This window comes from Pyrgilauda ruficollis, unplaced genomic scaffold (assembly GCF_017590135.1).
Source record: "Pyrgilauda ruficollis isolate IOZ18807 unplaced genomic scaffold, ASM1759013v1 scaffold2, whole genome shotgun sequence".
NCBI classification, from domain to species: Eukaryota; Metazoa; Chordata; class Aves; order Passeriformes; family Passeridae; genus Pyrgilauda; species Pyrgilauda ruficollis.
This window is the reverse complement of record NW_024519206.1, coordinates 7,962,925-8,107,103: the sequence shown is the minus strand read 5'-3', so window position 1 is coordinate 8,107,103 and position 144,179 is coordinate 7,962,925. Positions and strand designations below refer to the sequence as shown.

At 39.6% G+C, this 144,179-nt stretch overlaps 5 protein-coding genes across 5 annotated transcripts; 2 read left to right on the top strand and 3 right to left on the bottom strand.

Annotated features, from left to right (window-relative positions):
• Nucleotides 1-2,975: 2,975 nt before the first annotated feature.
• AGR2 (anterior gradient 2, protein disulphide isomerase family member) lies at nucleotides 2,976-8,119 on the top strand. Its single transcript, XM_041466372.1, has 8 exons — nucleotides 2,976-3,023; nucleotides 4,666-4,803; nucleotides 5,082-5,145; nucleotides 5,218-5,270; nucleotides 6,218-6,291; nucleotides 6,661-6,724; nucleotides 7,116-7,199; nucleotides 7,793-8,119. The coding sequence occupies exons 2-8, from the start codon at nucleotides 4,674-4,676 to the stop codon at nucleotides 7,840-7,842; spliced, it is 519 nt and encodes a 172-aa protein (XP_041322306.1). The 5' UTR covers nucleotides 2,976-3,023; nucleotides 4,666-4,673; the 3' UTR covers nucleotides 7,843-8,119.
• A 3,046-nt stretch (nucleotides 8,120-11,165) lies between these two features.
• Nucleotides 11,166-29,048, bottom strand: TSPAN13 (tetraspanin 13). The gene is made up of 6 exons (XM_041466617.1): nucleotides 28,703-29,048; nucleotides 17,086-17,253; nucleotides 15,957-16,037; nucleotides 15,011-15,124; nucleotides 14,571-14,681; nucleotides 11,166-13,407 (listed from the first exon to the last, which is right to left on the bottom strand). Exons 1-6 carry the CDS (start codon nucleotides 28,763-28,765, stop codon nucleotides 13,333-13,335), a joined length of 612 nt encoding a protein of 203 aa, XP_041322551.1. The 5' UTR covers nucleotides 28,766-29,048; the 3' UTR covers nucleotides 11,166-13,332.
• Nucleotides 29,049-46,417: 17,369 nt separating this feature from the next.
• BZW2 (basic leucine zipper and W2 domains 2) lies at nucleotides 46,418-100,665 on the bottom strand. Its single transcript, XM_041466174.1, has 12 exons — nucleotides 100,537-100,665; nucleotides 80,484-80,548; nucleotides 76,316-76,492; nucleotides 75,118-75,221; nucleotides 71,936-72,001; nucleotides 65,960-66,095; nucleotides 61,879-61,988; nucleotides 59,931-60,101; nucleotides 59,390-59,536; nucleotides 55,085-55,223; nucleotides 48,507-48,629; nucleotides 46,418-46,872 (listed from the first exon to the last, which is right to left on the bottom strand). Exons 2-12 carry the CDS (start codon nucleotides 80,539-80,541, stop codon nucleotides 46,844-46,846), a joined length of 1,260 nt encoding a protein of 419 aa, XP_041322108.1. The 5' UTR covers nucleotides 80,542-80,548; nucleotides 100,537-100,665; the 3' UTR covers nucleotides 46,418-46,843.
• Nucleotides 100,666-100,842: 177 nt separating this feature from the next.
• On the top strand, nucleotides 100,843-124,965 carry ANKMY2 (ankyrin repeat and MYND domain containing 2). Its single transcript, XM_041466175.1, has 10 exons — nucleotides 100,843-101,076; nucleotides 104,261-104,325; nucleotides 112,094-112,232; nucleotides 114,024-114,122; nucleotides 116,125-116,285; nucleotides 117,410-117,624; nucleotides 118,775-118,910; nucleotides 120,647-120,775; nucleotides 121,179-121,320; nucleotides 123,468-124,965. Exons 1-10 carry the CDS (start codon nucleotides 100,866-100,868, stop codon nucleotides 123,689-123,691), a joined length of 1,521 nt encoding a protein of 506 aa, XP_041322109.1. The 5' UTR covers nucleotides 100,843-100,865; the 3' UTR covers nucleotides 123,692-124,965.
• A 152-nt stretch (nucleotides 124,966-125,117) lies between these two features.
• On the bottom strand, nucleotides 125,118-143,713 carry LRRC72 (leucine rich repeat containing 72). The gene is made up of 9 exons (XM_041466176.1): nucleotides 143,684-143,713; nucleotides 142,048-142,121; nucleotides 138,585-138,654; nucleotides 136,350-136,431; nucleotides 135,038-135,151; nucleotides 130,783-130,872; nucleotides 128,706-128,870; nucleotides 127,493-127,520; nucleotides 125,118-126,015 (listed from the first exon to the last, which is right to left on the bottom strand). The coding sequence occupies exons 1-9, from the start codon at nucleotides 143,711-143,713 to the stop codon at nucleotides 125,850-125,852; spliced, it is 819 nt and encodes a 272-aa protein (XP_041322110.1). The 3' UTR covers nucleotides 125,118-125,849.
• Nucleotides 143,714-144,179: the final 466 nt, after the last annotated feature.

Here is a 144,179-nt window from a genome sequence, read left to right as displayed (position 1 = left end):
AGACAGGGAATGGTTGAACCATGGCCTTCCAACTTTCAAGAGAATGTCTGGACCACTTCTAAGACATCATTTCTTCTTTAGTAATGCTTTCCATTTGCAAGTGTTAGCAAATATTTCCTGAGCCAATGTGAGAAAAATCACTGTCTTACCTAACAGATCACAACTAGGTTGGGATTCAGTTCCTGCACCAGCACAAATGCCTATTACACAAATAAACAGTCTTGGCATGCGTGACCAGGGACATCGATCATCAGGGCACATCCCAATCCAGACAACACCTACATATAATAGTCATGAAAAGATTTGAACTGTTTCATGGCAAGAAGGAAACAAAATGGGACCTGCATCTGCAATAGGTGTAAGAGGGTGCCTCAGCTCCTAAATTTTGGGTATAAGGCTTTCTGGAAAATTTTGGTCAAATTTCCTCCAAGGAGCTTTCAGGTAATAAAAACCTGTATGTGGTTAAACACTGAAAACAGAAATTTGACCAGTTCTCAAATTTTGTTTGCTTTCAACCACTACATCTTACAATACACTTCAACGTTAAGAGCACTGGAAGACTGATGATTTCCAGATCTGTCTGTCTCTGGCTTTTTCTCAGAGCATTGGTAGTCTGGGACTGAGTACACATCTCCTTCATTACTTCTCATTCTCTATATAAATTTCTGATATTTATTCTAAGCAGTAGATCATAAGTCTTGGAAACATATTTATTATGAAATTAGGAGAAATGCCTGAATTCTCAAACTTATGTATTACAAAACACAAGCAATAAAAAAACACATCAGAGAATGCTTTCTGAACAGATGTAACATCAGCCACCTGAATCTGTGCAAATTTCTGTATAACATAATGAACAAAGGCACCTCAGAGCAGGGGAACCAAAGATATATTAAAAATCTGATGACTAGTTTTGTAAAGATGTTAAATATTAACAGTAATAGGGTCTACCAGATCTTTATAGAAAAAGAGGAAAAACATTCTGGAATAGTCCTATTTGATTTGAAGCTCTCTGGGGCAGCTCCTGCAGGAACTGAGGCAGAGAAAGTAGCCCATTACAAAAGGCCAGGAGAAAACTTGGCAGCTGGGTACTGCTCAGTCTCAGGGCCCAAGCAGGGAGCTGTGGGAAAGACTGAGCTCCCTCCTCTCTTCAATAACAAGGCACAAAGCTGGTTTGGAGACAGGTCTAACTACCTGCATTGAGGTCACTGGGTTTGAGCTGGCAGGGAAGCCCCTGTGAGTAGCTGTATTTGAATTACTGAGACTCTTACAGGAGACAGTTCTGTCAGAGTAGCACAAGGTTATGTGGAAACAGGCTGAGATAAATCCATCCCCTGAAAACAGGAGAAAGCAAAGGTGCAAGTGAAATGGAGATACATCTAAGGCTGGTGCCAGGAGCAGGTAGGGGCTTAGCTTTGGGGATGCGTTTTTAGACAAAACACAATGTTATTTATAAGGTGTGTGAGTGAGAACCCACCTGCTTATTATCTCTTCATAGCACCAGAGAGCAATTAGAACTTCTTTTACAGGCTTTAAAACTACCAAATGGTCTTACATGTGACATGAGAAGACAGTCAGCAAGAGTGTGTTAAATTACAATTCTGAATTGTCTAAGCTGAGACCAAAATGGGTACCCAAGGTTAACTTCTACATCTGGACTAAACTGGATTTAGAATGTAACTTAAGCTGTCCAAAGTGAGTGGTCCAAATACAGACCTTGGAGACTTCTTTTGGTGTATGTTTTGGAAAAAAAGCTGAGTGGATGTCATTTGGATGGACAATATAGACAAATATAAACAAATTACATCTGTAAATCTTCAGGGACAAGTCCTGGAGGAGAAAAAGAAATTTATATGCAAATTCTCTCAGGAAAACATACTTATTTGATGAAACATACAGAAAGGGCAGTTAAAATGACTGATATGCCTGGGAGCTTTGGTTTCACCCTCCTAATACATCAAGCAGCTAAGCAAAGCATGGTAGAACTCAATAAATTGTTTTGCTTGAGTTCACCATCTTGCTTCTGCTGAGGCATGCAGCAAGGAGAACATACCGTAGTTTCAGCATTTATTGCTGAGGACAGACTCGCACTGACCTCCGCAGAAGGACTGCGTGCAGTCACTGCAGCAGTGGGAATGACCGTCCAGGTCTCATTTTCCTGGGCATTGCACTGTATTATATGTGCATCTGCAACCCAAGATGATTGGCGTTCATGTTGTAGTTAAAAAATAAATGTCTACACAACTAATTAGTTGTGGAATTTAAATTAAATGTTGGCTTGGATCTCTGCTTATGAACATATAGTTTTTTAGTACAGCTTCCAAATACATTTTTGTGGAGACCTTGACAAACATTTTTTCGATTTGGTTACAATTCTATGTGCTGTTATATGAAATTTAAATTAAATGTTGGCTTGGATCTCTGCTTATGAGCATGGTTTTTTAGTACAGTTTCCAAATACATTTTTGTGGAGACCTTAACAAACATTTTTTCGGTTTGATTACAATTCTATGTGCTGTTATATGAGCATATGTGCACACATATCTGTATAATGTGCACAGTTATTTATCTAATTAACATTCAGAGTTCTGAGTCATCAATTTAACTTTTCCTAAGGAGTAAAAGAACAGCAACCCATACAGATTTTCCAACCAATCAAAAAAAGACAAATCACTCTTCAGGCAAATCAGGAGTCTTGACTTAAGCTTACCTGTACTTGGATCTTTGCCAATCTTTTAAAATCACCTTTCAAGAAATACCCCAAAAGTCTACAGAAATGTCTCTGAGCTTTAGATACAGTATCTGACAGGAAACGGTAATGTTATTTAATTACAAAATTAACTCTGAACGTTTTGGTGGGGAAAAACTAGAAAGTTTAGCTCTTTGAAAGTAGTATTCAAATTTAAAACTTGTGGGTGGAGTTGGGGTGTGAAGGTGCATAAATAGGCAGTAGGAACAGCGGCATTCACACTGAAACCAGGAACACCTTCGCATCCTGGCAGGCGTCTGGGAGAGTAAACAAGGTAAGGCACTGCACAGTCCCTGCCCCAGGAGGTACCCGGGGAGCTGTGAGCCCGAGCTAGCTGGGCTCGGGGAACCTGATCAGCCAAAAGAAAAGACTGCAGCAAAGCAGGCACAGTCCAGCACAGCTTGTTGTGAAGGAAAATGTCTAGAGAAAGATTGGCTTTGCAGGTTAAAAAAAAAAAATACAGGAGAAGAGGGGTTATTTTGGAAAGCTTTTTAAAAGTGCACATTGTCTAACAGATGCAAAGTTTTTAAGGAACAAGTTTAATGTTTCTCTGTCTTTGCTTTCTGCATGCTGCTTCTACAACAGCCTAGGTCTTGTGCCTGATCTTCAATTTCCTGGTTGTCCCTTACTTTTTTATTTTATTATTTTTCTTTTTAAAGAAGCATTGCTTCTGCCATACAGCTCTAGCCAAAACAATTCTTGAGGCAACGCTGACAATCCAGAGTTTAACTGAACTTCATGCAATTTCCCTCCTTGCCAAGGAGGCTTTTCTTGGGGCAGAAATGCAGTCTGCTGCAAAAGTAGTATTTCATACCCATGAAAAAGGGACTCTTTGGATGTTTGAGCTCTATTGGACATCCCAGTAGCAAAGAGCATTGTATCACTCATGGAAACCCAGGTTATGTCTCCTCCTGCAGTTCCTACCTGGAAAAACACTTCTGTTTTCCTGGAGTTTAGTTTTCATTGTCTGAACTTTAAAAACAATCAGCCTGGGGTAGGCGTTGTTATGTAGGTTTGGTTTTCCTTTTTTCCCTTTTTTCCTTTTTTTTTTTTTTTTTTAATGAATCTTTTCAATGTTCTGTACTGCTTTTAGAACATCTTAAATTTTCTTTTTGTGCCCATTATATTGGTTCTAGTTTCTAGGAAGAAATGTAATGAGAAAACATAGGGTCATGTTGCTGAAATTATTTTCCCCTTCAGCTGAAATGCTGAGGAGCTTTCCATCAGACTTGTCTCATCTCCAAGGCCCAGCCTGGCTCAGGAAAAGCTCTCTGCTTTGTGCTGCTTCCACCCTCAAACTCCATCTCAGTTTTCACTGGGCTACACGTCAACTCCTCCCAGCTCCTTTTGTTATATGTTCTGCTGGGTTTAAAGATTAGGTGATATTTTAAGGGAAAAAAAAAAAAAAAAAAAAAAACCAAACCAGGATTGGAAGTTTCAACAACACCATTAAGCTGTGTCTATGCTAATGTCCACTGTAAAGCCTAGCTTAAACATTCTGACTTCTCATTTGAGTCGCTCCCACAGCGAAAGGGGAGAAGAACTGAGACAAATTAAGTTTTCGTCACCTGCAGCTGGGTTACTCTAGCACTGGGAGATCAAGGTAGAACTGTGAACTTATTAGGACTTTTGGAATTGCTGTCTCTCTGTTCTTTTACTGAGCATATTCAATATATGTAAAAAGAAGAGAGGGAAATTAACGAACACAGACATGCACATCCTAAAAGGGCCATGGCCCAATCCTTCCCGAGCAAGCCTCGCCCCGTGCCCCGAGGCCTGCCCGGAGCTGCTCCTCCAGGCCCGCCTCCCCCGCTGCCTGTTTGTGACCCGAGCCGCTCCCTCAGCGACCCCGCCCTGCCTGCCCGTGCCTCAGCGCCAGCACCGCAGTGACCCCGAGTTTCCCTCGCCTCTTCCAGGAGCAGCCATGGAGAAGAGTTACGTGTCCATGTTCTTGCTGCTCATTGTCATCTCCTGTGCTCTGGCAAAGGATGCAGGCAAGAAGGATTCAAAGGACACTACCGCTAAGCCAAAACTGCCTCAGACACTCTCCAGAGGTAAAAAACAAACAACTGAAAAAAAAATCTCCACCAAATGTTTTAAAAAGTACAATCTTGTGAACATTTCAGCTACTACGCTGTTCTAAAAAAATTAATTTTCTTGCAAGTCGTTCTGCAAAACCTTTTCTAATGTTTCCTCGCACCCTCTCCTCCTTCACTCCTGATTTAAAGCCCTCTGGCAGGGGGTTTGTGGGCAGGGGCAGGACCCTCACCCGGGGTCCCCGGCCCCTTGTAAGGCGCTGTCTGAGGGTGTGTGTGTCCCCTGTCCCTCCCAGGCTGGGGTGACCAGCTCATCTGGACGCAGACCTACGAGGAGGCGCTTTTCCGGGCCAAGCACAGGTACCTGCCCCGCCGCGCCCACCCTGAGCCCCCCGTGCCTCCCCCGCTCTAACCAGGGCTCTTCTTTTCCAGCCAGAAACCCCTGATGATTATCCACCACTTGGAAGACTGCCCACACAGCCAAGGTAATCTTTTTGCACTCGGGAGGGGAAAAAAATAAATGTTGTTCTGATTTTCTGAAAAAAACTCTGCTTAAAAAAATATAATCAGCCACTGTTCTGCTTAAACCTTATTGAAGTGCTAGCTTGCACAAGCATGGGGAGCATTCTTCAAGTTACTGTACCACTAAGGTGTTTTCCAATGTGTAGAAATAAAAATGGTAATGCACTATTGCATGAAACAGAATGGATGTGGAAATGAGCACAGGTCAGTAGAGTTTGAACTTTGACAAATCTGAATTTGGTTCACAGCACAATCAGCCAAAATCAATAGCAAAACCAGCAGCAAGAAATAACAGTTTGTCAGAAAGACCATATTCAGCCCTTGATATCATCAGTGATTGAGACTGAATCCAGCCAGGGACTAAATCAATCCAGGCTGAAACTGAGCTCTTCCAGGATTTCTGGTAACTGGGACTGCTCTTTCCCAGTGTCTGAATTTATCTGAGGGCCTCCTTCCTGCAAGTCAGTCCACATGGCAAGATGTTGCAGCCATCCAAAGCACCAAAGTAACTGCAGAAGGGTCTTTGTATAAGCATTTACACCCTTCCAAACATTTTAAAAGCCCTACATGCTGTATTATCAAGTGCCTTAAGATCTGGGGACAGAAGTCACAATAATAGAACAGGAGGTTTGAAGGGTCAAATGCTCAAATTCAAACCTAAGCAGAGAATTTGAGAGCCAGCTATACTCTCCGAAGGAAGGTGGGGACATTTTGCACTCTTGTAATTACTCTTTAATGCAGAATAAAAATGAATGGATCATGTTCCAGTGGAATGAACTGAAAATCTTTGTTTGCTGCAGTTGTAAACTGGAAATTCTCATTTCGTTTCATCTGTTTGAATTTCTTTTTGGAGGACAATATATTCCAAAGGCATCTTTTAAATTTTCTTTCCCATTTGTTTCTACCTTAGCCCTCAAGAAGGTCTTTGCTGAACACAAAGATATACAGAAACTGGCTGAAAAATTCATTCTCCTGAACCTTGTGGTAAGTTTCCCAACTACACTTAATTAAGTGAAAGCACCAAAGTTCTGCTTTTAATTATGGGTTCTCTAACTTGAGTTTAGTAGCTAGGGTTGGCTAGGAAAATGGCCACTGCTGAAGCATAACAGATTTCATAGTAAGTCTTTTTCATATGTAGCTATAGAATGTGAGGGAACGTGAAGTTTAACAATAACACGAACTCTTACCAATTTGCAATTCCAGCTGTTAAAAAACTGCATCCCAGACAGTGTATCTCTTAAACTGCAAAATGTATTATTTGAGCTGTATTTCATAATACAAAGTACAGTAAAGGAAAAAAGTATATATGTAACGTGCCCTCCTTGACTAGGAGCCTCCTCTGTTTTCTTTAAGTATGAAACCACAGACAAGAACCTTGCACCTGATGGCCAGTACGTCCCTCGGGTTTTGTTCATAGGTGAGTACCTCAAGCATCAAAGCTGATCTCAGAACAGAGCCCCTGATTAACAGGAATTTATTTCATGGGAATTATAAAGGTTTGGGTTGGTTTTGTGGATCAAATATTGACTCAATACCACCCAGTTTCACAGGTCCAGCATTCCTCCCTCAATGGCTGATGCCACAGTCACTGGAATGGGTAGCTCATCCCACTCCTAATAAACCTGCAAACACAACACTTAAAACTGAAATGTCAGTGACCCTGTTAGAACAATCTCTTAGTCAGCAGAAGCAGACATTCTCACAGAAACATTTAGGAAGCAAGCAGGAGTGCAGAAAGCTTTATTTCCTTTTATTTCCTTCTGCTTGAAGGTTAACCTCTACAAATCCTCTCACCCTTTTTCCCCCAGATCCTTCCCTGACTGTGAGAGCAGATATTACTGGAAGATACTCAAACCGTCTCTACGCATATGAGCCCTCTGACATTTCGTTGTGTAAGTAGAGTGTTCTGACACATTCTGGAAATATTCTGAAAGCAGTCACATTTTTCATGCGATAAGGAATAACACCAGGCATTACAGATTCTTGCAGTCAGTACTTGCTGAAAGACATTTAACCAGGATTAAAATTAAACAGGATGCCAGACTTAAACTTGGTGAGATGAAGAAAATGATGGCAGAGCCCTGGAGCTTTAAGCATCCATCTGTTTTAAAAGCAAGCATACGTCAGTAGGAACTTGCATAATTCAGCAGCGTTCACTGCAAGCAACGCTGAGAACTCACACACAAGTCCCAACAGACCAGGTCAGGAAACCTTGGAGCAGGGAAAGTTGTTTGCTACAGCTATCCCTCACTGCTGCACAGCTCCAGTCTCTGCCTATGTGTTGGCATTAATGAATGTTCTCACCAGTAAAAATTAAATCCATGACGTTCACAAATTGCCTGGAAGAGTAAGTGCATCTGAATCCCTATAGCAATAGGCATGTGATTAAAAGCTTTAATAATAATGACATTTTCTCTGCAGCATTTTTGGTTGCTGGCAGAGGAAGTTGCAGCAAAAATAACATGCATGAATATTTCATTTCTAGTGTACTCAAATATGCAGAAAGCGCTGAAGCTCCTGAAGACTGAACTGTAAGGGGAAGAAGAAAGCCCTTAAATATTATGAAGTCTTATCTTCCATCTCTTCTCCACACCTTGATACTGGTGAAGAGCTATTTAGAGTGATATTTAGTGATGTGTAGTGATGGTTTCTATACATAAACACTACAGTTTTACATTAGCACTTTTGTACTGGGAAGCATTTTTAAAAGCTGGAGGCTTTTATTTTAAGGCGTACAGAAGAATACTGTGTGATTCAACTGTAAAAATGATTTTTTAAAAAATAAATTCATTTCAAGTGTTTACATACAAAACATTGCTGTGTTTCAATTTTTTTCCCTTATCTTCATCTACTATTATTAGAAATAGTAAAATCACCATGTTGCTTGAGCCCACATTTTACATTCAAGCACTTTGGGAGGAAAAAGGCTGCTGTGGATCAATCCCAGCCAGCAGCCCAGCCCCACACAGCTACTTGCTCTCTCACTCCACTCCAGTGAGATGGGAGAGAGAATCAGAAGATTAAAAGTGAGAAAACTCATAGTTTTAGATAAAGACAGTTTAATAGGTAAAGCAAAAGCTGTGTGCACAAACAGAGCAAAACACAGGAATAATTCACTGCTTCCCACAGGCAGGCAGGTGTTCAGCCACCTCCAGGAGAGCAGGGGCCCACCAGTTGTAATGGTGACTTGGGAAGACAAACACCATCACTCCAAATGTGCCCCCCTTCCTGCTTCTTCCCCCAGTTTGTATGGTGAGCGTGGTGTATCCCCTTATTCAGCGGGAGTCAGCTGTCTCAGCTCTGTCCCACCTCTCTGGCACCCCAGGTCTACTTGCTTGGCAGGGCAGTGTGAGGGAGCAGCAAAGACCTCGACTCTGTGTCAGCAATCACAGAAAACAGCCTTGTGTTATCAGCACTGTTGTGGCTGCAAATCCAAATTCACCACACAAGCTGCTGAGAAGAGAATCAACTTTACTTGGCCAAACCCAGCAGAGGAAAGCAGCTTTTTATCTCCAGTTTCAGAAGCTAGCTAAGCTCTCTATTACTCAGCCTACTTTATCTCAAATTATTTTCTAGTAGCACTAGCCTATGTGGAGCTTTCATTACCAGCCCTTTCTTTACAGCTACGATAGCAAGAAGTGAAAATCTTTCACAGGAAAGTACTTGAGACTAGAGAATTGGATTGCTTGCATACAGAGCTTGTTTTTCTTTTGAACTGGCTGCATTCTGACATGATTTAAGATATGACTGCTTCCCTTAAAATGTCCCTCCTTACATCAGATTTCAGTAAAGCCTTGAGATGATTAAGAAAGGGATACCACATTAACTATTGGCTAGTTTCATGATTGCTTATTTATAAGCCCAAAAGGGACAAGAGAAGTCAGAGCTAAAATAAATGCTGATGATGAACACCTTGAGAGTATACATTACATAAAGACTTGCACAAAAAGGAGACTTTCCAGCCCCAAATATCTGTTATCTCTGAACTCAGCAGCAGCATCAGTGAGAAACAGCTCACTGTTTCAGCTCTTTGGCCAGGACCATGCCTCCGTTATTTTCTCAGCTCTTTGGTATTAACAGCATTCTTACTACTTCTATTACCATTACTGCCACAACTACAAGAGGAAAACAATTGGGAAGGCAGGACAGGTAAGAGAAGCAAGGGTTTCAGCTCAAGGGAATCTCTCAGCAAAATCAGAAGAGAGGTACTTGCTAATAGGTCTTTGGCAAGCTGTGCGAACCCTGCCTACCGGAAAACCTTAAGAGCTACCTGGAAAGGGTCCCAGACACAGAATTCAGCATTCTTTCAGGACTTCAGTATGATGCTACTTTCTATTGCAGCATCCAGAAGACAGAGGAAAAAGAGATGCAGTGGGGAGCAGAAACAGTCTCTAGAATCACTTATCAGTCAGAAAAAATGTGATCATTTAGCAGAGAGACAACACCAAGGGAGGCCAGAGCAGCTGGTTATCAGAATCGTCTTTACCTACTTAACCCAAAGTACTCTTACTAGAGCTATGTGACATAAAACAAGGGCTGCCTGTGTCATCATGTTTTACAAAGCTGTTTTTATAACACTATGGAAGTAGCACCATTTTTTTTAAGCAGAGGTGCTGATGCTATGTATAACATCCAGTAAATGGATATGAGGCATAACTACAAGGGTCTACTAATGTACATGCCTAGATGCAAATACACAAGTTAGTCCAGCCTGCAAGTATCAATAAATGCTTTTGAAACTGAAATTCTTCTTTTTGCATTCAAGGCTATGCTTTTCTCATCTACTTTTCACCACAACCAAATCTGCAAGAATCATAATAAATAAACAGCCAACTTAATTCTGCTCTTTTAATCCTTTCTTCTAAATACAGATTTTTTTTTGGGGGGGGGGGGCTTAAAGAGGCATAAAGCCAAGCTGAGATACCTAAAAAAGCCTCTTTCAATGTCTTTGGAAAACCTGGGAAATGATTGCTAAAATACATATGATCGTTAGATAACCTGAAGTACACAGGATGGATATGGGGGATTTAAGAATTCCACTAGCATTCAGACAATCCTCTAATTAATTAGGTCTAAAATAATAGTGCCAGAACACTAACTCATTCCTATTCACTTGTCAGCTATTTTACAGATATCACTTCAAGTTATACAAGCCTTCCCTTTTGTAATAGTTACTTTCATGTGTAAGGTGGCAGATACTGTGCAGTTAGTCAATATCTGGATTCACTTTCTCACATAGATGGAGAAGAATTAGATTGCTTAATAGCCAATTGTTTTTATATCATAAAAATGCATATGCATTTTGAAAGAAGACATCTTTCTACATTTTTCCAGAATAACCAACTTGAAGAAAGCATTTGAACAAACTAAAGCCAAAAGACATCTAATGTAAGCAGTAAGAATGCTCCAAGTTAAATCATTCTATTACTTTGACACTGTGCTGCTGTAAATAGCTTCTAGAAAATCTGGTTACAATGAAGTCCAAATCTCAAGCAGTCAGGTGAAAATTAAAACGCATCTCTAGAAAAACAACAAAAAGTTTTTGAGTGGTGAAAACGTTTTTCAAGAAGAGAAAGCAATGAAGTTCAATGAGAAAATGCACCAAGTATAAATAACTTTTTTAAGTGCTCTACTTTGGCATGTCAGAATAGTATGGCATTTCTTGGATACTCAAGTGAGTCAGACTTTCTCTGAGAGGCAACACTCTTCACGTTCCAAAAACAAAATCAGACTCATTGTGTTTTACTATCCCCTTTTAGAATCAGGTTTGAAAAGCAAATCCACACCTCTGATTGGGAATTTCGAGGTTTTTGTGGCTGGATGGGTTTGTTTAACCACAATCCCAAAGAGACAATGTATTTTTAATACAATAGAAGAACTTTAATCATTCCATACAATCAATCCACTGATCTATCTTCTGACTACTGAAACAAATTCACATTATGAGACAAGAGAGTTTTGGAAGTGGTAATATTTTCAGTATTTTTGCATTGGTGCACATTTACACCCCAGTATAATCTACCATATTTATGAAATCAGATCCACCCAAAACTAAGCACTACAAAAACAATCAGGAAAAAAGTCAAAATTGAAGCAGCAATGTGGTATTATTTTAAGCTTCATTAACCCTCTTCATATGACGACTCCTTGGATTTATTACTGTAATGCACAAAACACAGAGCTTGTGCAGACCAGGAAAATGAACTGTTCCTAAAGGCAGCCATGAGATCATCACTGTCCTCTTGACACGTATTGGGAATGGCTGGAGAGAAACTGAGGGCAAAAGAACAGCAACTGGGAGAAGAAAAGCACTCTGCACATTTTATTAGACTTCAGCAGGCCTGAAGGCTCTTAAGGTGTTTCAGCACACAAGTGGGCTCTTACCCTGGATCTACAGGTCTGTGTTTGAGCCAGACACAGCTGCTGGGTAGGCACAGCAGCAGCTCCCAGAGCAGCCCCAGAAGAAGGTGCTGACCACAGATGCTGAAAATTCAGCTACACCTGAAGAGAAGCAGTTCTATAGCAAGTTCTTGACGTCCCTCTGCTTTCAGTTTCTGCTCTTCCCCTTCAAAACATCAAGATAATTCCTTCTTCAGAAGCACTCAGCTTGTGAAAGGCTGAAAGTGCTCTGATGGGCATGAGTTTCAACTGCTTTTTGCCTCCTCTGCAGGAGTAAGGAGGAATCTCTCTAATAAAGGGCGAGTGACTGTATGAGAATCTACTTCTGTCTGCCTCCAGATTTCCTTTCCACCTTGCTCAGGTGCTGTACTCCTCAGCAATGGGCCTTAATACTCTTCCCCTTTTCTTCCTGTAGACTTGTCTTTCAGGCTACAGCAACTGCCTACCCTGCCAGCAGCAGCAACTGAGTGAAGAATGAATGAAGAAAAGGTGCAGTGCAGATCTGAAATTCAGTAAGATTAGAAACAAATGGGACATTGTGCACCTTGGGTGTTTAGATGTCTGCTGTTTCAGCTGATGCACCACTTCCTTCACAGGCATCAAGAGGGACCACGCTTCCCTTCAGCTCAGACAACACTTTCTACATGGATAATGTACCATTCTAACTTGAATTCTTTGTTTTCAGAAAACAAACTACTGGAAAGCATTTTTTTGTTGCTGTTTTTCTTTTTTTTTTTTACATGTCATTCAATCTCTCATGAAATCAAGACTGTTATCTGGATGACACAGAAATTTACACTGCTGAGTTATTACAACAATGACTTTACACCATCTAAAAAAAATAGCTGTACAACAACTTTCCAGACATCAAGCTTCTTATATCAGAGATGACAGACATTGACTGTGCAAATACCAAACCTCATTCACTTGTCAAGGGAAAAAAGTTTCAAGTTAATCAGCTGCAGATTACATTCTCCTGGTTTTCTTCATTCGTTCTTCTCATCATGACAATATTTATTAACATTGTTTTTATTCTCAACAAAATTCCAAAACTACCAGACAACCAAAACAAACAGGAAAAGGGAGGGGTAAAGAATACAGTAGTTATTAACATACACTTATGTGCACTATAGAAAATAACACCTCTAGCTTATATTTTTACCTTAACAGGAAAGTGGGAGACAAAAAAGTTTACTAGAGTACATCCTAAAACCTAAGTAAATCATACCCAACCATCCACTGTAAATTTTTATCATTTTAATGAGAATTCATGTGAATTTTTGTAATCAATGAATACAGCAGAAAATATCTCTAGGGTTTTGTTTTTACAGTAGATAACCCACTAGTGCTATAAAACTCATTGTATAGAGTTTACCATAACAATTAACAAGTCTTAACCAGCAGTTCAACTCTGCCCAGCTACTGAATGCACCCATCTACTTTAAGATAGAGATTCTTAGAAGAAAAATAGTCAAAATTAAATATGAAAACTAAGCATTTCTTACAGGACTTGTGTTTTATTTTGAGTACATGTAGAATACCTATTATGGAGAAATACCAAACTATGGAGAATCAGTATTTTTAAGTAGAGGGTGCAGAGAGAAGATTTAGTCCTTTATAAACTCATCAAATAAATGCACTAGGGTTTGCACGGGGATCCTTTTGGTTCCTGTATCTGTAAGTCAGCCAGACTCCCAGAATCTGAAAAAAAAAAAAACAAAGATATTATTAAGCAGAGGGTCTTCATCCCATTTTCTAGTTTTACGAAATTTGTTTTAAACACAAAATCATGACAAAGAATTTTCAGTTGAGGATACAAGTTTAGGATATTTTAATGTTGTTAAAATTGTACAACCACACTCCATCTTAATTAGAAAAAAGAATGCACCCTCTCTGAGAAAAATCATATCCTAGCAACAGAGAGAAAAATAAAACAAAAACCACAAAACTATGAACAACAAAAGCCAAATTCACAGTGCAATAAAAAATTTCGCATTGTTATAATGAAAGTTAAATTATTTTTCTCCCCTTCCCAAATGATACTCATAAAGCTGCTTTTAATATAATGATAAAAAAATCCTCCAAATTGTTTCGTTTTACCATTACCACTTAACTATACAGCTATTCTTGTGCATTTTCAAATCTTGTCATTCCCCCCAACTAAATTCTACCTCCCAGCACCTTCACATTTTTAGCTGAGATCAGTGTGATTCTGTTTAACTTGCTGTATTCTCTCTTCTTGCTGTCATATGTACAAACCTTCTCAAAACTACACTTAAGCAGCACGAAGAGCACTTTCACATGCTCTACTCTGGGATTAGAAAAGACCTACTCTGAAAATTTTTGTACTCCCAATCAATAAAGCAAGTTATGCATCATCATGGTACTGAAGAGCCAAAAGACCTTTTTAATTTTAACCTACTGTTCAAAATACAGTTCACTCCTCGTGCAACTCTATATTTGCACTACAGGTGGCACCAAAAAAAATCCTCAAAGACCTTATGTGTGCTAGAGTGGGTAATAGATGGGAAGACAAGGGAACAAGGTAAAGCAACAGCACTGTTTTAATACGGTTGGAGAATGGTACTCTTGAACATAAAAGTTTCTGAAAAGCTTAAACTTTACAGCACCACATTTTAATGCTGAGGTTTGTTGTCTAAATAGCAAAGCTGCAAGAAAAGCCTTCCTTCTGACAGACATAGATCTGTCAGCAAGGTCATAGCTTTGAAAAATTTGGCCTCATTAATTATGTGATTCCTGAGACTGGATTGAGGTTTCCTGTAATAAACGCCCTAAAATTGTTTCACAAAGCAAAGCTTCGAAAGTGGGGAAAAAAGCACTTGATTTTCCAACCACCCACTCACCTCTGTGAAACTGAAGAAGAGTCCTATCCCTCCGACAAATCTCAGCACCATTCCAGAATATTCTTCCATTATTGGTGCACATGGTCTACAGTGCAGAGTTCGAAGACAATCCTGCAGCAGATACAGAGAATTGCTTTCCATTTGCTGATGACACTTTGTTGTTTGAAAGCATCTAGTTTTGCCTAGAAGAGACTGCTACCCATGGACAAAACCACAGCAGTTTTAAAAGCCTCCAAGAGCTCAAGTGTATATATAAATGACAGTGGAGTATCAACTTTGCAGGGTGCCCTGTAATTGTCTTTCCAGTAAGTTAAGAGCTTAGTATCACTGTAACAACTACATTACACATCTGTTAAAATGCTGCTTGCTGTAACTATGGAAACATTTTTGAACAAACATGGTGTGAAAAAGTTATGATTTTTCACACTTGAAGGACTTACAGCGGCGCAGGTTTCATTCGGATAAAAAACTCTGAATCCACAACAATTCAGATTTCTCTCAATATCTGTTCTTGCACTGTTGGTGTTACTCCATCCCACCTCTAGAAGTTCACTCTAGAAGCCATAAGCAAATACATATTACATTAATTGAACTGCAAGCCAATACACAAAATCTAGTTGATAATGCCCTAACTAAAGCCTTCAAATCTTAATGTTTAACAGGAGAATATAAATATATTAAAGAATGACTAGAGTGTCCAAAGAGGTTGTATAGCTAACAAAAGAACAGCACCTAACAGCAGCACATTCATGGGTATAATTCCTTTCCTTCCTTTGTTTTTGCTAAACCCAACAAGATCACTAGTAAAGGGACATGTGACTGATCTAGCTGGGACTGCCCAGGCTACACACAAAAAGCACCCTCCCTCCCATGCAAAAACCGATTGTTTAGTCACTGTGCCCTTACCCATTTCTTATGCAGTAAGAACTGGTCTCCATACCACATGGAAGACTCTTTTACTTTCACATGTAACTAACTGCCTAATGTAGTTATGACCTCTCCAGTTTCAAAAGAACAATTCCATGACTTTATCGAAGTTACACCACGATTACTGTATATTTCATTGGCTTATCTGAAATTGCTGAACATGAGATATAGTCAAGATATCATGCTACTTACACCTGTGATCATAAACCTAGAAAGGAAGCTTAAAAACAAATTAAATTTTTTTTAAAAAGTCATTTTAGGACCCAAATGTATTCCTTTCTAGCTACCAGAGCCAAGCATTGACCAAGGTCTACTCTTTAATAAACAGGACAATGCTGATTTTCTTAAAATATGCTCTCCCCATTTTATGGAGGACTATATACAAATACATGTGCCTGTGTACCTATATTTATAGTGTTATGCTATAGATTAACTGAGAAGGCAGGAAACTCTTCTTACCTGCTGTTCCTCATTTAGTGCCAAACAGGCACAGGAGACAGAAAACTGGACAATAAAGACTAGCAGAAGAATAATCATGTACTGGAAACAATCAGTAGTTAAGGATATGCTCTCAAATTCATTTTGCTTTTATAACATATGCACCTAATGGTATTATTTATTTCACCAGGTAACAGTAAGTCCTTTAAAACAAAAGAACTATGGAAGCAAATTCTGACTGGATGTGGAAAAGATGACCTAAATAATGTTCCCAAAACCCAATCACCATGTATTATCTCTTTTTGACTACTACTATACATAGGTGGTATTTCCTTGTTAGGTATTTCTTGCCTAGCAAGAAAACATGAGCAGAGAGGTCAATAAAAAGAGCTTTGAGAGCAAGATCTCCAGCCATTTTCTCCAGCTTTAGGGACTCAAGTAATTTCAATATACTTTGCTTAAATAAAGTAGTAGAGAAAATATTTTTCTGGGTATTGCATATTCAGATTACTTTTTTCAGTGACAGAGTCCTGCAATTAATTTAAACAAAAAATAACTTTAGTGAAGATTCAAAAATAAAAAAGGTAAAGAGTTGCTCTTGGAACACAGCCTCACACACTTTTGGACTACTGCATCTGAAGATGGTATAAAACAAAAAGAATAAATTTTGATACTAAAGGTCATGTTTTGAAAGTTGGGGAGTACTTTCAAAATTTGGCTGCTGTGTTCAGAGGCAGATACTTCACACAATTTAGCTGTTTGTAAAGTGGAGGTCAGTTCTTATTCACAGACCACAAAAGTTAAACATTAATAGTTCACCTACTTTAGCCCCGTGTACGGCTGAGCACACAGTAAGAGGCACCTGTGACACAGTGAGCTACCATAAAAAGCTCTCAAAGAATTAAAATAGTCTTATTTTTAAAAAGAGATGTGAATACTTTTATCTTCAGAGCACAAACAATGGAGGGAGAAAAGGAAACTGAAATAAAGTTAAATGGGAAGGAAGTCTAATTTAGACTGCACTTGAGCAAAGTAAGATTGTGAGTTTCTGTTGTTTCTGAAGCACCTCCCCCAGCAGTCTCAGCTGACATAGGAGGTTGTTTACACAGCTCGAACCACACTGCAATCAATGAGTGCATCAGAAGGATACAAAGAACAGCAATACTTGATGATGTTTCACTGCACCGATCAATCCAACTAAGGCAATAAAGAAGAGGAAGACTCCTACTGCGATTACCACTCCAACAACTCTGAAGCTAGAGATGAGGCCAAAGCCAATTCCCCATGCTGCAATTCCAATCAGCAGCAGGCTCACCAGCTGGAGGGAAGAGAAAACACAAAGTCAGACTGCATATTAAAACAGGCTCCCACGCACAGATAATTCTTTTACATTAAAGTTGTTTTAAAAAGGTACAATTTTTCTTTCTGGTGTAAAGAGAAGAAACACAATCCTAAACAAACCAATCCACCACATTGTATAAGTCATTTCAGTTCTAGATGTTTTAAGGCATACATATTCTTCCACACTGTCAATGTGGAACTGTTACAACTCAAACTACCTGTAAGTCAAGCCATGTTGTACTATCAGTGACTGACTAGAGACACTAAACTGTAGATCATAACATAACTGACAAATAAGCTAAAAATTATCAGCTTTAATTCAGAGTGGAGTAAGAACCAAATTTCAGATCTTTTGTTAAACTGTGGCAGTATATTTAAAGAAAACAGAATATACAGCCGCACAGCTCTGAATATGTAAAAAAGGGCACTTTGCCAAAACTTACTGTAATCAGCTGTATAAATTAATTAAAGAAGTTTCTACATACTTGATAATGTAACACAACAGTTAACATGGTCACAAAAAAATACAATTCAGATCTGAATTTCAAGAACTTTATACAGTAAAACAATAAAGGCATCCTGTCTCCTCTGCATATTTTTTCAAGAAAATAGCTCTACTATTAAGTGAATCCTATTTCTATACCCAAAACACTTATGCTGTTTCCTTCCTTTTAAACATGGTATTCAGGGAAGGCAGGCAGGAATCTATCCCAGTTACTTCACAGAGATTTGTTTATATGGGCAGGAAGCTCCAGCCTTTCCTGTTTCCACACCAGAAAAACACAACCCCAAGAAAAAAGGAATTCCAACATGAAAAGCTGCAGAGAAATCTGCAATGAAGTCCAGCAGGAGGGAAGTAGCAGACAAAGCCAATCCAGATGTCCAAGGGACAAGATGCCCAAGACTCTGGTTTGAAACAAACCCATGTGTAACATTGCTCATTATATTTGTTAAATATTTGACACCAGTTCAACGTGCAAGCTTTAACTTTCCAAAACTCTGACCTCACAAAAAAAATACTTGGCTTTAGAGCTATTTAAAAAAAAAAAAATCCAAACCAACAATATAAAACAGTAGGCACTTAGTCTAGTTCAACTACTTGGCTTTGTTTAACAACAGGTCTAGAGCAAGCACTTATACTTGCTCACCACTTCCATTCAAACAAGGCACATTCTCATGAAGCACATTTTACTGCTTACCCAGAGGCAGGAAGAATTTTTTTAAAAAAAGGAAATTTCCAACTTAATACTTTAGTATACTTACCCTACCTCTGGGAATTCTTGTTGGTATTAATGCCAAATACATCTGTATATTTTTTCCATTTAAGAACATTTTAGAGGACTACCTATGTAATGCAGCTTTTGAAACACGGAAATCTAAGATAACATCAAGAAAGCTAGTAAAACAACTAGAGAGGCTCATCAAGATCTAAACACAGCAGGTGGATTTTTTTTTTTTGTGTTCCCACAGGAATACATCTCGAAACACTTTTTACCAAAAGCCCAGTAATCCACACAAGAAGTTCAAGAGCCTACAAGAACAAAAGCAGGATATTTGTCATACCTACACTTCTCTCTTAATGCAAAGATACAAAAAAAAAATATAAAATTCAAAGGAATTGTTCAGTACCAGCAGAGTTTAGGATGATTTCACATTTGTCTTTGTTTCTCTTAAACAAAAAGCCTAAATTACCTAAATTTGGTTTTAAATTGTTTATTTAAAACCAAAACAACAGGCCAAGGTGTCATGAATCAAAATTACAGAGAGGACTGAAGAAAAAATATAAAATAAAACAAAACACCTTGGCTCTTACGTAAATTTTCTGAATCCATGCTGCACAAGGCTATAAACTTCCCAATACCAGTACATTAAAAATTAGCCTGGCTAATCAGACAGTTCATTGCAAGACCTACCTTTTCTGATCCACGCCCACTCACTTTATTTCACGATCTCATTTCACTGAAAAGACTTATTTTTCCATGTAAGTACCAGAAGCAAGTAACTAAAGAAACCCCATAGCCCAATTTCCAATCAAAAAGTGCTGTCTGACATCCCATGCTCTGCATCAGCTTCTAAATACTGAACTCACACTTCCACTACATAGGTCTTTTAAAAAAAATCTCAGAAGCAATGGCAAAGCTCAATTTATTTCACAAAGAAGAGCAGATGAAACTTTGTTCCTAATAGTTTTTGCCAATACTTTTCTGTCTGAGGCCTTATCTTTCACCAATCTGCCTCCAGGATACAAACATATGTGTTTGTTCAGCTCTTTTCTCATTTCATAAGAGATCCAAAAGCATGAGATTAAATTAGTTTGTTCTTAAAATACTGAAATCCAAACAAGTGACAAAATCTGTGCCTCTACAACCTCCTGGATAAAAACAGTCTTGTGAGGTGCAGGGTACCAGTTGCTTCTTGATGCCATTACTGATCTCATCTTAATTTTCTGCATGTATCATCAGATTAATGTATCTGCATGACACCAGAACTGTCCTGACACCCTGGCACAAAAAGCTTCTCTGGTAGAAACAGCCACATTTTGAATCTAGAAAAGGTCCGGTTTTCCCCAGTTAAGTGGGGAAAAAAAGCCTCTCTGGATTTTAAACCATTTTGAACCATTCAAGTTTTAGAGCGATCAATCTCATTTTCAAGTGTTACCTCCATAATACCAAGGCTCTGTTTTCTTTCACTTGACAAAGTTAGGAATTGTCCAATTCCTTAAAACATCTGGAAATTCAGTGTGATCACAGATCCATGCTACTGGGCTCTGGCTGACAAACCGTATGAAAATGCTGTATCCAGTCAGGCAGATCCATGATGTGATCAAAATCATTACTGGCCACTCCTCTCTTGCCACTTTTAATTGTGGAAAATTGACAGTTTCAAAACTGAAATGGAGACTACAAATTTACTAATCACTCCAGAAACTGATTTAATATTAAGCTTCTGTCTCCTCCACATGTTTACTGAAAGATGAAATTATGGCTATTCCTTCATATTCAGGTTTGGCATAGACTATCTGAATGAGAGGAATAACTTTCTCTATATAGTTTTTTAGCGCCATAATGCAAAAAACTAAAGTCAAAGCACACTACTACAAAAAGGAAAAATAACTTAAGTTGTTTTGAGAAGAGTTTTTTCAAGTCTGTAAAACAATGCAAGGCTCATAGTGCTACGTACTGTTTAGCCACTAGAAATGGCCACTCAACAGTGCTTATTCCAGTGTTTTGAGATGAAAGGATTTAAATGCAATATGTCTAAAATTGAAGCTGCTATGGCTTTAGAGTACAATGTACTCAAAACAAAATTAGTGACCCTAACCACTTAAAATGAGTAACATGTACATTCTAAACATACAAGCTTCAACTACATACAAAAAGGCCAAGTATTTCTGTTTTATGAAGGAAAAACTCTCTATGGAGATTCTGAATGTCACATTTTATTTAACTGAGACCACATTTCACGGCAGCAGAAGCCTCCCAAAGTAAACAGTGTCATCCTTGGAAGACTGAAGTATCTGTGAAACTTCATTTTACCTGTATGAATTTACTTACACAAAGCTAGCTTTTGTTAGTAAAAAAATTAAAAGCACTTAAAATATTTGCTTGATGACTTTACCAGAAATATCTGAAATCACAGTCCAGTTTTTAGTGATTAGGCCTAATCCAGTTTCCCACAGAAAGGCTGGACAAGTGGCCTGTTAGACTGAACAGCCACAGGGCAGACTGCTGAACTTGAAGAGCAGCAATTGATGGCTCAGCATCCTGCCGGCAGCAGGTAAGCACCACCACAAAGGCTGGAGCCAATATCACACAGTATCTTCATCAACAACCTGAATATAACACAAAACGAATTCTCAGAAAACATGTGGATGATACTAAACAAGGAGGAGTGGCTGACTCTCCAAAAAGAGATTTAACTCAGATATACCTTGATAAACTTGAGGAATAAGCCAACCTTAGGAACCTTGCAAAGTGAAAAATTGTGCTCCTGGGTGCTTCAGTGGAGCCTGGGATCTGACCAGTTGAACAACAGCCTTAACAAGACAGATATGGATACCAAATTGTTTGTCAGGCTGAATACAAGCCAGGAGTCAGCTCTCACGGCAAACAGGGAAACCAAGAGGAATGCAATCAAAGGAAACACAATGCTGGTGAGACAGAAGCTCAAATACTGTGTTCTATTTCAAGTCCCCCAGGCAGAAAAGGAATTTGAGAACCTGGCAGGAGTGAGTAAAATGGCATGGAGCCTTGATAATGAGAGGTTTGAGAAGAGGTGATGGAGCTGGGTTTGTTTAGGCTGCCTAGGGGTAATCACATACTAACTAAAGCTGAAGGCACATCACACAAACATGGAAGCAAACTCTTTTGGGCATCGTAAGTAACAGCTTGGGAGCTTCAGACTGGACATTAAAAAACACACCTCCAAGGCGTTTGGTGATGATTTTTGTTCTCAGGGGTGTCCAAGACTCCGCAGGCTAAGCCAGAGACAGCAAGCTACTGTTACTCATAATCCTGATCAGGGGACTGGACTGATGAGCCCCAAAAATGCCTTCCAACCAACACTGCCACACACCACAGCCAGCATTCTGACCATGCCACTTTCTCCACAGCAAAATCAAAGTTTTAACATGTAGATAAGAGGTGGATTTAGCACCTACCAAGGACTATCTTCTCCACCAGTTCAAATCCTAGCTACCTTACTTAAAGGCACACACACAAATATAGGCTTAGCATAATTCAATATATAAACTAGCAATTTTGAAATTAAGTAAATGCTTTAGCCGAACAAACCTTACTTAGTACAAATTCTAGGTGAAGATCAGTAGTTTTCTCTATGAGATAAGAATATTTCTACTTTGGAGTAAAACAAATGGAAAAAAAATCAAGCATATTGTTAGTTGACAAAACATTACTCCAATGTCAGTATCTGTATAGGGAAAATTTTAGGGAAGATTTAAGTTCAAGATCGGTGGAAGAGATCAGACTCCAGCTTAGGCAACTTCCCTTTTTTTAATACACATACATACACACATCTGAACTTCAGATCCATTCCAAATGTAAGTTTCCTTAACAAATCTCCAAATTTGCTCTGTTCTTTAAATACAAGTTCTCCTGTGCACATAGCTGCTCATTTCCCGCCTTCCTGTACTGGAAACAACACATTTCTTTCCACAAGTGCCCCTTCTGTACTTATGTGCAAGTTTATAGTCCGCATTACAAAACAGAAAGATACTGACAAACTATTTCTCTGTACAATGCCATGAGAAAAAAATCAGCTGCTAAAACCACTTCCTCCTTCCTATAACAGCAAGCCACCAGCAAATCTGCTGTCTTGACTAACTGGCAACTTTTTGGTATTTCAACTAGCTTGGACTGCTGGCTAGAAAGGAAGTCATACGCAGAAGCTGCTATTCCCCCTGCTTCCTTACCACCTCAGTACTAACAGGAGATGGTAAAAACTACATGTCAGAATTTAAATTTTAAGAACCACTGACTCATTATTCCTAGGTAAAAAGATTATATAGCATTTATTCTCGTATCAGCAAGGGAAATATTTACAGAATAGCTGTCAAAGTGAATATGGAACAGGAACTAAAACCAGAGAGATTACACAAATGATTAAATACATCCTCCCTAACCTCTCTCCCCGCATATACTTTAAGGGTGCTTTAAAATTTAAATGTCAGATGGCTTATATACTTAAGCTGGAGGTTTCCACCACTCTCCCCTTCCACTTGGGCAACCATTTCTGCACAGCCACAGAGATTCTAGAAGACAATTCTGACTCCTGGCACTTAATTTAAAAATACCACATTAAAACAACAGGCGGTACATAGTGGTGTAACCACAACCTTTAGCAAGTTAAAATGAAGCTAAATTGGTTTCTATCACAGCTGTAAGCTACTCAACCTGTAAGCAACTTTATTTCCTTACAGTACTACTTCAGCTTTACTGAGAGCAAAGGAAAGCTCTGGGTACCTTCACAGGATTTCTAACAGAAAGCAAAATCTTCCACCTTTATGAGACTTACTTAAATGAAGAGCGATCAGTAGTCTGATTACTGAACAGCCTTGAGACAGGTAGTGTGGCACAAGCAATTTATGTGAAAGGCAGCATTCCTGGCTCCTATCACAAAAGCCTGTTCTTTCAGCTTCAGGCATGGTAAAGAGTTATTCACTTTATTGGTCATGTAACAAACTATTTACACACTGAAATGTCAGTTAGATTTAACCCCTGCTTAATACTCTCTGGTCTTCGGAAATGGAAGATTTCTGCTGTGCAGCAGGAACAATTATGTTCTAAAATGTTTACTTTTACTTGCATGTTTGTTCATTGTTTGCTAAGAGGTTAAAAAATGTTTTCACAAAGTCTGGTGAGCCCACAGATCCTTCTTCCACACATCATATCTCCTTCAACACAAAAACAGAAGTACAAAACCCCACAACTAATTATGTAAGCTACAAGGCTTCTGCAGGACATTCAAAGGGGTTCTCAATAATTGTGCTGGCTTTAAAGTGCCCACCTGCACCACCAGGATGGCAGAAAAGACCAGCAGTATCAAAACACACTGTGTTCCATATACCCTCCTCCTCTGTGCCCTGTCGTTCTCCTCTTTCCCTAAGAATAGGCTGCCTTCTCAGCTTCACATGCCACTGCACACTCTGCACAAGACAATGAAAAACCAAAACCCTCTCCTGGCTGCTCTATGGACCCAGCCCACGTCTCCATTCTGACCCACTACCGCAGACCACTGTCACTTTAGCTATAAACTGATACACAGTATAGCTGAGGGTCTTTTCAAGCCCTGGAAACATTATCTTTAAATATCTATCTGTACTTTTGCTGTATTCTTGTGTGTTCTCAAGCATGAGCATAGAATCCTTCCCAAAATGCCAATGAAAACAAAAAGGCCATAAGACTGACAAGACCAACATTAGCTTCCTTGACCAATACCTGGGAGATTCTGTATCAGTTTTATTTACATGTCAAGACTACACAGCCCAGCTTATACTGCCATCTTCAAAATGTTCCTGAGAACAGAAATGGCTCCAAGGCAAACTGTCCCATTTACTGAGCATCCAGGCATGACAATGAGGGAGACCAGCACAGAGCAGGCTGGTGCTGGGGCAAACTCTTGATATTGCACACCTAAATGCAGAGCCTGTCAGACAGGGCAAGCAGTGAGTTTTTTATCTTATTTATCTTACAGCTGAAAACAAACTTAGGACAGACCAAAATGGACCTGTGCTCAGAGACTGCAGGTTCACTCATCAATGTGAAAGAATTTGTTACTTGAGGCAAGAACTGTGCTTCTCTAACTTCTGTCTGCTTGTACCTGGCTCTGTGTAGCCACTATGCCAGTCAGGAAATATCAGAGAACAGGAAGACACATTCCCTTTCTCAAGGGAAATCCAATGTTCACCCTGCCTCTAACACTAAGTTTCCCCTATGCAGCAAAAAGATGAAACAGACAGATTTGCATGATTCCTCTGCATCAGGAACTCTGAAAGTAAAACATTATTATAAAATACCTTAGTAATTAAAAGCCCTCTTAGAATCTTCAAGGCCAGGTTGGATGACGCTTTGAGCAACCTGGTCTAGCGCTAGGTGTCCCTGTCCATGGCAAAGGGGTTGGACTATCATGATTTTGAAGGTCCCCTTCCAACCCAAATCATTCTATGATACCAAGCACACACGGTCCAAATCTGAAAACTTCTATACTTATCTTGGCATGTTTCCATAATACAGAGAAACCAAGTTTGATAAAGAAGGCAGAAAGCCTAAACACAACTCCAATAATAAAAGCACCCAGAGAACAAGAGACAGTGATAGGAAAAACAAAACACAAGCCCAAAAACTCTTTCAAACACAGTGCTTTGAAAATGGATGCAAAAACCACTTAATAGGCAATCAAAAAATGAGATTCAGAGAATGACATAATATAAAAAGTGAACTATTTTGGTACGGTACTTTCTAGTGTTACAAGTAAATGTGGATGCTTTTATCGAATAAGCTTTGTGCTACTAAAAAATACACAACTCTAATGGAAAAGGTACTGTATGTTTTAACTGAAATCAAATGGCTGCTCTAGGTGTAAGAAAACATAAAGGCTGCTCAACAAAATGTGAGATGTTTACATACTGCCAACAAACATTTCATGTTTCCTGCTGCAGCAATAATTAAGTAGCTGCTTGGGTGACAAAACCAGCACACATCACCCAAATGAACTGTAAGTACTTTTTTACTTGAATATTTAATCTCGTGGCTCACCTACCACTTCAACCTTTCACCATTAGTTAGGAACTTCCCTTTCCTCCGCAAATCAGGTATGAACAAAGACATTGACTGTTTGCACTTCAATACAAACATGGAAGACTTCCTTGGAAGCTTAAGTTTTAAGCTACAAACACATCCCTGAATTTGGATTAATTCTGTGGACAGGCACTTTAAACAGTTTGTATAGATTTGCCATTTGGTGGGAAATGTAAATATGACTGACTAAATAAAAACTCAATACGCCAGATACCCAAAATTAGTATTTTAAAGGTTCTTGCATTCAGTTCTTCCATATAAGGCTTTATTCTGACAATATACATCATCATGTACTCAGAGTCAATAAATACATCATCATGTACTCAGAGTCTCAATTATTTTTTTCTACTCTTCCTCTACCCATAAGAAACTATACTGAAGTCACCAAGACTCAGCACAGATGCCAAAATTACTCATGTAAAATAGACTGAAAAACAGAATCAAGGCCTAAGGACACTAACTTAGTCAGGAGAAGAACCTACAGTCATCAGCAAAGCAACATCTGAAAAGAAGATTAAGTGAGCAGTTCGGTTAGTGGGTTTCTGGTTTCTTGCCTTAAACCAGTAACTGATTTATTACTTCCAGGACATATATTTTTCTTGGTGTACTACTACAAAAAAATCAAAAAAGGCAGTACTAAAAAAATGTAAAAATAAATTAAGCTCCAATATAATATTTTATCTCAGAGTGTTTTAATGAAAGGCAGAATATAAACTGAAACCTCCAATATACAGTTTTCAAGGTTAATTCATGTCATATAGACACATCCGTGCTGGCTACAAAAACATCCAAGAAGTGTCACCTATCCCTTTTTAACACCACTACTCCCTCTCACCATTTATTAGTGAATCAACATTATTTTAAAGAGACACTCATTAAGTATTGCTCTGATTTCCTGTTTTCTGTATTTTTTTTCAGCTGGAAGGAAATAAGTCCATCATTCACTGTGCTGCTTCAACCCTTTATTTCAGGTTTCTGAATAGCCAAGAAACAGAGAAGCCCACACATTTTACTAGATCAACTCTACCAGGCCAACTAAGCACTTTAAGTGTTATTTGTCCAATTATGTATATAAAAGCATTAAGTCTTGCAACTTGTCTATAATTAATAAACAATACTAGCAATAACAATTGGACATTCTTGTAACTATCATTTAAAGACGTCATTCCTTCCTTTCAGCAGAAACAGATGTTTTGTATAAGTCAAGTGACAGAAGACAGAGTGACACCCACAAAGTAAAGTCTACTCAAGCAGACATCAGAGCAGAGATTAAGGTCGTAAATACACTGTACAGGTACCACAGACAGAACTACAGAAGTCCAAAAGTTCAACCCACCCTTACTAAGGCCAGATATGCCCAAAAGACCTACCAGACTCATGACACCTGGTTAATATATGGCTATATGACTGCAGAATTAATGATGGAGTCATTAGGAAAAAAAACACCTGCTGTCCACATGACACTACAGTATTGTTGTATGTATGGATGTAATATGACATTACATCCATCTGAGAATGAACCAGATTTCTCTCACTCTTCTGTCACTCAAGGAATAATAGCAATAATAAAGAAGTCATGCATTAACTGAAAAGCAAAATTGGGATGGGATAATACACCCATAACCACTTTCTGGCACAGGAAAATCTCATTAAAAGTTGACCACAATGATCTTCTGGGGACTCTTTCAACCTCAGCTATCTTATGACTCTAACTCAGCTGCATCACTCTATACCCATTAAACTTACCTTCAACTACAGATACCAAACACCTATCTTCTCCCCTCTGTTCTGGCTGGGTGGAGCCCAACAACACGAGGCATCACAGGAATCCAGGGCAACTTTCACTGTGGGTAGGCCGGGCTGCCTAAGCATGCTCCAGACGTTTTCAGGGACATATTTCACTCCTCAAGCTCCTCCAAGGATGGAGGCCAAGTAATAGTGCAGCCTCTCTACATAAAGTTTTCTCTTCTGCCCTTTCCTGAGGAAAGGGGGGGTTTGGGTCACCTTGTACACCCAAGAACATCAACCAATTCTGGCTTCAGCACAGGTGCGTCCACATCCCTTTGTGCTCCATCAGGTCCAGTTACTGCCAGCTACTGTTTGTTCTGATGGACAGTGTTAGACCCACTTGTTCTCCCATCTTGCTTTCAGCCGAGATCGGGCAGTGCTTTTGGAAAAGCACAGATACAACAGCCCAAAAGCACTGGCTGACCCCAGTTTCAGTCTGCTGAAGGTCACTCCCAAGCACAGTTGTTAAACTTGAAACCTTAGAGGACATTCTACCTCTCCAGATGTGCTGTGAGAGGAAGCCACTACACTTACTCCCGTTTCTTGTTATTTCTGAGCCCTTTAAAAATAGATAGCGAGGGAAAAAATTCCTGTAGCTACACCACAACTGGAGACTTTTTCTTCTCTGTTGAAAACAAGCCCTCCAACATGCTGGAACAGAATCAGGCACCTGCCTGGAACTCCCCAGGAAAGTCATTTATTTCAGTTTAACATCCTACTTTTTTCCCCCTCCTCACGTACCTTCCCAGCACCCCAGGCAGCCCGGCTTGGTAACTCCCTGCTTTATCCCAGGAACACCGGGGGTGCTGGGGGCCTCGTCACCCACTGAGCTGCGCTTATTTGGGCGCTGATGCTTGGCTGAGGAATAACGAAACAAACCCTTCCCTGCTTCACGCCTGAATTGGTGCAGCGCCCTTTCCAGACGGAGAAAAAGGGCACGGGCGGGCCGGGCCCCGGGGCCGCTCCTTGCAGGAGCCGAGCCAGCCGCCGCCGCCCCGGGCGGGCAGCGCTCCCGGGCCTCCCTGGATTTTGATCCCGAGCAGCCACGTCCGCGCGGTGACAAAGCCCGGCCTAACCGCTGTCACCTCCTCACCCCTCCCACCCCATCCTCCCGAGACGGAAGCCGCGACCGCCCAGCGGCCGCAGCGCGGACCCCCTCCCCGAGCCCCGCGGCCACATCCCGCCGGGAGAAGCGCAGCGAGCCCCGCCACGCCACCTCCCCTCCCCTCCCCATCCCAGCCCAGCCGAGCTGGCGGCGGGAGCAGCGGGACGAGGCAGAGCCCGCGGCGGTGGGCGGGCGGGCCGAGCGCGGCGGGCACGCACCGTGTAGAGCAGGTTGAGGGCGCACAGGCAGTTCTTGGAGCAGGCGAAGCCCCCACACGCCATCGCTCCGCCGCCGCCGCCCCGCGCGGCAGCCGCTCCGCCAGGAGGCCGAGGCCGCGGCCCCGCCCCCGGCCACCAGCGGGTGCGGCCGCAGCAGGTGAGCGGCGCCCGCTGATTGGCCGCCGCGGGGCGCAAAGGTAAATGTATGCAAATTACGGCTGTGACGTCAGCGCCGTCAGCCGCTATCCGGCGACTCGCGCTGTGCGGGTGCGGCCCGTTCCGCTGTCCCCGTTCCCGTGACGACGCGAGCCGCGGTCCCCGCTGCTGTGACGACACGAGCCCCTGTCCCCGTTGTTGTGACGACACGAGCCCCGTCCCCGGTCCCCGTTGCCCGCTGCTGTGACGACACGAGCCCGGGCCTCGCCCCCGCCCGCCGCCGCGCCGCTCTGCTCCCCTCACGAGCGGCGGCGCCTTGCCGGTGACAGCGCGCCCCCGTAGTCCGTGGCCTGTGTAATGCCAGGGAAAACATCCAGGGATTTACTTGTACGGACGTGGAAGTGTTCGGAGTGCCGGTAGTTCATAGAACCATCAGGGCTGGAAAGGACCATCAAGTCCAACCATCCACCCAGCACTGCTGCTGTCATCTTGTTTCTATTTTTAACATATTGTATTTATCTATTTATTTATTTTTACTAAGTAATCTTTCTACTATGCCTCCTTACATATTTGTATATTTGCTTAGTTTGAGGGTTAAATATTTTCAATTACAATTATTCTGCTTTACAAACCCTTCCGCCTGTACCGATAATTTCCTGCTATTCAGTAGCTAGTTTTCATTAAATGTAATTTTATTAAATTACTTGGCTTGAATGGTGTCCTGGTTCGCTCCAACCATCCAAAATCCTGTCTTCACAGTTCCCGTGGGCTGCAGCCTGCTGAGTGATGCTTTATAATAAATACAACAGGTCTAACATCTGCCAGCTATTCCAGCATGGAGATGTGTTGCAGGATTAGTGTCCAAGATAGTTTCTTGTCTTTTTTGCTGGGTTTCACAAAGAGACAAGGACATGCTTGTTCCTCCCTCGGGATGTCTGTAAGGACACATGCCACGGTAGTGTTACTCTGTCAGGTTTTGGTGCCAGAGAACTTGTGATGGTCAGTTCCTAGTAAGAAAAGGAAGCTGCATCTACTTTCTGAAGAATTCATGACAATTCTTAGTAGGAACTTGTCATCAAAACAGTTCAGGGAGGAAATTCCAAAAGTGGGGGTTTTTTTCTATAATTTGGCTGGCCTTCATCTGTTAAGGAAGCCCCAGCAGGCGAATAATCCTTGCCAGCAGTGAGACGTTGAACAGCAGCACACTTTGTCTTTCTTAGTCTGTCCCTCAGATGTTTTTAGTTTTAAACATCTTTTTTTTTTCCGTGCTCTTTGGTATTTTGCTAGACTTCTCCAATTAAACACAATACACTTTTTTTTTTCTCATGCAGTAACAAAGAATTGTTGCTTTTCTATTCATGTATATCTACCTTTCAGCTGCTAGATGGATATCAAATTCAAATTCTGCAATGTTTAAATTAAATCTGAATGCTCAACAGGTGCTGAAGCTTTATGTTTCTTTGGTTCTAAACTTGACATGCCTGCTGCTGAAGCTTTGTGAAGTGACAGGAAGCGTTAAAAATCTGTGGAGATTTTTTTTTCTCTGATAATTAAACTGACTTAATGTTGTGGCTAATTTGGCCTATTGGGAATGCAGATTACTGACTGGAGCTACTGCATTACCTGGCCATGCTTCTGATCATTTGGGCCCAACTCTGGCAGAGCACAAACCCAGTATAAAAGTCACTTGTTGCAGTGTAATTTTACTAGCAGCTTTATTAACCAGTAAAGACTGGTTTCAGAAATTGTCCACTTGATAGAAAAGTGTATTTTGGATGTATGCCCTTTCCTGAACACAGGGAGCCGTCAGCATATCAAATGTTTTTGTTGGATTTTGTTGCAAATGCCAACATCTAAAGTTACTGTGCCATTGTTGCTTTGGTTATAGTGCTGAATTATTCAATAAGATCATCCACTGCCCTTCATTTTAGAAGATCTCTTTCACTATTAATTATTAAAAGCTGTACCTCCACTTTCTTAATTAATGCTGGTGTTTCTTATTAAAGGAACATCCTACATCCTGTTGTGGGTGGGAAGTACCTTTTACACGTTCACTGCTTCACGTTCAGCTAGGCTTCTCACCATGTGTCCATGTGTGGTGCAACGTGGCTCATACCCACCTCCGACCATAAACTCTGGGGCATGGTTCAGCTGATGTAAGCACTCAGAGGCTCCAATTAAATAAATAGATCCATGACAAATGTAGCAGGGGTCCTCCCTCCATCCCTCTTCCAATTTTGTTCACAAGCTATACTACAAACTTGGAATAATATGGTTTGGATTTAACATAACACTTCTGGTGATAGAACAGTCGGCTGTGCTGATGTCTGTAATTTCTGATGGTGGTGAGCAGTGTGTCTGTTCTCCCATTTCACATCAGGCTTCAGCACTCAAATTGTATTCTGGCTAGAACTAAATTGGCTCAGTTCTTTTAAATGGCTAATTATGACTTGCTAGTTGTGAAAGGACTCTCCTGCAGTTGGAGGGAAATCTGTCATTCTTTGTAGGGAAAATATAGATAGCGCTACTTTGGTATTTTTAAAGATTGTTTAAGTACCTGGTCCAAGTAAGGATCCTAGGTATTTGTCTTCTCAGCCCTTGTCTTTAGGGGATAAATTCTCCCATCTGTTACACAAATCTTGAGCTGCCTGACATAACCAAGAGCAGAATATGCCTTTTCCTTTTCTTTCCTCACTTTTTTGTCTTTCTGGTGCTTATTCTCTGCTTCTTTGCGCAGTCTTTGTTCTCCTGCCCTTCTATGGTGTGTTTCAATGGCAGTGCTGGCAGCAGGAGGAGCTACAAACAGTGTGGATTAGTTTTTCTTTCATGGGAAACTGCAGAGGGGGGAGAGTACACTGGGCACTTGTAATGCTGCTGACGTGCACTTACAAGACAGTACAAAAAGTAAATGCTTCTGCAGAGGGAGAGAGGAGTGGAAACACAGAGTTACTGGAGCTCAGTGCTGGTACACTTCTTACCAGTCCAAAAAGCTTAAAATGAAGCTGTTTGGGTGGTTTACTCTTAATTTCCCAGTAAACTCGCATCGGCTGGATTTTGGAGGATTGCTGCATGAAGCCTTTTACTGTACCACATTAAATGAAAACTCAGCTTATAGCCAAATCTATTCTGTTTCTGAAGACTGTGGCCTCACGTGGGTACTGCTGGTTTCTGTTACCTATTATGTGCCTGAAATCTGAAGGCCTGTGTCACTTCTGAGGCACAAATTTGAAAAGTGAAGGCTCAAGTATGTACAAAGTTCTCCTAAAGGGTACACTATTGTCTTAAAATTAGGACAGTGTGACCTTTTTTGTTACTCTCTACTATTATGGAGTGTCTAAAATGTTGTGAGTGAAGCATTGTTTGCAGAAATTGATTTCTATCGCTTTATTTTTCCCAGATTTGCAATAAGTCATTGACAACACTTAGGTATTCATTTCACTCTTTGTCTTGTAAAGCCATTTTTCTTCTCCTCATTTGTATAAAGTCTCTCATGCACATCAAAATCAGGGAGGGGGAAAATAGGGTTTTAGAAAGCCAGGTGTTTCCAGGAGTATATTTATTGTGTACAGTTGACATATTTAGATGTTAGTCTTGAGGTGAATAGTGTACACGCACAACAAGACAGGGTTTCAGCTGGCTTTACTTGGAATAAATAAAGTGCTTATCCTTCCTTGGCAGTTGACCATTAAAACCTGTTCCCATGCCAGTTAAGTATGCCTGAAGTTTGGTGATGACCATAGAATCTGTCAGCAAATGCTGTGAAGTAAAATGTTGCTTATCATCAATCATTTTTCTCCATGGAGAAAATGAGTAGAGTTTCCAATGTCCAGTCATTTCTTGTGTCACTGGACAGGAAAATCTGAGTCATCTCAGTCACCTGAACTGCCTCAGTTGTTGAGTCACATCAGTTAGTCACCTTAGCTGCCAGTAACCTATGACTGAACATATGGAATCAATTAAACATACACTTAAAATGTTATCTGCTGTAACAATCAAGATTTTTTTTTTTCTCAAATTCAGCACAAATGCCCTGTGGACATACCCCAGTTATTTCCTGAGGTGTTAGTGATGAATTGGCTGTGCCGTGGTGTTTGCTCGCAGTCGTGAAATTCTCCCTGCTTCCTGGAACAAAACCAGCTCCCAGCAGTGCTACTGCACTTGTGCCATTCCATCACCAACCATAAAGAAGCCCTTTCTGGCACTAGGCAGTGAAGAATAGCATGAGTAGGCGTAGCTGTTGCATGGATCTTTGCTGTCTTACAGGTTGACACACAAGGTGTTGTGGTGCTGGTTTCTTGTCCATGATCATTAAGAGCTAGACACGGTGGAGAGGCGAGCCTGGCATACAGAATAAATTTGTCTGTGTTCTTTGGAATCTTCTCTGTGGAGAAAAAAAATGAACAAAACTGTTTGGCATTTTTATTTATTTCTTTAGTGAAGTGGAGCACTGTAGATTTAGAAAGAGAAATTAGGACAGGAAAATAGGCCATTTAAGTAGTGTGGCTAGAGTAACCCACAACTAGGTCAGAAATTAGCTCCTCCAAAAGCACAAAGACATATCTCCTGTTCAGTTTAATAAATCTAACAAGTGGTTACAAAGGAAGCAATGGTTTGTTCATCTTTGCTCTTTGAGAGACAGATAATGAGTGTATTCTTTAACAAACTTTCTGACCAAAATCCAAATGGCACACAGCTCTTGGATCGAGCCTGGGAAGTTAAATTGCTATTAGGAAACTACCTAGAAGGGACACTTATTCAAGCAGAAGCATCTACAGGCAAGTGCAAAACTGTTGTCCTAGATGGAGTGGCTGTATGCCCAGCTTTGCTTTTTGAGCCATTCTTTGTGAGTCCCACCAGATATACCATGCAGTGGTGGAAAATAACAGTGCAGTGTAACAATAGCATGTCTCCTTGTTAACTCAGTTGTTGCCCATGTCTTTTGAATTGTCTCATGAATAGTGCTTGCCCGAGAAAATAGGCTTGGTAAAGTTTGTCCCTCAAAAGTTTGTGGACAGGTGAGGGGGAAAAATAGCAAAACTACAAAACAAAGAACTAAAATAGCCCCAGGAGACACGCTTTAAAGGGAAAGTGTATTTCAGAGGCCAGCCTGCTAAAAATAATAAAGGAGGTAAATACTTAGAAGTTCAGAAGCTATGTCTTGGGATTTCTAAAGATCTTAACTGTAAGAATTACCTTTCATCACATTTAAAATTCATTCTGAATTAAGCTGATAGAGGATTAGGATAAGGACAGTTTGTTACATCTAATGTATTAAAGAAAAAACCTGAAGCTGAAAATTGCAGTATAATGGTATTTTGAAAAGCAATACATAAAAGACTTGACTGAATGCCCAAGTCCTTCTATTCAGGACTAGGATTCAGAAATGTTCTGAAATTGGCTGGTTTTAGTTAAGCTTGGAAGAGAAAAAGGGAGAATTCCAGATCCTGGAAGTCAAGTGGTCTAGGGCTTCCTTCAGACAAATCCAAACTTACTTGGCCTGTTATGTATAAGGCACTCGTGTGTCTCTCTGGAGAGGTGGATAGCTAGCAGGAAAGTAGCCTCTGGGGGACTGTGTGTATCATACTTTGTTTCCATGGGAAGGGGATCATGGCAACGTGCTGGTACCTGACCCACTGCCACATCTGTTCTTCAGGTCTGAAATAAACCCAGCAAACTTCAACAGCAAATATAAGTTAATAACTCTGTGATTAACAGGACATTTTAATGCTTGTGGACTAACACTGGGGTGTAAGCTGTGGGAGGGTAGATAGCTTTCAGATTAATTGCAGGTTTTATTGGCTTTATTTTATGTCTGCTGTGGGTTCTCTTTACCATTGCATTCCAAAGAGTTCCTATTTGTCACATTCAGGTGGAAACCATCACCTCATCAAGGGAAAATGGATACCAGCTGCTGGACGCCCTTCCAGGTGATTCCCTGGGAGAGTTCCAAGAAATTTTAAGGAGAAATCCTTTATAAGTACATAGCAGAACAGAAGAGGATGGTTTGACCAGGACCTTTTATGGTGGAAGTGTAAGGGTGGGGAGAAAAGATGGGCATCACAAAGGAAATTTGAGCACCAAGGTTCTGAGGTTAGTTGATTTGCTAAGTGATCCTCATTAGGGGTGTGTGTTGGCTGTGTCACTGTTCCTCCTGTGCACGTGAGCTGTGTGACAAGCTGTGTTGTGCCTGTCACGGAACCATGGAGAACACAGGTTGGAGAGGACTCCTGGGGTCATATAATCCAACATTCAGCTTGAAAGCCAAAGCAGTTTTCCCAGAGAGACATTCAGCCACATTTTGAATAGCTCTAAGGATGAAGGGCAACCCCAACATGTTCCAGTGGTTGAGTACTCTCACTGTGAAAACCTTTCCTTTATCAGATATCCTTTATCCTTGTAACATGTGGCCACTGTCTTGCTCTTTTGCTGTGTCAAATGAGAAGCTTGGCTCTGTCTTCATTCTAACTCCTTTCTGGAGTTAGAAGAGTCTTCCATTTTCTGGAGTGAAAGACTGCAGTCAAATCTACCCCCAGCCTTCATCTTTGTAGACTAAATAAACACAGTTCCATTGTCATTCCTATGTCATTTGTCCAGGAGCCAGAACAGTAATTTTTTTTCCCTGTGATATCACAACCGGTACTTTCCTTTAATATCCTGCTAAAGAACAGAAGAGATATAGAGACATTTCATCCAAATCAGCAATCCCCTGGTGAAAGAAATTCACAGGGCAAAGAGGAAGACAGAATGCCAAGTTTTGGTGTATCTGTCATTTCTTTCTGTGGTTTCTGTAAAGCACAGTCAATGTTCTCATCCTGCTCTATTAGCACAGTTTAGCTGTGGTAAAGTTAGCTGCTGTGCTCCTTTGGTGAATCTACAGAAATAGATTATTTGGTTATCAGCAAAACCTTGAAATCATAAACAGTAAATGGCTCAAAATTCAGAAGTTAAATTTAAAGAACCCAATTTCTTTCCTAATATCAAATATTAAACCAGTGTCATAAGTAATTTAGACACCTGACATACATTTTGAAGCAGCTGGTTCAGTGATAATGCTATATGCCTCTAACGTCTTTAAAATATCTCATTAGAATAGCCTAACTTCTTTTCTTGCAAACAGAAGACCTATAGCTGTGAGCTGCCAGTAATGTGAGTTCAGCACTTCTGAGCGTGCGTGAGGAGCATGTAGAAAAAGCTACGGCCCTTTAGTTAGGGAAACGACCTGCTGCTGCCAGCCAGCTCTGCTGCATCACCAGCATCATCTGTGTGCAAGCTGAGGACAAGCTGGGAAGCAATTTCATCCTCTGGTCTTTTCCCCTGACGGCACTAAAAGCGTACCAGGTCCTCACATAAAAATTTAAAGCAACAAGAGAGCTCAGGAGTATGTTCATCTATAAGAACAGCTCTTTATTTTCCAGTAGTCTTCTTGTAAGCAATGACACTAACAGCAGAATGGGTATCTAGTAACATGGAATAGAAGAAACAAACCTTGTTTGTTACTTGAAGTGTCAGATGGTAACCCAAGGTTTGACAGCGAAACCCTGGATTCTCATGCTTATTGTGAGTTCTCTGCTTTGCTCTTGAGCTATATAAATCCAGCTCCAGTACAGTGGCAGACATATCACTGTGAAAATCAGCCCATTCCTATTGGTGTGGAGTGCATTTCTGGCTTTATGTAAGCTAAGCACTATATAGGCTTACACATTTGAACTTAGCTTCCTGTTTTATCCTACAAGTTAGCTGCTTATGGAGTCTACTGCCAGTGCTTTTTGCTATCAGTGCCCAAACAGCTGCATTAGGGACATTACACAAGCTGACAGTCAGATCCTGGTATCTGCAATAAGTAATTAATCCCTTAAGCACACAGAAATTTTCTGTCAGTCAGAATTGTCTTGGTACAATTTCTCTAAAATAAAGATAAAGCTGATAGGTCATGGCTTATCTTTCACCAAAGTTTCTTCTTGGCGTCACAAGATTTGTCTCTTTTTACCATCTGGCTTCCCAGTTTAGGGTTTGCCTAAAACTGTGGGTTTCTGTCAGTGCTGATCAAGACAGCCATCAGTTGAAAACGGTTTTGTATTAATTGGCCAGTTATTAGCTTTGGTTTGTTACTTTTTTTTTTTTTTTTTTTTTTTTTTTTTTTTTTTAATATGCAGTTGTTTTTACTATACAGTTTACACAGACAGAAAGAATTGTTCTGCTGATGTGGTAATAGAGTTTCCATTTAATTTTGTATTTCACATAGGTCAAGAACCCCTCTGTAAGAGGGTTGGAGAAGCAAACAGGAATGAAGGAAGAATAAATGTTCTATTTTTTTTTTTAAGAAAGTAAGTGAAGAATCTGAAAAAAGAGTATTTGCAGTTACTGTGCTTTACAGAATGTACGCTGAAATCTAAGCAAATCTAAAGGTAAATCTAAATTTAATTTTGCAGACAATACTAATTTTAAATGATGGTGGATTTTCAAGTTTAAAATAATTAGTTTACTTTCTAGTATCAGCTGGAAAGTGTTTTTGACACCATCTTGTGTTTTATTTCCACCTTCTATATGTGAGTGAGAGGTGGCAGCTCAGGGAGCTGCCAGCCTGTTGCCACAGGAGTGGCTTTTCTCCGAGAGGTGTATTGAGACTTGGTGGCACAGTTTCTCTGGAGCAGCCCAAGTCATGGCAGCTGGCAGTGTGCTTGGTGCTGCTCCCTTGTTGATGCCACCGAGACAGACACAGCCGCTGACAAAGCAATAACTGGGGTGCTGATGGAAAACAAGGCTGCTTCAGCAGTAGGAAACCATTTTAGATATGAACCAATCTTTTTAGAGGACTCAGCCTTAAATTAATACATACTCTGAATAAAGTGCTCTTGAAGGCTGATTTTCCCCAGGAAATATACCTTCCTGTGATTTAGCAAGCAGTCAGTCATGTTAGGAGGGGAGAGATGTGGAGCACTGGCACATCTGGGTGCACTGTGGTGCTGCCTTGCACTCGTTCAGTGGGATTGCTGACATGAGGGATAAAAGATTGCTATTAGGTAATACAAGTGGTAATAGAAACATGCTGACGAAAGTAGGACAGACTTTATGGTCCTCTTGTCAACAGCAACAGGCTAAGGTTTGTTTCTAGTCTCAATTCTGGCTATGGGTGCAAAGAAGCTTTTCTTTGAGAAAGAAAGGAATGGAGCTCAGGTCTCTTCCTGCTTTTCATTACTGTACCTGAGACAGCACCCTTTCACCCTGCTAAGTCTCTGCGGTCAGAACTCATCCAGCATTTACAGGCATCTTAATGTCTTCCTTAAGTATCATGTCCATTTCTGAGTCAAAGGACAGTAAGGTCACAGGTCTGACAGAACAAAGATCCCTTAAAGGATTTACTCCAAATGCTGGGTAAATCCTTAACAACTAAGACAGTTCTTAATTTCATTTTTTTTATTTGACACTCTTAGTCAAAGGTATGTGCCCTTCACTAATCAAATGCTGCACTTACCAAGGCGCCTCTGCATTTGGGGAGTAGAGCACACTTGATATTTTATTCAGCAGTCAAGTTTTTTTCACAGTGCTTTATCACTTTATCTGTTTAATGTTATTTTCCTGAGCTGGATGATTTCTTGGAGTTTTTTAGCCTCTGAAGAATATATTTCTCTCCATTACAGATTAGCACAGCAGTACAAAGTGATCGGTGACAAGTGGCTGAGTAATATAATGATACTGTCTCCAAACACCTTCTCCAAACAGGAAGGTGTCTCTGGCTGTGATGAGAGAATCTTGTTCATCTGGGGGGGGTTACTGGATTCTTCCATTTTGTGGGCTGGACTAAACCCCCTTGGGAATTCAGAATATCTCTGGGTTCCTGATATTTTAAGTGACTTCTGGTGAGAAAAGTTAACATGAATTTCAGTACGGAAACAAAATTCTAGCTTAAAGGTCATCTACAGCATGATTCAGACCTCCCATTGTTGCAGGACTGGCAGGTTGTTGCTCTGCTGTCTGTTAGGTTTGTAGAAGGCCATGCTTTTGTGCTTTTCCTCTAGTTTACATTCAGGTTCCTATCTATACTATTAAAGTTGTCCCTAGTGGATTCTTCCTTTGATATGGGAAGATGCTGTCATTTTGCTTCCTCTCTGAGGATTAGTGTTCCCCAAAAGACCACACTTTTCCTCTGTACTTTTTTCATGTTAAAACTCCAGGGTTGCTTTGCAGCATCAGCACCACCATGTGTTTCTCTTCAGTCAGTTGCCCATACAACTTTCAGACCTCTTCCCACACCCTGATGAAGCCATTTGGAGTTTGGGGTCATGGGAACCAGTTGCTTTAGGACTTCTTTAGTAAATATATCCATGTCTTTGATTTATCCAGGCTGATTCTTCTTGCCTACATCTGATTCTTGCATTTCATCCATCCTAGTCAAGTTTAGTAACGCATAAAGGTGAAGTTCCACACAGGCAGAGCACAAACATTTGGTGTTTTAGTACTTGAAGGGAGGATAGTTTTATTCAGTTTAAATAAATCATCCAGATGTGTGCCTGTATCATCTGAGCTGCATTTTTCCTGAAGAATCCTTCAGTTTAAAGGATTACCATCAGCTGCTATTTCTAGAAGGTTTCTTAAAAAAGAAATTAGTTGCTGTTACAGCAATTAAATGATAGCATAAATATGACACAAATTATACAAAAATCACTAAATTATAGCCAGTTATTATAAAAACACTAAAACTCACCCCCACAAAACAAACAAACAAAAGATGTAAAGAGAACTGTGGGTGTGATTATGCATAAAATGCTGTTAAAAGCTGAAATAGAGAAAAAAGTAGAAATAAAGCAGTCTCTTGTTCATCAGTAACAGGGATCTGGTGTGACTGTAAGAGGGGCAACACATGGGAGTGTTACATAAGTGCTGTTTAGTGCAACGAGGGACAACACGTGACCTTGAATGATGCAGGTATTCTGAATTATCTTTCTGTCCTGCTTTTTGCCTCCTGTACGTCTGTTGGGATTGCTACATCTCTCTCTCTCTCTCTCTCTCTGACTCTTTGTCTTTGGAGTGTTTGCTGGCATTCCCCCTGACAAGCTACTGGCCTATTTGGGATCTCTAGGGACTGCATCTCTACAAATCTGGCTGCTGTGATTATTTTAGTACTCATCGCACATTTCCCCGTGGAGCAGCGGAACTGTGCCAGATGTGGTTCATGTGCTTTGCTTCCCCTGGGCCCTGCAGGGAGGCTGTGTGCCAGCAGCAGGGACACCAGGAGGGGGCTGAAGCAATGGCTTTGGTGCCTGCCTCAGCCCCTGGAAAAGGGGGGAATCCCCTTTCCTTCCCCCAAGTGAGGAGCTGCAGGATGTGTCTCTGCACAGGCTCTTCAGCAGTGTGGGAGAGCAGCTCTGATTGCAGGTCCAGAAGTTTAGCTGAGTGTGACAAAATGCTTTCCCAGTCTTTCTGGAAATCTGGGCCAACCTGTGAGGTTGAGGGAAGGTAAGAAACCACAGTAAGTGAGAGGCGATCTGTCTGGGAGCAGAAGACATTTCCATGTTGGATTTATTGAATTATGTGGGGTTTGTGATGGGAGAGAGAAACCAAGACTTTCTCAGCTGGAAACAGGACGAGATACCCTTTGATTTGAAATCAGCATTAATGGGTTCTTCTGGAAAAGCTTTACAGGTTCAGTTTTCTGGATTCATTAATTTCTTAAACTCAAAGCAAAATGCAGAAGATAAAAATTCTGTGATAACAAGAAGGGAAAAAAATGTTGTTTCTATTAATCCCAGAATACCATTGTCTGGATAAAATCACAAAAAAACTGGGGTTTATTTTCAAAAGGTGGGAGAAGTATGATCTTCCACTGCTTCCACTTCTTGGCACCAGAAAAATTTGTGGTTGTGGAGTAGAGTGTCATCTCCAGGTTCTTTCAGAAGCTGTCTTTGCTTTGCTGTTATCCCAAGGGCCTGGATCATAGAAACTGAAAGGAACAGAATTGATGTAGGGATGGGCCCACAAGCCTCATCATAAATTCACCTTCTCTATGTCATCAGTACAAGACAGAGATTCTGTGACAATTTTTTACCTTTTCTTTCACTGACTGTCCTGCTTATTCCAAAAATAGTAAATTATCTTTACAAATCTTTCTCAAATCCCTTTAGAATCTCCTTCAGTGTCACAGATACCATCTATTTTCTCTCAGGTGGTCTTACTGATACAAATCTAACTAAATTTTAGATCAGTTTTTTGCAGTCGGTTTTTATTTTTTCAAGGCTGCTGCTTCTATTTTGGACCTGGGCAAGGAAGTGTAGTTGAAAGCTGATTGATTTTTTCCCAGCTAGACTAGTGGATTTATGAATGTAGGTCTGGCAAAAAATCTTATTTTGATCATATCCTGGGATACATCAACAATACTGTTTTGTTATTTCTTCTAGCATGATTTATGGCTGTCAGTGCTATTCAAATATCCCAGCAATAAGTAGTAATGATATGGAGAGTGCTACGTTAGCCCATTTCATCAGGGAAAAATAAACAGAAAAACCTCAGGCAATTGATGCACTTTGAGAGACTGCAAAACAAATGTATCTTGTTGTTATTAAGTTGCCATGATACAGTCTTTTGTTCACTGTGGATTGAATTAATTTCTTTTTTATCCTTGTGTGTTCCTAAATCAGCAGAACTGATGTTCAGGATGTTTCTCCCTGCTGGTGATGTTGCAGAGCAGTTTGCAGATTCCCTGCAGTCCTGTGGGATGAAGGGTGCTGAATAGCACTCAAATCTTGTAACACCATCAGCAGAAGAGCTGTGGTGAGTGTAGGACACAGCAAGCAGTTGTTAACATTGAACTCTTATCTGAGACACTTGGGCTGAGACTCTTGAGTTTCTGGCAGCCGTGGGAGGGACAGATCCAGGTACCAAAATGTTACCTGTCAGTCTGCAGCTGTGTCATACTAGCAGCTCCAGCACTGGCCTCTTCCCTCCATAATGTCCAGCAAAGCCTGTCCGTGGGTGGGGGACACATCCTGTATGTCTGTAAAACAGAGCCAGGCATGGGTGCTGCTTGCTGATGCCTAAGACTGACAAGTGCAACTCTCTCCTTCACCAGAGTGGAACAGGCAGCAGGAAAACAAGCACGTCCCCTTCGCTCCCCTAATCCGGATCTCCTCCGATGAGCACTAAGGACACTGCTCTCCCAGCATGGCCTCTGGGGCCCCAGGGCAGCAGGGAGCAGTGCTGAGGTGAGACTCCAACCTGTACAGCTCCTGCTGAAGTTCCTGAGGTTTTGTAAGCTCAGGACTTCTTTCTCATCAGGGAATAACATTGGTAAACTGGAAAGGAGCACCTGAACCCCCTGCTAGTGTGCGGCGTGATGTGAGCTACCAGGCCTCTGTGGGAGGAAACTGAGGCTGTCACCGTGCTGTTAATCAGATTCCCGCCAGGAAAAAATAGCAAGTGAGCTATTTTAGTCACCCAGGACACCAGTGCAGTGGCTCTGTGACATGTACCAAATATAGATTACATGCACAGCCCAGGAGTGCTCGCCTGCCTGAATTGTGTCTTCTGCAGGTGTTGGCATAACTTCCCCTCCTGGGATTTGTTTTCATTTACATGAAGCTATAAAAGCCAATGTGGTTGGTAAGGAGCAAGAACTAACTTTTACTTAAAAAATCATAGCAAAAACAAAACCAAAAGCCTGGTGGAAAAGTAGAAGAAGTAAATTCTTGGGGTTTTTTTCCCCCTTCAAAATCAAAATATGTGGCTTTTTTTGGAAAATACATACTTATGTAATTTGCCCTAATTTTGGCTCTTAATAACCAGCATAGCTCAGTGAGAGCTGAATGGTTGCTGCAATTAACCCATGTAATGTTATTTGTGGCTCTTTTTGAGAAAGGACTGCTTTGTCCCAGCCCACAAGACTTATTTTAGATAATCACCATTTTTAAGTGCAAATGTGATTTTAAAGGTAGTTAGTTATTCTTGTCCATGAACATGACAGAAGCTTAAAAGCCTGTGGCAGTTCACCAGTGCCTCAGTTAAGGGCATGCTTGGGAGCAACAAGTTTTATTCTCCAAATGCTGTTCAGACAAACCTGGCATGACTGATTCACCACGTGCCCCCCACCTGCAGCCACTCTAGGCTGAGCCCACTGCTTCTGGTAGGTCACATTTTGAGGAAGGGGTTCAAAGCAGAAATCAGAGTTCAGCAACCCCACACCCTTACATTAGTGAACATAAAGGATTGGGTCACTTTTTCTTGCTCCTTGCTTGCCTTGAAGTGTTGGCCTGTCACTGCTGAAGGATACAAGCTGCCCTGAAATAAAGCTGTGCTGCTCAAATACAGACACGAAGCAGCTTGTTTCTTGCTGCTGATGAAATACCAAAGCTGCCTGTCAGTGCCCTGACCCAGGCACCACCCCTGGGGAGCTGTGCTGGGAGCAGGAGCCCCACGAAGAGCTGCAGCAGCCACCCTCAGCCCAAGTGTTACCTGGAGTGGGGAGGAAGGGCCTCCAACACTCCCTGGTCCATCAGTGCTGCTTGCTCGGTGCATGGGTGCTTGTTCTGATCAGAGCTCTGCCTCTTGAACTCTGGATTATGGCAGCACTGAAGGAAAACACGATTCCCACACCCACCCACTTATGAGGCATTGTTTAATGCTACCTTGTCACTAAATGGACTGGGGAGGGGGAAGGCTTTTAAAGACTTGAGAAAATGGCTCTATATTGCTTTAAGAGCCACTTTTGTGGAAAAATATTAACTGTACACACGCACACACAAGACCACCTACATATCCCTCCGTCTCCCAAGTGTGGTCATGGACTGGACCCTGGGATCTCATAGGGGTTCTCACCTGGCAGATGGTGGTTTCCCTGGGTGTCAAATGCCTTGCTTGTTCAGCCAGCCTGCAGCAGCCATAGGGATGAGGTTGGAGTTTTCCGTCACTCCTTTTGGCCCGGGTCTGGCTGCTGGGTTTGGGATGTGCTGGCCAAGCAGAAGTGGGGGATGCTGGCACAGCAGGTCATCACTTTCTTGGGGGTAAATCTTAAATCTCTATCAGCCAAAGCATAGTAAGGGTGAAGCAGTTGAAAACAATGCAGGGAGCGTCAGCTCAATGATGGTTTGTGACCTGTGGGATTACTGACTGCAGTGGGCTGGAAACTCCCTTTGCACAGGGCTTGACATAGTTAGACAAGCCTGCAATGCAGTAAGGTAGTTGGAGCAGCACAGAAATAGGAACTTTGTCAGATTCATAACCAGCACTTTAACCAACCTCACTGTTGCATCATCCCAAGGATGACGTGGTCTCTCTCCTGGAGAACATTTGTACACCAGAGGAATGTTTTAAAAGTAATTGGCTTTCTTAGTTAAAACGTCAGGGAAAGGCCAGAATAGAATCGTCTTCAAATTCAGCAATCCCTGTTTTGAAGTGCACCCTATTGCAATTTATTGTGAAGTAAAAGATGTTCAGTTCTGACATTAAGATTGCAGTTTCAAAATTGAATGCAATATGTTATGTGAAGCATATTTTCTATGAAGTATCTTATTATTTTTACAAGACAACTGATTCCATATTTAAAACATGTATTTGGTGCTGACTGTAGCTTTGATTTCTCTAGCAGAGAAACAGTAATTCAACAGCTGTGTTGAAGAAATGCTTTGGGTTGGGAACATTTTTAACTGAAATGTAGACTCTGAAGGCTTCAAGGGATGGGCATTTTGCCTGAAGGGTCACATCAAAAGCTCTCACCAGCTTCTAATCTACAGTTTTCCTGAAAAACCTTATCATTACACACTTCTGTATTGATATTCAGTCTGATGCAAACCAGATCTATTTGTAGTTGTGCCCCTACCTAGTTCAGCTACCAGCACATATGTGAAACACTGGATGAAAAAATACACATGTAAGTTCCCATCTGATCTCAGATATTAAGTGGGAAAAATTCCTGAAAACTAGACTGAGAAACTGTTAGTGCCTAATAATTTTCCTGGGGGAGGGCAAGCTGAGAGGGGCTCCCAGGAGCTATACATTAGGCATGATATGAACACAGAAGATGTAGGGGTTTGGGCATTGTGTGACTGAAAAGTGAACAACTCCTGTCAGCCCAGAGTGCAACTCCTCACCATGCTCTAAATCACAAGTCTCAACTTGGCCAGCAGCCCTGTGCTAAAAACCCCCATTTTCTCTCCAACACAATGTCTATAAATGGAGCTAGGACAACTCTCTCAGCAGTCACAGAATATCTCAACTTGGCAGGGACCTGAAACCATCATCGGGTGCAACTCGGCTGTTTGGCTTGGAGGCACCTGAACTTCAGTGCAGTGGATCCACCCAGCTCTGTTTGCACCTGCAGTGTGCTGGGGGCACAGCTGCAGCAGGCACCCAGATCTGCTGCCTTGGGCCTCGCAGTGCCTCTTGCAGCCGATGATTTCTGTCTCCAGCAGATGGCCCAGCCAGCCCGCAGCCAGCCGTGCCTGGCTCTCCCTGGCAGTCTCAGTGCAGGAAAATGGGATTGTGATCTCTGCACACTACTAGAGACTGGCACCTTCGACAGCAGCCTAAATTTAAGGTTATACAGAAAAGTGCTTTTACCTACACCAAACTAAACATTCATTAGTACCTCAGGAAATAGCAATTTTGAATTTAAGATGTTCTTAGCAATAGTGGCTGCACATCAATGACTCAGTACTACCACGTCACAGCTGCAGAGTTTTGTGCATGTGTTTTCAAGCCCAGCAAATTTATTTTTTGTAATAACAACAAGCAAAAGGGAAAGAATGCAACTAATGCATACGTTCTGATTTTTAACATGACTGGCTCTGGTCTTCTCAAACTTACTGGAAACATCACCATGACATATTTCCCCTTCCAAAGATCGATACCTGTTAGGAAAATAAATGCTGTACTGGATGGAAAGCTGGCACTCAACAGCACTTGATTTCCACTTGCTAACTGCTGTTTACAGTAAAGCTAGATACATACTGAGAATCATTTGTGATTTATATGAAGTGTTGACTTTGCCTCAGAAAAATCTGTACTAGCTGTTAGCTTACTGGTTTCTAATGACAAAATACAACCCTTCATTAATTGATTATGCCCTGTCATGCTTTTCCCTCTGTAAGAATACAAGCTTGGCTTTTCTAAACCTGATGTAAATAAATTTCAGATTTCACATGTAATGACTTCTAGTCATGCATGTTTTGAAGCTAATTCTTCTAAAATGAGACAACTTCTCTTTCTAAATTCAGCAATCACCAATAATTGAGTGTAGCTTGAACTGAGCAGAACATATTATTCTATATATCATTTGCATAAACTGTACCTGCAAAATTGAGACTCCACAGATTTGTTCCTGTATATCTTCTTTGAATTAAAGAACAGAATCAATCAATATTTGCTATGGAATATGGTTAATCTGTCCAAAGTTGTATGAATGGACGGGAATAAAGATTTGGCAGTGATCCCTATACCAGTTAACTACAGCTGCTGATTTTTTGAGGAAGAAGTATGAAAATGGTCTGTTGGCATTATCATGTAATTTTTACTTGAAGAATCATAAAAACTTTGGCAAGCCAGAACTTTACATACACACTAATACCACAAAACTAAGATATAAAAGCCATTTATTCAAAAAAATGTGGTGGTGTCAAATCACATACACAAGCCAATATTGAGCTACAAACACAGACCAAACAGTTCTATAAACAGAAATTGGAGTGTTCATATACCATAGTACCTGAAAAAGACCGTTAATAAAAAGGAGTCCATAAGTATTCATTTCACTTTTTCTATATGGCTCCTTGCTGAATGTCTTTGCCTAAGTTAGTGTACACTGAGCCAGAGGTAGAGTCCCAAGTAAAGCATCTAATGCCTCGGGCTCCATTAAAAACCTTTATTCTTCTAAACAAAAGTAAAGTCTAGTCTATAGTTTTCTGTATGACACTGAAGTAAAGCCTCTTTGCTTGAACAGTACGGCATTCCCAAGCGCATTTGGCATTAACCTAGATTGAGACTGTGCTTTGTGGAACCACCTCAGTTCTCCTCCCCTTCAGACTCCGACTCTGGAAGAGAAGAGAGTGAAACACTTCATGTAGGTTGCACAAGGACACTGATGTGAGTAATTACATAAAAATAACAAGATAACCTTCCAAAACAAAAATGAAAATTTTCACCACACCTAGTACTTCCTAGGAAAGGTTGGCAGATCAAACAGAGAAAACCAGAAAGAAACACTCAGCTTCAGGAGATGAAGGTTTACTCTGCTGCCCTCCATGGTGGAGCTCTTAATTTACAGATCTGTCATTAAAATTTTCACCATGTTGCTATGAATGATTCTGGTCCTCATCTACAGAGCCACAATGTGTACTGGAGCTGAGTTTAATAAAGGATCAGCATTATTTGCTCACTCTTCTAATCTCTATGAGTAGACTGTACTGCTCTCATCCAGGAAGCACCCTTAAAACTATTTGCTTTGCAAATATCAATCAGCATCATCGTCCACCCTATCTATAAAGGATAAGTGGCGTTACCCTGCAGGAGGTATGAAACATGTACAAACCAAATTTTTTAATGCTTTTTATAGCATAAGATAAAGTTCATTTAGTAATAGAAGCAGAAGAAGTAGAAGTAACCTAGAAGCAGGAATACACATGCTGGTTTTGTAACCTAAAGCTACTTTGCATCATACTGCATTTCAGTGCTCACCTGACAGGAAAAGGCTCACTGCCAACAAATATTACACCACAGATCAGATTTCTGAGGGCAAACATCGGCTGCGTGTTTTTACAGAAACATTTTGTCTCCGTTTGTACTGGACTTTGTAATTAAGGACATCTGGCAGAGGGGACACGCAGGAAAGGATAAAAATAAAGAGCAGCCAAGGCATACAAGCAGAAATTTTTTTAGAAAAGACCAAGCTTTTTTTAGAATTAGACCAAGCTTGCCCATCCAAAATCTAAGCGTGAAAGCAGCTGCCATTTTTATACTGCTACCTGATCTGTTCCTAGTACATATTCCCTCCAAGTTTATAAAACTAATTACATTAAATGGATGCAAATGAACTCTAATAATTCTATCCATATCTGTTACACATGGATTTATCTTCCCAACTGATGAGGAATTGTTTTTCCATGTAAAAAAAGATAACTTATTCGGTAGAAGTATTTTCCTATCAGGAACATGGGGAAAACCAAGTTAGGGACTAAGGAAACTAGTTCCCCTTCTAAATAATCGTTTTAAAGCAGCAAATACAGACCACATAATGTTAACCTGATCATTCAGCTAAAGCCAGTTTCAAGAGCCAGGGTGCAGGCAAGCTCATGCTCTGTGCCATTAAACATGACAACAGCAAAAAAGGCACTGAGACAGAAAACTGTTTGGCTGCAGGTGTTAGCACCAAGGTACTTGATGCTATCATCAGTGCAGAGCTCCTGTCTGCAGAAGCTAAAAGAGTTTATCTATAGACAAGTGGTACCCAATGAATAAAGGACTTTACAGAGACACCATAATCATAATAAAAAAGCAGCAAGTGTTGTTAGGCTTAGGCATGCCTGGAAACAATTGCGATGGTCATGCCTGCTGTTTTGTATTTTGAGTCCTGAATACTTCATATCCTGGTACAACTAAAATGTGGAAAAAAAAAAAGAAAAAATTGTTTTGCAAAGAGACTACCACAGTTCTTCAAACGAACCCATACCTTCTTCAGCATTTTGCAGCCACTCCACAAATTTCTTCATCTGGTCAAGAAAAACACTTTTGCCTTTAGCAACATGTGCTTCTTTATACCACTTGAGGATAGCTTCTTCACTCAGAACATCAGCTGAAATACAGATCAGTGTTTGTAAAGAAAAAAAGTATTTTTTAGAGATTAGCAGATTTTGAACATGAGAAGAGAAAGATTTTTTTAAAGGCAGCATACAGCTAATATGATTGCAGTGGAACAAGCATTGCATGATCTATATTAGGCTACAAATATAAAATATTTGATGCAGATAACGGGTTCCAGATGCAACAAAATGTGTAATGTATTAGGTTTAAAACAGAGTATCAAATATTGTGCTTCTGTCAAGTAGAGTTCTTTATTAATCTGTTTTAAATATACCACATAAGATTGCTGGATAAAAGAAATACAATAATCAGCCTGCACATCTTGGAAGTTACCACAATAAGAATTACCATGCTTTTTCTTGCTGTTGTATCACAGAATTGTACATGGTTCTATAAGTCTGAAGTGACAGATACCTCCCGACTGAACACTTAAGGGACAGCCAGTAGGAAAATGCAATCATTTTCCCCTAAAGGTCTTACATTGTTTTTAGCTAATAAGTTTTAAGGTCACTATTCAGACCACCCATTTTAAGGGACTGGCTTGGAGGGACAGCACAGCTGACATTTTAATGTCAAGAATCAGGAACAAAATAACTGTCAGTGAGGACATGTGAGGCTGAGTACAATTCAGAATAAAGAAATACTAATAAATAGCAAGGACACTTATTATTACCAACACATGTAAATTTAGGTCTAGCAACAGACCTCTAGCCCCAGGACAAAGCTCCTGTGATCCAGCCAAGCCAAGTATCTCAGTAATTGATGGCTGTAGAGGCAAAATCTGGGATCCACAATGGCATTTTGGCAGTTATATAATACAAGAGGCAAGAACAAACAACAACATCAACAACAACAACAAAAAAATCAAACTGTATTTGTTCTATAAAAAGACTAAAGACAGCTTTCTACACCTCATTAAAATTTCCATTCTTTTTGTCTTTGAACAAACTATCCTCCCTGCTCAAAATCAACACATGTATGTACTTATATGAGCTTCTTGGTGCTGTCCCACCCACTGGGTATTTGCTTGCCAAGGCACCAACCCTGACCATCACCTTCTGCTTCAGCCTAAAGTTAGAGCAGATGTGGCAGGGAAGGGAAGAAGACAAACTGAAATAAATGACACTTAAAACCCCAAAGCATCTGATCAAATAAGACAGAGGAGACATATTTCACATACGCTGTTGAATAACAAACAGATGGAAGCAACCAGGGATACGTCTGAACTTAATCAAAACTATTCCAAGACATTCAACAGTAACTGAATGTGAAATCTCCTTGAAAATTAGGAATTTAGTATGAGTGTGTGACTGGAAATTACCTTGTCTCTCAGGCACTTTTCCAAAATAAAACCTCTTCTGCAGTTTACTGCAGCTGACAGTAGTGCTGAGAAAATGCAGGGGAAAAGGGCCTGAGCAGGCTCTAGGCTTTTTTGCATGCATATAACTTGTGCTTAGTGAATCTAGGGGATTCCACCATCTTCCTGAAATCACATCCTGCCAAAATGAACTTTTCTCTAATGTTACAGAAATGCTGGAGACAAGAGAGAGATTTTGAACATGTTGCTTTAACTACTTGCTGGTAGTCCTTAGTAGCAGCTCAAAGGCATCAAAGTATTTAATGAATCTGGATTTTAACTTAGCAAACCTGAAAATATTTCACATGGACTCATGAACCTGCAGTTTAATGTAACAGTGCATGTTAAAAGATGACATTTACCTCAGAGTCCTTAAGTTCACACAACTACATCTGCAAATTTACTCAGGGTATGATGCATAGGACAGGCAAAGAAAATCAGGAGAGATTTCAGAAAAAACAAACAACAACAAAAAAACCCACCAAAAAAAAAACCAAAAAACAACAAACAAACAAACAAACAAACAAAAAAAAAAACCAAAAAACCCCCACCCAACAACCAAAAAAAACCAAGCAGAACAACCCTGTCCCAAGCTCAAGCTCTAGGGCACTGTGGACATTCACAAGTACGAAGCTGCTTCATAGAAGGGTTGAAGCTCGTTGCTTCATGACAGCTGACATTATGATACTGTACTGTACAAGGCAGCACCTTCAGGTAGGCACATAGCTCAGTTCAAAAGTAACAGGACTCAACTCTGGTTTGTTTTTTTTTTTATTTGAAAAGCCTGTAAGCTCAATGGTTTTGTTGCCAAAGGGGAAAGTACAATTTCTTTCTCCCTTTCCAAAACCCCAATCTGATAAAAGCAGCATGTAATCTCACTGTGTGCCTCAAAGATTAAAACATTTACAAGTCTGGAAGATGAAAAATTTGCCTGTATTTAACTCCATGGCAATAAATCTCCTACCCTAACAGAAAAGAAAAAAATGCCTTGAACTACAAGAAGGACAACTGCAACGCTCCTTTAATTTCTAAGGTGTACTAAGTACTCTGTATAATACATTCATGCCTCCAGTGCTCATAAGGGATGGCATTCTCCTGCCCGCACAAAGATGCTCAATTCAACAATCATGCAGGACAGGGTGCAGTTAATCATACCTCTAAGTTGCTTTGAAGCAGTGGGAAGGGAAAATGGAAGGAGGAGGAAGGGAAAATGGAAGGAGGATGAAGGGAGTGACTCATTTTGTATATATATAGTTGATTATAGATATATTTTAATGGCTGAAGCTGAGCACTGCGGTTTGTGGGCGTGTGCACATCATTTTCACTGCAGTCCCAGGTGATGTCAGCCCCAGAGAGCTGCTTTTCCTGCAGGTGCAGCCAACTGCCACTCAAACCACCCACGACCAGAGTCTCCAGGGATGTCCCTCATGAAAAGGAGAAGCTGCAGAGCAGAGAGACTGAACAGCCCAGTCTCTATCCTTCAGGGTTAACTGGAAAGTTACTTGAAGTTCAGGTCTCAGCTTTGCACTCAATCATCCGGTTCAAATGAATTTCTGCTTTTAACTCAAACCACATAGCCACGGGCGGTAAAGGGAAAAGCACACCCTGGCAGCTGCCAACACAGTCAATCAATCTGCAAAATTCAACTCTATTGCAGCTAACTCAGCTGGGAGAACAAAGCCTTCAGACAAGGCTTCTTTCAGTGCAAGGAATGTCACCCACAGTACATTTAAGGCCTTTCTGGTTTGTTTTGGGTTTTTCCCAGGAAAATTTTGCATCAAGTACCACAAAAAGTACTTGAATAATGAAGATATTTAAAGATAATTGTAATCCATCAAAAAACAAAACCCCTGTATGAAGTGATACTTGAAGATTCCTTTCTTCTAAGCATTCCCTGCGGAGCTTGAGAATCTCTGTCAGTCTGCATCATTTGGTTGCTGTATCTCTGTACTGCAAAAGAATATCTCTGAGGTCTAATTATGCCTCAAACTTCACATGCACTTGCAATCAGTTATTTCTTCTTCTAAAATGTTGTCTTGAATTCTAATGAAAAAGTACACAGAGGCTTTGTGTTTGCCATTCAAAGGGTGAAATTCTGATCCTCATGAAAGGAACGATCATTAATTTCAATGTCAAGATTTCATGTTTGAAATTTCAAGGATATACACAAACTAAAAGAAAGGGATTAACAGGTGAGCATGATCTATAGCATGTATTCCAATAACAACAGTGCTTATTTTACCAACAGTGAAGGTACACACTGCAACATAGAAAGAACTAACACACAACATACATCTTACGATGCAAGCAAGGAAGCCAGCAAACTTACTGAGTGCCACTCAGAATTCAGCAATTCTTATTCTGCAACTGAATTTTAGATCTTGGTCAAAATGCAGCTGTCTGATAAACAATTGTACTGACTCAAAGTGAAAACCAGAGAAGCAACATCATAGCTGGGGATCAGCAGAGAACTGGACAGCTTATTTTTCTCTATACTGTCTCAGGAACACAAGGGTAGAGTAATAATAATAATGATGATGTTAACAAGCTTTAACCAACTACAGAACTGTTTTTGCAAATTATACCTACAAGTCAGTAAGAAGCTGCTGCTACTTAAAGGAAAATAGGGCTTGGGTTTACACTGGGGAAAAAATGGACACCACTTCTTGTTTAGAGACAGAATAATAAATTAAGAAAATCAACACCAGAGACTTTCAAGATCTTCTAGGTGCTAATGAGTCCCAGCTGCTGTCAACATGTTTAGGTATTTCCAGGTAATTCACAGGAAAGTAATCCAAGGACTATTTCATGATGGAAATATGGAAAGCATTGAGATGCAAGATGCTGGACATCCTGATGATAGTAGTCACAGAACTAAATTAGTCAAAGTGTGACTGGCATTAGGTGCCTATCATCACTGCTGACTATTTTTATGCCCAGGAAGCACTCCCTCATAATGAGTAATAAGCAACAAACTGTCCACATTCATGCTGGTACAAAGCTGCATTTTTATCTGCCCATTCACAGACATTCAGATACCTTTATTTGTCACTAGATGAAGCTCATTAGGGACCCTGAAACCTCTCCAGATCTTGTGCATGTTACATTTAAGAACAACAGAAAGGGGAACAGGGGTGTCTGCTGTTCCCTCACCACTGACACAGCCAGTAACAGCTTTAGAAGGCTTTTTTCCTCAGCTACTAGGAAACAGAAGATACATCGTCATTGGGAAGTTATCTAAATTAAGTGTAGGTCTCTAAAACTTGATGGCTTGTTTTTAGCAGATAGACATGAACTGGGGAGGAGGAGAGGGTGAAATCTACCAGCACTGAAACAAAGAAGAGGCAGGCAGCATGGCACTGCACAAACCACACCATGAGCCACTAAAGCTCAACAGAGTCATGCATAAGAAACAGGAATTGAAGGCCTAGTGTTCCCAGAATCTTCCCTGGTTGACAAAGTAGCATGTCCTCACCTAATGGATACTGTTTAACTCCAAAGCTGCCAAAACCAGATGGAGCTGATGCTCCCTGCGTCCAAGGCCTAGAAGGGCCCTACGGCAGTGGCTGTAAGGTCAGGCTGTAAGTTGCCAGCAGGCAGCAGGTCTGTCAAACAGGGCAGATCCAGCTCCAGCCTAAACAGGGCCAGGAAGGGCTGGCAGCTGTGCTGCCACATGACTGCATCAGATGGCAGAGGCAGGTGCTGCAGCACGCCTGCCCCAGATATTCCACGCAGGAACACAGGCACAGCACATATTGGGCATATGGTAGCTCCAAACTCTCCTCTAGACATCCAGTGAATCCTAAACAGTATTGAGGCACGTGTAGTGCTGAGGCTGAAGTCTTCTCAGCCCTCCAAACAAGCCTGCCCAAGTAATCTCCTGCATCAGAACAAGAGCACCTGGGGTGAGCAGAGTAGATGGGAACTAGACTCTTCAATCATATTAAGTTTAATATACAAGTCAGTGATTTATTTTCTTTTTGATCTTAGAATGCTTTGGAATTTCAGGACTGCTCTTGCAGGCTAACACAGTAATGAATCTACAAAAATTCTGAAAGCAATCCTCCACAAGACTATTTCTGGCTTGACCATCAGTTATGCTCTGAGTGCACAGCAATTATGCCTTTCATTCACCATGTCCGAAGCAAATGTTCTTTTCCAAAGAAAATTGAATTAAGTGATTGCTGCAGCTTGCAGGTTCAAGTTGTTCTACGGTCATTAATAGCATTTACAAATTGTAGAATTTGAGGGCAGAAGGACAAGGTGCATTGCTTTTTCATTTATCATGGAGGCCACGCTATATTGAAAGAAGGATAGAAATAAATCCACATGACTCACTTCCTTCTGCCTTCAGAAACCATGAAATTATTGCAACAGTTGGAACTCATTTGCCTTGAACATGTACCTGGACTCAACAGGGTGAACAAAGATCAACATTAGCTTTCTACTCCTGCTGATTTTTCTCCTCCAACTATTTATAGCAAGAACATCAGAACAAACTGTTTGGCACCCACCCATCACATGCGGTGCAAGACCATTAGTCTCTATGACAACCTGATCAGAATAAACTTGTGAAGAAGTCAATTTCACAATAAAAATGAAATCCATCAAAATTATAGCACCTGCAAAAAATTGGCAGGAAAAGAAGAATAAGAAAAGCTCCTTCTGGTAGGGTGCAATTAAAAAACCTCCAACTCCAAACCCCTGAAATATCTTCTTGATAGGAGGGTTTGCACTCTCAAGGTTTCTTAAAACCAAGCCCTGATCTACTGTTGAAATCTGCCAGAAATTTATAGAAATGTCTTCCTAGAACTGATTTTATACAAGGACTAAACTGCACTTGAAATGACTGGAGAGTGCTTGATCCTGCTCACACTTCTTGAATGAGATGAAAGCAACGGAGGGAGACAAGGGCTTGTTTTGGCTTTTCCTGCTGCCACACACTCCTTTGAACTCTCAAAGCACAAAGTATTCCAGAGTTCAACACCAACACAGCCTTCTCATATGCACTACTAGGTTAAACATCAGAAGAGAGTGGTTGACACTGAGAATCCAAGCACAGAATACAACAGTGGATTCTACACTTTTACCTTTATAAAAGAGTACCACTATCTTCTGAAAGGCTTTCATGAAGTGGATGTTGTCATAACAGTACTCCTGCACCTTCTGGAGTAGGATCAACTCTGACTGGCCTTGAGTGCTGAACACAGCAAGTAGGGGGGCATATTGCTGAAAGGAAGAGAGGGTGAAAAACAAAATGCATGTCAGTAGACTTAAAAACAGATAAACTTTTTTAGAATAAACATCATGAATTTCATCCCTGAAAATGTTTCACTGAAACCTTGTGATTTACTTGCACACTGCGTTTTCTAAAACACATACAAGGCATATACACAAATATCCATGATTTTTGTAGCATGTCCTGCATGCTGTAAGCTAAAATTCAGTACCACTTAGTTACTGAATTCTGTAAAATCAATTTATGAAGCCCACAATCTGGCATTACTTCTGTCATACATTTCACAATACAGCATTCTGTTCATTCAAGAGTGATGCTTTACAGATGTTCATAACGTAAGACAACCCAGGATGAAACACATGAAAAAAAGTCTCTAGTTTCACAGGGGTTTTAGAAGTCCCAGAAAATTGAAATAAAGTAAAATATTCCAAGTTAATTGTTATCAACTCTCCTTGTTTTTTTTTCTCATTACTACAATCAAGAATATCATGACAGCCTTTGGTAAACAGCAACATTTTCCAAGCACAGTATTAACTGCTAATGTTACTCTGATAAGACAGTAGTGGTACAATTCATAGTTTTTTCCTGGCATTTATTAATATAATAAAAATAAAGCAAAAACTTATTTTATATGCAATTTTCCCCTTATTTCAGATCTTAAAACTAAAAATTACACTGAAGTACCATATCTTTCCTTAAAAGCTAGTGTTTATACCCATATCTCTCTAATTTCCTGTCATCTTAGCCTCTGATGAGTTCAGCTAAGACTACAATCTTAAAATTAAGATAATATTAAAAGCACTTTTCAGAGATGAAGTTTAATTACCTTTGATCTTTAGAGACCCTAGCCAAATATACATTGCACATTACAATTTCATCTGCTCTTGCACTAATCAGCTCAGCCTTTCTTCCAAGTTTTCAGTAACTCCCAGTTTGGTATTCTCCAGCTGGACTTGCAATGGCCTGAGATCACAGAGCTGTAGTCTGAGTGACCAGGGCTACTGCTGGTCTCAGTCAGGTGACAAACCACCCGTCACCCACAGCACTGATGGGCATGTTTAAAAGTACGCTTCAGCACCTCTCCACAAAGGGCTAATCCTGAGGGTTTTATCCAATATGGTCCATGGAAATAATTAGTAAAGCACATGAAAATCAACTGAAATTTGAAAGGTTGTTCCAAAATGGGTTTTGCAATAATTATCAGCTGTTTAAGAGAGCATGAAATCACAATACCACAAGCAGCTCAGCAGGCTGGCGGTATTTAGTACTTTTGGAAGAAACTCCCTTAAAATGGCTAGATATCTCTAACACCAGAGGCCAAGTTTTCCCACTCCTGGCAGGTATAGCCACGTCTTTAGAAACAACATCAGTGCTGTGGTAAGAACTGAAAAACTTGTGCAGGCTGCGAGTAGCTCTTTTTTCCCTTTCAGCCCTTGTAGCATTGAGCTGGTATTTAGGCAAATTGTAGGAAGGCAGGACAATATACAGTGCATTTGGTTTATTTAATACCCTCAGCAGAACTCACTCCCACCCACATGTTTGTGAAGTGCTGCTGTCTATAAACATTAACAACTTCCAATAAAAATCCTAGGTTTTCAGTCTGGAAGTAAATTGTCTTCATTTTGCCACATCTGACTTTATCCCCTTCACATTCCTCCCTCACTTCTCAACTGGTACAGGCTCACCGTTATGAGTTTCCCAAATGTCTAAATGACTAAGGAACCTTCTTATTGCTGGCTGAGCAAGTGGCATTATTTTCCATTTACGTCATGTTACAGAGCAGGGGGTCAGCACCCACACTGCTGTAAAGTTCACCAGAACCTTGCCTGCAGTGAGAATTGCTTGGAAGGTTCTCCTCACCCATGGAGAACATCTCTTCTCTGCACTGGACGAGGCCTAGGCACTAGCCCCAGTGTCACCGTGAGGTTACTGGGACAATGAGGAGCTTATTCTGTGAGATCCAGCATTGAACAGCTTGCTCTGTCTCCTCCTGAGGTCAGCTCCTGCTGGTTCTGCCATATGGATGGCACACATGACTCTAACTGCACAGCCCAAGTATGCTGGTTCATGGCTGCCAGCCTCAGCCCTGCTATTAAGTAGCCACCCACCCAGCAAGGCTTTTTAAGATCTGTGAACTAGTTCAATACTCTGCGTTCTGACCCATCTCATCTTTTCACCAGGGGTGCCTTGTGTACAACTTACTGAAAGAATCTGGGAAGTTAGAGACTGGTTAGAGACAGATGTCAAAGCTCTGGTAACTTTGTGAAAGTTACCTGTCATACAAGAATAGGGCCATACAAGCATAAATTCCACCATCTGACATGTCACACATCAAGTATGTATCACATCAAGTATGTATTTATACACATGCTGAACACAACACCAGGTCAAAGCAACTCCCTGACTGCTTCCTAGGACATTGACACACAGAAGGGCATAGAACTGAGCTCTGCATCAATCTAACACTGTTAATCCACTTTCTGGAGTTGGCTCATACACTGAGGTAGCTGAGAGCCCTTAGAGAAGGATCCAAGATCTGTCTCCACCTATCCTAAGAGGAAGGATGTGAAAAATGCTGTTTCATTTTCAAAGACTGAACTGTAAAGAAGCAGTTATCAAAGTCTAAATTTCTATTTCTATTGCTTCTATTAAAATCTTACCCCTGAGTGCAAATAGTAAATGCCCCATATAAATTTTCCTTTGGTTTTAGAAAGTGGATGTACCTAGAGAGATGCCTATCTTATATAGGCAAGATACCTTACATAATTCATTGGGGTGATGCATAGGACTAAACATCCAGTCAACAGGATTTGTACAAAGCCAGCTATGTTTCTTTTTTCCCAGAGTTCAAATATTCCAGAATGTGTTTGTTAATTTGCCCTGCAGTACTAGACAATAAATCTCAATGGATACTTTGTTACAACTCAAAGAGAGATAATCAAATTTTACATCAAAAGAACAAGAAAAACAATGTCTCTCCTCCTTCTGGAAACTATCTTGTCTTTCTCCTGCTATTTGAGCCACTTGAGAAGACTTGAAGGCATTCAGTCTTACCATCAAAGACTGCATAATATCCCGAGTGACTGCATTTCTAGGATTACTGATTGGGAAACCAAATTCAGACAAAAGGACAGCAGCAGTAGGAGCGAAACCAGCATGGGAACACCCAAGTATGGAAAGACATCCAATATGAACAAAGATCTATTTTACCATAAAGAATAAATTCCAGATTGTTTCTGTTCCAAGGCAAACCTCTGAAGCCCTGGCTATGAGGGAGTATTCTTCTGGTCACAGATTACCTGCTTAAAAGACTAAGTCTGCTGAAAAGCTTCTGCTCTCAGATCCAGTCTCTTGCACTGCACAATAACTTCAGACTTAGATGAGGAATACCAATGATGGCAGTAATTGATGCTTCTGCACTGGTTTGGTGTTTATTTTCTATCCCAAGGTCTTTAGAGTTTTTGTACCAACATGCAGTGGTGGTACTGCAATACTGCAGCCTGTCTTTCTATATATCAGTTCCTTCATCCTCAAGGACAGTAGCTGGATCAGAGAGTAACCACACTGTACGTACACAGAGTCCCAAGCCAGCTCCTGGCTTATCACTTGACAAGTCACTGAGTATCCAGCTACCACAGCCAACATTGGCAACAGCCAATTCACAATTCTGGCCTCGGCATTCCTGCCTGGACCTATCCAGCTCTCTGCACACCCAGCACAGGTGCTGCCTCACCATGCTCCCAAAATGTCTTTGCTTCTGGCAAAGACATTGCAAAGGCAGTTCCTGCAGGCTTAGTCAGGTTCACTAGTCAGGTCTGAGCAGGCTGAGTCCCAGCAGTCGCTCAGCCCTGCCCCAGTGCAAGGAGCCTCTCAGGGACCTGGCACCCCGGGAAAGCACAAGGAAGAGATGCTCAGGCTGTGAACACCTTGGCTTGCCCTGGCACTGTGGGACTCAGGATACTCAATGATCTGCACTACCTCAGTCCTCAGCATCCATTTGACAGAAGTCAGACTATACACAATGCTTGGTATGCTCAGCATCAGCCTTCAAAAATCTTTATCTCCTTAAACAGGTCAACGTTGACAAACTTTGACAGCCAAAGTTTTTTATTCTGTAAATTCACAGCGCTCTTCTCCTTTTCACCCATGCACGCACCTTTAGATGTTTGAGGGCCTGCTCTGCAACCAGCTCTTCTTTCTTGTTCCATTCCACAGCATTCATGACACAGGTCCAAAGGAGACCAATCACTGCTGGCTCTGGCAGCTCATTTCTTTTCATTTCCTCTTTTACATAAAGCACTACCTGGAGAAGGAAATAAGGGACACTTCCAATGAACCAGAAATGATGCGGACTTTCCAAACACTTGTAGTCATTTACAACATCATGGTGTAGAAGTATTAAGAAACAAAATTAGAACAAGATTTTGACCCTCCCCCTCCAACCTAACAGTTAATGCAGTTAAAGGAAATACATTCTCAAGGATAAATTAAGGAAAACCACCCCCATCCCACAGACAACTACACTTGGAAATACAGAGGATATTTGGTTGCTTTAGTCTTAAGCACAGAGTGAACAGATGAATAAATTAAAATAGTTTAAATAAAAACAGAGGGAATCTGTTCCTCTCTACCTAATGTTGATTTAAGTCTTTGATTATTATTATATAAACAAAAAAGTTCTAAAAAAACACTTTTACCTCCTTAATTGGGCATTCCTGAGAGAGACGTTCTTGTAGTTCTTTTTGAAGTTCTTTACGAGTCCCCAGTGACTGCTGAACTCTAAGGAAATCTGAGAGCTCTTTCAGACCTGCTTCAGTAAAATACTTGGCAAAATGGTCCACATTTTGCCGGTTGGCTGGAAATAGTTCCTAAAAAGACAGGAATGCTCTCTGTTAAATAACTAACTACGACTCTTGACAGCATGGAAAGAACATTTTTTAAGAATGAACAGTAGGAATAACCTGTTACTTTACTGAAAACAGTGCTTGTATCCACACTTGAAAAGTCAACACTTTCATACTGCAGTGTTTCACTGTAGTGGAGCGAAAAAATGATGTCCAGTTACACAAATAAGCTAACACCCACTCCATGTGAAGTGCATGTACTTAGGAATAGCCATGAACCAAACATGTAGCTCAAAGCAGTCCTAAGAGGAACTATACTTTTTCCAGATTCCAAGAGTTGTAGAGAAAGTACAAAGGAATAGATGGCAAAGCACATTTATCATGCCCTCCCAGTGCATCCACACATTTATCACTTCAAAAAAATACACATAAGTGGCCCAGGCACCCTGGCCTACCACTAATGCATCATTTAACATAAATCACAAGATCTACTATGTACTGTTAACATTAACTCTGCAGGCATTTCTAATTAAAAGGCACTGTCAATTCATGAAAGTCCAGCTACTTAGAAAAGTTAAAATTATTCTTAAAAATCACTATAGCAAATGCCCCATCTTGGAAAGCATTCAATGGCATTTGCTTACCATCCATTCTTGATGTCTTGACAATGATCTGTGGGATGGATAACACTTTTTTTTTTTAACAAAGAAGCTGGAGACTTTCCATCTATTTACTTACTGACTAATGAAATTAAGAAACTTTCATGAAGGCATCTATGCGAGGCAACATCATCTGATACTTTACAGTTGTTTAACAGAGTAATGAGAGTCAACAGCTGAAAGTTTAAGTCAGTCAAGCTTGAAATAGAAATAAGACGCAGTTTCCTTCCCTGCCCTCCCTGCACAAAAAACAGTGTAATTAGCCCCTTTCCCAGTTAATGACAAATTATTTATGACTTGGATACTTAAGTACAAATTGAAGAGATGGAGGGGCATGGGAGGCTCCTTACTTTTGAAAGATACTTGCTTAATTACATATTATTGAGGTAAAAGAGTAAATACTGCTGAGTCTCCAGGTACTGCTACACAGGATGTGTATTTGACTGCATTATCGCAGCAGCAATCTTTCTGAAAGATTAAAAAACCCCAAATGATCTTCAGAAAGAAACTGGAAGGAAAAGGCACATGAAATTCCTACATATTCATATATTCTCTGAATACCTTGCTACAAACCCAGTACACAGGTTTTGAGTCCCAAGGCTGAAAGCCTTCTGCACTGTACCTACTAGCTCTGCTGCCACCACTGCAGGACCATTTATGCTACCTAGATGGCTACTGTGCAGAAAATTAGCTTACTATTCATTTACTATACTATTTAAACACTGGTGCTTCAGAAACTTACATTCAAATCTAACTCTTTATACTTTATATACCATTTGCAAAAGGAAAACACATTTAAAGAAATAGAGCTTCTCATGCCCATTTGCTGGTATGTTTTGTTAGCAGTGGTTAGAAAAAAAAAACCCATTTATTTAATTCCCAAGCCCCATATATACAGTCTCTCAGAAGGCATCTGACTACAGGAAAAATAGAGACAGAATGTAAAAACATGTGATACTTAATATTCCTGAACCTGTATCAGTGCTACAGCCATAACAATATTGCTGTGTTTCAAAACATTTTAGAAACACTAACAGAGTCTGAGGGGGAGTTAACATGCTTACAGAAAACTACCATCTGCATTTCATTTCCTTCTTTTTCCCTGGGAGAGATAAAGATTATTGAAAATATATTGTACTTACTAGCAATCTCTTATCGAGGTTGGCTTTTCTTAAAGCAGAGGTAACAGAATTGGCATCTTTCTCTGCCATCCATGCTTTAAAAAGCTTTACAGCGAAAGAGGCTGCAATCCCTATTAGAGGCAAGCACAAAACATGTTTCAGCAATTTTCAACAAAAATTAGAGTTGACTATAAGAAGTTCAAGGTTACAAAAAAGTTACAAGACGGTGGAATGAAAATACATTTATGACAACAGAAACAAACACATTGAGCTGAAATCCCTATTTTCTTCTGTAATGCAAAAGTAGTTTCCTGAATTATACTAGATTGAAAAACTTTTCATTTGGTATTGCCCATCTCTGTTCAGTTGTTCAAAGATTTTCTTTGCAATTATTTTTCCTACATTTTCAATTCACAGACTGAGTACAATACAAAAGGAAAAATTATGCATTAAATGGGTAGGAAACAAAGGCACAAAGCAAAAAAGGATAATCAAGAACAAGAACTAAAAAAAAACATATATTCAAAATTTTTTTAGCAAATCCTGGAACAAGGTTAAATATAAACTTTGCAAGTTCAAGGTGACTGATTGTACTATGTCCTCCTAGGAGGTATTTAGTAGCCAGTTGTACCAGGCACAAATACTATTTTAAGTGAAAAACATTCCTTCCTCGAGGCAAAACTTAGTATTCTGTGTATTAAATCAAACTAACTCTCCCTCCACTAGCTGTGGATTTCCCAGGGGAGTTAATAAACCATTAAGCCCACATCTCCTATTTCCTAGAGCTGCACCACCACCACGATTGCTCCAGATTCTGCATTGCAAAGGCAGGGAGCTGAAGGATCTCAGAGATGGAGCTCATCCTTAAGGAAGGTTGCCTGTAGGTCAGTTATGATTCTCCATACTACACTCACACCAGTGATAATGGTAATGCATAACAAATAGCACAATCCTAGGCTACAGCTGGCCACTCTAGTTTTTTTGTCTCACCTCCATATAGTCCTGAAGCTCTTAGAGCTAAGTGAGACCTACTGGTGAGAAGGAACTTCATCACTCTTAGCCACTTTTTAGATAGATACTCTTTATTTCTAGCATACTTTGACTAAATTATATTTAGTCAAATATATTTAGTCAAATAATATTCCCAGACCACTGTGAAGTTCACTGACAGTCTTTACACATCTTCACTGTTATGGCAGTTTTGGCAAGCTTATTTCAGAAGCTTAGTGGTAAGACATGATAAGAAGTACTGTACAGAACCAGGGATGCACAATGCCAGGCCAAGAGAAGCCTACAAATACTTCTTTGGGCTTGTTTTACATGTTGGACATTATGTAGCAATCCTAAGTGCTGCAAGCTGGCTAACCAAGACTAACAAAGCCTGGTCAACCAGTAGAGGACTTAGGCATAACTTCCACTGCAAACACACTTCAGCATATCCATGTGCTTATGTGCTCAGTACCAAAATTGAATGGAATGGTCTCTGTCACCAAGCATTATCATATTGTATCAAATTTTTCTAGTTTTAGCTTAAAACAAAACAAGTTTTATACCAGTGTCAGTATTAGAGGGTGTGTTGTTTTCAGCTGGGGTAGAGTTAATTTTTTTCAGTGGCTGTATGGGGCTTTATTTTGGATTTATGCTAAACACTGGGTTGATAATACAGATACATTTTTGTTATTGCTGAGTAAGGCTTACAAAGAGCCAAGACCGTTTCTGCTTTTCCAACTGCCATGCTGGCATGGAAGTTGGGAGGAGACACAGCTGGGACAGATGACCCCAGCTGACCACAGGGATATTCCAGACCATATGACATCATGTTCAGTATATGAAGTGGGGAGAAGAAGCAAGAAAGGAGAACATTTTAAGTGTCTTCCTAAGTACCCGTTACGTGTGATGGCGCCCTGCTCTCCTGGAGGTGGCTGAACACCTGCCCATGGGAGGCAGTGAACTAATTCCTTGTTTTGCTTTCCGTGTGTGTGCACCTTTTGCTTTCCCCATTAAACTTTATCTCAGCCCATGAGTTTTCCAGATTTTACCCCTCCCATTCTCTCCTTGATCCTGCTGGTGTGGGAGTGAGCAAGCAGCTGTGTGAGGCTGGACTGCTGGCTGAGATTACACCACAACAGGGGGAGGCTGTTCCAGGGCTTCACTACCCACATATTTTCAAACTTACTTCTCATTTACAGCCCAAATTTATCACTGGCCCGTTCCTGTTCATGTATTCTGTGCATGTGCTGCCACTCTTTTCCTTTAAATAGCTCTTTTTGTTTGCTTCATTATTTTTCCTCCTTATTTGCAGAAAGTAATTTCAGTCATTTATTTTATTGACTAGCCCCATGAGCTGCTCTTTGCATTTGCATTACTTTGCCAGCACAGGAGACAAGAAGGGTACACTTGACTCTGGCAAGATTCCACCACCATCTAGACCTTTCTCTGTCTGTACTATGTCAGCAATCCACAAAAGAATATTTAGTTTTCCATCTACATGTAACAGTAAAAGTAGTGACAACACTGAAATAAGGCAATCTAAAAATAAATTAGCTATTTCCACTCAAACTTGACAGATCTCCTGTCCACACACAATCTACCCTTGCCTCACTTTCAGCCATTTCTTAGCCAATGTAACAAGTCCCATGCTGATCAACAAGTCCCTCAGCTCACCTGTTTCCTCGTGTATTTTAACCTCACCTGCCTGCAGCACTATTTTTTTGTAAATCAAAGAAATCTCTGAGTCTTTATTAATGTATGATCTTTCTTCATGTATGATCTACTTGTTTTGCCTTGCTTTTATCCCCATTTTTAAACTGTCTTTGGATCTTCAATTATTCTTGCATAAAATATCTACCCCAGGGTATTGACTGAACAATCTTTCCTCAAATGCTGTCCTGGACGCATTTTCAGTATATATAAACCAAGAACTAAAAGTATATGTAAGCTCTGACAAAAGTTTAGGGCTCCTAGAAACCTAAGTTCATAATGCAAATAAGAACTGTATCCTTAAAATGCTAAACTTAAAATACAACAATTTCCATGATTTTTAAAAATTTGGGTTTTCCAATGCCTCTTGTCTTCCCGTAACTAGGAAGACTTTCATTTAAACGCATTGCAGACAATCATCCTAAAAACATGGATTAGTGCTTTTGTTTGAGATTTTTCCTAGTTTAATTCTGATTTCAAAAGCCATGAATGATGACAGAGCAAAGCTGCAGCTGTGGCTTTTCTTTCTGCAGCATTTAGAAAACAAATGTAATGGTTAGCATGCTGCAAATGAGAACATGAAGTTAGAATATTTTTTTTTCAAATGAAAATTAGAATACATTTTAGCTAATATATAGCTCTTTAACAAAACCAAAATAAGGTCATGAAAACTGTTCAACACTACCAGTACATTTATAATTGTGCCAGGTAGTCAGAACTGTCAGAGAAAGAAATTGTTGGGCAAGCAGTTGTAAAATCAGGACTACATGGCTATAAATATACAACAAAATCTTTAAATAAGCTCAAAAAGGCATTGTACCCTAAGACTGAAAGAACTCGTTTACTCATCATATAATAAACACAAATTCATGAGAAAGTTCATCAGTCACTGATCACTGTTAGTATGAAGGCAAAATGAGGGACTGATTTTTCTTCTGCAATATCCCATTAGCCTACATGGGATCGGTCTCACTTCTCACTCACAAGATATTAGCAACACTTAAAGAAATGCCAGATCTATCTCAGGAACATATATTATATTCCATACCTTTATAGTACCACAATAATACATAAATTCTACAATTTTGCATACACAAGTATGACTTTCAAAAAACCAGAAATCATTTGGGGTTTGTTTTTGTTTTGTGGTTTTTTTTCTGTCTGATTGGCCTCTTACAAGATTTCACAAAGTATGTCGGGCACTGCTGTCTGTATATGCTTCTGCTTTATATTATATAAAGCAGAATTATATTAATTATATATATATTATATATATATAATACTGCTTCTGCTGTACATTCACAAGTTTCCAACTTCCATTTTACTGCAACATATATAATATGTTGCAATAAAATACATCTCCTAGAAAACAGCTAAGAAAAGAAAAGATATGGAACATTACCTTCTTTGACTATATTGTCAGTGAAGAGGCTTGTTAAAATTGTAGCAGGAAGAGTCCCATTGGCTAACAAGATGCCAGAAAGCATTGCCAGTTTTGTCTGCTCCGTCTCAGTAAAGGCTTTAAGAAACAACAGGAGCTGTGAGCCAGACAAGAAAAAAAAAGTATTTATTTGAGGCACAAGGAGACAACAGGCTTTATTTCTTATTTCTTGAGAAGTCTCAATACAAATTACAGCAATCACATCAAAATCTACCCAGAAGCATGACAGTGTCATTTCACTGATCCTTGTAATTTCACTTTCTCTAAGAACACAAGACAGTACCTGAAGGGAGCCTACAAAAAAGATGTAGAGAGACTATTTAGAAGAGCAGGTACTGACAGGAAAAGTTGGCTTCAAACTGAAAGAAATCCGGTTTAGATTAGATATTAGAAAGAAATCTTTACTGTGAGGGTGGCAAGGCTTTGGGATAGGTTGCCAGGGAAGTTGTAGATGCCCCATCCCTGGCAGTGTCCAAGGCCAGGTTGGACAGAGCTCTGAGCAACCTGGTCTAGTAAAACATGTCTCTGCCCACAGCAGGGGGTTTGGAGCTAGATGGTCTTTAAGGTCCAAAACCATTCCATGACTAAGGTCAAGCCTAAGCCATTTTATGATTCTGTGAAGAATACGGCCTTAGTCAAATATAAAACCTGTCTTCTCCAAATATATGTATGCACCTGTAAAAATAAAAGTACTGGCCACAGGCTTAAGACACACAGAAATTACAGGATCACAGACAGAAGCCTGCCTATTCACATCTTCAGACTTCCAGCTCTGCCACACAGAGTTAAAACTTCTTTTCTAGCTTCTGAAAATTATTGCTCATGGAAACAATAAAGGATGGGAAAATTTCCTGGTTTTATTTTAGGGAAGGGAACACAGCACAATTACAACAGATTTTTTTACTGGCTATAAAAAGAAATATATTTCAAGTTCAGACACTATTGATAAAGCTGACAAAGGACAGACATGAACACAGGCTGATTTAAGACCTTGCCATTCCTAGTACTAATTACAAGAGAAAACAAATAGCTTGAGAAAAAATTACAAATCTCATCATCTTGGAAGATCTGAACTACATATACACCTTTTAATTCTAAAACTGGCAATTAAGTCTATTTTTAAAATTTTAATTCCCTATGTTAAAATTATTGACTTGAGAGCATATTGAGGAAGTACATAGTGCTCTTTTTCTTTTATATCAGAAAAAAAAGCCATGCAGAATGAGATTTTGTCAATGGCATTACTGTTAACAATAATGTTTCCTTAATGTGTTAGTGATCACAATATGGGTGATGGGAAAAAAGAGGGGAGACAAAGGACAGCTTCATTCAGTGCAAAAAGCTGCTGATTCCATCAGATGCTAGCTTACAAATTTACCATCGCCACACAAGAAGGGAAAAAAACCAGTACTGCAGATATAATTTTGCACAGTTAAAAACAATACTCATTTTTTTCTTCATAAGATGGCACCCCTCCAAAAGGATGTCCTGACCTTCTGCTGTCAGGACACCCTTATTTCTTTTCTACATGAGCAACAAATGCAATTAAAGCAAACCAGTTTGTTTTGATAGAAAATTCTCACCAGGTTTCCACATTAGGGTATTTCTTAATTATCAGATTCTACCCATACAAAGGGACAGAATATGACCAATGTCTCTGTCCTTGTTTGTTACCACGGACAGTGAGAGATCCTCTCTGAGATATCCAGGCAGTTTATCAACAAATGTAAAACTTTCTGAATGCAGTGATGTTTTAAAAGTCCAGGTAACTAATGAAGTTATTAAATCTCATGCAGTGTTTTATGAATAGCTCTGCTCTGCATCAGTGAACAGAACAGAAAAAAACCCTCATTCATACAGTAGTACTTACATAATAACATCAGCTTTAAATTACAGCTTACACAGGACTGAATGACTCAACCACAGACAAATCACTCAGAATTTTTATTTTTTCCAGTGTGCTTCAGCCAAATGACTGCAACACACACTTTTAGCTTAAAAGAACAATTATGAAACTACCAAATCTCAAGGTGTAATTTTATTTGAGCAAACTGTGGCTCAACCACAAAATGCATGAAACTACGGGATGCAGAAGAATGGAGTTACTATTTCTAAATATATAACTGAGAAACAAATGCGTGTATTTCCAAATATAGCAACTAACTGGTGTATATAATGGTATAGGCAAAGGAACTCCAGGGCCACATTTAATGGAAAACAGAACATTCTTAGAGAAAATCAATATAATCCTAGTGTACACTGGAAGCCTATGGATTTAAAGCTTTCTTTATACATGCTTTATCAATAATACTGTACTAAAATGAGATCTGCACAAGAAAAAAAAATAATCAGAATTAGACTTCTTTCCTGGAAATAATGAGACTTAATAAAGAGGAAACAGCTTCAGATTTCTGTGTACCCCACCCCATTTTTTCTTTTGCTTCTAAATAACCAAGAGATGAGGATTTTGATTAGAAAGTGGTCACACTGACCACTTTAACATAACAGACCAGGCTTTGATATAATTCTGAGCTCCAACCTCCATCCTTTTATCAGTAATGTGTAGATCATGAAAAGTTATACCCATTTGTGTAAAAGTCTGTTTTAAACAGAACCTTTATCTTCTACACATCCCTTGCTAACTGAAGTATTGTTGGTGCTACTTGCCTAATTTTTGTTTAACTAATATTTTTCAAAAGCAGCTCAAAGCTGGACTTGTCCTTTTCTGCTGCTTAAGGATACCATTCTATACTTTCCAGCAGTTCTGAAACATAGTTTAGTGGGAGACTGGGTGATAGGAAAACCCAAATCTTTCATAAACCCATTTTAAAAACCATGAAACAGAACCTAAATTTCAGTTCAAAGTTGTTACTTCAGATTTTCATTGCTGATTAATTTAAGCATTCTTCTTTTAGCATCACAATTAGAAAGCTCAGTAGAGAAGTCACAAAATGTCCAAGACACTTCAGAATAGCTCCCAACCACCCACAGAACATTCTCCAAGCTAACACTTCCCTGCTGTTAGCCAAGCACAGACATTACTGCTTTCATTATACAGATACAAACTGATTCCAGGCATAAAAAGGGCAGCTCTGGCTCATTATCTTCTATTTCTGTGATATGTATAAGAACTCCCAACCACAGAAACAGAAATTCAGAATGCCTAATAACACAAGACCAGGCCTCATGCGATGTTCCAAGTTGTTTTTGTCATTAAAGAGAAAGTCTTTTAAGCACAATTTCTGGGCACAGAAGATGCACACAAATAAACACATTCATGCAACATTAAAAAGCACACAAGAAAAACAAGTGCTTCTGATCACCTCTTGTGATCCAGAAATCTTAAATGGTGAAAATTGAGGAACTCTACCCACACAGGGAGCGTGGTGTCTTTTTATGCCTTCATTATCTGAAATGGTCTGTTGCTGACAGTTCGTCACATCTGCAGACAGCTGAATTGTCAGCAATGGAGAAGGCCGATAATATAGCAACAGATATCTACTGACTGAGTCTTGCCTTTCATTTGGCTGATTTAAAGCATTTCTGCTCACTCCCTATTCAATCTCAGAATGTTATTCTCCTCTTATTTCCTAATTCCTGGCTTAATTTACAGTTCTTTCATTAGGAAAATAGGAACACAAACAGTGAACATCACAACATCTCCCAGCATTTCAGACATTCTCTTATGACTCAGTAATATTTACCACTGTTAAAACAAACAAAAAAAAAATTATCTGTACTTTATCCCAATTCTGATACTAAAAAGTTTATACAGAAAATTACCTAAACATGCAAACCTACTAAATAGAAAATAACTGCACTCTTCATCCAAGGAAATACATATGTAGAGAAAGAAGAACACAAGTTTGGAATTTAGAATTTTACTGAAATTATTGCAAAATGTCATGAGCCTATGCCAGTACATTGGGCCATACTCATATGAACTTAAGATGCCTACATGAAAACACAAGCAAGTGAGCAATGCATCTAAACAATGTCTGTCGAAATTGGTTGCACAAAATAATTTAGATGTAAAACTTTACATATATGGTTTGCTGATGCCATTAGAAAAACGAGTAACTGGCAATTTTGAGGAGAGAGAGTTAAGAAACAACTGAAAGCTAGAAGCAGAGAAAAAGGGAAAAGATGGTAGAAAATAATGTCCTAATGAGAAAGTTGTGATCTAGAAGACATAAAGCAAATACTTGTGCAGATACTGCTATCTAAGATAATCTCTCTTGAAAGAAAGTCCCACTGGCAGCATCTGCTGCTTTAGCGTGAAACTGCTGGTATTGCCTTGGTTTTTTTGGCATGCCTTTTTCTATGAGAAAAGCTAATTTTCCCCCAAGTGCTCCATCTGCCTAATGAGTCTGCCAGAAACATCACTTTTATTGCTGGGACAATGACCCACAAAAAAAATGTCAACGAGTCACTCTCTTATATATCAAACCACTGACTAACTGCAGTCATCTTGGTCTAGTAGAAACACCTTCTGGAAACCAGAAGGTGTCCACCTTCTGGACCTCCACGGGCAGCTACTCTTGTACAAATTACAGCATGCAGGGAATAAAGGATTAAGTGGTTAAAAACCCTGCAGCCTCATAAATGAGAAAACAGCCACTTTGTGAATTCACACAAGCAGGGGAAGGTAGAAGGTAAGGCAAAGGCACCTATAAGTAGTCCTCAAAGGCTATGTGGGCAATGGCAGTGAAGGTGCCATAGTCTCATCTTGTCACTAAGAGTGCAAAGTGAATTTTTGGAAGCTTAAGAGGATGCAAAGCCAAGCAAGTTACAGAAATGAGCGGAGGCGGCTTGAATTGACATGGCATTTACTTAATATGCTGAGCACTCTCTGAAACTTGAATGCTGTGAGTCAGCGCTTCTCATGTCAGTGATTACAGTAATTAACAGCAGGAACATTAGATTTCTGTGGGGATAGAGGTAAATTTAGGTCTTTAGAATGATGTACTGAGTAATCAGCATCAGTTGATAGGCATGCTGGCCACAAGTGTAAAAATAATTTCCTGTACGAGCAAGAATATATAAATCAAAGCCAAATTAATTCAGGCACAAGAAGTGCTGGAGAGCTACCAAGCTCCAAATGTGCCCTCATTTGACCCTTGCAGCAACCTTTCTAATGTTTAAATGATATGGAAACACATTTTTATGTTTAACAAAAATGATACTTTAGTCATGGGACAGGTTTCACCACTACCGCATGCCTGTTAAGTTACAGAACAGTACAGTATTTACTACTTATTCAAAGTAGTAAACTTTGATATTTACATCTCTTACTAGGAACTCAAAATAGACAAAATAAATCTGTACGTTGTTTTTCAAACATTTTTACCCTGGCTTTTCCTGTCTCCTTAGAATTCAGCATCACAAAACAAAACAGTATCCACAAATAGCCACTACAGTCTAACAGGCAAATCCTGAGCACTCTACCACTGGTGAGGACTTTCTCTCACACATATCTGTGGCCTCAAATATAAAAAACTTGTGGTTAGGATTCCTTCCACAGTGCAGGAGTGGTTTAATACTCATACACCAAGAGACACTCTGCACAGCAGATTTGCATTTATTCTCTGGGAAAAAACAGAGAGATGTTCTATTTGCAGGACAGTAATACCACCTCTCATTAAGAGGTATACCCCAAAGTGTATCAAACTTTTGCACAAAAAAGTCTGGAAGAAGAAAGTGAGTTTGGTCACAGCAACCAAAGGATTCATTAATTCAGAAATATGCTACATCAAGTGCTTCCTGCAGGATTTCCACAGAGCTGAATTTGCAGAGTAAAGCTGCCTCCTGTAGATTCCATCCTCTTTTCCAGTAGAGCTAAATAAAACACCTAGCAGCATCACATTTGTACATATACAATCATATGAGAAACGTAGTAAAAAATTATCATTCCAGTAAAGACTGCATCAACATTACCTTTTTGATTTCATCTTCAAATGCTTTCTCCAAATATTTGTATCTCCTGATAAGTTTATTGAAGACCTAGAGATAAACACAGATTAACTTTAAAAGTCTAACAATTACAGCCATCCTTCTTTACAAAAAAATTAAAGGGAAATAAGCAGCTTGCAGAATGATATTTTTCTAGTGTTTTCTGCCGCGTGGAGAGCACAAAACACCCTTCTCTCAATTTTATGATTCTTGCTTCATAGAGCAATGCTTGAATGGGAGAATTTACTGCAGTTTCAATCTTTTCATATTTTTCAAGATTTTTTTCCTTCTCTGCTTTTCACCCCATCCATAATAAAACCAAGGGAGAGGAGGTGAAGGAGGGCAACTGCACCCTTCTCCCAGTAATGCAGGCCTGGGGAAGCCCTCAGCTGCAGGCTGATGGAGTAAGGATGCTGGGTATCTTCAAAAGATGCAGTATCTTGGCAAATTAACATAAATGTTTACAACAAAACTCACTACTGTCAGACACAGGAAGAACATTTGCCAAAGCTTCTAAAACAATTATATTATTGGAACCACTTGTTCTCCAGTTTTGACCATTTGTTTCCCATCATGCGAGCACAGATTATGAAACCAGATGCAGCACAGGTGCAGAGCTCATTCAAGGTGAAGAAGGAAGAGATAAGAAGTTAAATAAACAAATCATCACTGCTGTATGAAGGCACAAAGCACATGACTCACTGTCACAGGTAAAAAGGTTTATGTGGGGAACGAATTACATTATTGCCACACTGGATGGGGGAGGAAGAAAAATTAGGTTTAGAAAGCTTCAATTCACTGTCCATAATATAAAATATATCCAAACATCCTAACTGGTAGTATTTTGGCTCAGAAAAGTGGAAAATCAAGTGTGGCCATACTGAGAAGTAGAGAACAACAGAATCCTAATAAAATAAGATAAAGATGAAAAAGTAAGATTCTTGTTAATATTTCCAAACAGAATTCTGCATACATTTTAAGTCTCTGTAAATGACAGAAGCATGACTTTATATGCAAATAATCTGCTAAAATATCAGTACTAACTTCAGTCTTTTGACTTGAAGACTTTTCGCTTTTAATCATTTCCTTAATTAAATCCACAAAAAAAAAAAAAAAAAAAAAACAGCCACGCTACTTGGGAGACAGAATAAGAAATTACCTTCTAGGTATCTTCTAAATAAAAAAAAGATCGAACTACTATTTTAGACTACCTCCACATTTTTATAATGCAGTAAGAGCTCTATTTTTCATCATGCACAAAAAAAAATGGCAAGGTCAATAAAAGGACACAACTCCTCAGGCAGCAATTACAAAATGTTGATTTATTTTGGTGGCTTTTGGTTTGAAGTGCAGAGAATCCATTGAAAATTCCACTCCTTCAAATCCTGAGGTGAAGCCTTCCTTTCCATTTTTCAATATACAATCTTTTACTTTAAATTTCTCCTTGGAGGACTGGTAGTGCCAATTTTTGTCCAAAAGATCGTTAAAATATTAAAATTCAAGAAGACAGAATCAATGCATTTACTGATAACAGAAATCTTCCTGAAGGAGAATACACTGTTTTCAAGAGATGATAAAGTTGATGTGTAAGAAATATTGACTCCCTTTCCAAAAATAAGTACATTTCACTAATTTAGATTATTAAAGACGTTTTTTAAAGGAGCTTTCTGCTATTAAACAAACATTTTTTACCAATCCAGATTTTGATCCCAGCACTTTTTAAATCAACAATGCACCTTTCCAGGAACTTATCACCCTAAACACCTTAGCAGGGACAGCAGCTTTTATGCTTTTAGTCACTGTCTCCAGCATTCCAGTAATACCCAGTGATTTAAAAAGATAAATACATACTTAATTAACAATAAGAGTTTTGACATATGGGAGTTGCAAGGGTATTGCATTTTTACGCAATTCTACTGGTATCCAGAATTGCATGGTGGCTTTGAACTTTCCATAGAATTCTTACTGTACTTTCTCATATAATTACTACCTTCCATTAAGGAGTTATGAAAAGCTAGTTTCTATTGAAGAATCTTTAGGGTTCACTGTTTTTTTGTATTAATTTCACATAGGCCTACTTATGCAAGTCTTATTCCTGCAGGAAGAAATTTCATACATCACATATGCAGGAGAAATGAAAGCTCTTGGAATATATGCTCAACTCCTAACAAGTTATGCAACTAAAGGTTGGAGGCGTGAGCTTTATATTTTTTGTCATTCATGTAATTCATAGAATTATTTAGGTTGGGAAAAACCTTTAAGACCAGAGTCCAACTGTCAACCCAGCAGTGCCAAGTGCCACTAAACCATGGCCCTAGGCTACCATGTCTACAGACCATTTAAAATATCTCTGAGACTGGTGACTCCACCATTTCCCTAGGCAGTCTACTACAATGTCTGACAACTCTTTCAGTGAATAAATTTTTCCTAATATCCATCTAAACCTCAACTGGCACAACTTGAGGCCATCTCCTCTCATCCTGTGACTTGTTACGTAGGAGAAGAGACTGACCCCCACCTGGCTACAGCCTCCTTTCAGGGAATTGTAGAGTGATAAGGTTTCCCCTGAGTTTCCTTTCCCCCAGGCTAAACACCCCCAGCTCCCTCAGCTGCTCTTCGGGGGGCTTGTGGTCCAGATCTTCTCCAGCTCCACTGCCCTTCTCTGGACACTCTCCAGCACCCCAATGTCTTTCTTGTAGTGAGAGCCCCAAAAGTTAACACAGGATTTGAAGTGTGGCCTCACAAGTGCTGAGTACAGGGACATGTACACTGCTCTGATCCTGCTGGCCACACCATTGCTTATAAAAGGTGAATTTCTGATACAGTGCATGTGTTTCTTAAAATATGGTCACATAAATATTTCAGACTGCACACAGAAAAGGTCAACAAAATTAGTAAGGGTGGTGTCTAGAAATAGATTCAACCAATGGTAGACTGGGATGAGCAAGACTGCTTTTTGTAAAGAAAAAATTGCCAACTGTGATCAGATTATCTTAAATATCCTATTTCCTTACCTAAAATGTGTATGTTAGGGCAGATTAATGATTAGTGGGATTTTCAATTGGTCTGTAGCTAGCATAGTGCAGCCTAGACAGTCTGCAGATGTTCCACTATAATCCCTTTTGACACATAAATGGAAAACAGTAATCAGCTATGCCTTTACTGACCTGAGCATAATTTCGGATGGCATCATGATCTTCATCTGCAAAAAATACACAGTGGTTGGTCATCTTGGTCTTGTCATTGTCATCTATGCGTGTACCTCCAGGAGCTATAAGAAAGGAGAAAAAAAAAGGCAAGGAATAATTTCTTACTTTAAAGAATGTAAGCTATAATAAGTCTAGTAAGTCTTACATTAATATCACTGAGGCAAAAGGCCACAGTAACAGTTAGCAGGGGAGAAACAGAGACAGACCAAACTTTGCTAAGATGTGGTAGCACCTGACAGAAGGAATACCTGGCAGATATGCTGCACTGTAGATCACACAGTCCTCACAGGACTGAGTGATTCAGCTCACCTAAGGAATCTCAGCTGGTCTTGAGAACACTGAGCGTGATCAACCAACTATAGGTTGGAGCACAGCCGTTACACATTATTTTAATTCTTATTTTAAACACCACAATAATGTAAATCCTTCCCAAAGAGAAAAGTATTAGCACTGTGTTAGTAATCGGAGCACTTGGAACATCCTGCTAACCCCTCTAATGGGTCAGCTCATGTAAAGCTCATGTAAACATTCAAAACACTGGCTTATTTTGCTGAGAGTTTTTTTCCTAAGTATTTCCACTAGCTGCTGCTTCCTGCATTACCTCAACTTTTACAAAAACATCTTTTCTTCTTACATACCAGAGACCAGGAAGCAGGAGTCAAAGCAATGTGACCAGTAAAAGGAGATAACTTACTCAAAATAAAGAGGAAAGTGAAAAGTATGTTTCAGCCAGAAGCTGCCACTGATACCTGGTAGAAAAGCCCCATGAACATTCACAAAGCACACCTCATTATCCTTCACTTCTCTGAGCTACCTTTTGTTGCAACACCTACAAAGCAAGATTTGCAGCAGCTCTTAACCTGGAGTGCACCTTTTATGCTAATAAATCTTTCTGTTTCCCCTAGTTAGCATCTCTCATTCTCTTTACTGTTCCAATTATATGCTAGTTTAGCTCAGACTGAAGGCTTCTCACAGCAGTATCCAGAAAGTACTGAGGTGTTACTGTATGACAAACAACAAACAGTGCTATGATATGAGATGCAAGCAGTGAAAATGTAATACAGGCTATAATTTCCACAGTAGAGGAAGATAGCATCTCAAAAGAAGCAAGCAAGGCTGATCATCAAAATTCTCTGTCAGATATTCTGCAGATTACCTAACATGCTGCCAGCTACCAAAATATCAAAGAGTGTGTCAGCATAGCGGCGATAATCAAGTCGTGAGCCTGCTGCATCCAGAAACTTGGCTATAGCCTCCAGGTCATTCCCAGCTTCATTGAGGCCTTGGACAATTGTATCCCTGAACACTGTGGGTTCAAATTTCTCCTTTTCATCTGAAACACAGAGAAAGAAGAAGGAGAGAGTGTCAGTTTTAATATTTGTTAAAATCCTGTATCAGTCAGCAATTGAAAGGACCATGGCACCTAAAATACTCTTCTCATACTGGTCAACACACCTGAAGTTTGTTTGGCTTGTATAATTTCTGGAAATTCTGCAGTGTTTACCCTTGCCTCCCCTCTCCTCATCGTCTCCCAACATCAACACACACATAAACATATGGGAATATATAAATAGAGGAAAAGCAACTATTGTTTTCAACCTTCATACTCTTCTCTTGCTGTGAGAGCAGAATAAAGGGAATGCCAAGCTATGAGTCCATAATCTCACTGTATGAAGATTTAATTTTTCAGCTCTTGCTATTTTTATTTTAAAAACTATAGTCACATAACTAAAATCTTTTCAAAAAGAGTCTTCAGGAAAAATAGGAAATTGAGTTATTAATAAAACTAGTTTTTGTATAAACATTTAAGGCAACACAATGTAACCAAGAATTTATCTTTTATATTGACAGACCTAAGCAGCACTAGGAACACAGCACTCACATTGCATTTTCCACAGCTGTCTCCTGTTGAGTTCAATTAAGGCCCCGCCTGACTCCCAGAAAATGTCCCTGTTTCAAGGTCATTAGTCACAACTGCAACCTCCAGATAACTCTTATGCAGATTTACCCATACGTCCTGCTGCCTCTTTGCCCACACACTAACAGCTTACCCTGGCCACTTGAAGCTTCTTAAGAAAACTCGCCCTGCCTTTATATAAGGGCACAAATTAAATGCCTGTTACTGTTAAAACAACTTTGAACTTCAGAAACAAAATTGCAAGCTGTTCTGCGCACTCATAGCCGGGGCTGTTATCACCTTCTGACACAAACACTGATACAAGTTCTTGAAAAACTGGAAAATATCCAGAGATTTTTATTTACTAAAATAATTGAGGACTGGTTAAATTTCTGTCTAAACGTGCTAATGCAGTCTGAAACATGCCAGCTGCAACTCCTGCAGACTTTTTGTGAGAAGTTCTGGCCTTTTTGCATCCTCTGGCTGCAGGCTTCTGTTCTCTGCTACTCATAGTGCAGCTTTTCATCCCAGGTCTTAAACAAGAGACCTTAGCATCCCCTTATTTTCCAGAAATCCCCTGATATGCTGAGCTTTTTGTGACTTATTAAGTCTACTATCAATCTCCACATGGATTGCTTCCCCATCCCCCAAATCTGACCTCCTCAGACCAAAACTGAGACAACTCCAAGGACACCCATACATATGCTCAAGCCCATCTGCTCCCAGCTCTGGCTCACCCTTAAGTGATGCACACAAACACAGGGCCAACCTAGATTCACCACCACCACGCTCTCACCACCCAATACACTACTCAACAATGCCCCTTCTCTGGACTGCAAATGACTTCTTCCCAGGCTTTTACTTCACACCAGACCTTGGAGATGCTCAGGCTCTCAGCCATGTTATCTTGACTTTGGCTGTGGTAAAACCCTGGAGTCTGTGTTTTGAGGAACCACCTCTCCTATCTGCAGGGCACAGCCATCAGGGACAAACCAGCAGGTTGAGAGGAGAATTGAAGTAGGTGCCTTTGCTGCAAGGAAAAAATGCCCACAGAGAAGCATACTACTGGAATCCCATCCAAGCCACCAGACCTGTTACCAAACACTCAGTTGCAGCTCTCCTCCAAGTAGAAAAACCAACCCAAAACAAAGAACAAAGCAGTCAACCAACCAAGAAACAAACGAATGTTTTACTGAAATAAATACTTCAGTATGTGTACTTCAGGCAGTTTTACTTGCGCACAAGAAACACAGTTCCACCCATAAATAAGCATCTGAGTGTAATTATTCTCTTTTGGATAGCCAAATAAGCATGTATTATTTGAAAAGTAAAAAAAAATTAAAAATGCTTGATGACACATCAGCAAGAAGACAGACCTTTGTTTTCAGAGTAGAAAAAAAAAAATCCTGTTTTATTTTTTCAAATATATTTTACCTAAAAATTTAAGATGTTCTCATCTAAACTAGAAGGTATTATATGCTTGGCATCATGGGTACACAGTGCTCAGTACAAACACAAATACCATGATTAGTATTTCTTAGCTATTTTAAATAGATTCTTCCCCTGCCCCAGAAGTCTTCCTCTCATCTGTAGTACCCCATTATTTTCTTGTCTATCACAATCTAAAAATTTACATAGGAACAGGAGGTGAATTCATTGCATGAAAAATGATTTATAATTTTATTGAAACATTTTCCTACCAACCTAATGTACTGAAGAGGAATGTGCTGATGTATTACAAGAGGGTGAGTAAGAAGCCATCACCAACAAGGGGTGACAGTCTGTTGAGCTGTCAAGTGCACAATTACTAAACAAGCACAGCTCCAATCATGGGCTAGCAGAGGCAGGTGTAGCTTGCAGATGTGATGCACACAATATCCACTGCAGCAGTGCTATACACAGCTTTTCATTTTCAGCATGTTCCTAGGTCCTTATTTCCTATCTTTTGCTTCTAAGAAAACCACAAAGTACATTCATAGCCCTGTCCTTAATTAATTTTATCCCTTCAACAGAAGGCTCACAACTGTAATTCTGTGGAAGAAAAAAGATAACGAAGTAAGAAGAGGGGCCAAACAAGGTAACATAAAGGTGCTAATATTGACTTTTTATTAGATAATTTTCTTATTTCCATAAGTATAGCTCCATAAACACAAGTATTGGCCAGACACCAACTACTGCAATTCCTCTCTAAGCTTCATGATCATCCTAGATCTCTAGACACTCCTCATTCAGCTCTTCAGACTTATGATAGAATTTGAAATTTTCTGAGAAAGGTTACCAACGCTCTTGTTTTTCTCATCCACACTAAGAAAATGCAAATATTTACATTTTCTGCCACAAGACGTTTAGATAAGCTTTTAAGAATGTTAGCTTTTGATCAGAAACAGGAAAGTCAAGATAGAAAAAGTCTGTTTCATGACAGACAGGAACCCCACCTGTGTCTGCTGTAATAATCTACTATTACACCACCAAAGAATGCAATCCTTCTTTTCACAAACCAGACTTCTGGTTTTGCTTTCTTAGTGGGGGAGCAGGAAGGGAATAAAACAATTGCATGTTTTTTGTCACTCTGCCTCAGACTGTTGGGCATTCGTCCCAGCCACCTAAACTGCAACAAATGAATTCTGAGTGTGGCATGAGAGAGCATGTGAGGATAACACCTGCTGTGCCAGAATACCTGGATGGTACAATCAGCACCACTCAGCTTTCTTTAAAAATGGATGCTCTACTGCACTTAATGAAACAAAGTGTTGGTCATGTTTACAGAAAATCAGCATCACAATGAGTAAATTGCAACTCACACAATTGTTTCATTTTAAAAACAATTAAAAAAAAGAGACTACACTAACACAAGACAAACAAATATTTGTGAAAGAGGAAGTTCCTGACCTCCTTCTGACCTGAAAGCAGGGCCAGTGAGATGATCTGATCATCTCATGGAGAAGGAAGGTGAGAAAATTCCTTTTTAGATATGAAAGGTTCACTTACAGACATGGCATTGATTTGAGTCAAAGAAGTAAAAATGAAAATCAAACCAAAAAATCCCAGGTCATTTTCTTTATACAACCTTTAAATAAAAGCTCATATTTTGCTTTCTTAGTTGAAAAGGACATTTTAAGAAACTCCCAAACCAAACATCTAACAAGTTTTCTTTATATAAGCAAATATATTATAAATTCATTCAGCATCTAATATTTAACTGAAGCCTCCACAGGACTTCACAGCTCATATACTCTAATTTTAAATAAAGTCCTCGGGTATATAGTGAAAATAATAGAATTCAGAGAGCTTAGTTAAAAGTAACATCTTCAATCTTAACACAGCTGAAAAGAAGGGGGGAAAATCTTTTAGCTGAGCTTTCAATCATTCTACTTGCTCTGTTTCTAGTCAAAGAAGAAAATAAAGCAAAAAACGTAATGCAACCTACCCCTCTTCCGAGTTTTGAACCGCTGGCCTGTTAGCACCGGCTTCTGATTCTTATTCATAAAATTTCTGGAGAAAGAAAGAAAGAAAGGGAAAATATTTATACTCTACCATTTACAGCAACAGTTTAATCTAAAGGCAAAGTACTCAGTGTAGCAAAATCCCAACATATGACAGGTAAAGAAAGTCCTTAACACATTTTGCAAGAGTAATTCACATTATCTTTAAGATGAAGAGCACTACAATCCAAGGATAACTTCAATGAGATGTGATTCTCTTAAAACCTGGCTGTTGGCATCTCTGTAAAAAACCATGAAGATTCAAAACTGACCAGGAAGGTGATGGAGTCACTGCCCTTACTCCTGGGGCAGGGGTACACAACCACTGCCCATGCAGCTCATGGGGATGCTGGGGGCACAGAAGCCACTAAGGCAGAGGACTGGGAGCCATCCTGGGGAGGCTCAGCATGGCACAGGTCTCACCCTCTGGGCACCAGGCAGATGCATGGCCAGGGTTACGCACTGTCCAGCTCAATACAAGATTTTGTGGTCCAACCGTAAAGACAGTGCTTTAACCATTAAATACCAATCAAACATTTCTTACAAGATTCACTGTAACTTAGCAACTTTCAGTTCTGAAAAGCATGTGGGTGTTGTAAGAATAATAGAAGATAAACAAATCCCTCTCCCCATCAACTTTGAGCATAAATACAGAGTTAAGGACCTACATGGCAACATCACAGAACAGTAAAAAATACTGAGCTTGTATTACTTCAGACCTTTACAGCAAATCTCAACACACAATGTCAAAAAAATTGGGAAGTGATAATATATTAATGTCATTTTATCTAAAGAAAACAAAGCTAGTTTTAAGCTTTGCATATAATCAGTTTCATTGCACAAAACACAGCTTACACAAAGAGCAGCTAAACCAAGAGCTGCATGCAAACAGCAGCAATTAAAAGGAAGCTCTGCAGCACTAGGAATCACCACAGGTCATCGCCCTGCCCTGCCCACAGCACCTGCCAACCCTGACACTTAGAGGGGACTACTCCATACCCTGCAGACCATTAGGTCACTGTTACATATGAGCTGCTCGTCCAAAATTAAGCCTTCTCATGCAAGATTTTGAGCATGTTCTTCTAATAATTTTAGTTTTACAGAAATCTGTATTATTTGTATTTCTTCATTGTGGACTCTGCAGATCTAGTTTAGAAGTACACAGATTTGCCAACATGTTTCCTACCACAGATGAAAAGAAACTCAAGCTTCATGGCTGAGAAAGAAGCCATCAGTCACACATTACTATCCAAGCAGTGTTTTCTCTACCCCTGAAAGTTCATTTAACTCTCTTAACAATGCTCTAGCTATACAATGTATTCCTGTTCACCAGACTTCTAGTGGCAGCATCCCTAGCAGGTGACTTTTGCAGCATTTCAAATGTTTTACCTGGCAAATCACTTCCTTCTAGTCTAGGTTTACCACTTATCCACAGTCAAAAACTCTGCATGCAGGCACATGAGCTGGAAATAGCCAGCACAGTTCAGAGTCAAGGTTTGCTTCCTGTAAGTCACACAACCACAAATACACAACAAGCAGCTCAACTGAGATTCACACTCATCACTGAGATTTAAAGCTGCAGTTGTAACAGACCAAGGAACATTTCAAAGCAACTGCAACGCTTAACAGCCTCCTGTAAAAACATTCTGCTCATCTGCAAAGAGTTAAACATGGCAAACCAGGATATCATGGGATCTTTCAAAGTGCTGTAGGATCCAGGAGTGCCTTCACAGCAGAGCTCAAAAGGCTCTTTCCCCTGATGAGACAGCTCAGTGTTAGAGGAACAGGAGGTGCTTTATAAGTTAATTAGGCAGATAATCTAACAGTCTACAGGGATAAGCAACAGCCCAGCCTCTAGCCAGTGACTGGCTAGATTCGACATACTTATCTGTTTTATCTTTCTGACCTTCATTTATTTGTAAAGGGAATGATCTATAACATTCACCTAGATATTTACCACTTGTTTCTATGCTTTGCCTGAAAAGCATATTCTAAAAGCACCTTATTCTAAAAACGTTCATCTCAAGAGATGGCAAGAGGACCGCAAGAGGTGAGCCATACAGCAGGTAAGAGCTGTAAGAATCCACTTTTCACAGCTCTTCCAGAGCACAAACACGCTGTCAGGCTGGGGTCACAGTGCCCACTTCCTTAAGGAACACACAAAAGCCTTCAACCCAGCATACTGGCACAGTTTCACAGTTTCTATAAAAGACAGAAATGCATACACCAAATTTCTAACACCAGACTTCTTTCCTTGGATGCAGTGTATTTTTAACCTGCAAAAACACTTGCATGCACTGAAGCTTGACCATGGATTTAAAATGTTGCCTGTGAACATAAAATATGTCCTTTAAGACAGCAGGGAAAAATATTAAAAAAAACCAACAAACAGTTAAAGCAGGACTCACAACTTCTGGCAGATTTAATGACTAGAGGTTCAGTGCAACAGAAGAGACTCTTGAATAGTTAATTGCTAGGAACACAGGATATGCCTTCTTCTATATTTAGCTTTAAATGTACTGTGCTTTAATCTGCTCGAGTGAGGGTCTGGCTTTATAAGGCTCTGCCTCAAGCAATGGCCCAGGATCCTTCATTAAGTAACAGCATCTTGAGACTGAGCAAAACCAACCCAGTGATTTATACGACAATCAAGAATGGCATCAGCTCCTAAAAATGAGATTTTAAAGTGCTGTTGCTACCACAACAGATGCCTGAATAATAGTTTAAAATTTATAAAAGTGAATGCAATGCAAAAACTTTTTTTTTAATCAATAAGAAACCAACAACAGCACAGAAGTGGTGGCTGAAGGTTGTAAATTCAGGGTGGAAGCATATAATCTTGCCCAGCACATTTGGTTGCATCAGAGAGTGCAGCCTGCCTCTCTGTGTCAGATAGCTGTAAAACCTCGAAATCACTGAACACCTTGAACTATTACATATATTCTCCATTTTGAAAGGTATAGCACCGGGGCGGCTCAAAGCCAATGGCCAATTTTGAAACAGCAGCTAAAGAAGTCATCATGGTTTCAGTGGAGCAAGGATCTTAAGGATAGATGTGGGTAGGAAGGGAATAGCCTCTGAAAGAAAACCCAAACCAGCCAAACTTGTATCTTGCAGCCCAACATCCTCCAGGATTCACATGAATTGTCAGCAGGAAAGCAAGCAAGAGATATGGAAATGACAGCTCACTCCTTTCACAGACTCCACTCTTCAGCAGAAGACGGGAGAGGCTCAGTAATAGAAGCTTTACTCTCAATTCACTGCCCAGTACTCAAGCAGATGTCAGAGCAGTACAGAACCTGGCACTACACTCCACAATGGGTTCATTTCCCACACAAACAAAAAAAATATCTAAGCCTGCTAATTACTAACTTGCAGCTACAAAATTCATCAGAAAAATAAAAAAATGCATGATTTTAAAGTTTACCAAATTCCACTCCCACTCTTGTTAACAAGCTTGTATAAAACAGATTCATACTTTAAAAATTCATAAATTGGTGAGTTGGCACATTCTCCTGAGACTGCTTGAAGTCCAGGAGCTAAGCTTTCCCTACAGTTGCTCCTCATTTTCATGCTGAAGACCCTAAACAGTTAAAACTGAGGGACATAACAGCTGTAGATATACAGACACATATTATATAGCAGTTATTCTAATCAAGTGATCCTCACAAAATTAATAAAAATTCTAACAGTTTTAACTAATAAATCCAGCATTAATTAATAAAATTAATTTGTAAAACCTGCAACAGACAAAGTAAAAGTTTTTCACCACTTCAGCAAGTATGAACTCGCTAAATAAGTTAGAAAAATGTAGTCTTTTATCCACACCACAGGGAAATTCTTATGATGATTAACTCCTGAATTATTTAAAGCCTTGGTAAGGCTGAAGTTTCTACCATTTGTTCTTGGAAACATTTTGCTCAAATTGAAAAAAAAAATACTGAAAACCTTTATTCAAAGCAACAGTATTTTTCTAAGCATCATTTTGCACTTCCTTTGACCAAAATACCAGAATCATCTGAGATTCTTCAAACATTAACATGCTCAGATGAATCTGGGAACAGTTGCTTCACATCAGCGAAACTTCACTGCCCTAGTTACAGAGAGAAGGGAATCAATGCCAAACAGCATAAGAAAAAGAACAACATTTTAATAAAAACTACCAGGATTTTATGGCTCTTTGTGCGCAGGGCACAAAATACAGCCCCCAGGGCAGGCAGTGACCCTCCAGGCAGCCCACTGGATTGGGGGGGGTGGGGAGCAGGGTCAAGCAGCACAGCTCCACAGGATGCTGCTGCTGTGGGGACTGGCGCCGATGGCGTTTGACTGACAGGGCGATGGAGAGAGCTGCCAGAACACCACCAACACAGCACCACCAGCTTTCACAGGAACAGATGCTTGGCAGGAGTTATTTCCATCTCCTTCCATTGCTCAGATATCATGTAAGACAGGGGCACTCTTCACAAAGGCAAATATAATAGAAGCATAGAAGGGTAGAGTTGCTATGAAGGAAACATCCCAACCCACATATCAAAGGCAATCTTTTCTTTCCCACCAAAGAATACCCAGGACATTAAAAAGCTTTACTGAGCCTTTTTTATCCAGCAATGTTATTGGGTGTTTCCAAACCCTCACAGTTACAGGCTTGGGGTAAAGAGAGTTTTCCACCACTTTCAGCAGCCAGCCAAGAAGTTTCATTAAATGCAAATCACTGAACTTGAGCAGCACAGAGGAAAAGCTGCCCCTGCACTTTTGCCAGAGAGGAAACATGTCAGCATGCAGCCAGCATCTGTCTCTGCTCTCTGAAAAGAAGCAGACAGCCATATCATGAGCTAACAAAATCTGTAGGTGGAAAAGTTATAAATCATTACCAGTAGAGAGGAACAGAGCAAAGTAACGGGACAAGAAGACAGAGCAGATGCAATCCAGACACAGGTTGTCAACAAATCCTTATCAGGTTTCCTGCTTTCCACCAGGACACTGTGCCTTTTGTTCCTAAAACACCGGGATTTTTTTAAGAAGTGGGTAATAAGCTGGAGATCTGTAAACTCAAGCATGGCACAAATCACCAGGAAGTGCAGCACCAGCAACCAGATTTATCTTGCAGACTTGCCACAGAGACACTAGCACAGCTGCCATGTTTATGAAACCTTTAACCCAAAGGTGCTGTTCATTAGGAACAATAAAGCCAGAGCCAGGCTCTTGCTGCATTAAAATCCCTTCCCTGATTTTACAGCCTCAGCAGCAACATGCAGGGACAAAACAGTAACATAAGAATCTGCAGGGTAAATACAATCAACATGGGGTTTTAATGTTTACATGAAATACGAATATTGCTGAACCACATGCCCTGTCTTTCCCTAAAGAGCCTTCCAGAAGCTCTCAAGGCACTTCAATATTTAAAAAATGTTTATTTTTTAATCACAGAACAGTATTGGTCCACAGTAAAAAGTGTATCTACTTCAATAAAAATATTGGTCCCTTATTAGTATGCTTAGTGGGAGAGAGAAAAAAGGGAGATGAAACAGAAGGAATTGATTTAATTCTGCAGCAAAATGAATACTTGAAGAGAATGAAACTTACCACACATTAAATAATAAATAAAAATCTGCGCTCATGCGAGGTTCTCCAGGAACAAACAAGGCATGCAGGTTGTGAAGAGTTATCCTGGAGAAGGAGGGGGAAGACCTCACTGCTCTTTGTAGCCACCTGAAGGAGGCCAGAGCCAGGTGGAGCTGGTCCCTTCCAAGTAAGGAGCGGCCAGAGGAGCAAATGGCCTCTCGTTACATCAGGAGAGGTTTAAATTAGGTAGTAGGAAAATTTTCTTCACTGAAAGCATTGTAAAGCACTGGAATAGGCTGCCCAGGGAAGTGGTAGAGTCACTGTCACTGGAATTATTTAAAACACATGTAGATGGACTTGGCAGACATGCAGATGGCACTTAAGAACATGATAAAACCAGAAAAAATGAGAAGACAGACTCATTGAAGTCTGCACCATAAATCACATCACCTAACAGCTAAATTGGGATGCACAGGAAGATGTTTCTTGAAAAACAGTCAGAAAAACCCCAGTTCCCACTGCCATTAATAAATGTACAACCACACACAACACCAGAGAGCCACCTCACTGCACTTATTTCAGGACAGCAGGTATTTCTTAGGTCACTAACCAGGAATTTCTACAGAAGTGCCTCAGATGAGTAACACTACTGAAGCACTTTCAAATGCACTTCATGGTGTCAAGAGAACTGTAAACTGTGCACTGAGACAATGGACTTCTCTGTCATGTCATCAGGAATCATATAAAAATGCATGAGTCATGGCACAGTCAGTGAAAGAAAAGAAAAAAAAAAGTAAAAAATTCCTAATAATTGGCAGGCAGAAATACAAGTTAAGAAAATTAAATCACACACTAAGGTTGACACACAAAAAATGTTGTCGTTCAGTAACAAGATTTCTTCCAGCAACTAAAGAGGAGGAATTAGATGTAATTCTTTAAGAACAAGGTATTAGCAGGAGCTTTTCTCACTGTTAAGAGCTCTCTTAGGTGCTATACTCTTAACTGGAATAGGCTGCGATAATGGAGATGGTGTATTGATACAAATCAATTCATATCCAATTAACATTCATTTGAAGGTAAAATGCCAACTCCGAGCTTGCATACCTTGCTAATAGGAAAACCTCTTAGAAAAAGAAGGGGATAAACAGCACCAGGCAGAGATCAGGGTCAAATGAACTGATAAAACAAGTGGAGGAAAGACAGAACTCTTCCAAAGCCAACAAAGTTCTTTCCTCACACAACACCACTTTCAATGGATTGTGTAAATGCAAAAACAGGGCTCTCAAATTTAGTGACATTACATGTCCTGATCATCCTGAAAAATACAACTGTCTTAGCAATTGCCATAGAGATATTTTGTTATAGGAAAATGGCGTAGCTGAAATTCTGCAAACATGACTGTAATGGTACTGCAGCAATTTAGTTCAATTCTTCATTAATGTTTGGAGGAGAACCACAGTAGCCACTGTTCATAACACATTTGCAAGAAATCATTAATAGAGTTACTTTATAGGGTTCCCTTGAACCAGACCTCTAATAAACCAATAAATACAGGTGTTTGGAAGAAAATGTGTTAAAAAAAAAAACTATCAGAGAGGCTTCATTCCCAGAAACAAAGCTTGTTAAGACACAAGAAAACACTCTAACAGTTCTGTAATGAAGGCAAGAAGATCACTTTTCTCAAATAGAGCATCACTCCTCTGTTCAAGTCCATGCTGCTTCTGTTTTTCTAATGTATCAGCCCACTGGAAGTTTTTATAATGTTGACCCTACTCATACAATTTCAGTATCAACAATAAAATCAGAAGATGTGCCTCTTCCATTCTTCTTGCTACCTCAAAGTTCTGAGAAACAGCAAAAGCACAGGACATCACTAGTGCCTCCAGTACAGCACTGCAACACCTGAAAACTGATAAACTAAGGGGCTAAGATTAAAAATAAAAATACAATCTGTGCATTCTCCAGAAAGCAATGCTTCTCAGATGCTAGCAGCTCATTATTTCATGAACTAAATACAGTAATGGGAGGAGGGATGTATTAATAGCCAGCGCCTCCTACACACCTGCAATTGGTGAAGGCCTTGATTTTAATAGAACAACTGCTTTGAGCATTAAAGCAAGTTTCAATTCAGAACTCCCTAATTATTTCTTCAAAGCATGTGCCAGGAGTTCACCAAGATAATGCATGGGGTTTTTTTTTACCTGAGGGAAAGTGAATCAGCTGCTAAATATCTGAATTCTGATCTTTCTGGCACAAAGAGCCAGCAGTGAAAACATACACCACTTTTCACCATATCTAGTATTCCGAACATACCAGCTAACACTGATTATGCTGTTAGCAGTATTCCCTTGGACGAAAATAGGAATCTGTAACTGACTTGTGTCACTCTGCATCCCAAAAGCAGTCCCATATTCCCTGAGGCTGCTTCTTCCTCCTCAGAGCAGGTGAACATTTTGACAGAACACACTAGTTTTGGTAAATAAATTCCTGGAGTGGGGAATAGAAGCAATCAATGCTTGGACTGCTTCAACCTGCAAACAGTTACTTTCTAGGCAATAGTGGGTACAACTCCTCTCAGATCAAGCTAAAATAATCCCAAGGCAATACATACCAATCCACATCCAAGTTACGTGTTGGGGGGGGAAAAGAAATAAAGGCCACCCATGAGGTGCCTACACAATCAACTGTTATGCTAGGTGAGTCAGAAAAACAGCTATTACAGACTGAGCAGACACTTGCTATCCTACCCACTGCTTGGCAGATCCCACAGTGGCACTCTCAGCCTTACTTCAGAATGCCATTTCTTCACCTCTGTGTGGAAACCTGAAAACTCCTAGATTAATTAATGGAAGAAGAGTCTATCAAGGGCTATTAAACACATGAATGATACAACCTCCTAAGCTTGAAAATTGCTGTGAGTTTGACAGGACATGAAAGAGAAATGTAGCATTCCCTTCTATCTATACTGGGTTTGGGTTTTGTGTGTTGGGGTTTTTTTGTTTTGTTCTTTTTTTTTCTCACCTACTAACACTACAGGCCACTTCTAGAGATGAGACCATAGACCCAAGGCAAATTTCTCCCAGTAAGCCAAGCTTTGGTATGAGAAGGCTGTCTCTTAAATCCACAAACACACAAGACATTACTCACCCATGACAGCATACCCCACCCGAGAGTATTAGGACAACAGCACTGAGAGCTGGGTGGCACCTGAGTAAGGTCAGGTTAGGAGGAGAAGTAAACAGAAATCCCAAGAGGACTATCCTGGGTCAGCTTGTTGTATTACTAATTTTGCAGGAGGACTTTAGTTGCTTTTTGAAAGAGGAGGGAAAACATTCAAACCAGCTTCCTTCAGAGAGCAAAAATCTTTGAGACATATTGTGATTCAAGCCACATATTTCCTCCCAAAAACTGGGGTGCCCAGAGAGAATACTGTCAAGACTGGTAATGTGAATCACATTGGTATTGTGATTGAATTGTGTGATTGCAGCTGTTTTACTTTGTTATGTGTAATTTACATTTGTAAATGACATTCTCAGCATAACTTGTGTTACTCTGCTAAATCAGAAATCCCACATAATCTCAACTATCTTCAGGTGGGGAAATTAGATATTAAGCATCACACCCTCCACATGTAGAATATCTAAAAGAGGCTGATCATAGAGTATTGGACTCTGACACTATTCACATATGAGAAATGGGAGATCAGTTTTGGTTTGGTAACTCAAAGCTCAAATACCAAGCAATCATGTATGGCAAAGTTTCCCGTATTTTGGAATATCATACACAAACACAGTCCTGAAAATTCTCAAAGCACTGCATCTTCTCTCAATTTTGGCAGTTTTCTTGATCTTCTGCCATCCTGTATTTAAACATAAATGACATTAAATGCAAGACTTATCTAAAAATATAAATGCATAAAACCAAGAATGTGTCTTTGATGGTAATCTATATTCAGGAGACTCTGAAATACATCAAACTGAACCAAAAGAATTCATTCTATCTATAAACACAACACTGCAAGCAATGGCTATTATGAATGCTTCTTAAGTTTTGCTTCTCAAAAAGTGGTAATTATATGCAATTTTGATCATAATTGCAATCAGATGAAAATTCAGTTCTCAAAAACACATTTATATATACAGGTGGCCAAAACAGCAGAACTAAGAAACACTGCCACAAAAGCAAGTCAAATAAATCAACGATATAAATTACTTGAATTAGGAAAAAAATAGAGCAACTAGCCTGTTGTGTCACTAATTTGTATCTGTTTTCCAGCATTAGCGTCATCTCCTAACAGCTTAATCACATTACAAGAAGCTAGTAGAAGTTACTGAGACATCTGTTTCACCCAGATGTAGATCAGAGCAGGTATATAATATTTTGCCCCGCTCCACCACAAAGGCAGCAGGCAGTGCTGAATCCACTGCCGTGCTTTGTGCCCACGCACTGGTAATGGAAGCAGAGAGAGCTGTCAGTCAGCTCAGTTCAATGCCAAACCCAGCAACTTAATTGATGCTACTGGTTGTGAGGACCACTCCCTGTTTCACTGTCGGTCACTCTAGAAGGCAATCAGATAAGCCACAATCCCTATCGACTTTTCTTGACTAAACAGCCAACTGTCAGAACACAAATTTGGGGTGCATTGACTTGCCTTTAAAAGTGAATTATGACACCTGGTCTGACCCTGCAATTCTTGCCTATTTTCACCATGAGGAGAAACAAACATTTCTAGAAAATAGCTTACCTAAAATATTCTGCTTGCCCATCTTAAGAGTGAGATGGGTGAACAGCTTCACAGCTTCAGATTTATGGCACTTTTTAGACATCTGAATCAGATCAAACTTCGCACCTGCAGATTGGCCATCTGTGTGAAAGTCTACAGCTCAGTGATACCTCCAAACATCTCAGGCAGAGTTAGGAATTTAGTTACCCACCCAAAATTAACAAGAAGGCAATTACTGTTTGCATACTATTCAGCTCTGTAGTTAATTCAGTAGACCTGTTTATATTTCTGAAATAATTCTCAGAACTTTTGTTGTTGGCTGAGAAGTTTCAAAATCCAGTGTACCACAAACAAGTTGAGAGCATAGCCTCAGCATCAGACCACAGCTATCCACCCACTCCCAACCCAGTTTCTGAAGCCAAGCATTACTGCAGGAGTTATGGATTTCTAACCAAAATATGTTTAGTATCTTTTTTAAAGGGCATAAAGCATCACTATGCTAGACAGCCTTGCTTCCTTCAGACAAAGCATGCATCCACTTTGTGGTTGTTTGGCCTATGTCAACGTCAGCTCAGCACAACGATATTTGACACTATTAATAGGGAAATCTATTTTCTTGTTTACAACATCACTGTTCATGCACTGGAAAGACCAATATCAGCAACCTACTTCTGCAGATAACCTAATAGGGGCTCCATGGAATGTGTATCTGTAGATGTATGCATACATATATTTGTACAAGAGAGCAAAAACACCAGTAAAACCTACATTAGCTTTCTACAACTCACTTCCTATGAAGATTCAAACTATGAATAATTTAAAAGGTTTACTAACGAGACAGCTAGAGAATTTTTTTTTTTTTTTTTGCTGGACTGAGAAACCACAATGAAAGGCTTGGCTGGTCCCTCTGAGGCCTCAGAAAGACATGGCAGTTAACCTAGCTAAATCCTAGAATGCAGAGCTGCTCAGTCACTGCATACAGTCAAACTCTCCAAGTCAGTGAACTGACTGCTGAAGGCCATGCAAACTAACACATTTGTATCCCACCTCAAACGCTGCTCTGCATAGTTTGATACACTCTGTAGAGCTGAATAACTAGTAAAGTTAGCATATATTCTTTGCTAAGAGAGGATAAAAATGCAAAGATAGAAGGGACAATCTAAATTAATTTTTTTTCAATTCTAAAACAGAAGAGAGCAGATATTCAACATGACTCTCAGTTGGATGCTTTGCAATAACTGGGTTTTTTTGCTATTCTTGACAATGCTTCAAAAATAAAGTTGATACTTCAGATAAAAATATGTTGATATGGACCTTTACTAACCAATTGTTATGAACATGAATTAAGGTACTTTACTCAGTGATTTAGTAGCCTAGTTTTTAACATAAAGTAATTTATCTTGGGATTACAAAAAAAAATGTAACAAGTATGTTGAAAACAATAAATGAGGAACATGGCATACAGTTCTTGTCCCTATCACCAAGATCTTGCTCTACCTCAGCTTCAAAAGACTTCATGTTGTCTCCTCATACCGTAACACTGGTTTTGCAGGGATGGTACCTACTAAAAAGGTCAACAATTATTTAAATTGACAGGACAAAGGAAAATGGGGGAAGAATGAGGCCTTTCTATACCTCAACAAAATACAGCCTAGGGAGGGCACTAAGTTAGTAAACTAATCCTAGCATCCAACAGGCCACCTGTGAAATGCTTTGGCTTGACACGTTTGGCTTCAGTGAGCTGGGAAGCACCGCTCACAAATGAAAGTTCAAGAATCACACAAGTTCCTCACAGGAGAGACCTGAGAGTCTGATGCCTTGACAATTTAGCAGTGTGACTCACCAACCAACCAGTCCACTGTCATAATGAAGAATCTCACAGGCACAACAGCAATGCAAATTGACATACTGATGGCAGAGTACACTGGGAAAAATACACTTTTCAGCATACACCAATAAACAATTCAACAGGAATAAACTGACAAAGTAAAGCCCTTCCCTTGGCTCTTCTAGAGAATTATGTGCATCCTTTCCTTCTTCTAATTCAAGAAGCCTTTTAAGAAGGCCCCACAAAACATGATAGCCAAAGTCAAAACCTGGCAAAAGACCTGATGCAAGTGCTTGAGCACAGTAGTAGGTGTTTCCTCCTGCTGGGAAGGCAGCTGAGACCAATGGGGAGGATGATAAATTTCAAGGGCAGAGCCAAGGATTCATGTGGCCCAGGGGTCACTGACTGGGGTCTCTTTTCATACAAAATGCAAAGATCTTGGCAGAATATGGTATTCAACAGCACAATACTGGATTGTCATAGCACTGGCTGATGATTCTGGGATCCTCAGGTCACAGTCACAAGAAACCACACATTAAGAAAATAGCCAAAGCAGACCTAAGACAAAAAAGACTTAACACAGGCTTCAGAAAGGTGCAGAGACATAGAAAAAACCAGCAACCAGACTCAAACCAAACTCACATCAATCCTGGTGCATACAAAGAAGGTTGTAAATTGAAAAGAAACTCACCAACCCCTCTTCTAAAGGGCTGACTTCTCCTCAACCGTTTAAAAGCAACATACTTTGTTTTTCTAATTTTCTGTTACTCAAGGCAGGAAATAGTAGAGAAAATAAATTACAAACCTTATATCCAATGCTCAGTAATATATTCCCAAGATTTCACCCATGTCTTATCAGAAGAAAATGACTAATGTATAACTTGAATGCACTGAATGTATCTTCCCTTTTAAAAACATTTCTAGAGAACTAGAGAATTTTATTTATGGAAACAAAACCTAAAATGAAAGGATCGCTTTAGCTTGCAAATTACAAACTGTTGAACTGCTTAGACTTCTTTTCTGCATGAAAACACATCTAAGGAAAACACATGAGAGAGTAGTCATTACAAGCAAGTACAACCCCAAAGTCATATTTAATTGTTCTGCCTGCAGTAACTGAAGGAATTGTAGAAGGGTGTAACTCACTGAGATTCAAGACATCACAGAAGATGCTTCCTTTCCAATGTCCCTGGCCAACCTGTGTCCCAGACTGTGTCTAGCATTTCCTTTTCCTGATCTGTCTGTCCACAGTCCTAATTCTCACTAGAGGTAATCCATCGTCTTACAGGCTGAATAAAAGCAGTAATCTTTGTCTGCCACTATGAGCCTCCAAAAACTGTAAGTGATCTCTATACAAAACTTCTCCATCCAACCTAAGAATAGCTCAGATTTTGCAGAGCAAATCCTTATACAGAATGACAAAACATACTTATGTATGAAGGACTCAGTGAATTTCAAAATTCTCTCTATGATTTCTGTAGTAGGAAAAAACCTCATTTCTAATTTAAAAAACTCTTCGACACATAGCAACTAAAAGCTTGCACAGAAAAGGTAGGAATTACTACTGACTTGCTTCCTGGAAGTATTTTCCTGACTTGCTGTAATTTAAAAACCAAAATAGTGATTATTTGTTTTATGCAGGTGTTTTATATGTGAGGAAGACGTTTTTCTTTTATTAAAACCAGCTTAGCCAACACAAATGTATCTAAAGATGGAGAGAGAACAGTCCTACAATCTGATCTACAATAGCTGCCACATTTGGACTTAACCATCACTATCACAGTGATCCAAGTCAGAAGTTTTACCATCAAATTGTTACAGAAGTATGAGCTCCCTGTATTGTGTTTGCACTATACAACCACACTTTACAGAAGACCAAAGCTGTTAAACCCTGAAACTCAAGTGTTTCATTCTGCTCTCAGCTGTACAGCATGCAAGAATGGTAAAGAGCACTTCAATGCAGTAAAATGGCCACCACACCACTGCACGTGGGTACTGGACTCTGCTTGGCTTTTTATTTTGACTTTTGCAGTCTCTTACAAGATGTACAGGTACATTTAAGAACTATGGTACATTAAGTTCAAAAGGGTTTTCAGGCACGGTAGAGGACTATTGCACTTCACAGACTCTTCTCTAGGGAGAAAAACCAGATTTTTTTCATTTGTCAATTTTCCTCTCACACACCAGCATTACCTCTGAGTGATCCTTGAGTATTTTATCTTTCCACAGATAGTTACTACTTTAATATGTAAGTACTATTGCAGTTGAGGAGAAGAGTCATTTTTAATCAACACTGGATCACACAGAAAAATAAACCATTTCAGAAATCAAATCTAAAGTTTAATGGGCAGCCATAGCAGTCCACAGGTGATTTATTGCTCACAAAATATAAAAATGGAATTACTTCACCTGTAAGCTCAAGCAGAGAGACAGATGCAGGTGACAGCCTATTGCCTTATGAGCAACACAGATGTAGGAATTCTTGAATTTGCACAGGAGGAATGAGGACAGAAAATGAGGAATAAAAGATGATGCCTCTTAAAGCAACCTGAATTTAACAGCACACATCCATTCAATGCATGATCTAATTCCTCTGTCCTAAACAATAACCTTAAGCCTACAAAGAGGCACATATATCTGAACATGAGTGCAAGCAGAGTTTAAATAATCCTGTCTGGAGGTTAAAAAATTACTCCCTAATTAGATCTAATTAAATGTTTAACCCAAGTGCCTCCACCATTCTTCACCAAAGAAAGGTTTGATTGTCACTGACTAAATGCTGCTAACACTTTTTCCCAGTACTGCACTCATGAATCCCTAAAACCAGTACAAATTCTCTATGTGCTGTAATTTTTCAATCTCCTCCTACACACAGATATATTTCCTTTGCACCTTTATGTAATTTTATTTGCTTTATATCTCTGAAATTTTGAATTTATTTTAGGAACAGCCGTCTGAAAAATAATTGCAAACCAACTCTTACAGAAGCTGTGCTCATGCATTACTGGGTTATTGCTACCACCTGCAAAGCTTAAGAGGGAAAGAATTTAGTCGTGCAAAGGTGCTCAGGCATACTCTGACACATACTGCTCTGCTGTCACGAAACATATCTCAGTCTTTAACAGCAAAAAGCTGCTTGCATGCCATCTCTTCCAAAAAAATGCAAATACCTAACTACATGGAATTCATAGTATGAAACAATTTGTTTAAAGCTTAGATTTAATTCAATAAAACCACAGTGACTCAGAGCTACACGTGAAAAGCACAAAGCATGTACTGTCTGAGCAAGCCACTCATACTAGAACCACCTAGAACAAACAAGAGAATGTGAATTCAACCTGAAAAAGAGCAATTTATTTTTTTCCTATGCTAGGTATATAACAGAACAGAGATACACATATCTGATTTTGTTATGAAAGCAATGCTGACTTTTTCAAAGGAAGGCTGTAACCAGGTTGTTGAACCATTGTACAAATGCACATTCATCTAAGGCACTTACATTGCCCATGATCATCATCACAATAACTGAGCACTTTGAAATTTCTTCTTTGCTCTGTTAATCATCATTCCCTGTGGGAAGAGTCTGGTTGCCCTGGCATGATTAGCAGTTAAAGACACACAAAAATAAAAGCATTTGCTCAAAAATGCACTTTGCAACATATACAAATATATATAAACATGTGAACAGTTTTCTTAGAAGAAAATTCTACAGGTGACTGCTATTCTGGATATATTTTAGGTGCAAAACCACCAAAGCTGGCTCTGCTCAATCAGGTCAAGTCTTGGAGGAAACCAACACCTAAGTTAAATCGGACTACTAAGCCCAGACAGGAGTGCCTCACAATTATACAGACGTTCAAGCCCCAAACTGGTATTTTCACACTGTTCTGACCTGTATTTCCTGCCAGAGAACACTGCTCACTTCAACTGAGCTCATCTTATAGTCAACATCAGATAATGTTTTGGAAAACACTTTAGTGTCCTTCTGTCCCATATATGTAAGAATCCTTCAAGTCAGGATTCAAGAGAAGATGAAAGAAGCATAAGCCTCATCTTGCCAGACTTTGGATACAGCTAGAGTCAAGTCCTGGGATTTGTTTCTGAAGTTCAAAGCGTAGAGAAAGCCTAACTTTGTGCAAGGTCTCACAAGGAATTGGTAGCAGGTGGAGATCTCTATGGAGGTCTCAGATTAGCATTTTAGCTACAGGAATACCTTGTGTGTAGCTACTGTGGATACACCAGTTGTGCTCAAAAACATGTATCAATGCTCGCCAGTTTCAGTTATTTTTCCATGTTTTTATAATCTACCCTCTAGTATAAAACAGGCCTTAGCAACATTGACAGATCATAACAAAGATGAGTGGCTGCCCTGAGATCCAGAAACAGATGAAAGTTGAAAAAATATCCCTTACAATATAATAAAAGCACTTAAAGACATCTAAGAGTTTTACAATGCCAATCAACTGGGCTGAGGGGGGCACGGAAGTACCTTATCCACAGATTACTGTTTTTGAGGTCTGAGAGGAAAAAACAGGATGTTTCTCGCAATAAAAACCCCTTGAACTTGCATGAACTTGAATTGATCTAAGTGAATAATCCTATTAGATCCTCTTAACTTTGGCCAGGATATAATTATAAGGATTGGAGACAGCAGGACCAAAACCCAGTGGGGGTCTGTCTGCAAGGCTCAACTCCACTTGAAGGAGATTTCCTATTGCCCAGGGCATGCAGGAAGACAGAGCTAGTTTACAGAAATACACTTGGCAACAATATGTAATGGATTTTACATACACCTAACACTTCAGCTCAGTGAAGACAGTGGCAGGGGACACCACAGGTCTGTCAAGGCCTGATTGCATGTCAAGGCTGAAAAGGAACCAATTCCTCATTGGCTCCCAAAACAGGAACTGGGGGCTGGGGATTGAACAAAACCATGAAGCAGTAGGTTCAAAAACATGAAAGAAGTGGTCTTCTTTCAAGCAGTCATGAAAGTTATAATCATAGGATGCTGCATACACACAATTTACCTAAATTTAAAAAGCCAACCAGCCTGCTTCAGACTGTCAAATGTAAAGGCAAACACAAAGACACCACGTCTTGCTGAGGAAATCCCTAGCACTGAGATGGGAGCTAGGAAAGAAGTCATAGAACTATGCATACTTGTTTGACCTATTATTTCATTTTCCCTTAAGACACAATGGAGTGGGTCAGACAGGTTTCTGACCCTGCCAGGCCCAGGCACTGAAAGCCACTATGGGATCTCTGACCCCTGCAGGGTACACGCCCAGAATTCAGGCAACGCTCCAAAACAGAAGTAAAGGTAGGTCCTTTGAGAGAGAACAGAAACCAGTTCAGCATTTCCTCTCCCTCTCTTCCATGTCCAATGACTGAGAGTTTCATGGCACACTCTCCAAGTCATAGGGCAGGCTCTTCTCCCCAGACTGTCCCAAGAGAAAGGTTATTGCTCTGTACATTCTCCCAAAATGAATGTTACTTAATTAAAGAAATCCTTGTTATCTTCTTGCATGAATCTCACCCCTGAAAATTGCACATGGGCCCTTAAGATCACCTACACATTGGTAACAACAGCTATCACAAACCTCCATGAGCACACCTCCATGCAGTAAAACTAGCAAACTGCTGGGGAAAAATGTCACCACTGGTTCCTGCTTCACAAATCACAAGTACCAGATGAATCACCTGATGAGGAAATAGGGAATTTTTAATCTGTAAACATATAATATAAAATCGAGAAAATATTCTGGATCCCAGTGAGGTTAACATTTCCTTCTCCCCCTGTAATAACCAAAATATAAATTATTAATTACCAAGCAGTAATGCACATATCTTAAATATGTGAAACAAACAGATACAGCAGATAAAAGAAAATGCATGAAAGGGAAAGACACAAAGGCACAGAACCTACATTTTCATGTTCCAGTTCTCTGCTGAGACAATGACTCCCCACATTGCCTTAAAAAAATATCACTTGTTGCCTCCATGCTTCAAACTATGTTCATAAAATGGAGGCAATGCCACTTCCTCACACTCTCACAAGGATAATCTGAAGATTGTGAAATATCGGCATATTACAGGATTGAAGGTCACACAGAAGCCAGGTAAGAGTGAGAAACATGTTTTAACTAGCACTGAAAGTATTTTATTACCCTTGCAGATGGAACACTCCTGTAGCCTTAGTCACCAAGTGAGATCCAGTGAGGCTGCCAAGGAAAAAACTGTCTGTTCACTCAGTGAACAAGGGCACGATGGCAATAATGACATTCTCATATTAAATAAAAGGAATGTCATATGCACACTTTTCTGTGCTGAATGACAGTTTTTGTGTTTTTTTTGTTTTTTTTTAATGCAAAAGGAAGCTTGAAGGCTGTTATTTAATAGTGCCACAGAGATTATTGGGGCACTGTAGTACCACAGAATTTGTTCACAGCAGGTAAAATTCACACCCTGCAGTGAACCAACAAAAGACCACTTAAATCCTAATTTCAGCCCTCATGGCTGAGTCAGTGACATACTTCTGTCAGCACTACATGGGGATCGCTTTCTGGATCAGAATATTAAAAGCACTTGCGCTTCAACGGCATTGCCTTCAAGACATTTTTGGTTTCCCACAAAAAAAGTCAAGGGAATCTATTATAATCTGAAGTCCAAATCACTCTCTTGTTTACACTAGTAAGTAAACTTACTTTACTTACAAATAAAACTAGATGGTGGTACACTCCTGTATTTCCATGATTTTAAAATTATGGCAACGTACACAATTTGGCTGTTTAGTTAAAATAAAACTGTATCACATTTTGGTTTTTTTACCCGAATAGTTGCAAAAATACACTATATTCAGAGAGCATGCTCGTCTATGAGAGAGATTTCACCATTTCTGCAAGTCAGTCAACAAGTCACCAACACGTATCAAAATAGAGAACACGATCAGTATTAGAAAGAGAAATTTAAAAATGTATTTAAATATTTCAATATGAGACCTGCAAGTACTAAGGAATGGAAAAATTCGGCTTGCTGATAAAGCCATGCCTTCAAAAATTAGTTACAGGAAAAAAAATGGGTTCCTTAAAAAGAAGAATACAAAAAAAATATACATTTAAGAGTAGGGCAAAAGAGAGTAAAAGTCAACCAGGGTCTTGCTCTTTTCTCTGGTATAAACACAGGCAAAAATCAAAGATGGTAAACCTCAGTCTCTGTCCCTTGGAGGGAATCAGCAGGATCGTTCCCGTGCCTACCGAGCTTCCGCTGGAATAGTGGAAAGTTGGATCTGTAACAAAGATTATTTTTCCACCAACAGTTTAATTTTAGAAAGGCGCCAACAAAAGGCACTGCTCTGAACACCCTGAGCGCGCTCCTTCCCCTCCCGATCCATCAGCTTCCTCCTGGAGACACGATGCCGTGGCACGACCACGGCTCCATTCGGCCGCTTTAGCCGAACAAAACGCTCTTCCTGCCTAGAAAAAATAAAACAACAAAAAGCCCAACCACCCAACCAGCCGATGCCATAAAAAGGCAGGAAAGCAGGAGCACGGAAGGAAGGGCCGGCGCGCACAAGAGCCCGCACCGCCGCCCTCCCGCAGCGGACCCGGCGCCGCCGGTGCTCCGCAAACCCGCGAACGGCGGCATTCCGAACCCGGGCTCGAGCACCCACACCGGGGCTGTGACGCCGCCGCCCGCCCTGCCCCGCCANTGCGCCCCCCCCCCCCGCCCTCCCCCGCCATGGCCGCCGCGCCCGCCCGCCCGCCCGCCCGGCCGGAGCTGCCCCACAGCAGCCGCCGTCGGCTGGGCAGCGCGGCAGCGCGGCCGCGGGGCTCCGGCGGGGCTCCGGCACGGCTCCCGCCCGGCGCTCTCCCCATCCCGGCCGCACCTGTCGGGTGGTTGCGCGGTCCGGGGCGGGGAGGGCGAGCGAGCGCGACGGCAGCAGCAACGGCGGGAGACAATGGAGGAGTGAAGGACGGACACATTGACACACGGGCGCCTCCGCCCGCCCGCACCACTCCCGGCACCTCCCCGGGAGGGAGAAACGAAGGAGCCGCGGAGAAGCCAAAAAGGGGAGACAAAAGAAAAGAGTAACGCATTTCTAAACTTGAAAACAAGGGATAAAAGCGGACAGGCTCCTTCTCTCCGACAGTACCGTGTGGGAAACTGGCAGAGGGCGAGAGGCTGGCACGCAGTGACCCCCATCCCTGGGCAGCAATGGTTCGCCCCGCAGTCGGCCCCGGCAGGGCGGGGCTGCGGGCGGAAGGCTCCGAGAGGAGCGGGGCGGTGCCGGTGCCGCGGGCGGGGGCGCTTGGAGCGCCGTCCCGGGCTGATTCCGCCTTACCCTGCGCGGGGGCTGCGATGGCTCCCCCCAGGAAAGGCGACCTGAGCGCGGAGGAGAAGGACTTGCTGGCAGTGATCGCCACAGGTGAGCCCTCCCGGCCCTCGCCGCTCGCGGCCCCGGGCCGCAGCTCCCACGGGCCCCGCCGGCCGTGCCCCGGGAGGGATTTCGTGTCCCCGCACGTTGGGGGCGGCGGGTGAGGCGCCGTTACCGGCCGCTCGCCGCGGGCTCCCCTCGCCCCCGGCCGCGCTCCTCCGGTCACGGCGCTGAGGGCCGCCTGCCTTCCCGCCCCGCCTTCGGGCCGTCACCCTTCTCCGTGCCGGGGAGAGCGGCTCTTCCCGTGCGAGAGCCGCCCTTCCCTCCCGGGCAGGCCCGCGTCACCCAGGGAGTGCGGTGGGGGCGCGGTGCGGTGCAGTGGGGCTGGGGAAGCTCAGCTGGGCGGGTCTAACTCTGCCAAGGAAAGCTTGCATCTTATTGGCAATGTCTGTTTATATTTGCCCAATTACTGGTGTTAATGTCAGCTGCCAAAAAAAAAAAAAAAAAAGTTTTTTTGGGGGTAATCCAGTCTTCTAATGTGTTGTAAGGTTTTTCCCATGTGCTGTTGCCAGACCATGGCATCTTTGCAGGCATGTTATTCTCCCATTGCCAGCACTTGAGCTTGTTTGGGGTGTTGTGCACCTCTTATCTCTTATAATGTTCTATTTTACTATTCCTTATTCTATGTTATATTGTCCTCTTAGAGAGAGGAGAGGGGATCAATGTCAAGGTGAAGGAAGGGTGTCAAGATGATAGAGCCAGGCACTTCCTAGTGGTGCCAAGCAACAGGACATGAGGCAATGGGCAGAAACTGATGCACAGAAAATTCCACTTGCATAAGAGGAAGGACTTCTTTACTATGTAGTTGACTATGCACTGGAACAGATTAACCAGGGAAGTTGTGGAGTCTCCCTCACTGGAGATACTCAGGAACTGTCTGGATGCAATTCTGTGCAATGTGCTCTAGGATGAACCTGCTTGAGCAGGGAGGTTGGAGCAGATAACCAGACTGCTGTGGTCCCTTCTAACCTGACCCATTCTGTGATTTTGCATTTCATGTGAGTGTCACAGTTTCATTGCACTGTCTGTCATGCATGCTTATTGCCAGGGGAACTTTAACTCATTTGAGTTTCCTCGTCCAGCAACGTGAATTTCATAACCCCAACTAAGTAGTTACCCTCCAACTGGTATTTTGAAAATCATGAGCAGCATTCATTAGTTGGAGGCAAACTACAAACACCTTGTGTTCTATGTATTTCTATATGTAGTTTCCAGGCAATTTGAACCCATGAAAGTTTTACTGCAGTTTTGGTCCTTCACTCTCAGTTGTATTAAAATGTTCCTCTGTGTCAGAGACACAAGCGTAAGACAGCAGTGAATTTATTGTGGACCAGAACCAGTTTGATTGACTCACTTTAATAAGAGTTTCAGACCTTGGTCTTGCAGAAACCTCTGTCTGACTTACCTGATGCTTCTGATTAGGGTCATGGGATAATTCAGGTTGGAAGAGGCCTCAGGAGGTCTCTAGGCCAACCTCCTGCTCAAAACACATCAGCTGTGAGGTCAGATGTGATTGCTCAGGGCTTTATCCCATCAGGCCTTGAAAACTTCCAAGGAGGAGGGCTGACAGTGTCTCTGGGCAATCTCTTTGCCTTACTGGGTTCGTAGTGAAAATGTTTTTCCTTGTCTCCAGTCTGAAGCTTCCTTTCATTTCAGCTTCTACCTGTTATCTCTTGGCTTCCTACCGTGCCATCAGGAGCCTGCTTCGAACTTTTAGCTCTGGCCAGTTCTAGAAGTCTGACTGCCATCAGTTTAGTGTCTTGTTTGAAAATCCTTCAAATACAGAACTCTGAGTTTGTAAATGCAACTTTGCTTTGCTTGTGTTAAAATTTACTTGAAGGTCACCCCTTGAAGACTTTCTCTTACTGATGTTTGTTCTTTGGCTGGGATATTCTTCTGGAAACTGATCCAGTTCTTAAGAAGCTTCTAAGATGTTTAGAATATATGTATGTCTGGGGGACTGATGATTTCCCTGACTGTCAGTCAGGAGTCTGTATTAAGTGTGTGAGATGACTCAGGTGATTGTCTTTTTTTCCTGAAATTAATGAATTGAAAGAAAAACAGTAAAAGCCCATGTAGTGTAGTTAAACTACACCAAATAAATAAGATAAATTATTTCTAGTGCTTCAGTGGGATTTCTTTAGCCAAAACTGAAGTTGCAAGAGCTGTTTTGCTGAAAAAATTGCTGGATGACTTCTGAAAGAGTGAAGATAAACATGAAAATAATTAAAATAAGTGCTTATTTTTATTAAGCACATCACTGCTGAAAGAGCGTTGCTGATGATTGAATCAGTAATTAGAAGTTTCTGTTAATTTGCAATAATATTCTCTGAACTCAGACTCTTGGAATGTTCTTTTATTTCTTTGTGCCTGTAGAACCTGTGTTGGCAATATCTGAATAGTTCTCCAGTGGGCTTTAAATCAGGTTCTTAGACCTGTGGCTTAGCCAAAAGGATTTTGGTAATGAATTGAAAACTAGTAGGACAGTAGAATTGAAAAACAGGTATAGCCTGTTTTTCCTGGCACATTTTTTTTCAGACTTCACTCTACTTATGTGTTTGGCAATTTTTAGAAATGTCAACGATCAAGCTACCTGGGTCCTTGTCCTTTCTCTCTCTATTCTCTATTACCAAAAGCAAATTCATTCCACTCCTGTGAATGTGTTACGTTGCAAATTTCAAACAGAAACAGGAAAAATGATGTGAGTAAAGGATAAGGCATGTGTCATTCAAAGCAATAAGTCTTTAAAGTGAGGTAATTTCTTTTTTTGGGAATGTATACAGCTCTTTTAGACAAAAGATATGAAAGCACAAAATGTGTTAAAATACTCAGCATCGTGATCCTCATTTGGAGCTGTTCATGTGCTGTTTGAGTGTCCCATTCTTGTGTGTGTAGGTCAGTTACTTCACAAAGAATGGATGTTTCTTTGTAGTTCATGCTTTCCAACTGCTCTTTGATGTTGAGTTGTTGGCTTTTAGCTTCTAGAACATAACACTGTTCATTCATAAGCTTCTTCACTAAGTGCAATTAATTTATTGGTGGTTACTCTACATCCCATGCAGTTAACATACAAAGATTTTGATTCTAATGAGAAACTGAAATGACCATTTTCCTCCAGATTCTCAGTTTATTTTATTTCTCACCCCATTTTCTCTCTGTGTCTTTTTATTTAAAGGAAACACCGAGGAGGCTGGAAGGCTCCTGGGGAGCAAGAATGTCCGAGTCAATTGCCTGGATGAGGTATTGCAAAACTGTGCAGGCATTAGGCTGAGTTTAATAGGGAAAATGCTAGGTCTGAAGGCCTTCATGATAAATAACATTTGTTTAATAGCAATTGCTGTAGCCCTGAAAATCAGAGTTACTCTCAAGATATTTCCAGCCTGCAGCTAAATAATGAACCTTTGAAGAGTTCTTACTGTTTCTTAAAGGAAGTTTAAAGATTAATGTTACTTAAAGTACTACACTGTATTTTGTCTGAAGTTCCAGCCTCAGCTTTGTCTGTAAGGTAAGATAAATGCTGCAGCAAAACACATGGGGGTGCTCCCTGACTTCTTGTCACCTTCACAAGCAGTAGTCCCTCTGCTTAGTCCATCTGTGGCAGACACAGCACCTGTCCCCATCCCATGCTTGGGTCTCACAAACATATTTGGAGGATGAGTAGCTCGAACAGAAATGGAACCACAGCCTTCTATACAGGTGGGTGTGGTAAACATGTAGAGGATTAAATCCTGACGTGCTACCTGAAGATGGGAATAAGTTTGTGGAGGAAGGAACCTTATGTGATGTTCATGTTTCCTCTTCTTTTTCTTTTTAAAATGTTTGTCTAAAGCATGCAACATTAATATGAAATGTAACATGCAAGCAAAACTAATTCCCCATCATGCATGTTAAATCTATGTATAATTTATCCATTTAAATGCTAAATTTGTGGTTTTTTCACAGCTTTATAATTTCATAGGAATCACTGGGAAATTCTGGCAGGATGTCTAATTCAGCCTCTGGCTCAAAGCATCTTCAGCTCCAGGGTCAGATGAGATTGCCCTGAGTTTTGACCTGTCTGGCCTTGTAAGTCTCTAAGGATGGAGACTGTCCAATATTTCTGGTCAACTTGTTCTACTCTTTTACTATGATTTTGGTGGAAAAGTGTTTCACTTATATCTGAATCTCGGCTCAGGCTCAGTGTCTTGTCACTCTTGCCCTCCTACCATAAGTGAAGAGTTTGTCTTGTCAGTGGTCTCCCTGTCAGCTCTGGCAGGCTGCTGTTGGGTCCCACAAAAGCCATTTCTTCTCCAGACTGTGCAAGCCCAGCTCCTGCAGCCTGTCTTCACTGCCCAGGTTCCTACCGTGTAGTGGTGGTACTCCATTGATTTTGTTGCAGTTTATCCATGTCTTTATTGCACTGGAAGGCTCAAAATGGGACAGGGTATATTGTAGATGTGGTCTCCTGAATAGAGAAAAATTGCCACCACTTCTACCAGGTATCTTCATGGGATATTGTTAGCCTTTTTTTCTGCCAACAGATCCATTTTCTGATTGTTCCTAAGTAGAATACTAAACCTGAATTTCTGTTGTATGAATTTCAACAAGTTTCTGTAAAACTAGTCAAACTAAGTTTTACAGTGAACTTTAGGAACCCAAGACACAATATAAATGTGCTTGCAAGTGTGCTTTATTGTATGGACATCAAAAGGTTTTCCTTAAGTGTGATTGCTGAAGCCATGCTGAATGATGGCAGGTTTGTTGCAGTATTAGTGCAACATCCAGGATTAGTGTTGAGAGAATGTGGCTTATTCAAAGAAACCATATCTGAGTTATGCCTCAGGCTATTGTAGAAGAAATAGTATTAACAGTATTTACCTAAGGCTCACATCTGACTAAATGCACATAAGGCCCATAAAACTTTAAAAGTTTATGCAATGGACTTCTTGCAGACTTTTTTTACCTCCAAGAGTGGTGTGTAATCATGCATATTAAACAGGAGAGGGTTCAGGTTTCTTTAGGTTTCTTAAATCCATCAGCTATGTGAGTCTTACATTTTCGCTCCAATGTGTTATTCTAATATCTATACATAAGTAAGAGTGTGTGAAATCCCAGTTAAACATCAGCTTCATGTGTTACTCACTGTTGCCACAACTGGAGACTGCTCTCAGTGCATCAGGTCTTTTTTTTTTTTTTTTTTGCTGTTGCCTTAGTTGCTTATCTTGACATTCACATTTACATTACTATTGTTACTTATTTTGTTACTGTTAAGAAGTAAGGAAGCCCTGAAGATGGAATGCTTAGATATTAAAGTGGGAGCTCAATTCAGTCAGGAGCTCATTTCCATCCTTGAAAACTTTTTTACATGAGAGAATCCACAGAATGAGCACAGGTTTAATGTAATTCTGTCTTCTAGCTGTGGTACAGCAAGCATGCAGTCACAATTTAATGATTTCGGGCTGAAGAACACACAGCATCAGAAGCAGGTTGTTATATAGTGCACTTCCTAATTTAAAAAGAACCCACACATAATCTGTTCCTTTCATTTTTGGTTTGACTGTATATTCTAACTGCTTGGATCCACTTTCTTGTAGATTAGAAACTACTAACAGTCAGCTATCTTTTCTCTATGTACCTTTAAACAAGGACCAAGTCACAGTTTAACATCTTCCAGATGCAGTGACCTTTAAAGTCTTGCCTAAAGTTATGTTTCTGCAGCAAGTGAGCTATAATAGTGGCTCTTTTTCAAATCTTTTCCAGTTGTTTTGGCTTCTTTCTTTAGAAATGTACATACGGGCTGGACGCAGCATTTCAGCATTGCTTCTGCTGTTGGTACATGCATTTAAAAATAAAAAAATACTTCTCAAAGTCTATTTGCTTTTCCTGCCCTTGTTCCAAGACTCCCTCATACCCTTCACCTCCTGCTGTCTGCTGAACTCTGCTGGGAGTGTCAGCACAGAGTAAGATCCCTTCACTCAAGTGAGTTTCCCAGATGCCCATCTTCAGGAGGTTGGAGATATCCAGCAGATACAGTCCTGGTTTTTCTCAGAACCCTTTCTGACCAAATCAATTGTTTTGTTGTGTCTTAATCACTGTCTTTATGAAAACAAGTGCAATGGCTTTTCGGCAAAACTGGTGTTTAACAGTTTGGTGACTTTAAAACTTCAGGGACATTTAAGTTCAGCTGTTCTCAAGCATTGGGACAAATAGATGGGCTGTAGTAATGGATGTAAAATAACAAATATATTTAACTTAAACGCACACTACATTGGGACAAATAGATGGGCTGTAGTAATGGATGTAAAATAAAAACAAATATATTTAACTTAAACACACACTGCTTAGTCATTTTTTAATGGAGTGTTGATAATTTGGAAACTTAGTATGGGAGAAAGTGTTCAGAACTTTTCTTTCCCCTGAGAGCACAGAGCTTGTAAATATTGTGACTTTGTCAGCACTTTGCTGACTTGAACTCCATCTGCAGCATGTGGCTAAAATATTTCAGATTGTTATAGAAAGGCAGGCTCAAGCACTTGGGCTTTCCAGCTGTGGAAGTTTCCTCCAGTCACGTTGGTAGTTAAGGTTGCAAAGGAGTACTGTAGTACTATATCCCCTGTTTTCTGCAGATGAAGCCAACAGACTTGACCTGAAAAGTACATAATTTTCTCTGTTTGAAATAACTGTAAGGTTGTTAATAATCTTCTTACATATAGAACTATCATCTGGCATTAGCAACATTACTTTTTTCCTCTAGTTTGGTAATACATCATTTAGAAGCAGTCCACTTCTCTATTCTACAGAACTGAGCACTTCCTGGGAATGACAGCAGCAGCCTGCTTATTCATGGCTGAGATGTGTGTAGCTTCACTCATACTGAGTATGTTCAGTGGAGGGTTCCTCAGGTAATCTGTCTTGCTATACTAGTGTGAAAATGCTATGCTAGCAGAAAATGCCAGATCCTTGGCCTTTGTTGAGGAGGAAGGGTTTTGTCTTTTGATGTTTTTTACATAATACTTCAAAATACACAAACCAAAGAAAATTCCACTGCTAGTTAGAATGATCTGGTTTCAATTCAGGTTGCTGATTGATGTAGACTTTAACTTTTCATCACTGCAGATGAACTGAAAGATCATCAGAGGAATCTAATGTGTTACATATGTGAAACCAACAGCTGAGCAGGATGACTATAAAGGAGAACTATAGCTGTGATTGACACTTACTGAACAGTATTTCATATTCTAATTAGTCCATACTTAGCTACAGCTAAAATTATTTGTGCATGTAGCTGTTGACCTCCTTCCAAATCCTGCTTTTAGGAAATTTAAGATGTATAAGAGCAATCTTATTCAAAAGCTTGAAGGGCGAAATTTCTAGAAGCTTTCATCTAGTGAAGAGTCAAGTTGTATTTCTAGACTAACAGCATTCGGTACAAGAGAGTTGCTTTTGAAGAGATACATCAACATTTCTGCCCTGTAGCACCTGTTCTTTTTATATCATTTTTAGCAGTGTCCCAAATAAAAGTAAAAGCCAAACCCAGAGTTATGTGTTTTGTTTATAATTTTCTGACTTGAACTGTTGCCTGAACCTACAGGGTAAAATAAGACACTATTTTTGTGTTAATATGGGGCTGCATTCCTCATTGGAGCAATGATTCCAATTCTCCCTGGAGAAGGGAGAGATGGATGCCTTAATATTGCTGGCATACAAGTGTCTACAGCAGTTTTTCAGCTAGGGTTTTGATAGCCCTTTCACTTTCCTTTTTTTTTTTTACTTTTCCCACTCTATTTAAATAGCTGGTACTCGCATGTGCAGTGCCTTACTGTACTTCAGTACCTGCTGAGGGACTGCTCCAGTGTAATCCAGCCTGTATGCCACATCTTGACAAGGTTCCATGGTTGAGAAGAAGGGGTGACATGAGCATGGGAATGTTGGGAGCACTTGGATTGTGCTTTTCACTTGAGTAACGCAGGTTTATGTGGCTACTTCAGTGGTGAATTGTCATCCTCTTAGTCACAAAACAGTATACATGTGATGTCTGTGCTCTTACACAGTCAGCATGAGCGTTTAAATGTTCACAAAATGGAGAGGTTTTGTGCCAAATATGCATATGTCGCTGGAGTGGGAGATATTGTGTATTTTTTGTTTGTTTGTTTGTTTGTTTGTCCCACTTGTTCCCTAGCTGTCCTGTGTTTCCCCATTCTTCTGTTGGTGAAGGTTGAGCAGGAGTTTTGTTGGAAACTTCCTTTGTAGGTCCTAGGAGGCAGAAGGTTGCTTTTCCATTTTATTATCTTCATAAATTTGTTTTTATTCATCCTGTTCAAGCACACCTAAGCTGGATGCTGAGAGACTGATCTGCTTTCTTCTTCCTTTGTGCTGGAGGTGGAGTCCCACCCCTCCCTGGTTCTGGTACTCATCTGCCTGCCCCTCCACTGACCCCACAGTTCGTTGTTTGGGGTTTTTTTAGTCAATTGACTTCCCCACCATGGTAGCAGTTCTTGGAATCCCATTCCTCAGTCTGCTTTTGGACTATTTTCAACAGGAGGAACAGGGAAGATGGTCTGTAATGGCTGGGCTGGCTGTGCCAAGAGCCCTGTTGTGCCAGGGAGGCCCTGTTGGTTGGTGAGCTGGAGAACCCAGTCAAGAGAAGTGCCAGCTAATTATTTTAGAGGCACTTAAAATGCCTCTAAAATTGCCTCACCAGCAAACTCTGTTCCTCTTGAATGGTGAGGCATACAGGAAATACTTGCAACCCTGCAGAAGAGAAGTTACCATGTAACATACCTACAAAAAAAAAGAAAGCTGGGAAGGATTCACTTTTATCCTGGGGAATAAGATTAAAAAGCTCGTTTTTTTGGTCAGAAGAATGTTGCATGGTAACAGCTAGAAAAAGGATCCTTCATCTGATGTTTCATAGTGGAACAAAAATTTGTTTCATCTGTATGCTTAGTAAGCCATGTGCAAGTTTTGTCTTTTAAGTTCATTGTATTGACAATCCACATGTCATCTGTGAGAAAATAGACTGTTGCTGGACCTGTATTTGACATTCAGGCTGAGAAAAGTATTTGCAATCAATCCGGTTTCAGTGTAGGGACATAATACAGGATACCAAGCATTTCCAGATACATTTGTGTCTAGCCTGACCCTCTTTTGTTTGCTGTGAATGTGAAAAACTGATATGAATGTGACTTTAAATCCAGTTTTATAGCAACCATCTGATATTTTCTGCCTGATCCACACCACAGCCTGATGCTTCCAAAATTAAATCAAAGGATTTAAAAAAAAACAGTTTTCTGGGAGGAGAGGATAAAACAAACCCAGTTCTTTACTTTGTCATATAATCTTCAGGTCTTAATTGGAACAACTGACTTTCAAGATAAAACCAAACTTAAAAGTAATTGTTTTCTAAAAGTTCTCCCATCGAAAACCGTGCTGTGTTTATATTCCCTTACTTTAGTACCTTTCTGTGCTGCTAAAGGAGACAAATCCCTACTGTGACTCCAGACTAGGATTGGCCTGTAAAGTTACTTTTGATCTAACATCATGAAATGTAATATGAAATGAAATGTATTTTATATAGTGGGACAGAAAGTCTTTATTCAACATTTGAGACACCCCAAATGAAATCTAGAAAAAGCAGTCTGTTTCATAGTCATGAAGTAATAGTAATTTTGTTTCTTCAATGGCAGTTTATATTGCAGTTTACCAAAATTTGTGGGTTACTAAAATATAATGCATCAAGTAAGCACTTTCTATTATTTTCAGTTAGGATGGAGAGTAATGAAACTGTAATACTTTAAAATTATTATACTTGTAACTTTTCCAATTTCTCTCACCTTTAGAATTTTTTTTAAATTATATTGGTAAAATTAACTTACTTGGGTTTCACTCAATCATAAATTGAAACAAGAAATACATTAAGGCTCAAACTGACAATTACATTGTTTCAGAGTATCAGATTACCAGGTATTTACAGAGCTGCAGTAATGTACACAAATATACTCAAGCCCACAGCCTTGACTGGCAAAGAAAGGAACAGAATACCATTTTCCTTTTCTTGAGGGACAAACTAAAGCACTCTCCCTGGTATGCAGTGTTGGTGAGTGTTCTTGGACAGTTAAAGTGCCTTGGCTGATAATGTGAATCCTGACCTGATGTTAAGTGAAAATAAACAGCATATTGGAAAAAGCATACTGTATTTTGAAAATGGAATGTCATGCAATTTTATCAACCAGCAGCATGCTTCTCCCTGCCCTTGAAGAGAGATAGAGAGAGAGCCTACACTAACAGTTCACCCTAGTTCTAAAAATTTCCTCTGGGGTTTGCCCAACTTTACCTTTATAATCACGCCTCAGTCCTCCCATGCTGAAGAGAATCCTTTTTGTACTGGGGCAGTTGATCAAACCATCCAGGATTGTTAAAGTCTGACAAGAGCTGTGTGTCTTTATGAGGGCTTTCAGGGCTCTTACTGATCATGGACACAGTGCCAAAAGGGTGGAGAAGTGGGAGAGAGGCAGATGGCAAAATTACCAGTAATCAAAACTAAAAATGAGCAAGATGGGTTTCAGAGACTGAAAATCTTTGTAATGTTTAAAACAACAGCAGCCTATTTCTAGTTTTCTTGCTGCTTATCATATAAGCCACAGCAGGTGAGAAAACAGTAACATAGGAAGCTAACAAGTTTTCTAAACCAAGCTTTTTCAACTAGCAGAAACATTAGTTGTCTTCAACACTAATGTCTTACATAAAAGGAGAATGATAAATTGACTGTAAATGGTTTTCATTTGTTAAACCATGCTCTGTTTTCAAATCTATAGCACAGCATAATAAGAAAACTGACATGGAAATCTGCTGCATGTTAGTAACCATATTTTTTCATTAAGGTTTTGTGAGGTTTTAGTAAATAAAATACTACATGCGGCTTTGGTAGTTATGTTGAATATGTATTGCCAAGTAAAAATGATCAGTGGTATGAAGATCAAGAGATGTAACATTCTTTTTTGTCTGCTTTTCTTCTCCTTTCTTTTGCCAGCATGGCATGACCCCTCTGATGCACGCAGCCTACAAAGGGAAGGTGGACATGTGCAGGTTGCTGTTGAGACACGGGGCTGATGTAAACTGCAATGAACATGAGCACGGATACACTGCCTTGATGTTTGCTGGACTTTCAGGTAACTTCTTACTAGACTCAGATCACTGATTTTTATGACATCAATGAGTACAATTTGCCATAAGTTAATAATTTAAAAGTAAGTGTTGACATGCTTTTATTGTTCAGGTTTGCTGTTATTTATGTGAGCCACGCAACTACGTCATGACCAGTAAATTCCTGGGGGCAGTGCAACAGGAGAGCCTCTGTTCAGGCTCATATTAAAATTGATTTTCTTCAGATTTTGAGGCATTCAGTCTACTTGTCCTGTACCTACTTTTTCCTGTTTGTTCGAGATCTCAACATTCACTTTCCTAGGATGGTTTTCTTGTGCAGTGGGACAGATTCTGTTTACTTAGACTGTGCTACACTGAAAATGATGCTGCACCAGTAACTTTTGGTAATATATGACACTTCTCAATCCAGTATTTTTCAAATTTTGTCTTTTTCCTACATTATTTTTCCAACAATCATGTGGGCTTTTAAAAATTTATTTCGCAAGTTTTAAAACCATGTTTTCCCAAAATAATTTTCACTCTTCTCTTACATTATTTTTTTTTTCATGAGAATGCTTATAGCTGTATATATCTCCTCCTGTCTCACGTGGTGGTTTGCAGTTTTCCTCTTGCTATTCTTTTCCCCTAATGGCTGGAACAGTAATTTCCTTGAGTGAGAAAAAGACACTACATTAAAACATTGTTCCTTCTGGAGAAAAGATTTGATTTGGGAATATTAGGTTATTTTAAGTATCTTTTTACTAGGCCACTTATGTTTTACCAAAAATGAGATTCTAGGGGAGTCAGGGTTCTTGGCAGGTAGAGTTTAAACTGCCTAAGTATTTAAAAAAAGGCATATGTATGTACGTGAACCTTAACTAGATAATCAGATTGTTTTTCAGCTGCAACTTGGGTAAAAAGATTTGTGAAATTCCAGTGTTCTGTGGTATTGAGCAATATCACAGCTGCAGCAGATAGATGAGAACCAACTCTTAGAGGCTGTTAAATGACTGCAGCTTTATATAAAATGCTGTATTTTTACCATTTTCTCACAGCTGAGCTTTTAGCCTGTCATCCTGAGTGTGAAAGCTTCTGAATGTTGACTTTTAGAGTCTAGTGTCTGTGAGCACAAAAGGTACATGAGCACTACTGATGCAGTGACTTTGTTTTTAAACATTCATTTTCATCCACCATCCCCTTTTTGTTATTCACTTTTCTGACTTAGCATGTGCACAAAAATGAATAAAGTAAGAATACCTTTGAAAGCAGAACCAGCAGGAGTGGTGACAAGTGTCCTTTTTTAGTCTCTGAAGGGCACCAATTAAGTAATCTAATCTTCCCATCAAATTTTATCTTCATTTTACTTGGTATTTAGCCCAGTCTGAACACCCAGTTCCCACTGTGGAGAAAGGAACAATCTGTTCTGTTCACGGTGTTCCTGCTACATCATAGTGCTGAATGTGTTTTTCTTCTTAGAATAGCAAATGTAGTTGAACTGTTAAACTAGATTAGTAGAATTTCCTTCTATACTGCTGCCCAGAGGGACCAACCTCTAGTGTAGCTACATGAGTATGCCTCCCATAAGCTCCATGGGAAGCTGAATGTGCATTACAGAGAGCAGAGTTACACCTATTGGAACTCTAAATAAGCACATCTTTCTCTTAATCCATGCTTAAAATAATGACATTAAGAGCATTCATTTTCCTCAGTGTTGTTCCTGGTCTTTAAGAAATTCAGTACATCTTTTTCTGAAGCATAGAGAATTACATGTTCTGATTTGTCCTTGCTCATTCCCCATATCTTTCCTGCAAATTCAGGAAACAAAGAAATCACCTGGATGATGTTAGAGGCTGGAGCAGAAACTGATGTTGTCAACTCCGTGGGAAGGACAGCTGCTCAGATGGCTGCTTTTGTGGGTAAGATGAAAATTATTATCATTTTCTAAACTCCTAAAGAAGTGGAGTGTTAGAGTCTGATGCTTTGTCTTGGAGATGCTTCTTGATGCTTTTTCTTTTCAATTACTTGTTCTGAACTGACATGTTGTTGAGCTTTGTTTTCCACATCTCATCATGTAAGAGTCAATTTGTGTCCTATTCCCATGTTTGATTTCCTAAAAACACAGGTGATCTTACCTGTGAGAACAGGTGCTACACAAGTGTGCAAGTTTTTGCAATGTCACTGCTTTGGAAACAGTAAGAGGAAGCTGGTTGCATTGGAGGGGTCCAAAGTGCAGCACCAAGTGCTAATTGGAGCTTCCCTTGTGGGAAGGGATGACTGTAGTTCCAGGAGTCAGGAACTCTGCTGAGCCTTGCAGCTGTGTGCTGGCAGCATGCCATCCCCTGCCCTTCTCCCTGGCTTCTGGGAGGGGGAGAGGTCTTGGAACCTCTTCTGAGGTAGTCACTACTTACTGAGCTGAGCTTCACTAGAATAAGGTAAAGATTTATCATTCCAGCATGCAGAATTATCCCTGGCAAAGCATGCAACAAGCTTTTTTGCTGTTGTTTCTTTTTTTTTTTCGGTCTTGTTTTTATAAACCCTTTTTAAATTTTTTACCCTTCTTTACAATACTAGGTTCCTGGCTTAGTGTGCCATTTCTTCTCTAGGAAGGAGAATTGATGAAATATTGTGTGGTTAAGTGGAGTCATTTCCAATGGCACAGCTATTGCTTCCCAAAAACAAGGACCTGTATTTTCTTTCAAACACAACCTTCTCATGGTGTTTGAATGCCTGAGAATTCCCTTTCAAGTCCTTTTGGTGTTCTGAATTCAAGGCTACCTTGCCATTTAGATTTACTTCCTTGAATAGTGATTTAGTGCTGTTTTAAAGAAGAAAAGGCTGACATTGCTCACTTGAGGTTTGAGCAGCAAAACCTTAACTGTTCATTTAAGTATCAGAGAAGTCTATTCCTATTAATTATCCTTTGGATTTGGAGTCTTTTCCAATGTGATGGTGTATGGAGTGAATAGGGAATATTATCTCCAAAATAATTTTTGAGAATTCTTGTTTAAAATCTCATCACATCACCAAGGTAGCATAAATATTTTCAGGCATACTGAGATACACTGCTCTCTAAAAGTCTGCACATTGGAATCTGTTCCTGTTCCTTTTTTATTCTTTGTCCAATCAACATTAATTCATCTGCCTGTGTGTAGGAAGTGAGGATACTTCTTCCCCTGTCATTTGTCTCACACTGTGCTCTATTAGCTCTGTCTCTTCTAAAACAGTGGAAGATTTTAAATGCTGGAATTTGGTTGGCTGTGTCTTCTACTGATTATAGGATTAGTGCCAAGACAAATCAATCAATTTAAAGAATGTGGTCCTGGACTAGAAAAGATAAGTTTTACTTTCCCTTTAGTCAAGTAATCCATTGTATTGTCAGATGTAGAGAACAAGAAGATGGTGTAACTTTTCTCATCTTGTTACTTTCATTACAGTCCTTTTATTTTTGGTAAACTTTAAGCATGTTCCATTCTTACAACTTCTCCCACTGCAGGTTAATACAGTAATACCTGCTTCAGGTCTGGAAACTTACAAGTTTCAATGCAAATGTCATTAATTTCAAAAGTACAAAATGGAAAAATCTTACCTTGAAAAATTATAGCAGCAGTATGAGACTATTGGTATAGTATAATCTGGGGGGAGAAATAACTGTTCTCTTAGTTGTGGCTTATCAGGGAAAGAGAATGGAGGAAGGGGACAGGTTATTCAAAATGAATTTTCATGAGGGCATTCCCTGCTGGGAGTCACAAGTTAATAGCACTTACTGAAGATTAAAGCTACATGCAAGAGAATGACAAGAGTTGCCTCTTTGTAGTGCAAAATATATCATGCAAAGCTCCTTTGCATATTAGATTTGGGTTTAGGTTTTTTTTTTTTGTAATTATTTCACTGGTGATTTTTTTTCTTGTGTGCCTTTAGGTCAACATGACTGTGTGACTGTCATCAACAACTTCTTTCCACGTGAAAGGCTGGACTACTATACTAAACCACAAGGCTTAGACAAAGAACCAAAACTACCAGTAAAATTAGCTGGGCCTCTGCATAAAATTATTACTACAACCAACATGCATCCTGTTAAGGTGGAGTAATACATAAATTGTATGTGTTTGTTGGTGTGGGAGCAGTTTCTTTGTGTCAGAAAGCATTCTGCTCCTCTGCAAGTTCATCTGAGATCAAAAGCATTATCTGCTAATTCAGCTACTTCTGAAAATGAGGAAGAAGCAGGCTCAACATTTAGATGTGATAAAAAATTATTTCAGTGTTTGTATACACCAGAATTTTGAACTTTAAGTACAGAGATTCTTACTTCCTATATCAGTAACCATAAATAGCTGTCTTTTTTGGCTTTATTTCTCAGCTCCACTTGAAGTGGAAACATGCAACAATTTCCTATCTTAACAAAATCTCATTGTTCTCTCAATGCTTTTCTCAGCATGTATCTTCCTACCTTCATCACTGGTTTGCCACAGTAACATCTACCACTGCTGCTGTTTCTAAAAGTATGTGCAAGAGAATGTTTATTTTACTTCCCAGGATATTACTGACAATAATGTCTTCTATGGTTTGCTGCTCCAGTGTAGTTCAGAAAAATGAATACAGCTAAATTCAAATACAAATTCCTTGGGTTTGCCAATCAAAGTCCAGAATTTGTTAACAGTTTCCAGCCAGGTATCTGCAGTACACAGAGACAGTAGTGCATCAGTGGCAGCTAACTGAGTGAGTGGAGCATACAGTTTCCTCTTAGAATATTTTATTGAGTGATTTACTAGGCTACAAGAAGTACTCCACAATTATGTGAGGTTGATGTGTTCTGTGAAACTGCTAAATCGTACAAGTCCTTAAACCATACAAGACTAGTGTTCAAAAGGAAAGAGATTTTAGTGTATAGTGTAGGTAGTTTCTATAACTTTCTTTAGAAGTAGTTTTGATTCTTCAGATTCTTATTCTAAAAAAACAAAACAAAACAAACTTTCTATTTTTAATACCAGTCTTAGTTGTAAATGTTTTCTTATATGGGAACTGTGAATTACAGTATATGGAATAAGAATGGTAAATAATGACTGGAAAAAGAGAGGGAAGACTGCATAAGAAGGAAGTAGAAGAATATCAGAAACTCCACTGAAATTTTAGCTACAATGAGCTATATAAGCTTTAATGCCAATGCACAAATCTTAACTGGATTACATTTTCTTCAATCTTCTAGATCGTGTTGCTGGTGAAAGAGAACCCTCTGTTGGCCGAAGTAGAAGCACTGCAGAAATGTTACAGGGTTCTGGATCTCATTTGTGAGAAATGCATGAAGCAGAAAGACATGAATGAAGTTCTTGCTATGAAAATGCACTACATCAGTTGCATCTTCCAGAAATGTATTACATTTTTAAAAGAGCGAGAGGATAAACTAGATGGGTTTATCAAAAGGTGAGTATTTCTACAGAGAGGTCTGAAAGCACATGTATGCCCTGGTGTTACAGATACCAGGAAAAGGACAACTGAAGGAACAAATTGAATTGGTTTGGATAAAGGCTATGGCAAATAACTTGTTAAATAATCCCAACTGCATTTACTTCATGGTGGCACTGTCTCCCTTTTTTCTGTGTCTGAAGTGACACTGTCCTTCCCTGGGTACGAAGGAATCATACCTAGAATTTCAGCTCTGTTGGAACTGGCTAGAACTTGGCATTTACGTATGCACCATGAAGCAGCAGACAGCAATGTGTGATTGAAAAAAAGGGGAGTGGTAGGCTTGAAAAAAGAACTTCTCAGTGTCCAGTATGGTTCATCTGGGAACATTTCTTGTGCCGTTTTGCTCTCCAGCAGTCATGCAGGTTGAGATTTTTTTTTTCAAAACACTTAAGCAAGTGAGAACTGCAAATCCCACAGACTCTGGATGAGACTTATCCTCTTAAATAACTTAGATCTTCAAAATCTACTGAGTTACAAACCTGATCTGCCTGATCTTACGTATCAAAGTGAGTGACCTGACTTTTAGAAGGATCACGTTCCCCATACACCCCTGTGGATTTTTACTGAAACCCTCTGTGAGACTGAAAATAAATTATGAAGTCAGCTTTCACATAATGAAATTGAATAGTTCATCAGTGATCCACATAAAAAAATAGTAGCCAAAGAGGTGTAAGGACTATAACATGTTCTTATAATAAAGTGGAATTTGTGTTTTAAGGTATTGTTCATTTATCAGTTTTTATTATTACAATGATCATTTTTAAGCAGTACAAAGCATTTTGATATTTTAGTCAGGTGTAGATAGTAGATGCTCTTTATAGGTATATAGTATACCTATAGATTATGATTTTTCTCTGTGGCTGAATTAGTAAGTCCTGGTTTCAGAGCATATGTTTATATATTGTGTATTTCGTAATGATTGTGCATTAGAATGAAAACACTTTCATTTGCATTTTAACATATGAACTTAACATATGAATTAAACAAATTTTTATGAATTCTTCTCTATAATCTGAAAGGGGACAAAGTATAGCATGCTGTATGTGTTTGTTCTTGAGTATTTACTATGTGATTTCTTATTTTACATGCATTTAAAAAAATTTAGCCTCTTGAAAGGAAGAGATAAAGATGGTTTCCCTGTGTATCAAGAGAAGCTAATTCGAGAAAGTATCCGAAAGTTTCCTTACTGTGAAGCCACGTTGCTCCAGCAGCTTGTGAGAAGTATTGCTCCTGTTGAAATAGTAAGTTTTTCCTGTCAAGAAAATTCTTTCTCAGTAACTTGCATAGTAAATCCAGATTGAGACATCTTTCTGTCCTCAGCTTCTGTAACATATTATATTAAGCAAAGGGTTTGATGTCCCTAAACTCTTTGGAGCTGTATTTTACATATTGCAGGAAAATGCTCTAAAGTACTTCAACTAGTATTCTTTTCATGTGCCCATAACAAATGCTGAAACACCTCAGCTTTTAAAGAAAACTGATGCAATTTTTTCTTGTCTCTGAGCTTTCTTTTCCTCCTCTGTTATGTCTGTTCAGTTTTTTTATGCCAGTTCACTTATTGAAATGGTAGGTTCAGATAAAAACGAACCTTAATTTGCACTCTGTTTTCACAATGTCTAAATTCAGTTTGAGGTTGAATAATTTCCTAGATTTAATGCATTCATTTGTTCTTTTGTACACAAGAAGTTGGTAGTACATGATGGTAGAAAAAGGAGAAACATTCAGTGGGGTTCCTTTTATCACAGAGAGGGAGAGGCAAGATGATGCAATGTGCAGCAAAATTTATATCTAAATTAGGAAATCAAAATTACAAGTTAAAAATCTAACCTCAGTTGTTCTCTTAGGTCTTTGGTAGCACACTCGTCATTTTAGGACTATTTATTGCTTCATAATAAATTTTACACAAGAGTTGCTGTTCTTTTTTAAGCATGTTCTCTCTGGTCTCTGAGAGCGAGATGTTGTACGCACAAACACTGGGGAATTGGAACAATCTTGTGACGTGTTTGGATTATTCAGAGCCAATTAAAAATAGCCTCCATCTTAAGTGGCTCCAGGTCTGCTAAAATGTCCTGAGGCTTAGTGCAATCTCTACTGTTTGCCTAAGCCTGGAAGATAAACACAATGTGAAAACATAAGCCGTTGTGATGCATTACAACTTGCTTTAGAGTAAACATTTTCCTTCCTGTTGCTTTTTTCTTAGGAGAGCCTGCAGTCTTTCATGCCTTTAAAGCAATGATGGTTTATTCCATTGGATTTCTGTCCATTATGCAGAGTTGGAAAGGAGGAGATATTAGAATTTTTATTTCTGTGGAAGCCTTTGACTTTTGTCATTGCCCAATTACTTGGATTCAGTCTGGGCATCTCAGTATTGTTGTAGTAGTTATGATTGTGCATGTTCCATGGTAGTCTGGCAGTTTAAGGAATTACTTGGAGCCAGAACAACTTGGCGTTTTTTCTTCAAATATTACCATCATTGCCCAAAAGAATAGTTTTAATGTATGGTTACCTAAACCTTACTGCTTGCATTGCATGGGAAGGATGCTGCAAATAACATCTAAATAGTAATGCAAATAATTGAAAATTTCAAGTTCTGACCATTTGGTCTGTAGCACCTGTGTGCACTGAGCACAACAGTGACAAATGAAACATTTTTTTTTGTGTGCCAGCCCAGAAACTGAGCTGCAAAAGTCTGCTGCATAGGATCTACAGATGTAAAGAACGTGAAGTTATTAATAACTTACAGAGGAAATACTACAGAAGCTCAGGGCTAAAGTTGCGTTCATATACAAAAGTTTATCTAAAGATAAATCTTAAGTTGTGCGTGTTAGTTGAAGTTCTGTGATTTGGTTTTATGTTTTTACTGCTGCAGCAGCTTCAGCGAGACCAGCACTTTTTTCGTCATTTCTGGTCTTGCCTTGCGCGTCCCTCTCTGCAGCAGTGCTGGCTTTTAATCTCATTACCACCTCTTGTCTTTCAGGGCTCTGACCCCACAGCTTTTTCTGTGCTTACACAAGCGATTACTGGCCAAGTGGGTTTTGTGGATGCTGAATTCTGTACAACTTGTGGGGGAAAGGGAGCAGACAAAAGATGCTCAGTATGCAAAATGGTAAGAATTAAAAAAAATAGTTGCACTGAGGTGCTGAGGATTTTGAATGCTTCCCTATTTACTGTGTAGACTTAGAAGGAATGGCATTCATGCCTGCACTGAAGACGTTCAAACATGTATTTCTGAGAAAGATGCCTGAAATTCACAAGTAGGAAGGAGTACTTGGATTTCCAAGTGTGTACTCTTAAGAATGAAGAAAGAGCAAAAATTCTGTATGTTTAGAGTTAATAAAAAACTGCTCTTTATAGATTCTTATATAGGTTAGAGTCACTCCATATAACCTTTAAAATTGCTTAAAAATAACATTAAGTGCTATACATAGGCATTTAACTTGCTGCCCTAAGAAATGGAAGGAAATTATTTTAGTACATGAAAATGAATTGGTAACTGTGATAAATTTCAGGTTATGTACTGTGACCAGAACTGCCAGAAAATACACTGGTTTACCCACAAAAAAGTCTGCAAGATCCTGAAGGAAATTCATGAGAAACAAGAACTAGAAGCTGCCAAAGAGAAAAGGAAACAAGAAAAGAAGCAGAAGAAAGGTTAGGATCTGTTGTTCCCTTGCTGAAACTAATGCTGTGTTAACTGCATCACAAAGAGCAATTTAACAGGTCTTAAAACTGTAACAGCTGAGGTTGGGAGAAAATCTTTGATGAAACGTAACAGCAAAGCTGAGTTTGTTGGGATTCTGGCCTTTAAATTTACAAACGCTGTATACTTTCCAAATGTGGTTTTTAATGATGCAGTTACACAGATTTCTACAATGGAAGCATTCTGATTTACACTGCACTGTTTCAAAATCCAGATCTTTAATCAAGCTAGTGCAGAACTTGAATGCTGCTCTATGTTTTGTTGGAGGTGCTAAGACAAGTTGGATAATAAGCAAGCAGCCTGCTCCTTCCACTTGCAGAGGTTAATGTAGATGTTAAATTTCCCATAATACTTCTCTTCATAACCACAGCATCAAGTTAATTGTGTTGTGTGCTTTGAATGTGAGGAAAGCAAGCAGTAGTCTTTAAACTGCTCATGGTGTTTTTCTGCCTTTGAGAAACAAGTAATTAAAACATAATAACCTAATAAACACTGTATTGCCCCTTCTCATGTTTCTCCAAGTGAAATAATAGGAAAGCAGGGCATGAAATCACTTTTTCTCTTTTACAACTTACTAGATCTCCCTTCCTTTGTTTTAAGGATTGTAGAAGTGCACTGCAGAAATCATGGTTGCCTTACAATGGTAATGTTGTTCACTTCAGCTGTACTCAAATGTTGTTCACTTCCTGTACTCAAAATGGCAGGATATAAATCAGTAATAAATCAGTAATAATTAAAGTTTTCGACAGTTTTCTCTGTTGATCCTGTTACAAGTGTTGCTGTTGCATGGGATCAGGATGATTGTGGAAGTTGGAGGCAAGCATGTTAGAAATTCCTGGATATATTGCATACCAGTGCAACAAAACATAATGAGCCATGAGCGGTGATGCCTCATGTGCTGTCCTTTTCAGAGGGAGAGGCAGGATCTTGGTGGATGGCTCTTCTCCCTTCCTGCCTAAAAAGGGAAGCTAACGTTTTTTCTTATGTTTCTCCTCCATTATCTACATGTTAATCTTCATTAACTGATTCAAGTAGACGGCCAGTACATTACAGACCTTATCCAATTATGCACTGTTAGTAAGACACTGAAGTCATCTGAGCTTCAGGTCACCTTGTGAGTGGTGTTGTATCAGAGCATTTCATATCAACAGCTGTTTTGTTTCAGAAAGTTAGTAATGCCCCCTACAAATCCTGTACATCAGGAAAGTAATAATTAAAAAAACAAATGCAACAGCTGCAACTACAAGCAAACTCAAGAATTTAAATGTTTCTGCTATGCAGGGATGAGTGTCAAGAAAGTCCACGTTTCAGCCTGTGCTGAAGGCTCTTAGCTCAGACCTTGGCAGGGCTTTGCAGGGTTGAGGCTTGCTAGCTGGGACTGGTTTTGGCTGGCTATCAATCACAAGAGAACAATAAACCAAGATATAACTACTTCTCCCAATTAGGCTTTCCCCTCCTTTTCAGAAGTCCTAGCATGCAAGCCCTACTTAGTAGAATCAGGTGAAAAAAGTTATTTAACAACTACTCTTTTCTTAGAAAACAGTGCTTGAAGAGTAAAGGTGCAGTAGCTTAGTCTGTTCCATGTAGTCAAGTTACAAATTTTAGGATGACTCATTTCAACCAAAGTTCATTGTTTTTAAGTACTTAATTTCTTCAGTCTATTTTATGCAGAAATGCTTCCTATGTAGTTGTGTCCATGGCTTTTTGATTTAAAACAAACCCCACCTGTACTCAGCGTTTAACTGGCTTGCAGCCACTCTTTGAAAAGCTGGTGATAAGAATAGTGTCAATAAAGCATGTTTGAATTGAAAGTTAAAATAACTATAGTATCCTACTCTGCTCCTCTCTATAATTAAAAAAAAAAAAGTCTGGCAAAAGTGGAAGATAAATTAATGAGAGCTAGAGTTAGTTCCAGTGTAACCTTATACCAACTTAAGCAAAGCCTTAGCATTTTGAGTTTTTTCAATGAAGATTTTCTAAATAAATCACTTCTGTAATTGATACAAAGTATCCTAGTGTTACTGTTTTTCAACAATAAAAATGTTTGCTTGCAGAGGAGTTCAGTGTTTATTAATTGTGTGATTTCTCTTTTGTTTAGATGAAATGCAGCTAGTAGAGGGTAGTTCTACAAGTGAACAACAGTCAGATCCTGGTCCAGATCCTACAAAAAATGTGGATCCAAATCATCCTACTGATGGAACAGAAGAACCTGAATTTACCAAAGAGATGGAGGCACTAGCCCTGCAACCTGACAGTCCACTGGAGAGTGAAACTGCCTTAGATGACATTGATCTTCAAAAAATTCAAGATTCTGAGGAGTAAGAAGAGGGTAGGAAGGGACTGAGAGTTCTCAAGGGTACTGAAGAATTTTTTATGCTGACCATGTCTGAGTTCTTGGAGCATGGCTTATGCAATACTTCTTTTAAAAGACAGAATGTCTCTGTTCATCAAGAGATAGAATATTGGCTACTTTGTCTGTAAATACTCCAGGTTTTGTTGTAAATTGTCAAGATAGGTGTTTATTATCTGCTACAAATTAGTGGCATAGATCCATCTGTATGTATACCAATAAGCCTAGTGAAACTCCGAGTTTCTGTGGTTAATGAACCACATAGTGAAAAATGAACAGCATTTGATTTGGATTATTCATGTTTTCCAAACTTAAAACTTACTTTAATTGTAATTTAAATTTTTTTTCCTGCAAGTACATAGACCTGTTGTTAAAAGCACTGAAAGGCCAACTGTTAAATTGCTTTTTTTTTCAGCACTTTATGAAGCTTTACCTGAAGGAATTCAGCAGCAATTAAGTTTCTGAAGATACTCATCTGAACTCTCAGTTTTACATGACATTACTGTAAATATTTTTGACTAGTGAGAGCACAAAAATAATGTCTATTTTGTGGCAACTGTAGTAAATTAAACTGCTGTTTCAGGTGTCTCAAGCTGATGGTGAAATGTGTATTTCACTATTGGTTTGGTCAGAAATATTCAAAAGTCTAATGAAGGGAAGACCAGAATGACTCAAAATATTTTGACTGACAAGAATAATGCATTCTGAATTTTTCAGGTAAAGATGCCGTAGAGCACAGTGGGATGTTGCTTATGAATTATTTCATAAACAAAAAATGCTTAGTATTTTTCATGCTGAAGTGGTCACAGTCAATTAGATGAGAAAGTTCATGTGTGCATTGATACAACTGTGATTTCACTTCGGCTTTCAACTAAATACCAGATCCAGAAAACGGCTTCCCTCAACTTTGTTTTTCACTCAGATTTATTTCTGTGTCTCATGAAATCAATGGGAATGCCACAACTGAAAATATCACTTGCTGCATAAGGATGGCAGAATTGGAGACTGTCTTATTGTCAGCTGAATCAGTGGTGTTTTAAACAAGGCAGAGGAGTAAGGACCATCCTCGAAACAGAGAGAACACTATTAATTTTTTTACTATTTAATATGTGGAAAGTTTTTGTTTAATATTCTCAAAACTGTAAGAGTGAGGATACATAAATCCACCTGTGCAGGGAATGTACCTGTGTTTTAATTTCAAGGATTAGTAGATTGTGAAGAATAAAGGGAATTTTTTTAAAAGAAAGGGGCTATGTGGCAATTGTGTTTCCTGCGTCTGTGACATTGTGACATTCTCGTGTGACATGCAGGGGACTCCTGTAGCTTGAGTGTACAAATTTAACTTCATGACAATTGGCAGGCAAGAAATGCCTGCCTGGAACTCAGATCTGTAGTCATGCTGTAGTCACCCTCCACTCTGAGGTCTGGGAATGCAGAAGTGCTGCTGCCTCCCGGTTCCGCTCACAGGGGTGTGCTGCTCTTCAGGGATTCTCTGAAAATGCCATCCCTTCAGGGCAAAAGAGTCAGGGTTTTGGAAGTGTGCTAAAATACCCAGCACCAATCCTGCTTTCATTCTCCCAGTGGTGGTGCCTTGCTCATTGGAAATCTGTGATTCCCTGACAGGCCACCAGACAACCTCATCTCCACCCTGCTTCCAACAGGAAGGTTGGACTAGATAAGCTCCAGAGATCCCTGCCAACAGAGACCATCCTGTGGCTCTGTGCTAACTTAGGAGAGAAGGAAGGAACTCAGCAGACAAGCTACAACCTGAAAGGGCTTTGAAATATTTAGAAAGCAGCATTGACTTTAAGCCTTGACAGAATGGAAGGAGAAATATGTGAGGAAGTGTATTATAAGAAATAAAAGTATTTATCCTTAGTTTCCTAAAAATTAGTGTGCAGTTTAGTACTTTCGGATAACAAAATTATGGTAAGGGTTCCATTTCAAGCAACTTTTATTCTAACATTGCCACTATTTATCATTTGTTATCTTAACTCCTTCACTCTCTATACAACATATGGTGAAAGAAACGTTACACTAACATGTTTTTTCTGGAAATTCACTTAATGTTTTTATTGAGCTGTTAACCTACTTATGGAGTTAACATTAGAGAGAGAAATAGGAGTTTTTTCATCTAAACTGGACTGTCAGCTTCTCAAAGGGCTCTCCTGCTTTGTTTTGAAGCCGTCTTTCTTGACAGGTGGCTACTTTGTTCCAGTCCACAGAGGAAAATTCCATTAGAGATCTTGCGGTTGCCCGTACTAAAACTGCATCTTCAGGGTCCTCAAATGGTACTCTGCAAAAAGAACAAAGCAAGTCCATTTCCTGACCATTTCCAAACCACTTCAGAACTAATTTACACACACACTCTGGAAAATGAAAGTAGCAGTCATGATGACACTATAAAGAGCAAGGATTTAAAAATTTTAAATTTTCAGAAGGCTTTCTTCTACCAAATTTAAGAAAGCAGAACAAAATGAAAAAAGGTCAGTCATGGCATTCTATTTGAAAAAATCATGCTCTAAATTATTTAAAAAACATTTATAATAGACTTAAAAATGTTTCTTTGTTTTCGCTTTTTTTCCCCCACAAAAGTTGTCATTGTATACTTTTAATGCTCTGATTCAATGGACATGATTCAAGTGACTTGGTACCCATTAATGGAAATGCACATTTATTTCACTGTGGATCTCTTAACTAGCCCACAGGCCAATATCCATTCTCCAAGCTCTGAATCCAGATCACTGTGAGCTTGTGTTCATGTATCCTGCCACAGCTGCAGTCTGGGAGAGAAAAGCAGCAGATTCACACCATCAAAGCAGCACTGACAAGGAACCAAAACCTTCCAACTCACATACAATATTAAAACTTTATTTTATAAGAACTTATTTCTAAAAGATGTCCCTGTAGTAACACACCTCATATAAGCCACAGGACTGTCTCCACTGAGTATCATGCACTTTGTCATGAAAAGACACCTTGCAAAGCCTCAGCAGGTCCATAAATAAGACTCCAGGCAGCTGTACGTCCATTCTAGCAATGAGGACAGCTAACTGCACTGAAGGCAGGTAAGACTTAATTTTTCAAAAGAAATAACTTGGTTTTTAAAGACTGTGCTGAGAGTACTGTTAAAGGATATTATATGTAGGCTCTTATTATTTCCTTCAATGCCTTTTTCAAATCTTCTCGTGTAAAGCTAGAAAGTAAAGCCAAGCCTGATACCTAAAGTTTGTAAATCTGCTCTTACAAAGTTTGTGTCTAAAATGCCATCACATTAAAATGCAACCTTTCTCCTGCCTCAATCCAGACACAGAGATAAAAGTTTTACATTTATTTCTATGATTTTGAAACTGAACAGAATAAAAACAACATCATGTACAGAATAAAACTATTTCATTCTACAAGTCATAATATTTTCCAGAGAGTGTTTTTGAACAGCCAGTCAGGAGAACATTTTCTGGGACTTAATACAGAACAGCTATTCTGATGCTCTAATACTTTGAGCATGCTTTTTCTAGTGATCAGTGTTTGATCTTACAAATAAATGGCATTTTTATGTACCCATTTCCAAATGTGGAATACCTTTCAATAGTAAATTTTAGACAACAAACCTAGTGTAGAGTTGCAGCTATATTGAAAACAAAGACCTGAAACTTTCAAAAGCTCACTTTTACTGGACATTTTCTCTATTTAGGGTATTTTTTAGGCATAGGAAGAGGAACTTAAATGGTTCAGAGATGCAAAAGGAAGAAGACACTGAAAACATTACTTACTTATTAGTGTTATTTCCAAATTCATGACCTATAAGACAAAGTTCAAATTACGGCATTAATGGCTGTACAGCAATTTGAGTAGCTGAGAATTGATTGCTATCCTGATCCTAAACTGCTTGTTCAAATTAATTGAAAACTACCACATGATTTGAAATGTTTAAGATAATGTTTTATTAAATTACTATGGAAGCAAGTATTTGCTGGGTTTTAAGTGTAGGTAGTTTTAAGTTTTTTGTACTTTATTTCCTGTAGACATATACATCCAGGCTTTTTTTTCTTTCACAGAAAATGGTACAACTGTAGATGTGTATGATTGCAGGGTAGAGATAAAGACAGCTGTCTGCCTGCTTTAATAATCATCAGCAAAACAAATTATTAAATATGCTTAAACTATCCTCCTTTTCCCAGCCTCTTCAAAATCATTGTTAAATACTTAAGTGCTTTCAGTTTTACTATTGTGATATATGCATTTAAAAAAACTTGCAGGTATTTGATTACTTTCTTAACTTTCAACTACACTATATAAAGTGCTACAGTTTCAGTTATCTATGAACAATGGTGGTTTTTTTAGCTTTAAAACATCAAAAAAGCTGACAAGGTTGTGTGGGATTTCAGAGTTCTGGATTGTGATACAAGTCTTATGGTTCCACCTGCTTTCTTGTGCCAGGATCATGCTGCTTTCCAAATCTGAATGTTTTAAGAACTCTAGAAATTGCTTTATATGGTGTTATAAGACATCATTAAAATATTCCCAGCTTGGAAAGCATAAAGAGGAATCTGCTTACAAAACCAGATACATAAAATTTAGAACACTAGAAGAAAATATTTTCTTCAGGAGATTATCTTGTAAAAGCACTAGAGGGCATCAAAACTCTATGATGCTGAGACTGAGAGTCAGAAGTATATTGAGATGTTTTAAATATAAGTAAAACTAAACACAAGACTCATACTGACAAAAAAATTTTCAGTTATCTTTAAGGACAATTCTGTAATTACAGGGTATGACTAGAACTTATCTGCCACAATACTTTCAGTAGAAGGGTTCATTTGCTGCTGCTACGACTACTTAATGAAGCAAACCAGCTGAGTTCTTCATGCATTTATATTCTATTACTAAAACCAATAATGTTTTATCAGATGAATAAAAAAAACAAAAACATTTCTAATCCAAATGACCTAAAAATGTATGCCTTCCTTTGAGTATTATAAATACCTGAGGGCATTATCGGTCTTGTGGCTGGTTGAGTGCATCTGCCAGATCCCACTTCAGTCCCCAAGGATCTGTCTGCTCTCTTCCCAAAAGCTATTGACTGCATGACCCAAGCCCTTTTGGGGTTATAGAGATGAAGTGCTGACTCCCTTTCTTTTTGTGTAACTACTGTTAAAAGGAATAGAAAAAAAATGAAATTTTATTTCTATCAGTTGAAAAGGCAGCATACAAAAGGTGATTAATATATTTTCTGTGCAGTTTTTTAACAATAATAATGTCAATTACACAATTTCATGGCAATTCAAAATGGGAACATGGAGTGATACTTTCTAAGACTTTAGGGTGAAGCCCTGTACAGTAAAGTATTTTCTTCTGAGTGCAGTAGGGTCAGAAGTTTTAAATGAAGATGCTAGAAAGGAAGATTTTTTGTGCTGCTTAAATGAGATCTCCTGCAGAAGTAAGTAAAGATTTGGAAGTGTCTTTATGAATAGCAAAAACAAGTCTTGGTTTAAGGCCAGTTCAATTCCCATTGGTCAATTACAGAGAAAACCCTAGCAGTGCAATCAGAAGAAAAGTTTAAATTTTTCCTGTTTTGCACTTCAAAATAAATAACTCAATTTTTAAACAAATAGTTTGAGGCTGTTAAATTGGGGGTGGTGGCTTCAATTTTATGAACCTTATACTAATCTAGTACTTCAGCTATGGAACAGAAGTCAGCTACACTTATAGAACACGTAACTGGCAGAAGCATTTTCAGTTCAGGGAAGTTTTGGAGTCATGGTGTCTAGGGGACCAATTAGGAAGGAACTGCAGTAGTCATGCCTGAAGGTAGCGGAACATGAGCACATGTCTTGTGTGAAGGAGACAGCCAGGACTATGCTGGTAATGTTCTACAGATGGTTAAGAAACTTTGGATTGTATTAGAGAAATATTTCACTAAATAGAAAGTCCAGGATACAGCTTGATACAAATTACTGCCTCAAGTCTTAATCCAGGACTGATTACAGCAGAACTGTATTTAGGAGATGAAGTCCAGGAAGTTTTATGGAAGTGTTTCTAGACATGTAAATGCAACACGTATTTTTCAGCGCATTAAGCATCAGTCATCACTCCCCAGTCGAAAAGTGATGTTTTAGTAACAGCCTGACAGATGTGTTAAGCACAAGTGTAACACAAGAGCAAGTGCTCGGGAGAGTGAAGGTACCTGTGCAAAATGACTGTGTGAGCAAATGGGCACCTGGTCAGGTCCAGCAACTCCTCATCAGCCCCTGGCACCTGCTGGGGCCCATCCACCAGCTTTCCTACAGGACAGCTGCACAGCTTCCCAGCACCTGCAGATGTCCTGCATCTGCCTTGCTCAGTCCCCTTTCAAGAAGGTGCTAAGTTTTCCTTACTACTTTCTTACAGAGCTGAGGTAGGAATCAGCTACCTTCTCAGTGCTCTCCAGTAATTTCCAGTCCTGTCAGTCACACAGTTCTCCAAATGCCAGAGATAAAAATCAACAAAGGTGATTTTCTGGGTACATTGTGGCATGTTTATGGATTCACTGATTCAAAATCTGACTATTTTTAAGACAATCTTTTTTTTTTTCTGTAGAATTTACAGCAGACAAGCTGTGAAAGTTCTCTTGATAACTTCTGAATATTTATTATATTTGAAAGTTTGTTCTGCATTTACCTTATCAAGAAATGTGCACACATGTACTTAAACTGTACAGAAACATGTACAAACCTAAGTAAGCACACTCACCCATGTGAATATACCGGTCTGAATGCACAGAGGTAGGTACATGTTCCTAAGCACATGTTTTTATCTTCACCCAAATAGACAAAGATACAAGAAAAACCACCACAATTTAAAAAGAAAAATAAATCAAAAACATTTGACAAAGTGTTTATGCCATGCAAACTCTTTTTGCTTGATAAATCTTAGAAAAACCCGGTATCTTGTTCATTAATCCTCTTTCTCTATCAAGAAATGCATATAAAAGAACACATAGGATAATTTCACCTATGTTTCCAAACTGGTTAGAAACAAAAGCAACTGTCAATGCTTTGTGAGAGAGGAAAGCAATCCTTACACTTCCTGTCAAGGAGCTGAACTGAAGGAAGGAAGTATATCACATAAAGCCGGTAGTCTGGATCATATGCCAGAGGGTTTTGGAATAGGTCTGCAAAACATATACAGAAAAAAAAAGCCCCAGTGTCACAAAAAAGCAAACCCAGCAAAACAACAACTTTGCAAGGCAGGAAAATTAAAGGTCACTAGGAGCCAAAGATTTTGTACAAAATATCAAATTCAAATTGTTAGGCTGCATAAACACTTTACACATGTGAAATTACTCATCTAAACATGGACTGCAGGAACTGGCTTACTGCAGAATATGCAAAATACCACAGGCAAGGTCTGAGTAAAGGTGTCATCATGCACTCCAAACCTTACAGCAAAAAACACTGAAGTGTTTGCCTTTGATTTTCTTACGTACTGCTAGGTAATCCCTATTTTAAATAGCAATGGTCTTTTAGGTGTGACAGCTTAAATGTAAGACACAAAATTTGTAGGAGGATGGAGTTATTAATATCAGATGAGCTTTAGGACACCTAAGACTTTATCAGAGCTGATACGAGGCTGTTTCTCACAGATACAATATAAAATGCAAATACACAGCCTTCTGATATTTTGACAGATGATTAGTTTGAAAACTCCAGAAAGGTAGAATAATGTTTCAGAGGGCTTAAATTCCTAAGAACCTGGGTTCCAGTTGCTTTCCTCAAGGCTGGAGATACCAAGATCCAAAAGCTCATTAGCAAGTTGGCTAAAAGGTTTATGTTCAGGTTCACATTACCTGCCTAACCAAACCTTTGCAACACAGAGAGAGGTATCAGCCCTGTGCTGCCGCTTTGCCAGGTGTGGAACATTAGCCTAGCTCACGTGCCAAATCAGTTTGTTTAGTGACAGTGATATCTGAGCTGAGTAAAATAGAAACTGGCTCGTTCACAGATGAGCTAATAAACAAGCGAGTGGGGTCAGACCTCTTTTCTAAATAAAAAAACATAATAATGCTTTTTATCTCCTTATACAGATGCTGTTCTTCTAAGACAGTAAAAATAATCAGGAGGCTGTCACCGTGACATGAGAGCAGGGGAAAAAAAATCATTTTTACAACTACTGCTACAGTCTACAGTCATCTATTTTTCTGAGGAGAGGCTGTGGCTAATACTTGCTCTAGGGTAAAAAACTTACGTCATTTTAGCAGTTAGGGAGAGGAAGATGGTATTACAGAAGCAAGTAAGAGGTAGTAGAAGAAAAAAGTCAGAAAAAATTCCACACAGATTTATAAACTACAAGATGCAATTTCATGTTTTTCGGGACTGCTCAGAGGGCTTAATGCTTGGGATTTAGCAGGTATTTTGAAGATACAACAAGGCTGGAATGAGCATTTGCACTCTCCTTCATAGAAAACACCTGTTCATGTATTCAGAGGAGAATTTTTTATTTTAATTCTTTAACAATTTTTTTAATTGCTGTACTTAAAATTAGTAAGACACCCACAAGGTGGCAGCAAAAGAAAGTTCTATTTTAACTGAATGAATTTTTTTCCTAGAAAGTGGTAATCAGAAAGAATATTATGTATGTATCTGATAAGTCTGTTCTTGAGTCAAGAAAATATACTACAGCACTCCAAAGAGAAAAATGTTTCAGAAAGATCTCTAAAAGCAGGTATGTTTGGTAGTGGAATAGAATAAAGATTCAAGAGAGATTTTTCCAAGGCATAAAACAGGTCTGATATTAAACTTGTGAATCTGGGCGCTGCTTGCACTATGTCCCTGCTCAACAACACTGATTTGTAGGTTTGTTTTAGAGAATGTGCACTTTTCTACTACTCATTTTTACAATAAATTCAGCCATGGTACAGATCAATGTGGTTTTGTTTTACAAAACATCTGGGATCAATTCCTGGCTGAGCTATCTACTTTCTTGTCAAGGTCATGCAATTTTAGTTGTACAAATTAGGATAATGCTTTCTTCCTCCACAGTTTTGTCTGTTTTCTCTATTTGGAGTGTAGGAAAACAGTGTGCCTCCGCCACATGGGGCAGAAACATAGTGAACAAGAGAGTTTTCTGAGGTCTAGCAGCAGGATGTTATCAGCTGTGGACAATAAATCAGTTGAGGCAATCTACAGAGTGTGTAACAAAAATCTTGGATTCCAAAAGGGAGATGTGAGCACAGGGTGAGCCCATAAAGAAGCACTCTGAATCTCCCAAAAGGCTGCAGTTGTAGGCAGCATGTGCAGTAAATCTTTTGAAGCTGAGTGTCTTCCCTAGACACCTGATGAAGGATGGTTGTTATGCTACATATCCAGCGCAGGGCAGTGGCTAAAATCACGAGAGAGCCTTCAGGAAGAGAAATGCAACATTTTGGCAGCTGGAAGCTACTTCTGAAGCAAACAATAATACTGTGTTTTAATAGTTCTATTGTCCCCAAGAGCTACAAAATAATAAAATGTTGTTAAGCATCCAGAAGCTCTGTTGAAGGCTGGCAAGTGACTTTTTTTGTTTTATTAAATCAGATTGGCAATAAAAAAGATCTACCTCATAACAGTGAGAAGTCTCACTGGTTTTGTTTTATAAAAGCGAGTTATGGGCACAGCCCTTTGCAAAGCTACACAGTGCAAATTCTGCACCCATTTAATATTTATTAATATTGCAAGAAGGTAGATAAATTATACAGTAATACGATATAGGATATGACTTTTAAAATTTATTTTGTTCATTTACTGATTTAATTTACTTCAAATATGACAGGGCATTTTATTAAACTAATAGAGACCTGTTAATTTAAGAATTCATTATTACAAAATTCCCTTGAAGCAAACACATTGACAATTTTTTTCATGACTGCAAAGGTCATGAAGCAATGACTCTAAAGTTTTGGTTATTAAGGTTGTTAAGCTTCTTCCACTGATTACTGTTTATTCTTGTAAAAATATTTGAACTAAACAACATTTTTTTTTAATTAGGGTAGATCAGTGTATTATATATATTGTTTGGTTGTTCTTTCAAACACTTCCTTTTCTATGGTGGTGGCTGGTCCAATTTGCATACAATTTTCACTGTGCCTTTGTAACTGCCATTTATAATAACTCAGCAGCACTTTAACTATCTGCCATGTATTTCCCACAGATGGTTGCAACAAGTACAACAAACTTCCTGTGCTTGTTGAAGCTCCTTATTAATTTGTAGAGCAAACATTAAATTCAAGTGACTGCACCATTCATACATAGGATGTCTCTCCAGACGCTGCCTAATCACTTCAAACAACTGCATTCTTAAATGGATTAAGTTTTCTATCTTGCATGTAATGAAAGACCTTCAGTAGTTTGGCTGGCATGTTGTCTTCCTGAACACTTGATTTGTTTTTCTTAATTTTGGTTCAGGGTCAAGTTGAATTAAAATTTTAATTTTTTGTTCATATTTTCCTTTCCCACAATCAGACATTCAGTTTTCTGAATGCTTAAGGAGGTGTTATGGCCTGGTGACATTCTGACATTCACCTCCTTAACCATGTCACCACGGCACGAAACTTGTTTACTGTCTTCTCCAAGTAGTAAGCATTTGGCATGACCTGTGTTGACATTCCTTTAGGAATCATGGAAAAAGACTGCTTATATTTATATTCTCAATATCTTAATAGCATATAATCCTACCTCCTTATATTGTAACTTCGTGGCACCAACACTGTCTTGTATAATTTAATTTGAAATTTCAGAGATGGTGCAATTTTCATTTTCAGCCAGTGTATCAGAAAATATGCTCCCTAACAGACATTGTTATGGATAATACCTAAAGTACATGTATTCTTAGACTCTAGAAATCCAGTCTGCCAAAAAGATGTAGAAAGGAAGTTCTATAAGAAAGAGAATTAATGAGGCAAGAATTTGGGCCCTATAACCTATCACTCACAGTCTCAACAGCAGTAACACCCATTTTTCAACTCCTTTCACCTCTATGATAATCTCACCCTACTCCTGTGTTCCACTACAGAGAGGCAGCTGTAAACTGCTTAGACACCCTCCAAGCTATTCATCCAAGCTACTGGCAGCCAGCAGCCAAAAAGTTAACTTCTGAAGTCACTTAGCAGTTTTTCCTCATTTGAGGTACTCTTTGTGGAATTTTCATGTCTTAGAGATCTCTTTCTTCTGTCAAATTTGGCTGAAATTGCTAATTAGCTTCAAAAGCTATTGGCAAATGACGCGGAAATAGTCAAGAAACATCCTGATAGGAAACTAAAAAGCTACTACATGTTGTTCTGCAAAATAAAAATAAGGTATTACTTAGAGTCTGCAAGCTTATCATTCCTTTCAATTCCTTCACTGTTTTGCCAAGTTTTTTTAGCTCGTTGTTATGAAGAAACAGAATCTGTAATGAACATAGGTGTTTCAGAGCACCTGAAATAAAATGAAAAATAATTAATCATTCTCACCATAGCTGCCTTTATTAGAACATTATTTTGCTATGCTGTACACTGAACTTGGTATTTTAGTTATCTATTTATGCCTGTCTTTTGGTAACACATTGCATGAGATGTTAATTAAGCAATAATTAAAGATATTTCAATATCCTTTTCACCTCTCTAGTCACATCCTTTTAGCACAAGCCTTTTTTTCATTCCAATTTTTTCCATTTGTTCACATCACCCTTGCATTAACAAATCAGCCTCAACTACAACCTCTCTTCTACCTCCCTTCATTTCTCCTATATCCCTATAATCTTTGGTTAATTCACTTCCTTTTAGCTTGATCTAATATTACCTTTGCCTCAGAAACAATAGTATATCCCTAATACTACTTTTGTCTCACAAGTATTAAATAGTGCATTCCTTGGAAAATAGTTCTGTTTCAAGTAATTACTGATGTATTAAAAAGCTATTACAAAATATTGTTTTGACCCAGACTGTGTTCACATCCTCACACATCAAGATTAGATATCTCGTTTTCCAAATCATATACAGTATTTTATTTCTCTACTAATGATATACCCTTCTGTTTATCCATATTTTGTTATCATCTGTATTGTCTCTTGTATCCATGTTTATGTTTTTCAGAGATAAAGTTTGCTTGAAATCTCACAGAAATGAATCAACATCATGTCTCATCCAGCATTTTACAGGGACAGAAAAAAAAATTAACATTTAAAATGTCTAAAATGTTTAGATGCTCTGGCCTGTTCATTCACAAATTTACAAGTCTGGTAATTTTAATCTACAAGGACAAGCAAAACTAAAATAGAAGTGTAAGACAGATTTTTAAAATAAATCAAGTTTGGCAGTAACTTTGCGAAATACCTCTGATTATAAATTCTCAATATTAAATATGGTCACGTAAGATCAAAAGTATTTCACAATTGCCTGACATAAAGTGAATGACACTTTATCCTTTAAACCAGAATAAACACATCACCTAACTGTCACTCAAGTATGTTGGAAAAATTAAATATCTAATAATTAGCATGCATTAATTATACGTACATAGGAGCTTTCAGCCAATAAGTTACTTGCTGTAATCCAGTTTTATAACTTTGAATGCCAATACAGAAAAAATAAAGTATAGGCCTCTGCTCAACAACTTAAAAAGGGAAGATTGGTACCTGATATATCTGTCAGCTCGTTATTGTTGAGATAGAGTTCAGTCAAGTAATAGTTTTTGATCAAGAAGGTTAAATCCTGGATCTGAAATTAGAGTTAGGCAAACTGTTATGTGTCACTCTGAATGTGGTGTTGGAGAATTATAAACGTGGCCTTTGTTTAACCACAGGTAGTTTCTTAAATTTCTGTTTAAGACTCTTGGTTTAAGGATTCTTTTGACAACTGAACCTTCATTAGAAGTACTAATTACAAATCAAAACAAGCAGTAGAGCCTTACCTAATTTTTTGAACTACACATTTAATGTTTGTATTTGGAAATAGAGTTCTTTAAATGACTGATCTCCACATTTTCTCTTCCTTCTATTCATATTTGAAATAATTTTTATTGTTAGAAGACCCTTTTAGAGCATAACAATTTTATGTTGGTTTAAGAATATTCCTGAAATATATCATTTGAATAAACCCAGCATTTTGTTTTTAAATTGTTTTTTCACCAGCAGGTTCAAAGAGCACAAATTTATTCTTATTTACCAGAAATGTAATCTAATCATATTTAGAGAATCAATTAAGAATTATAGAAAAAAAATCAGTATGAATATGGGTGTATTCCCAATAAAGAGTCCCTATGGAATCACACCTCCTTCTTTGGAGAAGCTCAATTCCAAAACACCCAGAAATGTAATCTAATCATATTTAGAGAATCAATTAAGAGTTATAGACTCATTTTGACTCCAGTGGAAGGTGAAGTATCTGCAGTGGGACAGCAAGCTGACCTTTATAATCTCTGAGAACTGAGACTACTAATGGTGCTGAAGTTTTTATCCTAGCAACAAACAAAATTTTATTCCTGACTGTAAATTCTGTGATGAAAAGTAATTTGTTAGGAAAGGAATTATTTCAGTCCTTGAATTTTGCCACTGACTCTGAAATAAACGTGCTTTGCTCTGTGTATTAACAGTACCTAAAACCTGGAAGAAAGAGCCTAAGACAGAAGTTTTTCCACTCTCTTGTACAACGGTTTTCCCTATTTTGGGCAAGTTTTGTTTTCAGAATCATCTGAAGTTTGCTTTCTTTCTGATAAAATTATTGAGTACAGAAAAATATGCTGCTCCTATTGAGGCATTTCAGTGATACTTTTCCTATGAAAAGCCACTGTGTGACTTCTCCACATAAGTTATATAGAACAACAAAAGAATGTTCTTTGTTACTGCTTAGGTAGAAAAAGTGAGAGTTGTGCAAAACTCCAATTTATTTATCTTCTTTCATCAGCAAGATCAGTTCTGCTTAGTCATCAGGCCATTTCTTTGTTTCCTTTTATGTCCTTTCACTATACAAGGAAAAGCCCTGTTATATCTGTGATTTTAGGTTAACATTTTAATAATATCTATATATTTGCTCTTTCCAAAAATAGATAGTAGAGATTTTTAGATTAATTGGACATAAGATGCCATATAACTGATGCTAGCCTGGGGCAGAAGATATACATGTGCTCTGAAGTGACATGGAATGCAAATTTATTTTTTCTGCTGCTCGCAGATCTACTTATTTACCTGAGCAAGCAATTCTGGAGATGGAAGAATTTGGGCTCACTGTGGAAGTCATGTAAACTACTGTACAGTAAAAGTTATACCCTGTCATCCCTAGACCTGCAGTGCTGCTTCCTGTGCACAGGGAGAAGCTCATTCCACAGAGTTTTATGTCACTCTTGTGTGCATGACATCAAAAAGGAGCCTCACCTCAACCACCAGCCTGCCAGGAAATAAACTATGCATGTCTGCCAGTATATAAAAGAAGAGCCATGCATTTCCTGCAATCCACAGGAAATGGATGGCTATAGCCTATAGCCACATCACCCCTCAGTCTGTTCCAAGAACTGCCTGCTCTAATTACACTGGGAGCTCAGGAACTAGCACAAAACTTCAGCTCCTTAAATAAACAAGATTTACAAATGTGATGTGAATCTAAAGGAAAATACATTAGCTTATATTACACTATATATTATATATACTTTATATATACATTACATATACTATATATACATTAGCTTATACAACACTGTGTTGTAAAATAAAAGTTTTCTTCAAATCTGTTATATTTGACAGTTAAATTAGCCTGAAAATTAAAAATAATTTATTTGTTTGACAATATATATAATATTTTATGCTAGAAAAGACCACAAAATAATAATCAGGGAGTATAGATGAATTGTTCTGCTTTTTAAAGGAATAACTAATTACCTTATTGTTGTTAATCCACAAATACCTTAATCTGTGAAACTGTGATAGACTTGGGATACTTTTTAGTCCTCTGATGGAAGAAAAAAAAAGAGTAACAAATTTCTTAACATTGTGCTCACTAATTTGATAAACATTTTCTTTTCCATAAATAATATCAGACAAAAATCAGAAAGGCACACTTCGTTAGAATTTATAGTAGAGAAAGACACAAAGAGAAGGTGTAAGCAGACAGTGTAAGCACTCTGCACACCTGCAAACATAACAAGGCAGCAGGTGGTAAAGAAACAGGAACAAAATAAGTGATACATTAATTGCTTTTCCATAACAGCATGAGTTATGAGTCTGAGTCACATGTACTTTGCACTTTGTAGAAATCCTGCTCAGAACACAGGAGGAGAAGTTTGGCACCCTGGGGACATGAAGCTAAAAGCAAAACTGCTTTGAAGGTGCAGCGGGGATTGTCCAGCCACAGTGCCAGAGAAGCCAGCAGAAGACAAACACAAAGCACGTCAATGTGCATTTTTTATTCTTTTTCATATTAGTGTATATTGTGAAATTTTGCCTTTTTTCCATTCCTGCCCTATTCTCATAGAAACTTAGTACATCCACTGAGGCTGAAATGATCTCCCACGTGCTAGTATGGTTTTATGTTTAATTTTGTATCTAGCACTTTGAGCTTGCTAGTGTACTATAAATAAAAAATTACCTACGACGAGAAAATATTAGTAAGCTGCCAAGTGATTTTAACTAACTGTTCATCTTTATTTTCATTGCTATAAATAAATGTTCTTAATTTCCTCTAGAAAAATTATAGATGACTTTTATCTGACAATCTTTAATTGCCATAATAAAAATTTTCTTGTGGATTTTAATGTGTTGCAAGATGAAGGCCAATGTTTCAGAAGGTAACAGGACTGATAAAAATTAACCTCACATCATCAGGCTAAAGGCATGTTTGTTTTCCAGCTGTGAAGTCTGGTCTCTATCTTTCCATGTTGTCTTTTTATTTGCTGGGTTGTTTTTTTTCCAACACACCCTCCAGGTACAGACAAAGGGAGGGTGGGTGCCTTTTCTCATCTTGCTTTTGCAAATGAAAAGTCTGTCAAGAGCAAACCCTACAAAGATGAGGCACTGTACTTTTAGTCCCTTGTATTAACTGAAAATCAGATTATCCTCTCATGTTGTTACCTTAAACTGTTTCTTTGGCTTCCTCAGATAAACCATAAAAACTAACCCTGCAAATACATACTTAATGTGTCTACTGTCACAAGTAACAGAAAAAGACATTACTGCAAGTAGCAGGGGCAAGCAGATGGCTGTTGACAGGACATACAGAGCTCCTACAGAGCTCGTATCTAATGCTCCTGTGCATCCCTGAACTACATTTCAGGTAGCAAAGCCAAAATTTCTTATATTCTTGGTCACTGCCACTCTATAACTAGATTACAGCTTTACATTTCATTTGCTTTATTCCCTGTCTAGTAACAGCCTCATCTTTACTATCTCCAAGCCTCAATCTGTTGGTTTTTTTGTTTTGGTTTGCTGCTTTGCTTTTTTTTTTTTTTTTTTTTTTTTTTCATATTAAGGCATTTAATTTGCCCCAGGTAGAGCTTAATTCCTCTAACATTTTAAAAGAGCCTGTCCTTTTCTACATGCCTTCCAGACTTTGTATGTCTTTTATAAACTGATCCTTTTTGGCCTGCAGCACTCTTTTTCTACCTACTGCTAAGTTAATCAGTTTTCCTGGGATGACAGCTTTTAGTGTCCAAAATACATTGTTTCATGTCCCTTTAACAGCAGTGTTTAAAAATATAAACTCATTCCCTCTTATTTGATTGACTTTAATTTTTTTTTTCCCATTTTCTTATTTCAGCTAGCAGAAAAATATGTCAAACCAACACTAAAGGAGGCATGATCTGATACTGAGCTTGGCTGGGGCTCAAGTTTATATAAACTGATACAGAATAAAAGGAGTTCACTTCTATCCAATCATGAAAGAATCCATCTTGCATCATCTTTACCAAAACGGTTTAATGGGAAGACAGATCACTTATGTATCTGCCATGTGAGCATTTCTTTTTATTCTATACCAAAAAAATACTTGAAAGCCAGTGAGGGCACACATTTAAGCATTTAAAACCAGAAAATACACCAATTAAGGCTGTATACACAGTCTTAATTCTTCACATGTGTGGTATAATAATTGTATTGTTTAGAAAGTATGTATATATGCCCCTTGTAATTTTCTCATTATTGAAACTTCTCCCTTAAATTTTATCTTTTTTCTTCTTTCTAAAATGCACATTTTAAGAAAATTGACAGTAACTGTATGTTTTACCTCACAAAGCATCAAATACTTTCTTGATGTAAATCAGGAGATATGACAAGGAATTTAAACATATTAGTGAGCACATACATTTTCAAGACCATATAATTTCCACTAAAAACAGACTAGACAACACTGAAATTCCTTAATTCCTTAAGACTTTTTTTTCACTCATTGGACCAAGAGACCTTGAAAATCTTGTCCCTGAATTATTAAACTACGTTGGTTTTTCTATATGTTATCAACCATGTGAGCAGTGGATGCAGTTGTGAGGCTGCAGACAGGTATGCAACACTTGGAATTGTGCCCTGGCCAGAAATTCCAAGCACGCTTTCCCAGAACTTTGAAGTGTGTCCTGTCATGTATCCATCCCTCTATGGCAGCCTCTCAGCGTGTTCATACTACAACATACACCTCTATCAACCTAGATCACCCACAGGTTCATGAAAGTTTGCCTTCCTTCACTTAGCACGTCTTCTTCTCCTCATCTGCCCTACATCTCAAGCTGTTTCATTAAGCTCTCAGAGGAGATCAGCTCTCCCATCAGTACTGCCTGCCCAAAAGAAGTATTCTTGTGCTTGTATTCACTTTATCTTGCCCTGCCCTCCCTTCAGTTCTTAGCAGCACAGATGCAGGTAATTTCAAGGGTGGTACCACTGAGTTTTGCCATTGCAGCAACACATTTCTTCAGGGAGGTCAGAAATTTGGCAGTTCCTAGACTGGGCAGGTCCCATGTTCTTTCATTCGCCTGCTTGATGCTCCTTCCACCCAGCCTTACGCGCCTGTTAGAACAGGCAGAGATCAGCCCATCAACTCTCGCTCCTCTGCTCCCCATGGCAGAAATTCATGTACAACTCCATGAGCTCACAGACCCTCAAGCAACTCTGGCTTGCTGCAGACAGATTGTGTATCTGGGGATGAGGCCGTTAGCTGTGAGCGCAGTGCTGCTGTGTGTCCGTGTACCTCTACCATGTCTTCATTCACAACACGTATGGACTATGTAAGAATATGATTTACTGGTACTTCACATATAAATGATGTTCAGAGAGTTCCTGATACAGAAAGCACTGTGAAAGATTTGCATTTACGGCATGCTCTACTTTTAGTAAAAGTCAAAACAAGAAACATTTTACTTACTGTCTAGCCAGATACAGTGCTACGACATCCACATTGCTCTTATAGCCACAAATCTTCAGCTGTTTTTCTATTGCCTGACAGTATACAGTACATTTGTCAGTATAATATGCTGCATCACTATGGATTCATTACATTGTAACATATGTGAACTCAGCGTTTAAATGTGCAGACCACAATTAATATATGTATCACAGCACCTTATTACAGTAAACTGTAACATAGTCTAAGAGAGATAAGGAGGTATTAAATTTCCAGTCTCTATTTTATATTGATAACAATAGTCTGGTGATTAGGCTACACTTACACTAACTTTCTTTTCCTGTGGAAAATCATAGTTGGTAGGCATGAAGTGAAATTAACATATGTTAACTAGAGAATGAGCTTCTCAGTCAGGTCAGCTAACCCAGTACTTGTGATGAACAAGGAAACTGCTTACTTTGCATTACAGTTGCAACTTTATTTTATGCAGCTTTACTTCAAAACTACACACATGACCTTTTAAAACTATGCATCTAGAAAACTCTGCTTGTACATTTAACATTGCAAAATGCACACATAATTTTCATTTTCAGAGGATATTCCTGATGTGTCATAACTTGCAAAAGCAACAAAACCCATTAACATAAGAATTATGGATCTCTCTTACTAGTGGTTGATAAAAACTAAACTGCGTATCAGAAAAAATGGGTTTAATACATGAGTTATTGTGCCCAACATCATTATGACCACTATTGTTAAAAAACAAAATTGATACAACTTCACAAGCACAAAATGGCTTGGAAGCACTGACAGGCATGTCGAGAGTGGCCTGTATTGGCTGCACAACCACTCCAGCGTGTTCTGGGTGTGCTAAACCTTCACAAAGTAACTTGCGGAGGTGTGGGACGTGTGGCACTCTCTGGCCAGAGGCAGCCAGGCACCCGCAGGCCGCTTGTTCCCCACAGCGGCTGTGGCACGGTGCCTTTTGCCCAGAACGCACGGCCAGCTGTCAACTGCACATGTCGGGAAGGGCAAAGGTCTGGCACAAAGGGCCACAGTTTTGTTACTACACGTGCACAGCCTGCCCAAGGAACACCAAGCGATCTCTGGAGAAAAACAGCTGTGACACACTCCAAGTCAGGCCCCGGCAGCACGGGACACACCGATGGGAGTGCCGACGTGACAATGGGGAAGGCGCACCTACGGCAGAGAGCACCAACCCAGGGGTTGCGTTCCACAGTCAGGAAGGCTGTGCTCAAAGATTCGGATTTCGCATACTCCGTTATGCGACATCTCATCCTCTCCCCACCCTGGAGCCCAGTTCCTGCCAGCCCCGGCTCTGCGCCTCAGCACCGCGCGGCCGCAGGGCTCAGGCACGCTCACTCGCTGCCTAGGAAGGACGGGAAGGGCTGCCCCGGCTCTCTCGGAGGATCCGGGCCGCTCGCTGCCGCCCCGGGGTCGGGCGGGGGAGGACGGAGGGCGCCTCGCCTCGGGGTGCGGCGGCGCTGCCAAGCAGAGCGAGAGGCCGAGACCCAGGCTGCTGAGGCCGGGGGGACGCGCCGGGCCGCGCCGGTGCAGCCGCCGTGCGGGCAGGGCGGGGCGGGGAGCGGAGCGGGCAGGGCGGGCCGAGGGGAGAGGAAGGGCCGCGCCCGCTCACCTGCCCGCCGGCTGCGGCGGCCGCCGCCATCTTGCAGCCCGCTGTGGGCGGCTGCGGGGCGGGATCGCGAGACGCGGCTGAGCTGCGCTGGGCCGGGCGGGCCGGCCGGGTTGGCGTGGGCTTTTGGGGCCAGGAGTCCCAGCACGCACCTAGAATCACTGAATTAGTTTAAGAAAGTACCTCTGGGATCATCAAGTCCAACCTATGGCTGATCACCACTGCCTCAACTAGATAGTGCCACTGAATGCCAGATGTAGTCTTTCCTTAAACATCTCCAGGGACAGTGACTCCATCACCTCCCCGGGCAGCTCATTCCAATGTCTATAATCGCCCGTTTTGTGAAGAAATTATTTATTCTTCTGGCACAGCTTGACACTGTTCTCTGGTCCCGTCGCTGGTTCCCTGGGAGAAGAGACCAACTCCCACCTGGCTACAGCTTCCTTTCAGGGAATTGTACAGAGCAATAAAGTGTCCACTGAGCCTCCTTTCCTCCAGG

Coding starts and splice junctions, on each gene's coding strand:
- BZW2 (XM_041466174.1), bottom strand. CDS start 80,541: ATGAATAAGAATCAGAAGCCGGTGCTAACAGGCCAGCGGTTCAAAACT. Junction 72,002..75,117: donor CCATCCGAAATTATGCTCAG/GTCAGTAAAGGC, acceptor GTTTATCTCTAG/GTCTTCAATAAACTTATCAG. Junction 59,537..59,930: donor AGGAATGCCCAATTAAGGAG/GTAAAAGTGTTT, acceptor TTCCTTCTCCAG/GTAGTGCTTTATGTAAAAGA.
- LRRC72 (XM_041466176.1), bottom strand. CDS start 143,713: ATGGCGGCGGCCGCCGCAGCCGGCGGGCAG. Junction 130,873..135,037: donor GATAAGCTTGCAGACTCTAA/GTAATACCTTAT, acceptor TATGTTTTGCAG/ACCTATTCCAAAACCCTCTG. Junction 127,521..128,705: donor AAGACCGATAATGCCCTCAG/GTATTTATAATA, acceptor TTTGTCTTATAG/GTCATGAATTTGGAAATAAC.
- AGR2 (XM_041466372.1), top strand. CDS start 4,674: ATGGAGAAGAGTTACGTGTCCATGTTCTTGCTGCTCATTGTCATCTCC. Junction 4,804..5,081: donor GCCTCAGACACTCTCCAGAG/GTAAAAAACAAA, acceptor TGTCCCTCCCAG/GCTGGGGTGACCAGCTCATC. Junction 6,292..6,660: donor TCATTCTCCTGAACCTTGTG/GTAAGTTTCCCA, acceptor GTTTTCTTTAAG/TATGAAACCACAGACAAGAA.
- ANKMY2 (XM_041466175.1), top strand. CDS start 100,866: ATGGTTCGCCCCGCAGTCGGCCCCGGCAGGGCGGGGCTGCGGGCGGAA. Junction 104,326..112,093: donor GAGTCAATTGCCTGGATGAG/GTATTGCAAAAC, acceptor TTCTTTTGCCAG/CATGGCATGACCCCTCTGAT. Junction 112,233..114,023: donor GATGTTTGCTGGACTTTCAG/GTAACTTCTTAC, acceptor CTGCAAATTCAG/GAAACAAAGAAATCACCTGG.
- TSPAN13 (XM_041466617.1), bottom strand. CDS start 28,765: ATGGCGTGTGGGGGCTTCGCCTGCTCCAAGAACTGCCTGTGCGCCCTC. Junction 16,038..17,085: donor ATCAAGTATTGCTGTTCTTT/GTATCCTTCTGA, acceptor GATTGTTTCCAG/TACATGATTATTCTTCTGCT. Junction 13,408..14,570: donor TCTTCTTCAGTTTCACAGAG/GTGAGTGGGTGG, acceptor TTTTTTTTTCAG/ATTCTGGGAGTCTGGCTGAC.